General features: G+C 34.8%; 9 protein-coding genes across 9 annotated transcripts; 3 read left to right on the top strand and 6 right to left on the bottom strand.

Moving 5' to 3' along the window:
* Positions 1 to 13,575: 13,575 nt before the first annotated feature.
* Positions 13,576 to 15,150, top strand: LOC115972804 (zinc finger CCCH domain-containing protein 23-like). Its single transcript, XM_031093055.1, has one exon. The coding sequence runs from the start codon at positions 13,710 to 13,712 to the stop codon at positions 14,769 to 14,771; it is 1,062 nt and encodes a 353-aa protein (XP_030948915.1). The 5' UTR covers positions 13,576 to 13,709; the 3' UTR covers positions 14,772 to 15,150.
* An 18,807-nt stretch (positions 15,151 to 33,957) lies between these two features.
* LOC115977942 (transcription factor RAX2-like) lies at positions 33,958 to 36,591 on the top strand. Its single transcript, XM_031099974.1, has 3 exons — positions 33,958 to 34,267; positions 35,160 to 35,289; positions 35,616 to 36,591. The coding sequence occupies exons 1-3, from the start codon at positions 34,132 to 34,134 to the stop codon at positions 36,145 to 36,147; spliced, it is 798 nt and encodes a 265-aa protein (XP_030955834.1). The 5' UTR covers positions 33,958 to 34,131; the 3' UTR covers positions 36,148 to 36,591.
* Positions 36,592 to 46,013: 9,422 nt separating this feature from the next.
* LOC115972755 (vacuolar protein sorting-associated protein 32 homolog 2-like) lies at positions 46,014 to 51,927 on the bottom strand. The gene is made up of 7 exons (XM_031093015.1): positions 51,492 to 51,927; positions 49,857 to 49,956; positions 48,178 to 48,263; positions 47,910 to 48,001; positions 47,583 to 47,697; positions 47,304 to 47,498; positions 46,014 to 46,331 (listed from the first exon to the last, which is right to left on the bottom strand). The coding sequence occupies exons 1-6, from the start codon at positions 51,561 to 51,563 to the stop codon at positions 47,307 to 47,309; spliced, it is 657 nt and encodes a 218-aa protein (XP_030948875.1). The 5' UTR covers positions 51,564 to 51,927; the 3' UTR covers positions 46,014 to 46,331; positions 47,304 to 47,306.
* A 19,597-nt stretch (positions 51,928 to 71,524) lies between these two features.
* LOC115977811 lies at positions 71,525 to 72,484 on the bottom strand. Its single transcript, XM_031099840.1, has 2 exons — positions 71,999 to 72,484; positions 71,525 to 71,788 (listed from the first exon to the last, which is right to left on the bottom strand). The coding sequence occupies exons 1-2, from the start codon at positions 72,482 to 72,484 to the stop codon at positions 71,525 to 71,527; spliced, it is 750 nt and encodes a 249-aa protein (XP_030955700.1).
* Positions 72,485 to 75,602: 3,118 nt separating this feature from the next.
* On the top strand, positions 75,603 to 82,730 carry LOC115972516 (clathrin interactor EPSIN 1). The gene is made up of 11 exons (XM_031092833.1): positions 75,603 to 75,877; positions 76,052 to 76,103; positions 77,593 to 77,672; positions 77,800 to 77,878; positions 77,978 to 78,061; positions 78,163 to 78,308; positions 78,443 to 78,682; positions 78,939 to 79,099; positions 80,220 to 80,401; positions 81,734 to 82,118; positions 82,236 to 82,730. Exons 1-11 carry the CDS (start codon positions 75,837 to 75,839, stop codon positions 82,457 to 82,459), a joined length of 1,674 nt encoding a protein of 557 aa, XP_030948693.1. The 5' UTR covers positions 75,603 to 75,836; the 3' UTR covers positions 82,460 to 82,730.
* A 512-nt stretch (positions 82,731 to 83,242) lies between these two features.
* On the bottom strand, positions 83,243 to 91,175 carry LOC115972548 (exosome complex exonuclease rrp6-like). Its single transcript, XM_031092875.1, has 10 exons — positions 91,039 to 91,175; positions 89,640 to 89,815; positions 89,238 to 89,369; positions 89,090 to 89,140; positions 88,095 to 88,191; positions 86,605 to 86,651; positions 85,279 to 85,495; positions 84,302 to 84,428; positions 84,174 to 84,216; positions 83,243 to 83,541 (listed from the first exon to the last, which is right to left on the bottom strand). Exons 1-10 carry the CDS (start codon positions 91,100 to 91,102, stop codon positions 83,464 to 83,466), a joined length of 1,032 nt encoding a protein of 343 aa, XP_030948735.1. The 5' UTR covers positions 91,103 to 91,175; the 3' UTR covers positions 83,243 to 83,463.
* A 3,954-nt stretch (positions 91,176 to 95,129) lies between these two features.
* Positions 95,130 to 102,194, bottom strand: LOC115972508 (protein EARLY FLOWERING 3-like). Its single transcript, XM_031092822.1, has 4 exons — positions 101,290 to 102,194; positions 99,195 to 100,033; positions 96,577 to 96,628; positions 95,130 to 96,451 (listed from the first exon to the last, which is right to left on the bottom strand). The coding sequence occupies exons 1-4, from the start codon at positions 101,506 to 101,508 to the stop codon at positions 95,432 to 95,434; spliced, it is 2,130 nt and encodes a 709-aa protein (XP_030948682.1). The 5' UTR covers positions 101,509 to 102,194; the 3' UTR covers positions 95,130 to 95,431.
* Positions 101,775 to 110,251, bottom strand: LOC115977807. Its single transcript, XM_031099831.1, has 8 exons — positions 110,120 to 110,251; positions 107,893 to 107,979; positions 106,708 to 106,968; positions 105,212 to 105,373; positions 104,984 to 105,040; positions 104,454 to 104,600; positions 103,828 to 104,205; positions 101,775 to 101,921 (listed from the first exon to the last, which is right to left on the bottom strand). Exons 1-8 carry the CDS (start codon positions 110,249 to 110,251, stop codon positions 101,775 to 101,777), a joined length of 1,371 nt encoding a protein of 456 aa, XP_030955691.1.
* Positions 110,252 to 115,370: 5,119 nt separating this feature from the next.
* LOC115977806 lies at positions 115,371 to 134,986 on the bottom strand. Its single transcript, XM_031099830.1, has 10 exons — positions 134,808 to 134,986; positions 131,146 to 131,232; positions 130,509 to 130,799; positions 129,052 to 129,213; positions 128,883 to 128,936; positions 128,255 to 128,401; positions 127,641 to 127,907; positions 124,067 to 124,228; positions 123,899 to 123,952; positions 115,371 to 115,724 (listed from the first exon to the last, which is right to left on the bottom strand). Exons 1-10 carry the CDS (start codon positions 134,955 to 134,957, stop codon positions 115,371 to 115,373), a joined length of 1,728 nt encoding a protein of 575 aa, XP_030955690.1. The 5' UTR covers positions 134,958 to 134,986.
* Positions 134,987 to 136,081: the final 1,095 nt, after the last annotated feature.

The following is a 136,081-nucleotide window of genomic DNA, read 5'->3' as shown; positions in this document are numbered from 1 at the left end:
AACCAAGTACAAGAGATCAATATCAAAAGTTTTGGACAGAACCAAGGCCTTGCATGGTCCACGGACTCAAGCCTGTGGGGAAACCAAACACGAAAAACAAATCTCATAAACTCTGGACAGAACCAAAGTCTTGCATGGTCCTCGGACTCAAACCTATGGGGAAACCAAGTGCAAGAGATAAATATCACGAGTTGTGGACAGAACCAAGGTCTTGTATGGTCTTCGGACTCAAACCTATGGGAAAACCAACTACTCGTAAGGAAAAACTACATTACGTAGAATTTGGATTCATCTGAGGAAAGCTCTCCACTCGCCATTGGGTCAGTTCCCAAATTGCGGGGATTCGCAAGTCTGCTCTTATATCTGCAGCACCAAGGGAATCGACGCGACGTAGGGCAATACGTCCTCTGAGAAACGATTTGAGTTCTTTACCCTCCGTCAACTCCTCGGACGGTACTCATATTTATCACAGAATATTCAATTGTTATCTTTGCTAGTTTCCTGAGTTAAACTTGCTATGAATTATTGCCGTAATGTTTGGTAGTGTTGGTACATTAGAATTGATTGGATTATGTTTCAAAACTTCCTGCTGTAAGTATCATTGAAGAAACAAACACAGGGAGCACACCCTTCCACAAAATAATGTTGCCAAAAGAGCAGTATTCAAAATAAGTAGGCAAAATTTCCTTTTTTATTAAAACAAAGAAACAGTACAGCATACAACAGAAGCTGAAATCAACTTGTGATAAAACTTGCTACATGATAGAAAGGAAAGTTGCAAGAAAGCAAGAGAAGGCCGAGGAGGTAGCACAGACGAGAGGTTGGCTACTGCTTCGAGGCCTTGTCCCTTCCCCCATGCTTTCGCATGCCCATAGCTTCGGCAGCAAAGGAGCCCAACTTGAGCCTCACGCCGCAGTGGGAGGATGCAGGTAGCACAGAGGAGAGGTTGGCTACTGCCTCAAGACCTCGTTTCATCCTCTACGCTTTCACGTGCCCGAAACTCAGGCAGCAAAAGAACCTGACCTCAGGCTAACACCATCTACAAAGAAGGTGCAGGGAGCCGGAAGTTAGGGAGCCCCCGCAGAAATTTGCCGGCTACAAGGTAGACAGTGCTGATGGTGGAAATTCCTTCTTCGGACATACCAAAAATCTGGCATGACCAGAACCTGCTTCGGATTTTGACTAAAAGCGTGGGAAACACCCTCTCCCCTCTGTCATAAGGGAATATCTCTTTGAATCTACGCCTTCGTTGCCCGTATATCACTCTTCTGAGCCTTAGGAGAACGTGGCGCCTTTGCGGCGGAGAGAATTTTTCTTCCCCGACCCTCGTCTCAAACATGACTTACTGCGGAAGGGAGCTGAAGGAGGAGACTAAGGAGCTGGTGCCTAGGCAAAGAAACTTGCTCTCTTATTTATTTGAGGAGATAGGGTGGTGGCATTTAATTAGCGCAGCTTCCCAAGGAACGCTACAGACAAAACGTCTCCAGCTCGACTTCCAACAAACCTCTGCAACGACAAGACTAAAGGAGCCTCGTGGAGGTGCACCTCGAACATCGGGACACCCAAAAGTACCGCATGGCCAAAGACTATGGAAATATCTCCTGATCTGTGGACCTAGTAAATTCGCGGCCCATGCCCCTGCTACATGATAGCCCACGGACTACGGCCCACGCCGGGTAATAACTAATGCCGAGGACAACCTCCTGCCCGGCCGCGTACGGGATACCTAAGGAGAGGGAATGAAACAGAACCAAGGCCTTGCATGGTCCTCGGACTCAAGCCTATGGGGAAACCAGGTACAAAAACTATTATTATTACAAGTTATGGACTGAACCAAGGCCTTGCATGGTCCTCGGACTCAAGCCTATAGGGAAACCAAATATAAAAACTATTATTATTACAAGAACCAAGGCCTTGCATGGTCCTCGGACTCAAGCCTATGGGGAAACCAGGTACAAAAACTATTATTATTACAAGTTATGGACTGAACCAAGGCCTTGCATGGTCCTCGGACTCAAGCCTATAGGGAAACCAAATATAAAAACTATTATTATTACAAGTTATGGACTGAACCAAGGCCTTGCATGGTCCTCGGACTCAAGCCTATGGGGAAACCAAATATAAAAATTATTGTTATTACGAGTTTTGGATAGAGTCAAGGCCTTGTATGGTCCTCGGACCTAAACACGGCATCAAACCTCCAGTTCTCTCCTCGGCCAGCATGGGTAATTATTACTTCTCACTGGTCGGCCTTATTGGGCCAAACACTTATATTAAAGTTATGGTAACATCTTTTTATTATCAAGTATTTTGGTCTTAGTTGTCATCGGTTTTAGATACTTTCTCATTGAGCCGAGCAGCGTTTACCAATATACAAAAACATAAACAGAATATGCAAAATGAAATAATAAACACTTTTATTAATATAAGAGATTATTAAAATGTACGAAAAAGGGCTCAAACAAGCCTATACAAAAGAAGAACTGCTAAAGCAACGATAACACTCGCAGTACAGAGAAGTAAACAGTCAGGCTTCTTCTAAACTCATCTTCAAGGTCTCTTCAGTCTCTGTCTCAACATTGCTCATATCGTGACAAGAACCTCCTTCGGAAAAGGATGAAGAACAAGGGAGAAGAACTGAAGGAGAAGGAAGAAGAATTGAAGGAGAAGGAAGAAGAATTGAAAAAGATGGAGGAGATGAATGAGGAAGATGGAGGACATGAGTAAAGAAGGAGGAGAAGAAGAGAGTAGGGATGAAAAGAAAGAAAAGGAACAAAAGAGGGAAAAGGGAAGGCACCAAGACGGAACTGGTGCTGGGAAGACTATAAGAAGAAGGTGGAGGAGGGCACCGAGGAGCAAAAAAGGGAGAAGCAGAAGCACTTAGCCCCTGCCTCAGCCCTGACTCCTAACACGTTGGTGCCATATTAGGTACGCTCATGAGGAGCCGGGTGGTGCTGATATTGGGTATTCTCGACTCAGTCACGCCAAGAGTTCGGCGTGATGAGCCCCTGCTTCGGATTTTGGCTAAAAGAGAGGCGGGACGGATCTTAAGTCTGCGCCACCCTTGCCCTGATCGAGCCATTTCAAGTTTTATCAGAATATGGTGTCTAGAGGAGGGGCATGATCTCTTCATCATTTGTCGTGATCTCATAAGAAGGGAAGGGGGTTAGTACGAAAGTGATGGCCTCCTGCTTGCCTACTTATAGGAAGAGCAGAACGGATGGCATTAAATGTATTCAACTTTCCCAAAGAATCTGAAGAAAAAAGAGGCGTCCGTTTCACTTCTCCACCTTATCAAATGAGCCGCCGGATATAAATGAGCCTCGTTAAGGGGATTCATTAAGGGCGCGTCTGGGACATCCAAGCGGCAGGAGCAGATTCCGAGCGGATTAAAAGGAATCCCTCAAAAACCGCCTAACTTCCTGGGAAACCGCTCACATAAATGCGGGATCAAGCTAAATGGGCCATATTAAGGGCCCGGGTTTGCCAAAACCCTCCTTTCCAATCCGGAATTCGGATAGAAGGGTTTTGAGGGGCTATTGTGGGGCCCAACAATTCGTGGACTAGGCCCATTCACCCTTAGAGAGTCCGAGGGCCCAATCCGAGGAGAATTGTAGCCCAAGCTCCATGACGCAGAGCACAGACCAATTTTGGGAGGCAGCCGAGGACAGTCTAGTCCTCGGCAGGCCCATAATCCCCCCAGAATAAAGGGACAAATTCGGGAGGAAATCCAAAATACCTTGGGGCGATTACCCTAAATACCCTTCTGGATAAGGCCCAATGCCTAACAGAACCGTACTCTGCAGCTTTATCAAGTCATCCCCAACAATTCCGGGATTAGACTGATGGGACCAATGTCAGTATTTGTAAAGACTGACCCTACACGTGGACGAAGGACATCGAATGCACGCTAGTATAAAAGGAGAAGTAAGTGAATCTAGTGATGGGGGGGGAGGAAAAGAGAAAGACTTCATGAATAAGATCGCCGGAACGATCCACGCAGAGAATAGAGAAGGTCCTCCGTTGGACAGCCGGAAAGGACCACAAGGGTCCTCGGATCAAGTCCGAGGAGCCCATTCTCAGAAGTGGCAGCACGGCGGAGCTTTAAACGTTTAGGCCCAGTCCACTTTCCACAGGGACCTCTCTGAAATCCAGACCGGACCATCGTCCCGTGACCAAGCCCAAGCTTTTCAAGCCCACTCTCTATAAATTGTATTGTGAGGGATCTCTCCCGCGTGAACCCAAAAATGTCACTGGGCCGCGCAGGAATCGTGTCCTTACAATGCTGAATTTATGTTGTCTTCTGCACCTGTTTCGTATTTTGGCCATAACTTGCTGCTCAAAATTCCAATTGATTCGGAATTGATGTTTTTTGAAAGGAAATTTAATTCTCTACAACTTTTATAGAAATAGAGAAATCCAAATTTCAACATTTTTCTGACCAAAAATGTGATTCAAGTTTCAGCTGAAGATAATGACGTTTTTTTTTAGAATTTTTCTTTTCTTTTTTTTTAGAATTTTTCATGGATCATATCTCCAGAATTTTTTTCAAAAGAGCAGATAAGATGCCATAAAGAAAAGCATTTTTTTTTATTATTTTCTTTAAAAAAATGAAATAAAATGAAATCCAATCAAAAATCACACTTGATTAATTTTAAATTAATTCTTGTGAGAACCAATCAAAATTAAGTGTTTAGAATAGGACGCGATCAGGCCCATCGTGTAGGCAGGCCATGATCATTGAAAATTGCTTGTATGATAACTTTTGATCAGGTGGTCCGATCAAAACCCATGACATACCATTATGATCGTTAGAACATCAAGATTTGTTTTGTATCACAAATTTAAAGATCTACCGGTTGGTTAAATGCAAGTTATAAAATTGGGTGTCTACACCCCTGCTTCTTCCTCTCTTCGTTAACTGGCGCCTCCTTTTGCCTCCCTTTCTTAGTCTTCACAGCACCAGTTCCATCCTGGTGCTTTTCTTTCTCCCTCTTTTGCTCCTTTTTCTTTCTTTTCATCTCTTCTCTCTTCTTCTCCTCCTTCTTTACTCATGTCCTCCATCTTCTTCATTCATCTCCTCCATCTTCTTCTTCCTTCTCCTTCAAATTCTTCTTCCTTCTCCTTCATCTTTTTCCAAAGAAGGTTCTTCTTTCGATATGAGCAATACTGAGGCAGAAATTGGAGAGACTTTGAAGACGAGTTTAAAAGACACCTGGCTGTTTACTTATCTGTACTGCGAATGTTAGGGTTGCTTCGGCAGCTCACCTTTTGTATAGGCTTGTTTGAGCCCCTCTTTGTACGTTGTAATAATTTTTCATATTAATAAAAATTGTTGTTATTTTACTTCGCATGCTCTGTCTCTATGTTTTTACAAATTTGCAAACGCTGCTCAGCACAATAATATAGCATTTGAATCGATGACAACTAAGGCCAAAATACTTACTAATAAAAAGAAGTCACCACAACTTTAACAGAATTGCTTGAACTAGCAATGTGTACCTATGAATAACGGTAATTGCCCGAAAAAATGCCGAGATTAGAACTGGATGCTCTATGCGATGTAGGAAGTAATCGTTCGAAGACATATCACCCGCAAAAATGAACAGCCCCCTTAGGCTACCGAATAGTGGAGTGCCCCACCATCATCCTAACACTTTTATTGGCCTTAACATTTTACAGTATCTGAGCCGAGGACTTTTCCCATCCGAGCAGTTATAAAACTTGTAATTTTTCTTTCTCTTTTTTTTTTTACTTGGTTTCCCCATAGGCTTGAGTCCGAGGACCATGCAAGGCCTTGGTTCTGTCCAAAACTTGTAATTTTTTCTTTTTTGTACTTGGTTTCCCCATAGGCTTGGGTCCGAGGACCATGCAAGGCCTTGGTTCTGTCCAAAACTTGTAATTTTTCTTTTTTGTACTTGGTTTCCCCATAGGCTTGGGTCCGAGAACCATGCAAGGCCTTGGTTCTGTCCAAAACTTATAATTTTTCTTTTTTGTACTTGGTTTCCCCATAGGCTTGGGTCCGAGGACCATGCAAGGCCTTGGTTCCGTCCCTGGGCCCCCATGCAGAACGGGCCTGGGCCGCAAGTTTACTGGGCCCACAAATTAAGAGGTATTTCCGTAGTCTTTGGTCACGCGGTACTTTTTGGCGTCCCAGTGTTCGAGGTGCGCCTTCACGAGACTCCTTTAATCTCATGGTTGCAGATGGCGTGGGAAATCGAGCCGGAGACATTTTGTCTGTAGCGTTCCTTGGGACGCTGCGTGAATTAAATGCCACCACCTTATCTTTTTAAATAAATAGGAGAGAAAGTTGTCTTACCTGCGTGCAAATCTTTCAGTTTCCTCCCTTAGTATATCATGTTTGAAGCGAGGGTTGGGGAAAAGGAACTCTATCCGCCACGGAGGCGCCGTGTCCTCCTGAGACTCAAAGTAGTGAGGTACGGGCAAAGGAGGCGTAAATTCAAGGGAACATTCCGTTTCGACGGAGGGGAAAGGGTGTTTCTCCCCCTTTTAGTCAAAATCCGAAGCAGGTTCTGTTCATGCCAGAATTTTGGTGTGTCAGAAGAAAGATTCTCCGCCATCAGCGCCTCTGCCTTGTTGTAGGCAAATTTTTGGTGAAGGCTCCTCAACTTCCGGCTCCCTGCACCTTTCCTTCAGCGGTGTGAGGCTCAAGTTGGGTTCTTTTGCTGCCTGAGTTATGGGCGTGCAAAAGCATTGAGGAGGAATAAGGTCTCGAAACAGTAGCCAACCTCTCCTCTGTGCCACCTCCTCGGCTTTATGTTCATTTTCTTGTATTTTTCTTTACTTACGTAGTTAGCTTTAATGTAAGCTGGTTTCAGCTTTTCATTGTACACTGTACTGTTCCTTTGTCTTAATAAAAGATGTGTTTATTTCTTTATACATACTTTTCTTCTCTGCAACAACTACTTGGTGCATGAATATTAAATGTAAGCTTGCCCTTAATGATATTCCGGGCAGAAAAATGCCTTAACACAGATTCCTACTGGTTTAAACTCACAGATATTATCAAGTATAACAAGGGTAATCCTCAATAAATTAAACTCTTGGAACTAACCGGGATAACCGCTGAGTGCTGCGCGATGCATGCTAGACCAATGTCTGAGAACGATAAACTCTAAATAATTTGTTCGAGAGGGTAGCCGAGTAGCGAGGGACTTTGATTGTGCTTTTGGGTAATATATTACACCGTATCGCATCAACCCCTTTGGTACTGGGGATCCGAAGGTAGACCGGGGAATCCGTGCAATTAAGGGATTAACCCAACTGTTAACGAGGAGTTCTCTTCGGATGGATTTTGAGGTTTATGTGCCATAGTTTTTTTTTAAATAGTTGGTTTCCCCATAGGCTTGGGTTCGAGGACCATGCAAGGCCTTGGTTCTGTCCAAAACCTAGTTTTCCTCATCCAGGTAGTTGGTTTCCCCATAGGCTTGAGTCCGAGGACTATGCAATGCCTTGGTTCTGTCCAAAACCTAGTTTTCCTCATCCAGGTAGTTGGTTTTCCTTAGGCTTGAGTCCGAGGACTATGCAATGCCTTGGTTCTGTCCCAAAACCTAGTTTTCCTCATCCAGGTAGTTGGTTTTCCCATAGGCTTGATCCGAGGACTAGCAATCCTGTCTGTCAAAACCTATTTCCTCATCCAGGATTGGTTTTCCCATAGCTGAGGAGGATATGCAATGCTGTCTGTCCATAACTAGTTCCTCATCATGTAGTTGGTTTTCCATAGCTGAGTCCGAGGACTATGCAATCCTTGTTGTCCAAAACCTAGTTTTCCTCATCCAGGTAGTTGGTTTTCCCTAAGGCTTGAGTCCGAGGACTATGCAATGCCTGGTCTGTCCAAACCTAGTTTCCTCATCCAGTAGTTGTTTTCCTAGCTTGAGTCCGGGACTATGCAATGCCTTGGTTCTGTCCAAAACCTAGTTTTCCTCATCCAGGTAGTTGGTTTTCCCATAGGCTTGAGTCCGAGGACTATGCAATGCCTTGGTTCTGTCCAAAACCTAGTTTTCTCTTTGTGTGGGATCTTGGCTTTAGGGAGTTAGCTCCTCAGCCAAGCCCCTAGAGTTTATCCATACGATTAACGCTACCAAGTGCCTAGTTTGCTCTTTACGGGGGACCTTGGCTTTAAGGGAGTTAGCTCCTCAGCCAAGCCCCTAGTCAAGAAACGTAGCCCCTAGCAGAACTTTATACTAGAACTATATAACCAACGGTTAGAAATAACAAAGAAACTCTATCGACCCACCTCCTATACCAACACACAAGCCTTCCCCACAGACGGCGCCAATTGTAAGGACACGATTCGCGACGGACCGTAACAGTATCGGGTTCGCGCCACGTAAAAAGGCCCAAACAATATCATTTGTAGAGCGTGGGTTTAAAAGGCTAGGCCTTGATCGCCAGGCGGTGGGTTTTTCGTGGTATTCGTGCGTGTCTAGGTTATCTTCACCCATGGAGTCTTTCTCCTGGAGGTGGGCTGGGAGGCTCTGGTTTTTGGCCATTTTTCCCAGCCCCCTCTCTAGGTTACTGATTTTTCCTTTTATACTCGCCTGTGTTCACTGTCCTTCGTCCACGTATAGGGTCAACATTTCCAAGGCTGATATTTGTCCCATCAGCCCATACCCAAAGTCGTTGGGGGTGGTTGTAAAAGCCAAAGAACGCGGCTATGTCAGGTTAAGAGTATTGAATGGCAGTAAGGGCAGCTTTCCCTGGATATTTTATATCTTTCTTCCAAGTTTCAGTCCTATACCGTTTTTACCCCTCTTTCTGGGGGGACTTTGGGTCTGCCGAGGACTGAACTGCCCTCGGCGGTATCCATAGGCTATCTTGTCGAGCTTGGGCCATAGCCCTCCTTGGCTTGGGCCTTTGGATTCTCCCCGGGTAGATGGGCCTGGCCCATAAATCATTTGGGCCCCACACTATTAATTTTGTATTTAATTTTTGAGAAATATTAATGGATGCTCCATAGGCATTAGTTTGAGAAATATTTTTATAAACTTTTTATGGGAAAAGAAAAAATAATTTATTTTTTTGACAGTTTTTATTATTATATATTCTTAGTGAAATGGTTATTAATAAATGCTCTAATTTCATATGTTAACAAGTCCCTTAGTTTTTTATTCTTTCTTTATGTATCATGAAGATAAAAAAAGATAGTTGATGGTGGCAGTGGCGGCTCCAAGAATTTTTTTCAGGGTGGTTATTAAAAAACTTAAATTAATTTTTTTTTGATAAAAATAGAACTTGAATATATTAACATTGCAAAAAAAAAAAAAAAAAAAAAAAAAAAAAAAAAAAAAAAACTTGCAAATACTTAAAATTTTAAAATTTCCTTCAATATACACAATTAAGCAATCATTAAACTACTTATCTCATTTTCAATTACCAACTTATTGCCTAAATAGGTAACAATATAAACAAAAGTGTATTACCTTTTGGAAAAATGTATCACATAAATCAAACAAATTCAGCTAAAGACTAAAGCAAGCACTAACGAAATAACTATTTGAAAAGTATGCATTTTTTAGTATAAAAAAATTGCGATTTTAAAATTTGTCCTTTTGAAAACACAATTTAAAAAATCAAAATTAAACATTTGATTTGGGCTTTTAGGCTGATTTGTAGTTGGGCAATTTTTGAAAGTGTTGTATCCACAACATTTTTGTAACACTTACACAACAAAGTCTAGGTGGTGAGTCTTTACTAGTTCTAATTTGAATATACCATTGCAATTATTTTTTTGTCCACTAGTAACAACCAACTTAGGATTTACTGCAAAAGTGTTGTAAAAATATTGTGAACAAAAGCATTTCTCGCAATTTTTTGGTTCAATATTCAATTGACCAAAATTTTGAAGAAGTTGAATTTAATTTTTAATGGGCTCAAATTTTTATTTAAGATGTTTGAGTTTTTTTTGGGTGATCAAGTTTTATTTTTTTATTTTTAGGGTGGTCAACAACCCATATTAATTTAAAATTCAAATTTAGGTGGTCATCAACTACACTTGGCGTTGCCCCTAAATGGTAATGGTTATGTGTCAAGAAAGAGAAACAATTATAAATTTTTTTTAAATTAATATTTTAATAAAATGTAATGTAAAATAAATAAATAAATATAATATGAGGTGTTTTAAAAAGTGAATACATAAAACAAATAGGTTCTTATACAAAAATATACATTTATTTTTGCACAAGATGATGCAAATATTCTAAATACTTACGTAGAACCTAGATACTCACATGTATCTAGATTTCAAATAGGTCTTATGTCACATAAAGTGGCACAACAAATGCCACAACTCGTCCATATGGCGAGTTGTGGTTGCTGGAGGGGTGGTTGTGGGCCATGTGAGGACATCCTTTCACCAACCACAACTTGTCACATGGGCGAGTTGTGGCATTTGTTGTGCCACTTTATATGGCACTAGAAGCATTCATAGATTTCTATTAAATCATGGGCAAAGCCAAGAATTTTGCTATGAGTTATACTGAGGACACCCTTCTACCAACCACAACTTGCCACATGGGCGAGTTGTGGCATTTGTTGTACCACTAGAAGCGCTCATAGATTTCTATTAAACCATGGGCAAAGCCAAGAATATTGCTATGGGTTAAACTGAGATATCAAAGTTTAATTAAAAACAAAATTAAAAACAATTAAGGCGATGTTGGTTTATTGACCACAAGGTTCACAACCTGTGTGTTGATTTAAAAACAAAAAACAAAAAGTATAATTAAAAACAAAAAACAACTGGCGTTGTTGTTTATTGACCACAAGGTCCACAACCTGTGTGTTGTTTTACATTAATCCTATATGTGTGTGCTTACTTTAAAAAATAAATTAAATTAGTAAACTAACACCACATTGATATTTTCATTCAAATTCTATTCTTGAATTTTGCAAAATTATAGATTTTAATCTCTTTAATTATATATCATCTTTTTATATTGAATTGGATAGATTTTCTTAGGAGTGAAAATGATGTGCCGTAAACTCAGTAGCCACTAAGCATATTTGGGCATTCATAGAATAGTACTGCTCTTATCCAAATAATAGAATAAGAGATTGAATATTTGTGTATGTTGAGGACAATAAATCTGTGCCAGTTGTTTGGTAAATAGAAAATAAAGTGATCCTGAAACCTTTTTTTTTTTTAAAAAAAACAAGTGATCCTGAATTACTTTATGGTAAAACCACATCTCCATTTGATGTATAGTCCTTACTTTAGACTCTTTCTATCCACTTGAAAGATTACATTGATTTTTGTCATGGTAGAAATTGACGTGCAAATTTTGACAATATAAATAAATACAAAATTTGGAATCATAAATTCACTAAGGTTGTGTTTACACTTTAAAATTTTATGATCAAAATTTGCACGCGTCAATTACTTGATACCTCCATTTGATGTATATAGTCCTTACTTTAGACTTTTTCTATCCACTTGAAATTAAGATTATATTGATCGTTGTCATGGTAGAAATTGACGCGCAATTGACTATATAAATAAGTAAAAAATTTGGAATCATAAATTTACTAAGGTTGTGTTTAGACTTTAGATTCGATGAAATTTTTTTTTTTTTATACAAAATAAAATCTATACTCTAACCTAATTTAAGTGTATATGTGTGTAAAACTTCCTTCTGGAGACTTGGATCTCGGTCCTTACCCCCCACACCCTACAAACACATATACTTGTGGAGTGACCACCACACCAAAAGTACGCGGTGGTTAGATTTGATAATATAAATCCAAAGAATTTTAGGATCAATTACTAGCATATATTACATGATATAAATTTAAGAGTATTTGATAATTTAAGTTTTGGGGATTTTGCTTAAATTATGGATTTAAAATAATTTCTTATACCTAATATTTTCAAATCTATATATCAATAAAAACTCAAATGCATCAATACATTTCATCAATAGAAACAAATTAGGCATCTCATGATATATATTATAGTGAAAAACAAAGAAATCTAATCCTTCTATTTAAAATTAAATTTCTCTATCCAAACTAACTATAAGTGAAAGTGTAAAATACATACGAACAAATATAAAATATGTGCGTAGACTAAAATTACAAAGAAGCCTTGTAAATCCATTAAATGAGAAAATCGAACTTCTTAGTTTAATACATAATAATGACTTGGGTGATTTTAAAAACACACAGTGACTTGATGTTTTTGTTGTAATGTTGTGTTGATGACCCTTCTAAATTTATTAAAATCCAAATATCAACATTTGGAAGTGTTCATAAAATTAATATAAGAACCGGATAAACAAAAGGATTACTGCAAATTTCGAACTTATTAACATTGGGGATAATTAATTAATTACATGCATTGTACAAACAAGGAATTCATTTTATAATTATTGCAAAATCTAATCAGTGTATAAAATGCATAATAAGAAGATAAATATTACTGTCCCATCCCCTTATTGTTGATCTTTGGTTTCTTTAAAGGGTGTTTCAAAGGTTTGTACATTTCAAAAGAAATCAATGAGTTCCTTTTAATGACTTCCATAACATATCATTTGCTTTCTTTGAAAGGTTAATATTGTTATTTATTTATTTTTAACTTTAATGGAGGATAATTTTGAAAATTCAATTTTTTTTTTTTTTTTTAAACCAATGCATTGCCCGATATTCTTTAAAAGTTTTAATTTTTTATAAATATTATAAAAAAAATTTAGATTTTTTTGAACCATATGGGATAAGAACAAATATATTCTACACTTGCTTGTGAATATTTAATTTTCATAAATTTATTGGTGTATAAAATATCACATCATTTAGTATATTTATTATTATCTATTTTTAAATTTCTCTATTTGTTTCGATGTTAATATTTCATAGGAAATGAGTCAATTCCATAAAACTATCTAATTTTCCTATATTTGATAGCAATTTTAAATGTGTTAGAAAAATGATCTCTAAAATTTCCTTGTTTAGCTTGCTGTGAGATCATTTTTTTTCCAGAAATATTTATCGAAAAACAATATCTAAAAATAAGTCATAGTACTTTTTATGTTGACCCAAAAGACCAAAAATAGTTCTTATTTGACTCAAATTTTTTTCTGATGCTATCAAATACTAAAAATGCGAAAACTATGTTTTCCACTACGAGACATTAGAATTTTACCACAACGATATTATTGATTTTTTCCTAAACAAGAAGGTGATATCAAATACTGAAATCGCAAAAAAATCATGTTTCCTGTTGTGAGAACATTATTGTTTTTTCTTAAACAATAAGGTAATCTTCTAAAAAAATAACATAAAAAATAAGGTAATATATAATAATTATATAAATTTTTATAAGGTAGATAAGACAACAAATAATATTCTTTTAAAAAGTTTAGCTTTTCAAACAGAACAAACAAATTAAGGCAAAGGAATAATTAAAAATGTAAAAATCACCATAAATTCCAAAACAAAAATAGAGAGAGGATCGTGATCTTTAGTCAATGGTACCAAAGAAGAGGACACATGGTAAGAAAACTGAGGCGTCTCACTCTATAAATAAACTCCTAAAAGGACGAGATATTTCAACCTAACCGTGGTTAATATTAACCATACCAAGGTAAAGGAGTCTGTTTCTCTCTCCCAGAGCAGTTTATATTTCAGAGAGACACCATAACCTCACTGACTATCCAAAAAACCTGTAAGTCCTATTCAAACCCAAGTTCACGATGATGATTGGAAATCCAAATCCGACGGTCCAAGTGCCTCCGTGGGACCCATTCGATGATCAAGCGTCTCAGATTTCGTCCCCATTAGCAAACTTCTCCGTCAACTATAACGCCAATGCCGGTAACGGAGACCACTCTCTTTTGCTTGACTCCTTCGCTGCCCTCCACCGTTACTTGCCGTCGAACGAGAACGACGAGTCGTACTCGTTTTCGGACGTCGTACAGGACGCGTTCTCGTGCGACCATTTTCGGATGTACGAGTTTAAGGTTCGGAGGTGCGCACGTGCGAGGTCGCATGATTGGACGGAGTGTCCGTACGCGCATCCTGGTGAGAAGGCTCGTCGGAGGGACCCACTGAAGTATCACTATTCCGGTACGGCGTGTCCTGAGTTTCGCAAAGGGAATTGTAAGAAAGGGGACTCGTGCGAGTTCGCACATGGGGTTTTCGAGTGTTGGTTGCATCCGAATCGGTATCGGACTCAGCCCTGTAAGGACGGACCGAGTTGTGGTCGGAAAGTCTGTTTCTTCGCCCACTCGCCGCAACAACTCCGAGTCTTGACTCAACAGAGTGGAAGGGAAAGTGGGTCGAAGTTTGTTTCATCGCCCACTTCGATTCTGGTGTCGCCACCGGTTTCTCCCCAGTCTGAATCGCCGCCCTTGTCGCCGACTGAAGGCGGACTCGGTGGGTTTGGATCGGGAAAATCGGTGAGCGAACTCGTTGCTTCTATGCGGAAGATGAAAATGGGCGGTTGTGGTGGTTGGGGGAATCAAGTGGGGTCAGTTTCGCCATCTGGGTTCGGGTCGCCCCGTGCGTCGATTGTCCGACCCGGGTTCTGTAGCACGCCTTCGACTCCGACTCGGAGCGTGACTCGTTCTGGACTCGGTCCATTCGACCTGTGGGAAACGAAGTGTGAGGAAGAGCCAGCGATGGAGAGGGTGGAGTCTGGGAGGGGCTTACGAGCCCAGATGTATGCTAAGCTCAGTAAGGAGAACTCGCTCCGACGAGTTGACTCGGCCGTGTCTGGTCCTGATTTTGGTTGGGTGTCAGAGTTGGTTAAGTGAATTGACTCACCGAGTCATTTCCGTCTTTAAGTATATATATCTTTTTGGGGTTTAAGAAATCGGTGGCCTATGATTCTTCTGACTCTGTAAATATTATGTTGATTTTGGACATTTTTCACTGTAAATGCTCACTGTGTTGGGAAGAGAGATCCGAGTCTCTGTTTTGTGGTTCTTCCCCCAAGATAAAAATGGCAACTCTTTTTGTACAGACTAAGAAGGATTTCTCAGACTGCCGAAGAATGAGTAGCATTTGGTTTGATCAATCTGTCTATGATTTGTATTTTTAACTTTCTGGATTCTCTGTCTAATTTTCTCGGAGTATTATCATATCATTGTATATGTTTTTGGCAATTAAATGTATTGTTACATATTATCTTCATCTTTTTTTAATTGTTTGGTTATTTTCGTATCCAAATTTTGTTGCATATTATCTTCATCTTGTGTTTTATTGTTTCTTTATTTAAGCACCCAAATTTTGTGGTACGTTATAGATTTCTCGACAGACTAATCATATTGGTTATAGATTCTCGACAGACTAATAATATTGCTGACTAAAAATGTGAGCATGAATTTCATTTAGATCATGGGTATCTTGTGTCATGTCCATAACATTTATAAAAATAAATCACGTATCACTCTTTGTAAGCATCTAATTTCACTTGGATTCATTGTTTGGCCTTGTATGGTATTGCATGCAATAGGAATACGACATGTCTAAAAATGATCACATGATAGCTTTGAACTTTTTCTAATTATATTTTCGAATATAGGTTTGGCTTGTTCGATTTTGGATGCGACACAAACACGACATGTTTAGAGTTGTTGTATGTCTGTTTCATATTCAGCCTAATTCACTGGAATACTGGATGAATACTTTATTTCTACTTATGTTCTGTTCTGGGATGTTATGCCATGTTTCATTTTCTTTGGTCTTCGGTTAGTACTCGGATTAGTTCTAGGAAGCCAATCAAGCTATTGAAAGTGATTTCCTGCCCTCTTAGCTTTGATGTTTATTACTCATAAATCTTAAAATGGTGTGGGTGTTTATGTTCTTGAAATGTTGTTTTCTATCTTGAAGGGCTTCATATGATATTGATGCAACTTCTTAATTGTTCTAGATTCTACAAGCTTTGAGTGCCAAGCCTTATTTGCTATTGCACCCCTCCCAAAAAAGAAAAACCAGAAGAATCATAATCATGTTCTATTGTTCTACTGCTGAGTATTTTAAGTGATAATAAATTCTTTTAGAGATTAGATTTGTGACGTGGTGTTGAACTGATAAACCTGTCCTTATCTGCTTTAAACATATTTTAGTTTAATTTATCTCCTTTGTGCCACTTGTACTTGACAATTTAATAAAAGAAATCCTTGATGTGAAAGTTTTGAAGGGACAAGATATGGTCAAGCACCAATTCTTTGTGGGCTCCTTGGGAAAAATCTGCTTACTCTTTCCATTTCAAAGGCTTGAGGTGGTAGTTTTTGCTTTGAGAGAGGGAGAGACATGGGGCCATTTGTAAGGAAAACATGATTAGAATTAATAAAATATAACGTACAAGGCAGACAAAGTGGCCGGTAGTTCCAGGATTTGGTTTAATTTTTGTCCTATTATTATAATCACGTCACTCACAAGGCCATAAAGTTACTTGGGGGTGGGGGATACTGTAGTGGCGGCTCTATAAAAAGTGGGTTTTTATGTTGGTGGACTTGTCTATGAATGCCAAAGATTGCTCCATCACTAAAGTCCTTTAATATATGTGCCATTGGGTTCCGTTTGGCTATGTACGCTCTAAACCAAGTCGGTAAAAGAATAAGGCTAAGGCTGTGTTTGGATTGCAACGAATATTAAAAAAAAAAAAAAAAAAACTAGCGTCTGCATTTTCTTTTGGGTTCTGTGCTACAAGTACAAATTTTAGCAAATTTTTATTCAAAATTGAGTCTTATGATATTATTTATATATTTAAAAATTATTTTATTATAGTGTTTTTGGTTTTCAGTAATAAATGGTATCCAAATAAATCTTAAATATTAGAAAAAAATGGCATTTGTCCTTAATTTTTGAAAAATATCTAGCATTTGTTTTGAAACTGTTAAGTACTATGTCCCTATTTTGAAATTTGATTTTTAAAAAATCAAGTTACAGTTGAAACTCAACATTAGTAATGTCAAGCTTTATGCATATCTTGCCACTTAATTTTTTTTTTTTTTTGAAAATTTAAGTGAAATTTGACATTGCTAATGTCAAGTTTCACTTAAAAATATACATATAACTCAATTTTGTTAAAATCGAGATTCAAATATAGGGGTATTTTGCTTAAATAGGAGTATTGTACAAGATATTTTAAAAAATAAGGACAAAAGCCCATTTTCTCCTAAATACTACTGCATACTCTGTTTGTTATGTTGGATTGCTATACACAATTATGAGTACACAACTCGCCATTAAGCAGTTTTTGTCCGCTTTGGGGAGCCAGTCCCTCACGGTTTTGTCCTCGGCCCCGAGTGTGGTCTTTTGGGATTTTCACCTTCTTTGAGGCTTGACACCCTTAGTCCCACATCGGTTGGAGAACCCTCCCACTCATGGTTTATAAGCTTCTGGAGCAACCATGACTGTACCACTACTACACGTGTAGTAGTGGTACACTCATGGTTGCTCCAGAAGCTTATAAACCATGAGTGGGAGGGTTCTCCAACCGATGTGGGACTAAGGGTGTCAAGCCTCAAAGAAGGTAAAAATCCCAAAAGACCACACTCGGGGCCGAGGACAAAACCGTGAGGGACTGGCTCCCCAAAGCGGACAAAAACTGCTTAATGGTGAGTTGTGTACTCACAACAATCATATATACACATTTTTTACTAAAATTGTGAGTCACAATTTTAGTATTGTGTGTACGGTTGTGTGTAATAATTAGTGTGAAATATATTGTTTAAAAATATATAAAAATATCATGTAATAGATTTTATATATATATAATAGAAATTTTACTCTAACATAATCTAAGTGTATATATGTGTAAAACTCCTTCTTAAAGACTTGAACCCTGACTTTTACCTCCCACACCCCACAAACACTTATACTTATAGAGTGGCCATCACATCAAGAATGTGCAATTGTCATGTAATAGAATATTAAATATTCATTAATTTGTGACTTTACACGTTAATAAAAGCTAAAACACTTTTGAAATAAAGACAACGTTTTACCCTGTTGATATGATGGATTGCGATGAAGGGAAAAAAAAATATTTATGTTGATAGGATGGATTGTTGCACACTACCGTACATATACACTTTCCACTAAAAATTGTGAGTCAAGTACTATGTATGTACGGTTGTATGTAATAACTAGTGTGACATAAATATTGTTTAAAAATATATAAAATATCATTTAATAGAATATTAAATGTTTCTTAATTTTTGACTTTAAGACACTCTTTAATAAAAGCTAAAACACTTTTGATACAAAGACAACGTTTTACCTTATTGAAACCTTATTGATATAACAAATTATAAGTGATAAACATTCACTTTTATATGAACTTATAATTTACATTACTTTATTTTTCCATGTTCACAACCTGTTATTTCAACAAATTATGGAGAAAGTCTATGTTCCAGGATTCATTCAAGCCAAAAATAAAGGACAGTGAAGTTGGATGGGAGGAATTCTCTTTAAAATGGGTATTCACACATCTAGTGATGAGATTAAATTCAACGCGTACCTATTAATAGCATCCAATTTACTACTATACCATGTGGTAGCATTTTCGGACAATTAACGGATTAAATTTGTTGACAATGCTGTTAGAGATATATTCATCGAGTTACTTAAAAACCAAGCTATCTCTAGAAAGCTCCACCATAAATTTTAGTATTACTTAAATGAGTTATAAAAAAATATTTAACGAGTTATTTTAGGACCACAATTGTTGTGCCATATTTTTTTTGTCAAAATTGATTTGATGTAATAGACTATGATTGACTATCTATCACTTTCACACAGATTTATTACTTTTTTTTCACCACTCATAGTTAGTCACATATGATAATTGTGGGAAAGATTATGACCATAGAATTATTGGTATTGAACCATGGGTTTCTTAGTAAAGTTCCAAACTTATTCTCCTAATAGCAAAACGAAAAAAAAAAAAAAAAAAAAAAAAAAAAAAAAAAAAAAAAAAAAAAAAAAAAAAAAAAACACCAAGCTATCTCTAGATAAGTTCCACCATAAATTTTAGTATTACTTAAACAAGTATAAAAAAAAAAAATTCAACGAGTTATTTTAGGACCACAATTTTTGTACCATATTTTTTTGTCAAAATTAATCTGATGTAACAGATTCTGATTGACTACCTCTCACTTTCACATAGATTTAACACTTTTTCTCCACTACTCTCAATCAGTTACATATGATAGTTGTGGGAAAGATTGTGGTCATAGAATTATTAGTATTGAATGATGAGTTTTTCAATAGAGTTCCAAACTTATTGTCCTAATAGGAAAAAAAAGAAGAATAAAAAAAAAAAAAGAAAAAAAAAAGAAGAAAAGAAGCTAACAATGTTAAGCTAGTAAGATAATGAATCAAATTCTTAATAACCAATTACATAAATAAAATAAACCATAGATATTAAGTAGTTAGGGTTGGATCCAACTAATAGAAGGCTACATTCATAAGTTTATTGGCTGAACAGTTTTCTTTTTACGTCTCATAGGTTTATGTAATTGGAGGCCTTGAATCTTGTGTTCTCACCAAGGGGAAAGGGGAGATCGGATAAGAATTGTAATATAATATTTGGAATGAAGGAAGAGGAGAAAGGATAAAATTGGAGGAAAAGGGTAACCAAGAAAAAATTACTAATTTTAAATGAAATATTCGGGTCATATTTGGAAGAGAGAAAGAGGATGAGATTGGAACATTTTGTGTAATATTTGGAAGGGAGAAATAGGAGTGAGAGAGGATAAGAGAAAGAAAAAAAAAAAAGAAAAAAAAAAAAAGAGAGAAAAATACTGGAATATACTAATTTCGCCATCTGCTTTATCTAAATATAGGATTGGTGATGGGTCCTTCAGTCCTTGTTACTCAATATGGCATGATAGTTGAGTAAATTAGTCCAATGAGTCATAGGCATTGACCTTATCCAAACAAGGGCAAACAAGTAAAAAGGAAAGGAAAAAAAGATGGGGCCTGATAAAGCTTAGGGACATAATTTTATTTTGTTAGCTTATATGTTTTTTTTTTTTTTTGAGGGGGAATTAGCTTATATGTTGGATGGTGATTTATGTACAATAAAAATGAGGAGCTGAATTTGATAAAGATGTGATGTAAAATCATCTAATAAGAGAATATCACATCAAATAATAATTTTTTTTTTGCTTAAAACTCAATACTTCTACCACACCTAATAATATCTTAATAAACTTTCAATTAGGTTGGATTTTTATATGGGCATTAGAATTTTTTTTTTTTGAGTAAATATAGGTATTAAAATTGATTGGGCGTAATTGTGCCTATTATTTTAATATATGATATAATGATATGTCATATCAAAATTAGTGAATGTAAAATTTGAATTTTACCCCTACTTCCTTATTGAATTTAATTTTAAAAATAATATCATCGATGAGTTTATAAAAATGTGACATTACTTTAAACACAATTTATCAGCTCCATAAATTATAAATTTATAAAGATAGTAACATTGTCCCATCAACCCAAAAAATAAATAGTAACATTGTTTTTACTTTATATATATTTTTAAACCATACCTACCTTTTCTTTTTCCCCCTAAGAGTGTAATCAAACATTATCGTTTACCAAAAAAAAAGAAAAAGTAATCAAACATGGTCATGATCAATACCTACCATCAAGAATAAGCCATTATTTTCCATCAACTTGACAACTTCTCAACAAATGAACTTTAAATATAGGCCGTAGGCAGCGCTCAGTCACGCATGCGAGCTTTATAACTCAAGCGGATGTACGAAAGTGATGGAACATGACCTTAATTTATGTACTAGTCTAGTGGGTATAATAAAGTATAATAACTTAGAATTAATAAACATTAAAAAAATAATAACTTTTTTTTTTGGAGAAACCAAAATAATAATAACTTAAAAATGAATAATTTTCTTAAAGCTTTCTATTTGTACTTCATAGAGTTGCTCTTGGCCATAGTAATGAATAACTTATCCCAAAAAAAAAAGGATTCATGCATGTGTCCGTGCCTACTCGCACGTGTGCAATGGTGTTACTTACTAGACAGCATTATTGAAATTGACAATGGGCTTAATCTTTGTAAGGACAAAAGGGTTTTTGAAAGGTATGAAAATCGTTTTCAATGCACTAAACATTGTGTCGTTATGATTGTATTTTTACTTTCCATACAAATATTTGGCTCCCTCTTATCTTTGGTGTTTATCACTATATCCATGCGTTAAGATGGTACGTTTATATGAGACGACAAGATCGATTATGTTTGGATAAAAGTATAGATAATTGATTGCACAATTTTGATGGGGATGGATTTGGATTCTTTCTACTTCATTGTGTCTTCAATAGTTTAGAAATCAAAATCACTCAATTGACTTGACAGGTTAGCGTCAAGCATGTACCTACTACCCCCTAGTGGGAAATGCTTATCTTTCCGATTGTATTCATCTCAGTTTGCAACATGGTGATAATTGCAATTAAAGGAGGAAAAAAAATGTTATAATTATCCAAAATCTTCCAAATCAAACTCAAAAACCACGAACATGATCATGAACACAAACCATATAAGGAAAAAACACCAAAACATGAAGCCAGAGGCCCAGATTAGGCTTTGATCTTTTTCAGATGACGATTGCGATACAAACTTGGTCACAATGGTATTGTTAACAACTATTTCAATAACATTTATAAAAAAAATCTCAAATCATTTTCAGATTTGAAATAGAAAAATAGACAAATGATATCGTATCAATGAACTTAACGATGTGGATTGAACAGGGGTGTACGGAAAAACTACAATAAAAACAAATGTGAAGTTAAAGAATTCAATTGAAAAAAAAAATAAATTAAACCATAGGATAAGAATAAAAACAAGCCAAACTTTCTTATAATTTCATCATTAATATACTTTTTTTTTATCATGCATCAATCATAACTGTAGGGACAAAGGCCCAAAACCATATAGTGGGCTTTGGTCTTCACCCAGGACAATTGACAAGTCCGAAGAAAGGCAAATAGTTGTAAAATGGACTCCCAGTTAAAGTCTCATAAACAGGAAATGCATGAAAGATGATCCGAGGAAGAATACCTCCTCGGATGCGATGGATGTAGCTCAAATGCGTAACTCTGAAAATTAGAGGGCCCTTCTGAAAGACCCTAGTGATAGGAGTGTGCCACATAAACATACGAGAAAGAAGGAAACACAAAATATCTAAGGAAAAACTGTTATCACAGCATTAAATGCATTACAGCTACTTTTCTGGCCGCATTTATGTGGAGAGAACCTCTGAACAGTGCTGCCTTAGCTACCACAACTCACAGAAGACTAAAAGGGGGGTGTCTGATGGGACGGACACTCAAGTGAAAATTCAGATGATCAACAAGTGTAGGATCAAGATAGCTCAAAGAGGGCTATATAATGTGAGAGATCCCCATGAGATGGTGATTGGAAAAATAGAGAGAGAACACTGTAGCAATCTGAACTGTCTTAGTATCCAACTGTGATCAATATACAATAATTGTGGCCTCCTCGGACTGAAAGTCCACTGACATCAATATCTTTTATTTGTGCTTGATTGTCATTTAGTCCAATACTAGCCGTTGTCCAATTCATTAGGACGTAGTTTTTTGACCCATTCTCTACAAATTCATTGTATTGGGCTCCTTGGACCAAGACTCCATACATTTTGGGCTTGAGCCTCAAATTGCGACCCTACACTATGTTATCAATCAAATCTTTAAATTTTGAGTTTTTGTAGTCCAAAATCAAATAAAATTTTAAATTTATGAATCAAATAGTAAATAACATCCGATTAACATGAAATTTGACATGTGATTTAAGAATATAAAAAATATGCAATTTAACGGTTAGATTTTCAAAATATGTAGTTATGCTAATTTGTTTAGTGAGAATTATAGTTTTAGGTTACAACTAAGTTTGTAGCCAAACTTTGGCTTTAAATTTTAACTTGGTCCCCTGAACAATGTATTAAGTCATCACAAACAAAAAGAAAGATCCTTATTAATTTTTTATCTAACTCAAATTTTTAAAGATATGTAACTTGTAACATTGATAATGAAATTATAATGCAATGATTTCAAAATAAGAAAATTCGTAAAAGGAAGTTGTGAGAATTTATGTATTTATGTGTGTGTGTTTTTGTTAATATATGAAGTTATATTTTTATTAAATTTTGGTCAATAATGACCACCCTGAAAAATATTCCTAGAGCTGCCACTAGCGACTGTGAATGGGGATGTATTCTGTTTTTATGTGCAATGGCGGCTCCAGAAATTTTTCTCAAAATGTTCCTTAAGAAGCATGAATTATACAATCTAATAAAAAGAGAAATTCATATATTGACAACAATAAAAAAATACGCAAATACATAAAATTTACATTTGCCTTCTTCGCGTTTTTATATTTTGAAATCGTTGCATGTTAGTCTCATTATCATTTATCAATGCTACAAGCTATATCTCTTTTAATGTATATAACTAAACAATCATTTATTCATTGAATGTAAAACAAATTATGGAATAGAATTTAATTTTATTAGCATAAAAAAAATTGAGGGTGTTCTTAAATTTTTTTTGAAGGATAGACAAATAAAAAATTTTAAATTATTATATATATATATATATATATTTTTTCAGGTCAGGGTGGTCCTGGGACCACCCTACCCTTAAGGTAGCGCAGCCCATGTTTATGTGTCAACGTGGCCTTCTATCCAAACCCGTCGACCAATACAGAGTACAGAGCATTATTTTAGGGGGAGTTAGGTCCACACTGCAGCATCTGATTGTGCGTCTAGTGACTTTGTTGCAAAATATTCACCCGTAAGTATCTTTCCTGGGGTTGGGGGAGTTTGGAAAATCAAAGTCTCCATCATGGAGGCAACTAAATCTTGTAGGGGGACCTAAGTTCCTTTCACTTGGATAAACATTGTTCGTTTCTTACATTCATTGATGGTCACTACTCATACCTAGCTTAGCTCCTACCACCATTTAATTTATCTTGCAAGAAAGTTAGGTTTGGTGCAGCAAATTAAAATTGGATAAAACCAACACCAACCAAACTCAGATACAGTTCATTTTGTGCAATACATTAGGTTTTTTAATTAAATTTAACAAATAGATGCATTGATCAATGAAGCACAAATAATATTATCTTTTCCAATGATAATTAAATTCAATGTATTTTTAATTGAAGAGCTTAATATACTGTATCTAAATTTTAATTTATTAACAAATTTTCCACTCTCCTTAATATATCTTGTTTTTCTTAGGGATGATAATGGATTAGATTTGTTAGGTTTTTGACCCAACCTAACCCCAATGGTAAGTGTTTGAGATTTTTTAAACAGGTTTGTGGAGGGTTTAAGACTGTAAGTCCAAATGTTTAAATATGTTAGGATTTCGGAAGGGTTTGGATCGTTTGGGTTTTATACTGTAACTACCACAACCCAATCTAATTATATATTAAATTAATAAAATATCTGTATCATTAATTTACTTTACAAAAAACTAAGATTTCTATAATAAAAGTAAGTATGCATTTCTTTCTCTATTAAAATACAGTTTAATTAATTATTAAAAAAAATACTGTTTAATTTAGTGAATTTTTTTACTAATATTTAAATTTTGTTAAAGAGTATTTTAGATGTTCAATTTTCAAATAGATTTGGTAGGTTTTTGACCCAACCTAATCCCAATGGTAAGTGTTTGAGATTTTTTAAATAGGTTTGTGGAGGGTTTAAGACTGTAAGTCCAAATGTTTAAATATGTTAGGATTTCGGAGGGGTTTGGATCGTTTGGGTTTTATACTGTAACTACCACAACCCAATCTAATTATATATTAAATTAATAAAATATCTGTATCATTAATTTACTTTACAAAAAACTAAGATTTCTATAATAAAAGTAAGTATGCATTTCTTTCTCTATTAAAATACTGTTTAATTTATTATTAAAAAAATACTGTTTAATTTAGTGAATTTTTTTTACTAATATTTAAATTTTATTAAAGAGTATTTTAGATGTTCAATTTTCAAATATATATATAGAATCCATTTGAGATGAAAATGAAATTGCTAAAATTTAATAGGGCTTTATATTTAGAAGCTTTTTTTTAAAAATTAAAAAAACGTCTTTTGTTCCAAACTTAACCCGTTTTCATTCTTAGTTTTTCCTTCTAAGATGATTGTGTTAGCTACAGTACTCCTTAGGCATGGAAATTTCTTAAATGTGTATTTAACAAATTTTTTTTGATAATTCAATAATTGGGAAGAGATTTGAACATCCTGTCCCACCTTGTAAGAACACTTGCTTGTGCCATAATGAGTAAGGTATGGGGTTGAGGGATCAATTTACTAGTGTGTGGAGACTGGAGATAATCAATATGAATGAATTATTCATGATTGTTCTATCGCCATTGATACAAGGTCAATATTCATTATTTAATGTAGATGTCTCAACTAGCAGTTGATTGTTGCCATGTTTGTTGGACTTGTTCACATTTCCCTTTCACTTTGGTAAAGGTATTTGTCTGCTCCGAAACACATGGGTCGGTTCAACAATCTTACTACTATAGCCATGTCCATGTGTGTGTCCTCACCAAAATTTGACGCTTAAAAGAAACTGACTTTTGAGGTTAAAACATAGTATCTAGAACAATTATCCATTTGTTCTTGAAAAAAAAAAAAACAATCTTTTGGGTCTAATGGAATCCTTTGATGAAACATATGGATATGGTAGGGTAATGCATTCACTCGTCGGTAACAAGAGACATAAAATAATCCACAATTTTTGTCACAACTCGTCACGTGATGAGTTATGAGTGATGAAAGTAAAATGGTAGGTCGACACCTTCATCACTTACAGCTCATCATGTGGTGAATTCACTAAATTGTAATATAAATTGTGAATTTTTTTGTGTTTCTAACATTTTCGGTCAATAATACGTTGCTTTGCAGATGGGCCAACGCATGGGGCCAAGTAAACCATGGTCCGTGAAAATGATATTCCACTTGCAAGACGAGCTGTGCATAAAATCAAATACCTTCAATGCATTGTCTCTTCAATCAGTACATTTCAGTGAGCCAGACCCTTCATTTTCCTTTCCACATTGGATTCCCAGATTCATCTTATCCATCGAGCATAGTTATCTAAATGGTACGAATGTTTATCAATTGAGAGACCGATATAGTGATTTATTGCTTCAAGCCTTCAATAGTTCATTGGTTCAACCGCAATTTTAATGCCAACTTATATGTAAATATGCTAACGGTGAAATTAATTACAATCTACCCTCACTTAAAAGATGGGCCTCACTCAAACATAAAGTTCTTTAATTTCTTTGAGAATGGCAAAAAGAGAGCATTAGAGTTGATATTGATTATTTCTTCAAAGTTGTATGCTCCAACTCTCCAAGTAAACACAAAATTCCTTTAATAAAAATCAAATATTGAAAGAAGTTATTGGATAATAAAATTAAAATCTCAAACAATTCAAATAAAGCACATGGCTCAATATTTTTCCAAGAAAAAGAAAAGATCTTTGTGTTTTTAAAATAGTTTTGTTTTGGTGGTTCCAGTTAGCTCAATTAGTAAAGTCTTTGATTGTTAAATAAAAGATTTGAGGTTCAATTCCTATCTACACCAAAACTGATTGGTGTTTTGGACTAATGATAAAGAACTATTATCAAGAGCGGACGCCATAAGTTGAAACTTTCTAAAAAAAAAAAATAGTTTTGTTTTGGTCATTCTTTCTCTTGCACCATTTAATGGGTGACAAAATGATTTGAAGTGTGCACCAACTTACCAATTGAAAATAGTAGGACTCCACAATCTTTAAAAGGATCTCTCCCATTTAATTATTCAAATTTTCTTTAATTTTAATCTGAATGTAAGACACATGGTATTTTAAAATTTTAATAATCTTAAAAAAATCCATATAAACCACACAAAATCAAATAAATGCCACATGTCTTACATTTGACAAAAAAATTCAAATGAATTGAAGGATTTTAACATGAAGGGTTCTTATCCCATTAATATTCATGTTGGAAATCCATAAAAGAATTAATTTCACTTGAGTGTACGCTTAGCTACAAACGTGTTTGCGTTTGTGCTGTCCCGTGTGTTTTTTGTGTGGGTCTCGTGCACTGTTCACGGGACTCACAAATATGAATTTCAGCAAATTTTTCTTTAAAATTGAGTCCCATGATACTATTCATACATTTCAAAATTATTTTGCTACAGTATTTTTAGTTTTCAGTTTTTAGTAGGGGTATGCAGCCAACCCACCAAAACCAACCCAACCCACTGGGTTGGGTCGATTTTTAGGCCTTGGTGGGTTGGGTTGGATTACAAAAAAATTTTTGATAACGGGTTGAGTTGGATTTGGGTCATAAAATTTCAAACCTGCCAAACCCAACCCGACCCACTCATATAATTAATATATATAATATTATATAATTAATAAAATTTTTAAAATAACTAACTCTTCTTATCTTATATAAAAACCAATTAGTTCACACAAACCCTAATAAATTACTATTGTTGTTTAGTCATTAGTGTGGTTTGCCTTTAAGGAGTTACATTGATACTAATCTTTGGGTTTTTTAAATATATTAATATTTATATTTTTTTTTCTACTCAATTTAATAATAATAATAATAATAATAAAAATTTGTCCAACTCATGGGTTCAACCCGACCCATGTGGGTTGGGTTGAATTTTTTTTAACCTACCATGGTGGATTGAGTCAAAAAATCCCCTCAACTTAACCCAACCTGACCCATGCACACCTTTAGTTTTCAGCAATAAGCAATATCCAAACTGACATTGAATATAAGATATTACATAGATTGGCATATAGTTTTCTAATGGAAAAAGATTACATATTGAAAGTGGGAATGACAAATTGCAAGGCTTTAAGCTTTGTCATGCTCTAATAATTCTTTCCAATTTCAGTTTCATAGATAAGATATGTCTACTAAGTTAGTCTAAGTACTACCTTTTATTCAAGTTTGAAGTTCAAGGAATATTTTTTTTTTTTTTTTTTTTTTTTGTAATAAAGACAATAAGGAAATTTTTTTTGAAGTGGTATTGATACTGTATAAAAAGAAGAAGATTATATATATATATATTATGGTCAGCGTGAAATAAGTCGAAGAAAATTGAAAATCGTTTTTCACCACTCCTTTATGCCTTCATCCTCTTATTTATTTATTATTTATGGTTCTACCAACACCCCCACCACTCACACCAATTACCTCCTTTATCATCACACCACCAATGCCACCACTATTAGTATTACCACATTATTGTTGTCATCATACGCCATACCTCTTCTATCGTTGCGATCACGACTTTTGCTCCTATGAGAAATATTACTGATTTTCTATTACAAGTAAACAATATAAAATATCATTTTAGGTAATTTTAAAAGTTGCATCCAAACATATAAAAACAAATAACTTTTTCAAAAAAAATGTTATCACATAAAATGTACAATTATTTATGATGTAGGAAGATGTTAATTTTAATTATACTCTACTTGCCAAACCAGAAGGATGGCCTCTTTAAAAAAACATTCTTACTTTGCTGGCAAGATGGGTACTCTTCTCACTTTGTTGTTTCTGCTTTTGAGCTGTAGGAATCGCTAAAGTTTGAGTCACTGTTTTCTCCACCATCACGCAACTCTGCATTGCCTTATTCGGCCTTAAAATCGCACAAATTCTACGCTTATTCGCTTACTTACTTTACTTGTTGCGCTTCGGTTTCCTGTTGCTGCTCTCATAGTAACCTACAAACTAAATTACAAGTTAGTCAAATAACTAAACATGAACAGTTAATAAAAAGTAATGACAAAGGACTCAATATGAAAAATTCTTAGGTTCTAAGATGATACAATGATACACCACTTGAAATTTAATAGAACATGTTAAAATGAACCTGTCTCAGTACCAATGTGATGACTCAATTAGCTTCATTTTTATAAAGGCCTCTAATGGTCTTTTTATTACTACCTACAGTGCTCGCTACACTGATTACTCAGAACAACTATCTATAAGTGATAAGTCTTTATCGTTAAGAAAGGATTCTTTGAATTTAAATGCATATCAGCCTCAACTAGTCAATTTATAAGTCACGAAGTCATATTTTGAGTGGACTAAAATGCACCAAAATCATATCTTTTAGCCAATTAAACAAATCCGGATTCACACAAAGGTTTTACTTTCACAAATTTGAGCCACTAAAATTGGATTGTCTAATCAGCAATCAGATCACATCTTGGGGGAGAGGGGATTAATGAACCATGTTGAATAAACTAGCTAGTTGTGTTAATTTAGATTTTGCACCTTAAAAAGACTGCCTAATGGAAAACGATCTAAACAAACTTTTTGGAAAACCACTTGCCAGAGGTCGGATCTGACAATGATAATGCCACAAAATGCTAGTTGATGCCATCATATTATTATATAGACGTTGGTGTAGAAAGATATTTTATTCTTATATGTATGACGTATAAATATAATTACCATAAAAAAGTAGGTTACAGTTAATTTAACTGGTAAAGTTTCATATCATTGAACAAGAGATGTAGGGTTTGAACATTGTCTATAACAAAAATCAATTGATATATTAGCTTGATGATAAAATCAATCATCATCGAGAGGACGTCATAGACTCATAGGGTGAAATTATATATAAAAGAATTAACATAAAAAAATAATAATAATTGGGTATCAAGGAAAGCCATTTGGAATTGGATTTGAGGCGGATAAACAAGCACATGGAATACATTTCCTCCCTGTGCCTTAGCACTTTGGGCCGGAAGAAGATCGGCTGCTTGGGGAATTTTATAGAAGTAGTACAACGGGCTTGGGCTTAGGTTTGGCCTGATACTCAACCCAACTACAGCCCATAAGAGACAGAAGATCCTTGGGCCAATATGATCTGTTGAATAAGAATTAATTTTCATTAACAAAAGTTAAGGTCCTCTCATTTTCAGAAACTGTGCATTTTCGTCCATTTTAGGGTTAAAATTTTATTTTCTAGATTTAACAGTAATGAACATGATAGACATTTAACTTTTATATTTGTAAAACCTAATATGAATTATGAAATTGACAAATTTTGAAATAGATAGGACCTTACACTTAGAAAAGATAACATTGTATTATATTAGTCAATATGAATGTGTGAATTTAATTTGAGAATTTAAAGTATAAAATCTAAGATTTTTCATTTTATCATTCATTATCGTCTTTATAAAACATCACTACAAGGTTTTTTTTGTTTGTTTATTTATTATTTTTTTCAATTAAGACTCCAATGTTTCTTTACGTTTTAATTTGAGGTTCTTATCATTACAGTGTGAAGTAGAAAATAAAATAAGCTAGATTATACCCATCGTGGGACTTTATTTTTGAAGGGTATTCATAGAATGCTCAATTTATTTTTATTATTGTGGGGCCCGGCCCAAAAATAATGGGCTATTCCAAATTCAGGCCCGACCGAGGAGCGTCCTGTCCGAAGAGAAGCCACATATGAAACATTACTCAATCCCAATAACGGTAAGGAAACCTGTCCGAGGAGTAACTCCTCCTCGGACATCACGAAGCCCAGACAAGGAACTCTCCCCAGCCAATTCAGTTCATCCTCCCAACATATAAAATGAATAAAATCCAAAATATCTCACGGAAAGCTACCACCACATTAATTGCGCCCCAACCACCCTCTTGGCCGCATTAATGAGGAAAAAACCCCTGAACAGTACCACCTTGGCCTCTGCAACTCACAAAGGGAGTGATGAGGGCGGCTGATGGGACAGGTGCTCAAGTAGATGCTTAGATGATCAACAAGTGTAAGGTTGAGATGAGAGGAGGAAAACTATATAATGTAGTGGAGTCCCTCAAAGAAGGGGACGGAGAAACTGTATTAGGAACTGAAGAAATAGAATCATACGGGAGAGATCCATTCTTGTGTTTTTATTTTCTGGAACAATATTGTCCATGTATCAGACCGAATAGGCTCACTGAGGCTAAGTTCTTTGACCCATCCTCAACAAATATTTATTGTGGGTTGCGCTTTGGGCCAAGGCCTGATCAATAGAATTTGGGTCAGGAAAATCGTGTAACTACAATTATTATTATTAGATTCTCAAAAAAAAAATTATTATTAAAATTTTAAAAAATTAACCTAAAGGACATGTTTTCTTTTAATCTTGAAAAAAATATTTAGGATAAATTACTTGATTGAGTTATTGGGAAAATTTCAATTTAGTCTATTTATTTATTGTGATAATTTAGTACTAAACTTTCAAAATCAAGTTAATCAAGTGGATTACTTATAGAAAACTAGAAATCACTTTAACAGTAATTTCTTTTATAGATGGATATTCGTCTTGGAGTTTGAGCAAATTCCAGATTTTTTTTTTTTTTTTCTATTCCGTGTTCACACACACAAATAGCAAAAACATGTATTTTAATTTCACACCCAAAACTTATATTTGGGGTCCAAGAAAAATATTTTATTAGACAAGATAAAGCAACTTAAGAGATGCAAAGTAAGCCGATGAAAAATGAAGTTTTGTAAGTCACAAGAAGTTGTTTTCCTTGGTTCATCAAAAAAAAAAAGAAAAAAGAAGAAGAAGAAGAAGTTTTTTTCCTTAAAAAATGGTATTATAGACTTACCGTAGCTGGACAAAAGAATGAAGATAAATATAGATTTGAGACCAAGATGTCGAAAGAATTTGATTTCTCATACTAAGGAATCTTCCGTTAAAGGAAAATATCAAAATACTAGGACCACAACTGATGATGTGAAAATTGTCAGTCGAGTAGGTTCGTCCAGATGAGTCAGTAACCTAGTCCCTGTGCTTGAAATTGTCGTGAAAAGTCCTCCTTAGGTGGTCATCGGTGTGGTGCTTGCCACAGAATCTCCGATGATAAAGTCAGTGTATAAAAACTTTAAGAAAGTACGAGAGCTTAGAATATCAGACCTATGACGTATTTGTGTATTAGGATGTGTACCTTGTTTGGTCTTGAAGGGTGTTTATAGATAGCTTCATTGCTTCTAGCCGTTGTGGCCTTTATTGTGGCTTTAGTGCCTTTTTGTAACGCCTTTGGAATCAATAATATCGGTTTTGATGAGCTTCCAACATTCTGACAGTCTGTATTGTAACTATCCGAGGTATTAAATCATTCATTTAATGGCTCACCTTACTTCGTCCATGTCGTGGCAAGGTGGATGAAGGTGATTGATAAGATCGTCTGGGCAAGAAGGTTCGTTGGTCCTATCAACAACTTTTACCACAACTTATCCACATGGTAAGTTGTGAGTGAAGGGTCTATATAAGTGCATAACTTCATTACTCACAACTCATTACGTGAATAAATTATAACAAAGTTGTAGTCCTAGCATTACTTTAGATTAAAACTAAAACAAGCCAAAAAGAACCTTAAGAAGGCACTTTTACCTCTAGTATTTCAACCACAAGCTTCTTCTTCTTCTTCTTTTTTCTTTTTTTATTATTATTATTATTATTTTTTTTTTATGATAAAACCACAAACTTCTTTGTAACGGGAATAAATGCTTGCCAATATAAAACATTTCTTTGTCACCATGAGTAGTTGTCAAAGTTTTCAACTGCCTTCAATAGAAAATAAAAGTTTTCAACTGCCCCCACTAAAAACTTACCTTTAATGTATATGAGCGGCTCCATAAAGTTTTGTCATTGCCATGCCATGGTTTTCACATTTTATTTTATTTATTTATGGACAATTTTATATCATGTGGATCAATTTGATGTTACCATATCCAGCAAAAAAAAAAAATTGATGTTACCATGTGATATACGGAGGCAAAGTTGAGATATATGAATAAGCGATCGTTTATCAAAAAATAATAATAATAATAATAAGCAATTGAATGAGTAAAGCAGCAAACCATTTTAAGATTTCTCAAACTAATCCACCCAAAATGAAAAAGGTTTAACATTGGCCAATAAACAGGGATATTGATCAAACACTGTAAATTTAAAATGGAACCCAAGAAAAAAAAGTTCATACAACATTCAAAATAAAGGTGTTGCGATTAAATGTCTAATTTGTAAGTTATAACAAAATGATTTCTTCCAAAAACCTAGTTGATTTATAATTCTTCCCATCCCCCCTCACTTGGACCTGCCACTTGATTTATTTTATTTTTTTGTCTCCATCCCATACACACCAATGGTTCAAATATACCGGATAATTTCATAGAATAATTCCATAATAACCCCCAATGTGTTAATTAGGAGCTAATTTTGAATATGATACGGTATATAAGAATTTGTGAAATTCAATTATTCATTATGTAATATTAATTTTAAAACAAGGAGATGTTGTACCAAAAGTTCTGTAACTTAACTAGCTGACACTTCTTGATATTTTTAATAGAAGTATTTAGGGTTAAAATTCTATTTCCCATTGCAACTATCAAATTATTGGGAAAAAAAAAAAGGGTGGGGGGTGATTATCTCTGCATAAAGTGGGAAAGGGAAAGTTAAGGTTCCTCTCTATTACACAATACTAAAGTACTGCAGGGGAGATGCTTTCCCACACAAACTTGAGTAATTGACAAGGTCAATGTTTTGTTGTGACCAGTGACCACCCCAGATCATGCTGCTATTGTACAAATTAGGACTGAGTCCATATGGTGGATATATCTTACTAATTATATGTATACCTAAGAAAAATCAGCTCAAATTATTTAAAACGTCCAATTTGCATGCTTTAATTTCACTAAAGTCATCATGATTTAAAGAAACTTAAACCCAAAAAACAATATAAAATTAAAATCAAACGGTTGTTAAAATTTAACAGATGGTATAATTGAGACTGGGTCTCTTTATCTTTAACAAACAAGAAATGGGCCCAACATGGTATATAAATAGAAACAAAATAATAATAATAATAATATTAAACGAAAACAAGGTCATACAAAGTCAAGCTATTTTGTGTGTCTCAAGCAACTTTATTAATAAACCCATCAACAGGAAAAGTTCTTGCCATTGCTTGATGCAAAGGGTAAGACACAGTTTCTGAGTTGTCCTCCCTCTGACTCTCTTGCTGTCGGCATTTAGGTTTTAGCTAGCTAAGCCATGGGAAGGGCTCCATGTTGTGACAAAGCTAATGTGAAGAAAGGGCCATGGTCTCCAGAAGAAGATGCAACTCTCAAGGGCTATCTTCAGAATTATGGCACTGGTGGAAATTGGATGACTTTGCCTACAAGAGCTGGTTTCTTTCTTGTTTTTCTCATTTTTTTACTTGTTTTTTTTCAGTTTTACAAGGTACCATTTGGCTAAAAGATGAAAAAAAAAAAAACATGAAATAAGTGGTCTTCTTTGTTTTTAGGCCATTTTGTTTGATAACCTTTCCATCAAATAATGACAATTCATTTACATGTTTTTCCTACCCAAAAGGTAGTCATTAATGAGCTTTTTTTTTTTTTCTTTTTTTTTTTGAGAAACCATTAATGAGCTTATATTTGGTTTTTCCTACTGAAGGCTTATATTCAACTTTGAAGTAGCATGATAAAAAATAAGGTTGTAATTAGTCATTGTTTTATATAGGAGTTCATATTCGTCAGTTCTATAGTTTTGCATCAAAAAGAAGATCAAGGAAGGATATTTTTGTATGCTTTTAAGCTAATTAATTCGTCCAATCCCAATTTCCTTAACTTTGAAGTAGCATGATAAAAAATAAGGTAATTAGTCATTGTATTATATAGGAGTTCATTATTTCTCATTTTTCAAAGCCTTTGACAGATATATATGCATGATAATTTTTATAAAATAATTACTTTTGCTCATAATTTCGTGTTTTTTTTGCCATTTCAATTCTCCTGTGCAATGAATTTCTTCAACAAAAAATTATATATATATATATATATATATATATATATAAATATAAAACCCCCTCGCATGAACCCTTTGAGTATACCGTGCAAAATTTCACTAATCCCTCCATTTTCATAGTGCAAGTAAAATATGATCTCATATCCATATTGTTTAAATGTGTTCCCAAACTAGAAAATTGCACCCAATATTAATTAATTTATCCAATGATATACCTAGATAAATTATTTGTATTTTAGTCCCAACTAGCTTACAAATCTTCACCATATCAGGCCTAAGGCGATGTGGCAAGAGTTGCCGTCTACGATGGCTCAATTATCTCAGGCCAGACATCAAGCATGGAGGTTTTACCGAAGAGGAAGACAACACTATCTGTACCCTCTATAGCCAAATGGGAAGTAGGCAAGTTTATCTACCCCTCCACATTTCCTTTTTCTTTTGGTGACCAATAATAAGTTCATAAACTATGTCAATTTATTGTATACACTATTTTTTTTTTTTGAAAGCATATACTTTTTTTTAATGTATTATACTTATATAATCTTAACGTTCATTTACTATGATTTTTTATTTTGAGTGCAACCTTCAACGTTCATTTATTAATACTAATATATAATATAATTAAGTAGATATAATACATTAGAAAATAACATAAAATAAAAGTGTCTGTCGTGGAATTTTATACACTGCTCTTAAGTTATTATCTTCTTACTTGACATGTTGGTTAGGTGGTCTTTCATTGCATCTCAACTACCTGGAAGAACAGACAATGAGGTCAAGAACCATTGGAATACCAAATTGAAGAAGAAGTTACTGACAAAAAACAATGAGAAAAGCCCTCCTAACAATCCAACTCTATATGGCTCAACACCAACAACATCACTGATTTGTGTCCCAAAAGCTGAAACTTATAGTTTTGGTATTTCAGCTTCACAATCTCAAAACCCCACCGATGTTATTCCTCGTCTATCCACTAAGTTTAATAGCTTAAGTTCGGATCCAATTCCACTATATTGCCCGGAACTCATCGATGTTTCAGAAGTTGGTGCAAGTTCAAAGAACAGTACTTATGCTGTTTCATTGTCTCAAGAAAGTTCATGCATTTCAAATTCCTCTTCAAATGGTTTGGTCACGAGTGTCCCAATGGCTGGAAATGTTGAGGTCGAAGATTCTAAGGCTTTAGTGGATTTCAGCTTTGGATCTCCTTATGGTCTAGGCAATAGCTTATATTTGGCTGATTTTACATATCCTGAATATTGAGCCACCAGGACTTGTTGAGGGTGTTATTATAGACCAGTACCAGTGAGAAAGCTGGAGCAACCTCAATTTGTCCTTAAAATGTAGGCAATTAAGATTTAAGACTAGTTTTAGCTAATATAAAGCTCAAAATCCGGGCAAGGAGAAAACGCCTTTTCATTGTAATTAAAGGCCATGTTTTAGGAACATGTAATGTAAATCAAATTTCAATTCAAGTAAGAGAGTATAATATTTAGACAGAGAGAGAGATAAATAAGTTAACAATGGTGCTTGTTTGTGTGAGGTTTCAATGACAATGTCATGGTGGGGTCTCGGAGATTTGGTTTATTTACTTTGTCTAAGAAAGGCAGGAGATGCCATCAGCATATATGTATGCTTGTTTCTTGCTGGCTAGTGATCACGAAAGTTGCATGGAGTTGTGTCTAATCCAAATCTCAAAGCTCAAAATGTCCCTATCAATCGGTAACAATAAAAGATTCTCTCCCCCCTTTTGCTTTATGATGATCCACATACTAGAGAAAGAGAGAGAAAGAGATCCTCTTACTGTTACAACTTACGAGTACATAATTATTGATATGTGCGTTTCAGTTAAATCAATTAATAAAATCTTTTATCATTGAATAAGAGATTTGGATTCAAACCTATTCATACCAAAACCTAATTGGTGTCTTTGCCTAATTATAAAACCAATCATCATAAAGTGGATGCTATTAGTGTAAATTCTTTTGTATTTACAGAAAAAAGAAAAGAAAAAGAATTGCCTATTTTTGAAATTCAAAAAACATTCCATGCATCGTATGAACATGCATGTCTTAAGGGGAAATATCAATTATCTTCTTCTACCAATACTGCAATTGTACTATGGTATTCAATGCGGAAATATCAATTGGAACACCGGTATAGGTATATGCTGGTCAGTAAAAAATTTAATATAATATATATATTTTTTTAGATTTTTGTTTAATCTAGATATAAAATTAGATAATTATGATGATAGTTAGTATTATAATTGTGTTTGAATATAAAATTATATATTTTAGTATTAGACATTTATATTGTGTTTGTATATAGAACTATATAATCTATCATTTAAAAAATATATAATGTAATAAGATTTTAATGAATATTTTAAATATATAGTAGAATTTAAATTTAATTAGGAAATATATTAGGTTAATGACATGTAAAATTGTAAGGCTTCAAAGCTTGTGTGACATGGTATTATGAGGTTGACTAAAAGTCAAACATATTTGATTTATAATATATTATAAATTAACTTGTAATGCATGAAAAAAGTTAATAAATTTCTTCATATATAGTATATATTCAATTAATAACTACTAATAAATAAAAAGTCAGATTAGAGAACTCTTATAAAACAATATTGCTAATTTAATTAATTTTTTTAAAAGAAAATATCAAACTTAATTTAATTACATTTTGTTTAGTGTTGGGTGCTTAACCCAATAGAATGGTGATTTCTAATGAGTTTAAATTGACATAGTTTAGTAATATTTATAACTCTAAAACCCAAATTATAATATATATATATATATATATATATATATATTACAATGATGTTGTGAAAAATTATGAAGTTTTGAAAACTCACAAGACAACATTAAAAATATTCAATAAAAAGTTTTTTTTTTTTTTTTTGAGAGAGTTTCAACTTATAACGTCTATTCTTGATTTATCCCTTTATCATCAAAAAAATACATCAATCGATTTTTGATGTAGACAGGAATTGAACCCTAGATCTTTTATTCAACCATCAGAGACTTTAACAATTAAGCTTAGGGATGGCAATGGGCGGGGCGGGTTCGAAGGATGGGGTCTTCGCCCTCGCCCTACATGGTTTTGTCTTACCCTATCCCCACCCCACCCCGCGTATGGGAAAAATTTTCTTTCCCCATCCCTGCCTCTTGAGGACCTGCGAAGCCCCGCCCCACCCCGTAATACTCTACTTCTTGTTAATTTGCTGGCAACTATTTCAATTGTTTTTAATAAAACTTGTTTCGTTAATAAAAATATACTTGAAATTAAAAATAAATTTATCCCATCAAATTAAACTAATTTTTAGCAAAAATTGAATAATATTATTAAAGTATTTAACAAGACAATATCACAACAAAAATAAAATTCTCATAATACAAAATCAATGATTCAATAGTATATAAATTTGCTTATAATAAAGACAAAAGAAAATATTAAAATTGGTACCTTATTTTCAGCCTTGCTAGAGAAAAAAAAGAAAGGTAGAAATCCTTATTGGGTAGAATAAAATAAGTTGATAATATATTTGTTTGAATAATAGGGTTTTAGGGTATAAATTTTTTACAATTTAATCATTATCAATGCAGGGCGGGGCGGATTGGGTCTCTAGGTATAACAATTTTGCCCCGCCCCTCCCTGCTTCGCCCCATGCGAGTTTTCCTTACCCCACAAAGATGGTAGGGCGGGGATGAGGCGAGATTTTAGCCCCGCATCATGAGGCGAGGCGGGGATGGGTCTAAAAAGTCTAAACCCATCCCCGCCTCGCCTCATGATGCGGGGCCAAAATCTCGCCTCATCCCTGCCCTACCATCTTTTTGGGGTAAGGAAAACTCGCATGGGGCGAAGCGGGGAGGGGCGGGGCAAAATTGTTATACCTAGACTTGAGCTAACTGAAACCCATATAAAAAATCATTCTTTATGTATTATTGTAGACACACATATATGGCAAGTCTACTTCACAATAATGTACAAAACTTAGATATAGTACTTAAGTGATGTTTCTTAGGTTCCCTTTTTAAAATTTGTACTTAACTAAAAATACACTTTCATTTTATGAGAAAAAAGTCACATGGCTGAATTTTTAAGAAGAAAACTTAAAAAACAACACCTAAGTATGTTACCTAAATTTTGCTCCTACAACAATTTCAATGCAGAGAAACTATTATTAAATGCATCCATGTGTCGTTCACAAATATTAAGAACATGCCATTCATATCTAGTAGCACTAGTTATAGCTGTTCATAAAAAATAAAAAATAAAAAAAAATAGGAATGGTTATAGCCAGATGCCTACGTTTAATGAATCGTATTCTTTTTTATCCTCTATTTCAAATGTTTAAAGAAATTTTTTGGAAAGGACAGCTCTATTTCAAGCTCTCTCACTGAAACTAACATTTTAACCAGCAAGAAAAGTTTATATATATAAATTTTGGCCTTAGGTATCAGGATTCAGGACCACAATAACCTTTTCCCTAGTCCGTGAACTTTCCTAATACATAAACAAGTTCATTATTGATTTCCTCGATATAAAACGTTAACACACTTTAGCATCAAAAAATTACATGGATAGTTTACTAATGCCAATTAACTAGCTATATATAAACCATGCCCCATGCTTTATTACTTGTTTGACTCATTGTCCTATATCTAAATTTGTATTCCATTAATTACTTCACAAGTGGTTGCTTAAAGAATCCAAAGCCAGAGTTGGATAGGACTCCTAATTGAGGAATACCTTAAATAGAATCAATGAGCTGGCCAGGCATTTTGTTTTCTCTTATGTTTGCATATTCACCTTTAAACTTGGCATCATAATGTCCTCTTTCCAGTTCTTTGTGGCATTACATGTGTATGAATATTCCTTCTTACCGACAACAACATCAACACAAAATAAGAAAACTTTATAGAGCACCCCGGTTCTCATACCCATGGTTTCTCTTCTTCATTAGAGGTATCAGAAAGACTAATTAAAGTACCTTTTATTATGTAGAAAGGAATAGGGGTTCAACATTCATAGGATTGTCAAGGAAGATTTACATGATGTCACATATTAGCTTACTATTAGTATTACATTCAACCACAGCGCACACTTAACGTGATGATTATTTCACAAGTACAAGTTCTTCTAGGTGGAAGAAGTTGGGAAAAATTAAGGTTTAAGTCTCTAAAAGGGAGCTTCACACACATATATATTTAAAATGTTTCCCTAATATGGGTCTCACTTAATAAAAAATTAGATAAATAAAACAAAAAGACACAAAAGTAACTTTACAGTTTATTTTAATATTTTTTTTCTCTCTATAAAGCTGGCCCCACAGCTTATAAAGCTGAAAAAAAATGACATAAAACCGCATAAAAAACAAAGAATTGCCAAAAAAAGGTCAAAAAAGTTGTTAACGGGCACCTTATAGAGCTCATTAACACAACCCATACTTAAATTCTGCTAGAATGAAATTTCTATTTCAAATAATAAATTTTATTAAAATACTGCCATCATATTAAAATTTTTAAATGAAGAAATATATATATACACACATGAAATCATAAAATTTGTTAAATGGAATACATGGGGGTTTGAATGAAAGAAAAAAAAACTTTCATTAAATCTGTTAAATCATACTTTCCTGAAATATGAATCATAAAATAAGAAAACTTTATAGGCACCCCGGTTCACATACCCATGGTTTCTCTTCCCCATGGTTTCTCTTCTTCATTAGAGGTATCAGAAAGACTAATTAAAGTACCTTTTATTATGTAGAAAGGAATAGGGGTTCAACATTCATAGGGTTGTCAAGGAAGATTTACATGATGTCAAATATTAGCTTACTATTAATATTACATTCAACCAATCACAGCATACTCTTGACGTAATGATTACTTCAGAAGTACAAGTTCTTGTAGGTTGAGAAAGAGTTGAGGTTCAAGTCTTTAGAAGGGAGTTTCACACACATATATATATATACTTAAAAGGTTTCTCTAATGTGGGTCTCACTTAATAAAAAATTTGATAAATAAAAGAAAAAGACATAAAAATAGCTTTACTATTTATTTTAATTTTTTTTTTCTCTCTATGAAGTTGGCCCCACAACTTATAAAGCTGGAAAAAAAATGACATGAAGCTACATAAAAGACAAAAAAACTACCAAAAAAAAGTTGTTAACGGGCACCTTATGGTGTCCATTAACACAACCATAAATTAGGCTAGAATGAAATTTCTATTTTAAATAATAATAATTTTTTTTTAAAATACTAACATCATATTAAAATTTTTAAATGAAGATATATATATATATATATATATATGAAATCATAAAATTTATTAAATGGAATACATGAGGGTTTGAATGAAAGAAAAAAAAAATACTTTCATTAAATTTGTTAAATCATACTTTCATGAAATATGAATCCCTTAAAGTGTTGAACTACAAAGTTATTCTCAAAAAAAAAAAAAAAACTACAAAGTTATTGGCATTGGGCCCAATTTTTTTATGCTCTAGTTATCAAAAGAAGGGAATAGGCCCCATGTTAGTCTACAAGTATGAATAAGTGAAAATTAATTACTGAAATCAATTGCAACTTTTATAAGTAAAACATGTTTTATACGGTGCAGTCAGCAGTGTACACATGGTGATTCCAAGATTCCTATAATATAGCATGGGTGAAAAAAAAAACAAAAAAAAAGCGAACCTTTAAACAATTCGTCAATAACTATTTTCTTCGATGGCTAAGATGGTACATCCCATTCAGCTTTGTTGTATATAACACACCTATTTCCAAGTCAATGAAAGTGACAATCTTTTAATAAAAGAGCAACTCGATAAACTTTGTTCTTAATTAACAATTAAATTTAGATCTTTTAACGTATGATTATTTGGTTTTATATTTTATTAAGCGAATTTCCAAGGATTTTTTTTTCCCGGCATATTCTTTTCCCTATTCATAAATGAATGAATATTCCTTATTATATGTGTTTATTAATTTGTAGGCATGATACATACTCAAGTTTTTATGCCAGACCAAAATATGGCCTTTGTCATCGAAATCCTTCAATAGATTGTACATTGTAACTGTAAGCATGTGTGTTTTTGGCATGCATGCTTGATGCTTCAATAGGACAATCTCGCATGCATGTATTTTTTTTTTTTCTTTCTTTTTTTGGCTAAATGAAATGGACAAGAGAACCAAGCATGACAATATTATTTGAACGTGACCATAATAACTCAATTCACTAAAAAAATCAATATTCAAAGAGGCTTTAGACAATAACATCTAGCATGTGTGAGGTTTCAAGTCATTGACTCTGATCCTATGTAGTAATGATAGCGAGAAAGAGAGAGACACGGGTGGTTGCACCTGGTTTCATGGGTGGATGGAATAATGATAGATAATAGCAAGAAAACACATGATTGTACGAAAATTTTCACTATATATATATATAGCTCTTGGTTGTTTTACTTAAAGTGAAATATAAAAAATAATTGCTTTTATCACATAAAATGGGCAGATTTCAGTAATTACTAATAGTATGCCCATATGATTTTGGTATTAATTAACATGTTTAAATGTAAACTAAAAAAATATTTCACAAATATCATCAAAATTGAATAATAAAATAGTTGATAAAAAAATTATCCTAAGTTATATGACAGATGCATAAAGTGTAAAATTGATTTTTTTTTTTTTTTTGGTTAAAAAAAAAAGGTGGTAACTGATTAAAATAAATAATTAAAAATTTTATTTTATTTTATTTCAAATTTTTAGTACTATAATTTCAATCGAAATATTAATTTAAAATTCTTGAAACCTTGGGAAGATAGTTTTACCTATAGTAGTATTAGCTTAAAAACTCTAAGAATTAATTGCACTTTTAATTATGGTATAGTTGCAATGTACCCTAAACTTTAAAATTGAGCTACTCCACTTTAGCTATTGATAATAAGAACTTTAGCCCTCCTTACTCCTAGGGAAAATGACCATTTGTCCCTAATTTACAAATTATGTAGTAAAATGCCCTTATTTTGAAACTATTTAGCAAAATGTTCCTATTTTTGAAACTAGATTTTAACAAAATCGAGTTACAGCTGAAACTCGACATTAGTAATGTCGAGTTCTATGCATATTTTGCCACTTAAATTTTTTTAAAAAATTAAATGAAACTCAATATTACTAATATCGAGTTCCACTTAAAAATATTCATATAACTCGATTTTGAGGATATCGAATTTTCCACATAACTCGATTTTGTTAAAATCGAGTTTAAAAAACACAAGTATTTTACTAAATAGTTTCAAAATAGAAGCATTTTGCTGTGTAATTTGTAAATTATAGGCAAATGCCCATTCCCCCCTAACTCCTATCGTCAGAATTTTCTTCCAATTTAAAGAGAAAGTAAAAAATAAAAAATAAAAAATTATTTAGTAGAAATTTGAATTTTTCGTAAAATTTGACAAAAATCCTAATGATAAAAGAGCAAAATGTTTATTATCAATAGTTATTTCGGGGGCATTTCTTAGCTTTGTAGTTTAGAGAGGATATTGCAACTGCTCTAGGGGGGGAGTGCAATTTGTGTTATTTTAATATATTTATAATCCACAATTTGTGTTATTTTAATATATTTATAATGCCCTTTTGTTAGTTAAGAATAAAAATAAAAAAATCTTTATGTTAAATAAGAAAGGTAAATGAACAATTTAAGTGACATAATATGAAAAGAATAATAACAATGAAGAAATAAAAGGTACCCAATAGGCATAACCGCACAGTTATTCACATATTGAATAACTTTTATTAGTGGGTTCCAGACTTCTAGTTAGCTTAATTAATAAAGTCTCTGATGGTTAAATAAGAGATCTAGAGTTTAATCTCCGTCTACACCAAATACCGATTAGTGTTTTGGTTTGATAATAAAGAGTTATCAACAATAATGAACACCATAGGTTGAAACTCTCTAAAAAAAAAAACTTTTATTATATACATATATTGCTTTGTATGACCAATATTTGTTAAATACCACATTACCATGGCATTGCACAGGACATTTAATTCAAATACTATGCTGCTCACAATTCTCCTACTCGATTAGTTGAATATAATGTATCATAAAATGTCTTCAAATATGATCCTTTTAAAAAAAATTAATACTTAATAGACATTTATTTGAAAAGTCAATATAGGATCTGTTTGGATACTGCTTATTTGCTGAAAACTGAAAATCTATTGCTGAAAACACTATAGTAAAATATTTTTAAAAAGGCAAAACACTATTCATGTGTTTTTGCGCTTTGACTGGTCCATGAACAGTGCCATGGGACTAGTAAAAAAAATGCAAACGTGAACGTGGGGCTAGAAACGTGCTTTCCAAACACACACATAATGCCTTAAAATATGATCTTTTTTTAAAAAAAATTAATACTTAATAAACATTTATTTGAAAAGTCGGTAGTCTTTTTTATTTGAAAGACAATATATTAAACAATGTTCTCTTAAAAAATTAGATTTTCTAGACATGAGAGAGTAGGACTAGAATAGTATAATTTTAACAGTGACTGATTACAAGAAGCCACCATTGAGCAAATTCTAATTAATTTAAGTTCTTCCTTACAAATTCTTTAATTTATCCTTATATAATATATATATATATATATGATTGGATTCAAGTTACACCTGATGTAATTCTAAACAATGTTACATCACCAAATAACTTATTATTGAATTCATATTTTGATAATCAAACCGTTGAATTACATGTTCTATATGTTTTTAATATGCATGCCAATTTTCATGCCAATCGGATTATCTTTCGATTCACAAACTCATTTTTTATGCATTATTTTATACTACAAAGACTTGAATTTAAACTATTAATTGATGATATGGTTATTAATCTTGATTATCTTGAAATTTTGTAAGCATAGAAAATATACGAAGATAATGTAATATATTGATGGATTTGTCAAAATTTGCGTCCAATTAAAAAATATTAAGTGATATAACATTACTTAAAGTTACACCAAGTATAACCCGAACCCAATTCATATATATATATATATATATATACAGACACACACATCAATTATCTCAAACTTTCTTGTATATCGCAGTTAGCCGCTACTTAAAAAAGTAAAATTTCGATACTAACTATGGAACTTAATAGGAGCACTTGAGTATATTGCCGAGTGCTGACAATAAGTTATAAGAGGACTTAATCCAAATGAGATTGAAGTGATTGGTGGAGCGGGGGTGGTAGATACTAAAGACGAGAGTAATCAAAGAGAACAAAATTGAAAGGGGGCCTTCAGAACAAGTACCAGAGATGTTCTAAATGACAAACACCAGACTTAATTGACAATGCTATTTTTTTTCTTTTTTTTTAAAGTAAATTTTGAACTCAATGAGATGAAAACGGTATATTTAAAGTTGCTCATATGTTGAGCAATCGAAACTCTGCGAATTTCTATCTTGTATTATAAAAAATAAAATAAAATAAAAACTCTGCGAATTTATTATGATTTGCGACCATTTGGAATTAGTTGATTTTTGAACTTTCAAAAATGGAATTATTTGAGAACACTTTACCTTAAAAAATGAAGTTCTTTCTTTAAATAATAATAAATAAATAAATAATAAAAAACTAAAATACACTTTTGACCTTTAAAGTTTAGGGCTGTTTTTATTTTAACCATTTACATTTCAAAATTTTTAAGTTAGTCCTCATTGTTTGAAGCTGTTTTTATATTGGCGCTACCGTCATCCATTTCTGTTTATAATATAATCGTTAAGCAGCCTTCATATTTAACTATTTCATGCAATATCAGCTCTAAAATGTTATGGATTGCAGACATTTCATTGCTATTTGAAGAAAAACTTATTACTCCATAGTTAGATTACTAACAAAAATGGACTGTATGGCTATTAACAAAAATGAATTTAACATTAAGGGCTAAAATGAAAATTTTGACACGTAGAATACCAAAATATAAACAATCCCAAACTTTAAGGGTCAAAACTCAAAAGTGTACTTTAATCTTAATAAGCCAAAACAAAGACTACATGGAATAATTAAAAAAAGGGGGGGGGGGGGGGGGGGACCAAACCTCCCAAACTCCATGATTTTGGCAATTAAAGCAATAAGGAAAGCTTTGTACATGCCATGACACACTATTTATTTCTTAAATATATGAAATATGTCACAACCCTACGAGAATATAATTTTTGATAGGAATCTGCCACATTTGTTCTGAAAACAACGAGGTAAACTACAAATTATAGATAGAACCTGATATACTTTAAGCCATATACACAAACAGTAGATAAGGAGAATTTCTCGATTTCTCTTGTGGAAATGTAGCCTCAAGCCTCAATTATGCAGCAGCTTCAACCTTTAAATGATATTCACCCACTTTGCAATACCAACTGCAAAGATGGCAACATGACAGTCATATAATATGGACTGGAGTGCCCAAACAAGCATCTGTACAACTACCTAAAAATTTTCAGATACATCACCAACTCTCAAAACCAATTACTTGCACCTCGATCCCAGGTACTAATATGGGACTATTCTTTTTTAAGTGGAGACTAATCTGAAAGATAAAATTTATTCAATTTGATTTACAATCAATTCACGTATATAACTTAAATCACTGTGTTAGTTGACTAGCATTGAAAAAAAAAGTTGAACATAGATTTGAGGTGGAGTAAGCCAACACCAAAATCACCAAAATTTAGGAGCAACGGAGCTCAATCTAGGCAAGAAAAAGCTTAACTAAACCTCATTCAAATACCAGTTAACCAAGGAAAAGAAGTTTCTTTCAAGGCAGCGCTGGAAGTTTCAGAGGTCACTTATGCAATATTGCTTGTTTGACCTTGTAATCAGCGTTTCAGCACATGTTTCATAGACATAAAAGGCCCTCACATTATAAATATGTGTGTGTGTGTGTGTGTGTGTGTGAATTCATTGAAGTGCTTTCAAAAACATGATTTCTCTGATTTGAAAAACATAAATATGTCGACCACATCTATTATTCATGCTATTTGCAAGGAGTCTTTCTCACGTTGCAATGAGAAGCATTCATTCATGTCATAGAAAAAGCAAGTTTGCCTCAACTTCTATGCTAAGAAATAAACAAATTTTATTGGCTTCAATAATGATACCACTCTAAAAGAGAAGATCTATGCTTTAACATGATATTGTTTCCATGAAGTGTGTAAAGACCCAAATTGAACAGCAGCTAATAAAAATTGTGTGTGTGTATATATATATATATTTCTAGGTTCCAATAGAAACTTATTCCATGAAAATTAAGTGAATCACTACTTCACTGATGAAAACAAAGGATCACATTGGCAAAATAAAAGATCAGCTTAAGACAATGAGTAAATGACCTCTTAGAGTGCCATCTCTGCCTGTAATGCAGCAAGCTCATCTTCCTCAGCTTTGTTCTTCTGAGCAACAGGGCGGGTTGGTTGCCTGCCTGCCGGGACATTGACTGGAGCTGCAGGAGCAGTAGTAGCAGGCTGAAGAAGCTGTTCCTCCAACTCAGCTCCTTCCAGTTCTTCAAGTTCGGCTTCCAATTCATCCTGAAAAAGTGAAGTCGAATAGTTCAAACTTCTCAATTCACAAAATACATAGAATGGATATAACAACTAAACTTGAAAACATGCCTCATCAAAATCAGCTGCTGCACCAATGGGTGCTGACAGTGCCTCCTGAATCTGTTTCATGTTCTCAGTCTGCTCATTGATCTCATCCATTGTTTTGTCCACATCATCAATATTCCTATATAATAAAATGTCACATCAGACACAAATGGGGCAGAATGAAATAAGATGTTGCATTTCAAATGAATTTGTGTAGGCTAACATAATTTACGGAAAACACAAAAAGTAGTTTTGTACTTAATTGGATTCAAATCATTGTCCATAATTGCAGTGATGGACCAGCAATACTAAATTGTGCTGAATAGTGAATTCTATTGAGAGGCCACTTACGTTGCCTTGTGCATTTGCTTCATGGCAGCTGCTCCAGTTCTCAATGCATCAACAGTTTCTGTTGTAGCTTTAGCACCTTCCAACAATATCATCTGAAACCCAAACCCAAAAGATATTCATTTTGAAATAAGGTCCTCAAAAATATATATCACAAAATTTAAATTTAAATTTAAAAAAAGAAGGGCCCTCACAGTGTGTTCTCACAACCTAAATTTGATTAAATTAATTTATTTTTTGGTGAGTACATTTTAAAACATTACAACAGTACCTGATCATGAATGCGCAATTGGAAATTTCCAAGCTGTTCAATTTGCTGTTCGTAAAGCTTCTTCTTCTTTAAACACTGTATTGCAGCTGAAAAACAGCAATAAGGCATAAAATAGCATTCAGAACCAATGAAAAAAGTGCAAGGATTGTGCAATAAATCTTCAAAAATTAATGACCAAAACAGGAAATAATTTCATAAAATCAAACAATTTGTCTCTCCTAAGACCAAAAGGGCAACAGAAAGCAGAAGCAACATAATATAAGATCCTTATCAACAAATCATACAGTTAGGAACATCCATTATGGTTTCCCACCTAAAGCAAATTATCATCCTTAGGAGATAATTGAAAACCTACAAAACAAGAATTTAGAGAGAAAAATATTAAGGAGAAGAAAATGAGAGAGTTTTCAATACAACAATAGAGTCTTAGTCCTAAATTTTCAGGGGTCGGCACTCGGCTATGGATCCTCAACAAGATTAGTTAGGGTTGGCCACATGTATTCTATTCCTCCTTTCTATTCTATCAAAGGCTATAACCTTTGTTACCTCCTAATTGACTTGTCATTTTTAACTATTTCTACTAATGTTATTTTTTTTCTTCCTCTACTTTTTTCATTCCCTCAACTTGAATCAACTCACTCTTTCTTAACAGTGCACTAATTGCTCTCCTCTACACATGACTAAAACCATCATCTTTTCATCAATAGGGACCACCCCTATCTTTAAGCTAATTAGCAATTTCTTCATTTTGAATATTATATTTCCATGTATTTCCACTTATCCATCTTAAAAATCTCATTTCAACTACACTCATTTTATGAATATGTTACTTCTTAACAGCCTAACATTTAATACCATAAAGCATAGCTGGTCTTATAGCAATCTCATAAAATTTTCCCTTTAACTTAACAGGCACACTTCTCTACTTCATCCACCCTGTTCATATCCTATGATTCACAGCTTTTCGATCTCTCCATCTTTATAAAATAAAGATCCAAGATATCGAAAGCTCTCACTCTTTTGTATCTCTTGACCATCAAGTTTTACCGCTCCTTCCTCAGTTCATCTCTATTTCAACTTTTACTAAACTTACATTCCATGTGCAAAATTGTTGGCTTAATGCAACACGTAGAAATCAACTAACTACAGATCTTTAGCAAATTCTGCAACCGTGCAGAAGTTTTGATGTCCTAACACTTTGTTTTTGTTTTGACAAGTGCTGTCCTAACTGATTTGTCACTATGATCACAAACAATAATCATCTTTACAATACATTCCATTGCAGAAAATATTCCACTAAAGATAATCAATAATCAGTATAATGGAGAACCAAGCTGCATGAATTATTGGTTTAAGGGGCATTTTAACATGTGAGTAACTACATCCTGTAACCAACAGCAACTTAATACACATCTGCCAAAAGTAAGTATGGGGTCATCAAAAAAATAATTATGCAGCATAAACAAGAAGATCATACTGGCCTTTATATTCTGGAATAATGGCATTTCCATAAAGAACCTAAATGCCCCAAAATATGAAATACATATGAAACAAGCAACCATGTCAAAGCAACGAAGTATGTAACTGCACTTTCTATTAGCAACAGAGGCACAATATATAAAGATCTGAAAGAACCCCTAAAAATGCATTTCTTTTCATGAGTAGTTATGTGATCTAACCCTTCTTGTTCTTTGCTCTAGTAAATTCCTTAGCCTTTTCAACCTCTGCAGAAGCCTTCTTCAAAAGGACATTCTCCTTTTTCTCTAGCATTTCAAGTGTCTGCACATTGTAAAAACAGAAACTTAGCAAAGAAGTTTGATTTAATTAAAATAGAAACTACAGCAAACAGAAACAAGAGAGAGGATAGGGGTCAATTATCATTATATGGCGCAAACTAATAACCGGGGGGTGGCAAATAAAACACACATAAACACAGTAGGCCATTAGTGGGGTTTTTTTTTTTGGGTCTCACACACGTCGCAATTCAACTAGTCCTGGGTCAACTACAGGATCCTTTTACACCACTTGGTCTTATCTAGGGTCATGTCTCTACTAACTCTCTGACAATATGTGTGTGTCTATATTCATCTGTGGTGGAGCACAGTTAAGAGAGATGAAGGTGGTGGCAAACGTGAATAATCAACTCAATCCATAAGTGAATTTTCATGGTTAACACATAGAGGAAATGGTTTTGTGGACTACTTCATCCACTAGCTTCACTAAATCACTCCCTTACTCTATTAAACATATAGACTAGGGCTTTGCAAGAAGCTACGCCAAAAATGCTTCACTTATTAGTATAAATATATATCTGAACTGAATTCTATCTGCATGTAACACACTTTCCAGTTTACTTTGATTCTTAAAAAGAGAGAGAGAACAAGCATAGGAGATAATATACAATTCTATTATTTGCAAAGAGCAAAAACCAACCAGAACAACACACCAATGGACAACAAAACATAAAACAATAAGCCATTGAAGCTATTTAGATTTCTCAGAGCTGGTGCAAACCATGTCAAACCCTACTTTGAATTTGGAAGTGCGAAGTGTTTAATTAGCCCCCAAGCCACCCAAAATTTATGCTTTCAGTCTTTCACCACCCTTTACACTTCCAATACTCAAACCCCAAAAGTTTGCCCAAGAGATTAACATGCAATCTTCCCAAAGTTTAATATCAGTAAACAATAGTCTTATGCTTTATCAAACATCAACGGATATATAGCCACGATGGGAAAATTCACATAACCGAACAACCCACCAAACCCCTAGGGAAGACATAAAAAAGAAGAAGCCCATAGCTGCTTGTAAAAGGCAGCCAATTGATGAGAATGAGTAGCAACAAATGCTCTTCCACCAATAATGTTTGCAAACCATATAAATCAACTAAACAACAACAAACAATCTAATCTTAGTCCCAAAATTTTGCAGTTGGCTAAGGATCCTTACATGTGTGTGTGTATATATATATATATATATATTTTGTCATTCCATTCAACCCAAAGAACCATATAATCGAGTAAATCACTATAATTTTCATATTAGCACAACCTAAAGTTTTCATATTCCTATATTTCCAATAAAAAAAAAAAAGTATTAAAAAACAAATTCAATGATTCCAACAATCAAAATTTCTAATCTTTCTTACTTGACAATAATCAAGTCCTAATGTAAATTCAGTCATAACATGCACCTAAGCATCAATTTCTAATATAAGATATAACTCTCATACAAATCCCCATAAATTAAATAAAAATAAATAAATAAATAAACTTCAATTAAAAACAAAAGGTAAAGAATTATCTAAATCAAACCTCGTTTAACTTGTCCAACGTTGTTAAGGCGTTGGTTTCCTGCTTAGGCTTTCCGAACATTCGCTGAAACATGATTGATCTGTTTCGGTGCTTAGAAAACACTCTCTGATTTCTGAAAACAACAAAATCAGAAACAATTTAAAACCCAGCAACAATACCAAAAATCAAACAGGTTGATCAGTGATTTGTGACCGATCAAGAACACGGAAGGAATGGTAGAAATTTGTGGGGGTTCAAAGCTTCGAAGTGAGAAAGGTGTCGATATGGGAGAGACTTGGCGTGGGTGGGTAAGACTGGTATTATCGAAGAAAGAGGTGGGTGGGTTTTGGTGACGGGCTGTGAAGGGAGTTAATGTCACGGACGAGTCTTTGTTGAGTGTCGGAAGATATGTAAGAGAACTTTGTTTTGTTAATGTTGGTTTTGTGTGTTGTTGCTTGTTTGTCTTGTTGGGGAAAAAGACTAATAGTCACGTTAGCATTGACGTTATATATAGTCCTTCGTCAATGGTAAAGTCATATTTTTCGGTTTTTAAATGTTATATAATGCGGTTGTGGCTTGTGTCCAGTGGAAATTGTGTCCATATAATGCTATGTCATGCTCATAGCGAGGTGTTTTTTTTTTTTTTTTTTTGAGAATCAAGTCAATACTTCTTATTGATCAAGGAATGCTGTCATGAATTACAAGTTGTTGCACATCACTAGAGATGTCATTTGACCAAAAATGGGGACAAGGTATACGTTTAGATGCCTTAGCCAGTTTGTCAGCTACGGCATTCCCTTGTCTTTTTACGTGAACAAAAGTTGCTGATACAAAATTCAAAGCCAAAGCTTTAAAATCATCCAGAATGTGACCAAATGAGCTAAAACATGGAGAAGTCGAGTTGATAGCAGTTGTGATTGTTTCAGAATCCCCTTCAAACACCATTTCTTCGAGCCTACGCTCTAGAGCGAACCTTATGGTTGCTCTACAGGCCATGGCTTCGACCTCTTCCACAATTTTAGGCAGCACTATTCTGTCCGAGAGAGCTCCATAAACCTTTCCTTCAACGTCACTAATCACTACTCCAATTCCCGTCTGCCGAATTTCTGTAAACAGGGCCCATCATAATTGACTTTATGCTGTGAACTTTGGGGCGGGTACCATTGTGTTGCACCTGGGGTCATAAGCTCGGGTATAGGTGGCTCTTGTGCTAGTTGGTATTCATTTAATCTATCACACATGTCCTGGTACAGCTTATTAAAAGGAAGGGAAGATGCCTGCATTCTTGTAGCATTTCTTTTATTCCATATACTCTAGTCAAGGAAAGCGAACCGTTCAGCCAAATTTGGTTCCTCTAAATTTGTAATACCAATCCACAGATCTCTAAAATCCACAAAACGCATGGAGAGTTGATTTCTTAGGATTTCTTTTTCCCACCAGACCTCCTTTAGTACTTGCCAACCCCACAAGGCATGAACAAAGTCCTCAACTTCCTCATTGCACCATTCGCATAGTGCATTCCGTGTGACATTCCTGACCAATAGATTCTTCCTGGTGGGTAGTGATTCACGGCAAGCTCTCCAAAGAAAGTGCTTGATATTGTTTGGTACACTCAAGGACTGAATTCTTCTCCAACAACTGGTTTAGGCCGAAGTATCTGATATGCCAGGACTGGAAGTTTCATGCTTAGATGTTAGCATTTTGTACGCACTCTTTGTCGTGTATCTACCTGAATTTGTACCAGCCCAAATGAGTAGGTCAGGGACCTGATTTGAGCTTAGAGGAATTCGCAGTATTTGTTGAGCTTCATGGGGAAGGAATTCATGGGCTACCTATTCTTTTATCCACCTAAGGCCATCTTCATCAATAAGAGCACATACCTTTGCATTCATAGGGAGGTTTTTTGTGGAAAGATGATGTGTTTGGTTGACATATCAGGTAGCCACTTATCACCCCTAACCTGCACTTGTGTACCATCCCCAATCCGCCAATATGCCCCTTGCTTGACCACCTCCCTCGACTTGAGAATGCTTTGCCATGCGTATGAACCATTAGTTTTTACCCCATTATCAAGAACCGAGCACATTGGGAAGAACCTTGCTTTGAATACTTTATAGAGCATGGAATTGGTGTTATGAACTTGATATCGCTCCGAATCAGTAAGGTGGATGGCCTGCAAGGAAGGAAACGCAATCAAAGAGGAGACCGGAGAAGACCGGTCGAACCCCCTCCGATGGAGAAGTTAGTTTTGTAGAGAAGGAAGTTCCAAGTATTTTGGAAAATTGTCTGAGTGAGAATCTTACCTCTGTCGGGTTCAGACCGGTCCCTTATATAGGAGGCCTGGGACGGTTACTTGTCCAATAACCGTCCCAGGATTTGTGGAAACCAACAACTCCGGAGTTAACTACCTCAACGGATATAAAATTGCAACCGCTAATGGAAGTTAATTTATTCGAAGGGTTTGTTGAGATAGTTGTGGGTTTAGTTGAAAGTCTAAGTGTTGAGCTTCCGTCCGTCTAGCGTAGGATGGTTTGGTTCGTCCAAGGATATCTAATGATTGATCATGGACGAACTTAATGGACGATCATGTCTTTCATGGAGGACAGTAAATGCAGTGGTGCTATTATTCATGGACGCTTCCTCCTCTTCTTCTGGATAAACTCTGGGATCGACCTGCGTTGTAGGCTCTGGACGATCATTTTGGACGAGCTGGAGATGGAGTTATTTTTCGCTTCTCTATCAGTTGCCCCTTTGTTCAAAGGGTCGTCCAGGACATTGTCGTGATTTCAACAAAATTTCGCTTTTTCGTACGCCACGTGTCACGAAACCGTTGGTTGGCCAGTCGCGTCGATCTCGTTTCCCAAAGGGATCGCCACGTGTCAATCTCTGAGTGGTGAGTGTCGCTTCGTTGACCCTGTTGCTGGGGCCTATAAATAGCGCATTCTCTTTCATGCCCTTCACTTTTTCCTCATTCTCTCTTCTGCCAACTCGTCCGAGATTCTCGTCTAGCTCTCGTCCTAGTTTCATCAGGTATTTCCTCTTTCTTTTTTTTCTTTTTAGGCTCTCATTTTAAGTCCTCTACATTTCAACCATGCCTTCATCTTCTAGTCTAGAGAGAGAGATAGACGACTACCAGGACGGTTCTTCTGAGAGTAATGGTAGTGTAGATAGTTCGTCCTGTAGTGACTCCTCAGACGAGCATTACTCGTCTGGGGTTCCTGGCATTCCCTTAGAGGAATTTCAGGAACAACGACGTAGGGCGGCTTCTGGATCTGGGGCTAGCTCGTCCAGACAGCCATCAAGTCCTCCTCAAGACGAGGAAGAGGACGAAGATGTAATATATAGTTGTGCCCCAGAGGTAGCATCCACCTTAGACGGTGCTAAGTTAAAAACTCTTGTAGATAGATACCAAATCCCTAAAGAGCTTAACCCTCGTCTACCCCAGCCTGGAGAATGGTGTTGTTCCCCTTCCTCTGGCTTAGGGGTATACGCTTCTTACCTATTAGCTGGCCTTAGGTTTCCCTTAAACTCTTTCTGCAGAGACCTCTTCCAAAGGTTGGGTATTGGGCCAAACCAGCTCAACCCCAATGGTTGGAGGACGATAGTTGCCATGCAAATATTATGGCGTGAGGCGTTGGAAGGGAACCGTCCAATTACAGTGGACGAGTTCCTTTACTGTTATAAGCCCTCAGAGATCAAAAAATCTGCTGGGTTCTACCAGTTCTCGTCCAGAGGTTCATATTACAGTTTAATAACGGGCCGTAGTTCGTCTGACCGGCTTTGGAAAAAAGAATTTTTTATTATTTCTGGAAATTGGGCTGGGGACCCAGCTGATGTGGGTGTTCCCCTCTTCCCTCCTTTTACCAGCCCTCTAGGTCGTCTTCGTCCTGAGGGTATGTTTTTCTTTCCATTTTATCTTGTTTGTCCTTCAAAAAATTTTTATCTGTCACTCGTCTAACCTTTTATCTTGGTGATGCAGCTGTCGTTCGTCCACGTTTGGATAAGCTTCTCTTGGATCAGATAGAAGTGGTTCGCACTTTTCCAGGAAGGACTTTCCACGACTTGGTTACTTTTTCTCGTCTAGCAACTTGGGGACTCGGTCCAACTCCTACTGCTGAGAATTTAAGTCACGAGGAGCTCACTCGTCGAAGTAAGTGATCGTCCACTGTTTCAGCTTTCCTTTCCCTTCTTTTTTTATTTTTATTTTTTATTATATATATATATATTAAATTTCCTCACCATAGGAATAAGCACGATGAGGGAAAACAAGGAGAAAACAGTGGCTAGCGGGGACGAGGATGTTGCTGCCCCTACTGCTAAAGTGGCTTCTGTCCAGGCTGGGAAGAGGAAGTCTAAATCAATCTCGAGTACTGTGGATCTGGACGACCTCCCCAGTCGTCGTGGCCACAAAAAACAAAAACCAAGGACTTCCCTTCCAAAGGTTCCCAAGTTCGTGCCACCAACAGTGAACTTGGACGAGCCTGTGGTGGACGTGGAGCCCGTCCAAACGGTTCATCCTGTTCCGTCTGATCCTCCCCCTGCTCCCAAAACTTCTCAAAAGCTTGGCCTGTCTGAGTCTTCTGATCGTCCCTCTAATTTGGTTCTGGACGAGGGTTATGCATGGAGGACGTTCAAAGGGATCGTCACTGATTATGAGGTTAACGAATGTTACAACATGTCAGTGAAGGAGTTTGAGCGTTCTGGCATCCATGACCTTTTCAAGGTAAGTTTCTTCCTCGTCCTAGTGTGTAGACATTTAATTTTGAATGAAATGTCTAACTCCTTTTCGTCCAAATGCAGGCTATGTCAAAGTTTTATACAGCGACCTGCCAGGCCAAGGAACTTGCTTCAGAGGCCAAGACAGCCAAGGATAAGGCTAAGGAGCTGGGCCATGAGGTTCTGCTCAAGAAGGGGGAGGTCATTAGGTTGACAGAGGATTTTAATCGTCTGCTCGGAAGCGAGACGAAGTTGAAGAACGAAGTGGAGGAGCTCAAAGCTGACAACTTAGAGAAGGATACCCGCATCGTCCATCTCGAGGGACAAGTTTCAGAGCTTACCTCGTCCTTGGAGAAGGCACGTGAGGAAGCAGTTGCTGCCTTTAAGAAATCTGACGAGTATAAGAATCGTCTAGACAGTCATTATGCAGCTGGGTATGAAGACTTCCGTGCTGATGCCAAAGAGGCGTATCCTGATTTGGACTTCAACTCGTTCAAGCTTCCTCTTGCTACAGAGAGTTCCGTGTTGCAGACGAGTTCCGAGGACGTCAACATCATGGACGATGCTAACACTGAAGTTATTCAGGACGACCCCAAGACGAGCTCGCCCAAGTGAAATCTATTTCCTTAGAAAATTTACTTTTATTTGCCTTTTCATAGAAGTGCCTGTTGTTTTGGGCTTTTTACTTCTTTTTCTTTTTTAAAGTTCATGCAAGTACAATCATCTCGTCCAGGATTATGGACGAGTTTTATATACATTTTCATATTCAAAACTGAAGGGGTTTTTGGACGTTGGTCGTCCACCCTTTGAATTTCATGAAAGAAATGAATACTTCTATTTTTACTTCCATTGTGTTTGAATATACATGTTTCCTGCTTTATGTATGAAATTTTTATTTTCATCAGCAGTGTAAATTTTTATTTTCATCAGCAGTGTGGTTCGTCCATCTAGGAATTCAGTTCACCTCGTCTTGGGCATGTGGGTGAATTTTATTACATCACCAAGATACAGTAAATTGATTCCTTTTGGCTAAATTTTTCATCATTCCAAAATTATGGACGATCATTTTGCCGTCCTTGATGATTAGGCTTTTTAGCGTTTTCTCGTCCAATGTAATGGATTGTTAAGCTAGTTTTGAGGTCTTTGCTCGTCCGTGTCTCGGATGAACACTTTTGGGAATTCACCTCGTCTTGAGGTCTAGACGAGTATGCCCTTTTCATCTCGTCCCATGTTCTGGACGGATGGACCTTTGTTTCATTTTCAGGTTAGGTTTCATCTCGTCCTATGTTCTGGACGGACGGACCTTGGCTTAATTTTCAGTTTAGGTTTTACCTCGTCCTGAATTATGGACGGATGTACCTTTGCTTAATTTTCAGTTTAGGTTTCATCTCGTCCAGGATTATGGACGGATGTACCTTTTCATCTTTCCTTTGGAGGAAGGCTTATGGACGATATATCCTTGCGTTCAAGGATTTCATTCGTCCATGCTTGCTTTCTTTTTGCGGATCAATCTGAATGAACATTTAAGGATTCCAATAATATACTTGAAAACAATATATATATATTTGAAAATCCAAACTTATGTAATCATTCGTCCACAGGCATGGCACATGCTCATGAGCTAGTGCCTTATTGAATTAAAAATACAAACCAATTCATCCATGAATAGCACAAAAAGTGAAAACACTAATGTACTTTCTAGAGGATTATTAAAATACTTAAAAACACTTAATAGTAGTACGCTTTTGCTCGTCCAGATATCTCGTCCAAGGACACTGGTGAAGAGTCAGCACTTATTGATGGTACTTCCTGAGGTGTTCAACATTCCAAGGGTGTTCCAGCCTCCGCCCATCCAAAGCTTCCAAATAGTAGGATCCTTGCCTTTTGCAGTTGATAACCCTATAAGGTCCTTCCCAATTTGGGCCAAGTTTCCCGTAGGCCGGGTTTCTTATTGCCAAGGTAACCTTCTTCAAGACGAGATCCCCGATGTTGAAACGCCTAGGCTTTACCATAGCGTCATATTGTCTTGCCATGAGATTTTTGTACCTTGCTGTCCTCTGTTCTGCATCCATCCTGACTTCGTCCATAAGGTCAAGGTTAAGACGGAGTTGTTCCTCGTTTTCTTCAGTTTGATACTTCCTCACCCTGTGGCTCGTCATGTGTACTTCTGCTGGTATAACTGCCTCGCTTCCGTAGGCTAGTTTAAAAGGAGTTTCCCCTGTTGGAGTTCTCGCTGTTGTTCTATAAGCCCATAAAACACCTGGTAATTCATCCGGCCATATTCCCTTTGCCCCTTCGAGCCGAGTCTTGATGATCTTCAACAAGGATCGGTTCGCTACTTCTGCCTGGCCATTGGCCTGTGGGTGGGAAGGTGAGGAGTAATGGTTCTTCAAGAGGCGCCAACTGATATCGCTCCGAATCAGTAAGGTGGATGGCCTGCAAGGAAGGAAACGCAATCAAAGAGGAGACCGGAGAAGACCGGTCGAACCCCCTCCGATGGAGAAGTTAGTTTTGTAGAGAAGGAAGTTCCAAGTATTTTGGAAAATTGTCTGAGTGAGAATCTTACCTCTGTCGGGTTCAGACCGGTCCCTTATATAGGAGGCCTGGGACGGTTACTTGTCCAATAACCGTCCCAGGATTTGTGGAAACCAACAACTCCGGAGTTAACTACCTCAACGGATATAAAATTGCAACCGCTAATGGAAGTTAATTTATTCGAAGGGTTTGTTGAGATAGTTGTGGGTTTAGTTGAAAGTCTAAGTGTTGAGCTTCCGTCCGTCTAGCGTAGGACGGTTTGGTTCGTCCAAGGATATCTAATGATTGATCATGGACGAACGTAATGGACGATCATGTCTTTCATGGAGGACAGTAAATGCAGTGGTGCTATTATTCATGGACGCTTCCTCCTCTTCTTCTGGATAAACTCTGGGATCGACCTGCGTTGTAGGCTCTGGACGAGCATTTTGGACGAGCTAGAGATGGAATTATTTTCCGCTTCTCTATCAGAACTAATATCCAAATCTATTTGCCTAGGAGAGCTAGGTTGAAGTTCTCCAAATCCCTAAACCCCAAACCACCATGTAGTTTTGGTAGGCAAAATTTTTTCCAAGCTATCCAATGGATTTTTCTTGCCTCACCCAAATACCCCCACTAAAATTTTCTAATCAATGCTTCAATATCCTTGCATAAATTCTTGGGGAGTTTAAAACACCGCATAGTGAAGGTCAACATTTCTTGGATGACCGATTTGATTAGGATCTCCTGGCCCGCTTGTGATAGGAGTTTTTATTTCCAACCCTGGATTTTGTGCCACACTCTTTCTCTAATATAGCTGAATGTTTCTTTTTTTGCTCTCCCTACAAATGATGGCAAACCCAAATATTTTTCATATTGTGTCACCTCCTCTACCCTCACCAAGTCCTTCACCCTATTCTTTATATCTCCTTGTGCATTTGTGCTAAAGAACAATTGTGTTTTGCCATGGTTGATTTTTTGTCCCAACGCTTCTTCATACTTTGTAAGGATATTCATCACCGTTTGGCAATCCGTATCATTTGCTCTACAAAAGAGCAAGCTATCATCCGCAAAGAACAAGTGGATGATTTTTGGTCCTTCTTTACAAAGAGACACTCCTCGTATTTCTCCATTGTCAGCTGCCTGTTGTATCAAAGAATGAAGACCTTCTGCATATAAAAGAAATAAGTAAGGTGATAACGAGTCTCCTTGATGGAGACCCTACTTGGGTGGAAAAATCCATGTGGTTCTCCATTAACTATGATAGAGAAAGAGACCGATCGAATGCAACAGCCCACTAGTGTTCTCCATTTAGCATCAAATCCCAATCTTTCCATGATTTTATCCAAGAAATCCCATTCAACCCTATCGTATGCTTTACTCATGTCAAGCTTCAAAGCCATAAACCCCGTTTTGCCTTTTCTCTTCTTTTTTAGATGGTGTAGTGTTTCAAAGGCAATAAGGATGTTATCGGATATGAGACGATTTGACATGAAAGCACTTTGTGTTTCGGATACAAGTTTAGGGAGGATTTTTTTAAGTCAGTTGGCTATGGTTTTTGAGATTATTTTATACATGACGTTGCATAGGCTTATGGGGCGAAAATCTTTTGGGTTTGTCGGTGATTTTGTTTTGGGAATGGGGGTAATGAAGGTATGGTTTATGTTTGGAGGCATGATTCCAGAATTTAACACAAATAAGGTTGCATTTATAACATCGAACCCAACAATATTCCAATAAGATTTATAAAAGATTGGGGGCATACCGTCTGAGCCAGGGGCTATAATGGGTTTCATTTGCTTGAGAGCTTGCACCACCTCAATGGCTGTGAAAGGACGGGTAAGATCAACATTCATCTGTGTTGTCACTTTCGGCTTGATCCCTTAAAGGATTGGATTAAACCCGGTTGTGTTGGTTGACTGGAAAATAGATTGGAAATAGTGCACAAATGCCTCACTAATCTTTTGTTCTTCCTCTAACACTTCCCCACTGTCAAGGACCAGCTTGGAGATGAAGTTTCTTCGGTTTCTCTGGTTTGCCCGGCTGTGAAAATAGGCTGCGTTTTGATCCCCTACTTTCAACCAATTTACCCTTGACCGTTGTTGCCATAAACACTCCTCCTTGACCATCAAATCATGCACCTCAGCCCTCAACAATTTCACTTGGGAATGGTTGGATCCATTCATGGAGTTTGCTTCCGCTTGCACTAACAATTTTTTTCTTTTGTTGCAGCATGCAACAGATGTTGCCAAATGAGAGTTTACTCCAAGACTGAAGGGATAAACGACGTGCCTCTAGTTTGTTAACCAATTTGCCCATCGGGTTTGCCATGACATGACCCTCCCATGAGTTTTTTATCACAGCTTCACACCCTTCATCCCTCATCTAAACCGCTTCAAACCTAAATGGTTTCCTTTTCTTGTAAAACCGAGCATTTTCATCACCAATACAAATCCATAGTGGGCTGTGATCTGAGAGCGAACTTGAGATATGATGAACTCGGGTTTATGGGAACATTTGAATCCATGGGTTAGTGGCAACTCTTCTGTTCAATCTAATCTATGTCACTGCACCGTCAAATTGATTGTTACACCATGTGAACGGTGTACCCGCAAAACCCAAATCCTGGAATCCGCAATAATCAAGAGTGTCTCTAAAGTCAATCATTTGTCTCTCTCAGCACATTGCTCCACCCAATTTCTCTTCTGCTCTAACAATCTCATTGAAATCACCCACACAAATCCAAGGGAGATCCATTTTTTGTCCTAAATGTTTTAGTAGTGCCCAAGAGTGTTCCCAGTTGGCCATTACAGGGTTACTGTAAAGACTCGTAAACAGCCAGGCGTCATCCACTCCTGGGTTCACCATTGCATCAATGTGTGATGGGAATGAATCTAGGACATGTAAGTTGATGTCTCTACTCCAAAACAGTGCAAGGCCACCACCTGTATTGTGTCTAGAGACTAAGTGAATGTTGTCTAGATGAAGTTTTGCCTTTAAATTCTTCACGTAGTTGTCTTTTGCTTTTGTTTCCATGAGAAAGACTATTGTGGGAGAATATTTTTTCACCATCTCGGTAAGTTCCTAAACTGCACATGGTCGTCCCAAACCACGACAGTTCCAACTTATGGTGTTCATTGTTGCCGGCGGGGCTACCTAGCAACCACCGCCGTTGGACAAGCTTCTGCGGACTCCTTATAGGGCACTGAGAGTTTCTTTATGGGTCGGCCATCTTCATCAGGTTTAACAATTCTTTTGTGTTTTCTTTCAATCATGAGCACATCATTAGGGCTGTTGTGTTTCTCACGTGGAATTTTGACCCACGTTGATTTGGTTGGCATAGGTTTGGGTTGGCTTTGTGGGTCGGTGATGGGCTTATCATTGGTGAGCGGCCCAAAAGTGTTTGGGATGAATTGGGTTTGGACTTTGGGCTTTAGGTACAGCTAGCCATCGGTTTCAGTGTGGGGGGGGGGGTTTAATTCTTTCTTTTTGTCATCAATGTCGTATTTGATGTTGGATTTTTCAACGGTTGCCTCTATTGTGCCAGATATGTGACCATTAGGGGCATTAAATGTTCTGTTTTCCTGCCAATCAGCCTCGGATTGATATGCATTGATGACCTCATTTATTGTCGTGAGAGGGATTATGTTTGGGATTGTTGCCAAGGTTGAGGGAAGGTTACGTGGCGGGGCTAGTGGTGGTTGTGTTTTGGGATTGTTGGTGTATGTGATGGTGGTTTTTTGTTTTTTGAGTGTCTTGGTCTGGATCCAGGTATGGTAATGGTAGTTTTTTTGGTATTGAGGTTAATCTCTACCTTCATCTAATCCCCAAAATGCTAGTCTGACTTCTTCAACGAACCTTTGCTTCTTAGCCAGCGTTCACAATCTCTATCATCATGAGAGACTAGTCCACACTAGTAGCAGAAATTTGGAAGGCGCTCATATTTTAGAATTGCGCACCCAATGATAGACCCCTTGGACCATACTTTACGTACCCTGTTCAATGGTTTAGTAATATCAATTCGGACTTGAACTCGTAAATAATTTCCCATACCTTCTTCACTCTCTGAATCAGTCATAAGTAGTGGGGTGTCCAACGAGCTTCCTATTGCATCCCGAGTTACTTGGTTTAGACAGTGGACTGGTAGATCATGGATTTGGATCCAAAATGAGGTAAACTGAAAGGAGAGTGATGAAATGGCCACGTTTGTAGTCACTTTCTCGAATACCATAAGGTGCTTGTCATATGTCCATGGTTCATGTTCGAGTACTCTGTCTAGATCACATTCATATTCAAAATTAAAAAACAGGATGTTATCTCCTATGCCTTTAATCTGAATATCCTTTTCCGATCTCCAAAGTGGCCTAAAGGTGTGAGCCACTGATTCCACATTAACGACTCTCTTTGTCAATAATTTTGCAGCAAGAGTGAAGGTGTTGGGCTCTGCTTTCTTTGGGCTTGCTATTCCAGTTTCTTCTTCGTCTAGTAGAGAGAGTTTTTTCCATAAACCCTCAAGGGACTCCATATTGATAAAGTTGTACTGGTTTAGAGGTGTATGATGATTGTGTGTTGGATAGTGTTTTAGAATGCCCTACTAGTTACAGAGCATTAGAGGGTATGGGAAACCTGTACTGGGATGGGGCAGGAAAGCTCCACTGGGGTTGAAGGAATAGAGAGACTCGTCCTAGAACCTCAGAGAGCAACCGATTGGGATGCAATAGCACTTTCAACGAGTAAGATTGATAGTTAAAAAACTTATTTATTTATTTTTTTGGTTGAAAAAAAAAACTTATTTTTGATTTTATTCATCAAATCAAAACTTTTAGGGGTAAGAGTATTTAAATATAGTTTTTTGTTTTGCAATCCATAAAATGGTGGATCCGCACTTGAATTTATTGTTTGACTGATATTTTCTAAATACATTTTTCAGAAAATTGTATCATATTTTTATTGTTCAAAATAGGATGGCAAAAAAACGGCTAAAATGATATTTTCAAGATACATAAAATGTTTTTAATGGCATGGTTATAAATAAATTGAAAACAGTGTACCCTGTATATTTTTCCAAACTCTTCTATTCCTTAAATTAAGGAGCTTATCTTTATCACAAAAAAAAATTCTCACATTGCAAATTTGAAACTTATCATTATCCAAAAAAATAAATAACATGAGCTCTATTCCCTTATCTTAATTGTTGTAATTTTTTTTTTTTTTTTGTTAATCTCAAAAATAGAAATAGTCTCCCAAAAAAAATTTTGTTTTTGTTTTCAGTATTTTGAAAATTGTTTTTTTTAATACAAAAAATTGTTCTTAAAAGTGGGAGCCAAATATGTATAATATCAAAATTATTATTTGAAAACTAGTTTCAATTTCAATTTTTTGAAATTTTTTTTATACTGTTTAGAAAACAAAAACAAAGATCCTCCTACCAGTCAGGCCCTTAAGTTTTAACTTTTTCTTTTCTTTTTTTATCATTATTTTATCTTCTCAACTTTTTATTCTCACACTTGCATGGTTATTGCACTTGATTTGGATCCTAAAATGGGAAGAGCATTGTAAGACAATATCTTTTTTTGGTGTTACCTTCTTTTCATTTTGGGAAAGAGTTCTAATAGGAGACAACTAAACTTCATTGCATTTTCACAATAAGGTGAGTTGTCAACCCACCATACGTCAGTATAAAATAAAATAAAACATTATAATAAAATTATAACAACCTACCATAATTCAAAATAAAAATATAGTGAGATTTTTTTGTGTTCTAATCTTTCACTTTGAGAAAACTTATCATATACTGTGATTTGTTAATTTTCCCTTATTCGCTCTTGTTAAGCTTCTTGTAGTAATGGTATGTGAAGGAAGGATTCACATTACCTATATACACGATATTTTGTTTGTTTAAGCACAAAAACATTGTAATAATAATTTCATATTCATCTATTATTAACATTTTTTTTTGCTTAAAAAAAACATTGTTTTTATCATGCAATTATCATAATATGTTAATAGACTTATTGTAGGGGTAAAATCCCAAGATCATGCAATGGGTCTTGGGCCCCATATAAAATTCGACCACGTCCAAGGGGAAGGTGTGGGTATTAAAAGGCTGCTGGCCCAATTCTTACGGGCCCAAAATTGTTTAAAAGGCGGTCCGAGGAGAAATGTCTCCTCGGACGTACCAGTACTTCCTTTTGCAAAGCGTTCAAAACTCCATAGACACTCCCTTGAAGATTCCCGGCGATTTCTTCACAAGCTCGAGAGGTTTAGGACCTTCGCTCCCGTAAGTGCTCATTTCCCGTATTACTTAGCCTTTACCCTCCGTTGTCTTTCCCTGCTCTCTTCCTTAAGTAAACCTTCTTCGCGTCGCCTAGGGTTAGTGGGATGGGTAAGCTTGAAAAATTGGTAGACTCTCCGGCCGATATGGAAGGCTTCAGGGCCAAATACTATATCCCGCCGAGAGTAGGTCTAGAATACTGCTCCTCGGAAGAGATTTTAATCAAGAGAAAGATGGGACAGGTCGCCATTCCAATGATAGCTTTCGTAGAAGGAGGAATGACAATCCCTATGGGGAGAATAACTAGGGATTATTTGCGTGGTCATAGGCTGGCCCCCCACTAGTGCGCTGCGAACATGTTCCGAATCTTGGGGTGCATAGACACTCTGAACCAACAGATGAACCTCGGCCTCTCATGGCACGATGTAGTTCACCTATATGAATGTCATTGCCTCAACGAGTCGTATTATCTGAAATCCAGGTCCGACGAGGTGAGGCTGATATCCTGCCTTCCCAAGTCCAACAAAGGCTTGAAGGACGACTTTTTGATCGTCTCCGGAGCATGGCACGACGATCTTCACTGCCCAGTTAGGGCGGGAACACCAAGTGGGGCACTGTAGGGTCAGATTCCTTGAAGGGGATCTTAGTCTCGAGTTTTCTCTTCCTTATTTCAGTATTAGCTTTGATTATTTGCCTCCTTGGACTAACGTAACCCTTCCTTTGGGTTTTTGCAGACAAAGAACGAACAACTCCGCGGTTAAGTTTGGTCAACGTCCAGGCCCTCAACTTCCTCTTAAGGTCCGAAATCTTTGTGAGTGAGGATGGGCAACTGCGTGCCGCTCCTCTCATCTTGGATTACGAGCCCCTTTCACGCGCTTTAGTGGACGCTGGTCAAGCCATCAGGGCTGGAAGTCCCCAATTAGCTCGCATCGACGTTTCTATACCAGGCTTTCTTGCTCGGAGAGACCTACCTCCTGTCCAATTGCCTGTTCAGCGCGCTCTTCCAGAGGTAGTTGTTCCAGAAGAAGGAGCTGATTCCTCGCACTCATCTTTTGAGACTCAAATTGACCAATTCCGCTTCGTTGAGGAGGGAGAGGTATCAGCTAGGCCCGTAGAGCTCTCAGACTTCGGCTCGGACATAGACTAGTCCTCGGCGGCTCCCACCCTTGGCTTAGTGATTGCTCAGGTTGACAGTAGCTTAGAGGTTGAAGAGGAGGACATGGATTTGAAGCCAAAGTTTGGTCTCCGAGGCCTCTTGTCCAATAGAAACGAGGGGCAGTCTTCCAGGGATGCCCCCAAGAAGCAGGCTACGTCCAAACTTCCTCCTCCTCTTCCCCCCACAACTGACCCAACGCTACAGCCTCTTCCCAATTTGAGGCGGAAGAGACCACTGGAAGAGTTGGAAGAGGGCGAGGTCGGCCCTAAAAAGGCTAAGCAACAGAAGAAGGGCAAAGAGCCCAAGGAAAAAAGAACAAGATCTGTTGATAGCCGAGACGAGATTGCTAGGAGGAGGGAGCAGCGGACCTGGTCCCCACGCCTAGAGTTGGATGGCGCCCCTATCTCGTGGGACGCGACTCTATGGGAGTCCTAATGAGGACAGGCGTCTTATCTGGCTGAGGCCTTACAGCAGCCCCTTCTCTTGCCTCGTGACATGGAGGGGCTCCGGACTACTTGGCAACCGGATCTCTTCATGTCACTGAAGAGAGATATGGCCATGGTAAACGAAGATTCTTCTTTATTCAGTTTCTTTATTCCGCACCTATCCATTTGTTATTTTCTTTTAATCAATCTTCCATTACTCTCACGTAGGTCACTCAACAAATTTTTGTAGTTGAGGAGTGGGCCAAGAAGTCTCGCGAAGATCTGAACACTGAGGTTTAGTCCCGCTTCGCTGCGGAGAAGGCTACTGGCGTCCTCAGGTTGGAAAAGGATCGCCTAAATAAGGAAATAAAGGAGGCACTGAAGACTCGCGACAGTGCTGAGGCCGGACTTAAGACCACCACCCAGCAGGCTGAGGACATGCGCCAACAACTTCATCTGTCCGAAATAAACCTCGCAACCGAGAAGCAGATGGTCTCAGACCTCAAGGCCGAGCTATCAAAGGTAAAAGAGGCGGCTCACCTGGCCAAAGAGGCGGCTGAGGCTGCGGTGGCAGCCTCCTACGAACGTGGAGTGGCGGATACCGAGGCCAGGCTGACCGAAGAGGTGGCTACAATATGTAGGGACTACATCACTATGTCCTGGGGGGTGGCCTTGGACTAGGCGGCAGTTCCTACGGACTCCGACCTCAGGAAGATTGAGAATAACTTCTTTCCTGAAGATATTCCCGAGATTTCGGGTTCGATTCCTCCTGAGGAGCCTCTCTTTGCTAAGGTTACTACTTCGGATTCCCTCATACCTGAAGCCGAGGAGGTGCAGCCACTTGCAAAGGACAAGTCGCCTGAGGACACCCTCACAATAAGGGACGTTGTCGCGCAAGCCAAGGAGGCCGTTTCTGAGCCCAAGGCAGGAGGTGATCAACCTGAGGCAGAGGTCCCTGCAAAGAGTTTTGCCTAGGATAAAGCCTAGGACATTAGTGTAGGACTTTACTTGTAGTTATCTTCTTTGTCTTTTATCTCCTTATTTTGCCAACATTTGTAAGAGAACGCATTTTGGAGCCCAATGAATGATATTATTTCTCCTTTGAATCTTGTTTCACTGCTTCTTTTTCTGCCTTTGTTATGAATGAGTTTCTGTTATGCTACTAACTGTTGAGAGCCAAACGTTATTCGAAATTAAAGCAACACGGTTAAGTATGAATGAATGTATGAGAAAAATGATAGTTAATACTTAGATAAAACTGCATCGAGGTTAATTTTCCCCAAGACCGTGGTCCGATGGGTCACATAGGAGTTTGGGTTCTGTTTAACACTTATATAAAATTGTACGCTGGATAATTTCCCCCAAGCCTGTGGTCCGAGGAGCCAGACAGGACTTAGGTTCTGTTCAACACTTAGAAGAAATTGCATCCTGGTTAATTTCCCCCAAACTTGTGGTCCGAGGAGCCAAGCAGGACTTAAATTCTGTTTAACACTTAGAAGAAATTGCATCCTGGTTAATTTCCCCCAAGCCTGTGGTCCGCGGTGCCAGGCAAGACTTAGGTTCTGTTTAACACTTAGGAGAAATTGCATCCTGGTTAATTTCCCTCAAACCTGTGATCCAAGGAGCCAGGCAGGACTTAGGTTCTGTTTAACACTTAGATAAATTTGTACGCTGGTTAATTTCCCCCAATCCTGTGGTCCGAGGAGCCAAGCATGACTTAGGTTCTATCTAACACTTAGAAGAAATTGCATTCTGATTAATTTCCCCCAAGCCTGTGGTTCGAGGAGCCAGACAGGACTTAGGTTCTGTTTAACACTTAGAAGAAATTGCATCCTGATTAATTTCCCCCAAGTTTGTGGTCTGAGGAGTCAGGCAAGACTTGGGTTCTATTTAACACTTAGAAGAAATTGCATCCTGGTTAATTTCCCTCAAGCCTGTGGTCCGAGGAGTCAGCGGACTTAGGTTCTGTTTAACACTTAGAAGAAATTGTGCAGTAGTTTGGCGCCAAGAATTACAACTTTCATTAATAATAGTACATTTTCAGGTTATTTACATTCTAAGGGCATGGCACTACATGTTCATCAAAATCTTCTAAAAAGTAGGCCCTTATGCCGGCTATCGAGGTGATACGATATGGGCCTTCCCAATTTGGTCCGAGTTTTCCCCACGTGGGATTTCTTGCAGTGCCCAAGACCTTCCTCAATACTAGATCCCCGGGTGCCAGGGGCCTTAGCTTCACCTTGGCATCATAACCTTGCTTAAGCTTTTGCTGGTAGTAGGTAAGTTGGACCATTGCACTCTCCCTTCTTTCCTTGATGAGGTCTAAGCTTTTTTCCAGCAGTCCGTTGTTAGCATTGGGGCAGAATGTGTTGTTCTTCTGTGTCGGGAAATTTATCTCTAAAGGAATAACAGCCTCAGCCCAATAGGTCATCGAAAAGGGGGCTTCCCCTTTGGACCTGCGTGGCGTGGTGTGGTACGTCCACAAAACATGGGGCAGTTCTTCTACCCACCTTCTTTTCGCGTCATCTAATCTCTTTTTCAACCCATTTACTATGGTTTTATTGACGACTTCAGCTTGTCCATTCCCCTGTGGGTAAGCCGGTATGGAGTACCTATTGGCAATTCTCAACTTGCTACAATATCTTCTGAAAGCTTTACTATCAAATTGGAGACCGTTGTCCGAGATTAGGGTGTGAGGGATTTTGAACCTGGTGACGATATTTTTCCAAACAAATTTCTTGGCATCAACGTCTCTAATGTTTGCCAGCGGCTCAGCTTCGACACATTTTGTGAAATAATCCGTGCCGACAAGAAGAAACCTTTTGTTCCCCACTGCTTTAGGAAATGGCCCTAGGATGTCCAGGCCCCACTGCGCAAATGGCTAAGGGCTGGACAGCGGGTTAAGGGTTCTGCCTGGTTGATGTATATTTGGGGCGAACCTTTGGCATTGGTCGCACTTTTTCACGTATTCCTGCGCCTCTTTCTGCATGCTCGGCCACCAATAACCTTGCGTTATGGCCCTATGGGACAGGGACCTACCCCCCGTATGACTCCCACAAATTCGTTCGTGCAATTCCTCCAAGATAAGTTCAGTGGCATCTGGGTGTACGCACAACAAGTACGGTCCTGAGAACAAGCGCCTATACAGTTTGGAGTCCTCGAATAGCCAGAATCGAGAAGCCTTTCTTCTAATCTTGTCAGCCTCATTTTTATCTTCCGGTAAGGTGTCGCTCCTCAAGAATAGTACTAGAGGATTCATCCAGCTAGGCCCTGCCCTGATGCTGTGGACCTGTACTAAGTCAGTTCTCGCCGTCGTTGGGTTGTATAGATCTTCTACGAGTATGACCCGAGGAAGTGATTGAGCCGAGGAGGTGGCGAGCGTTGCACGGGAGTTAGCGTGGGTGTTTCCGCTCTTGGACACGTGCACTAGATTGAAGTGATCGAAATGCGCCCGCATGCGCTTGACTTAGACTAGGTACTCTCGCATTCTTTCATCCCTCGCCTCCAATTCCCCATTTACTTGTCCCACGACAAGTTTTGAGTCCGGGAACATGTTTATGGATTTCCCACCCAATTTCTGGATCATTGACATTCCTTTCAATAACGCCTTATACTCTGTTTCGTTATTCGTGGCAGAGAAGCCCAACCTTAGCGATTTTTCGATGGTAATCCCCTCGGGGGAAACCAGGACGAGCCCCACCCTTAAGCCCCTTTGGTTGGCCGCGCCGTCAACGTGTGTTCTCCAACAAGGGGGCTCTTGCTAAGAGATTGTGCCAATCAGTTTTTCGTCTGGGTTTAATGGCCCTCCTTCTCCTTCTGGCGTGGGTTTAGCAAACTCAGCTACCAGGTCCACAAGAACCTGACTCTTCACAGCGATGCAAGGCATGTACCTAATGTCGAAGGCGCCCAGAATCGTCCCCCACTTTGCTATTCTGCCTGTGTAGTCGGCACTTCGAAGTATTGATCTGAGCGAAAGTTGGGTTAGTACAACAACGGTATGTGCCTGGAAATAGTGGGGGAGCTTTCGCGTGACTTGCACGATTGCTAGGACGGCCTTTTCGAGGGGGAGGTAACGGATCTCTGCCTCGTGCAACGATTTGATTACATAGTAGACGGGCCGTTGCGTGCCGTTGTCTTCCCGGATCAGCACTAAACTCACTGCATGAGGGGCTACCGCAATATAGGCGAATAGCACCTCGTCGGCTTCAGGACTAGACATGATTGGTGGCCGGGTCAGGTATTTCTTAAGTTGCTAGAAGGCTAAGGCGCACTCTTCCGTCCACTCGAAGCCTTTCCACTTGTTTAATAAAAGGAAGAAAGGCCTGCACCTGTCCGCCGAGCGGGAGATGAAACGATTTAAGGCGGCAATCATGCTAGTGAGTTTTTGGACCTCTTTGGGGTTCCGAGGAGGTTGTAGGCTATGGATAACTCTAATTTGGTCGGGGCTGACTTCAATGCCTCTATGGGTCACCATGTAACCTAGGAATTTCCCTAACCCCACCCCGAATGAACACTTGGACGCGTTCAGGCGCAGCCTGTACTTTCTCAGAATCCTAAAGACATCGCCGAGGTCTTTAACGTGGTTAGTAACTAGCTTGCTCTTCACCACCATGTCCTCTATATAGACTTCGATGCTCTTACCCATCTGTAGTTCAAACATCCTGGTCATCATCCTCTGGTAGGTCGACCCGGCATTCTTCAAACCAAAGGGCATTACCTTGTAATGGTAGTTTCCAACAGGGGTGACAAAAGCCATTTTTTCTTGGTCCTCAGCAGCCAGGGGTATCTAATGGTAGCCTTGGAAGGCGTCCAAAAAATTTATTCGAGGGTGTCCCACGGTCGAATCCACCAATCGGTCTATCCGCGGCATAGGGAAAGGATCCTTCGGGCAGGCCTTATTTAGGTCTGTGAAGTCCACACAGACCCGCCATTTCCCACTCTTCTTCTTCACCACGACTGTGTTGGCCAACTATTCGGGGTAGAATACCTCCTTGATAGCCCCTGCTTTCTTCAATTTTATAGCCTCCTCTCTCACCGCATTTGCATGCTCTTTCGACAGTCGCTGAGGAGGTTGCTTCTTAGGTGTTACGGCCGAGCTAACATTAAGGTGATGGCAAATGAAATCTGGATCGACCCCCGGAGCCTCGTAGGTATCCCATGCAAACACGTCCACATTCTGTCTGAGAAAGTCAATTAGTGTTTCCTTCTCTTGGGGCGGTAGTTCTGAGCCGACCTGAAAAAAATCTTTCCGGGTCGGAGCCCATAAGAACTTTCTCCAAATCCTCACAACTCGCTTCCTCGGTAGGTCCCTCACTACCCGAGGCCAGGGCCGGGGTCGTTAATTGCTATAAGCTGTTCTCGGCTGAGGTGGGGGGCTTAGTACTCGATCGTCGCGAGATGGCTGACACATGCATTGCTGGGCCATGGCTTGGTTCCTTATTACTTCTTTCACTCGACCTTCCGACGGATACTTCACCTTCTGGTGTAAGGTTGATGACACAGCCACTAGGGCGTGAAGCCACGGTCTGGCTACGATGGCGGTGTAGGGGGAGTATGCATCTACCACTATGAAGTCCACCTCCACCACGTCTGAGTTTGTTTGTATAGGCAGCCTAATCATGCCTTTCGGAGTGACGGTTTTTCCTTCGAAACTCACTAAAGGGGAGTCATATGCTGTCAGGTCCTCTGGTTTCAGCTTCAACCCCTTGTACAGGTCGGGATACATTACTTCCACGGCGCTACCCTGATCGACTAGCACCCTTTTCACATCATATTCCCCAATCCTGAGCGTGACGACTAGGGCATCGTCGTGGGGTTGGAGGGTTTCCAGTTTATCTTCATTCGAGAATCTGATTAGGGGCGTGGCCATCCCTTTAGCCCTCTTGGACGCCCGGTCGTCAGCTTCGGTAGGGAGCCGGCCCACCGACATTACTCTGAAAGGATGGGAGCCGGTCCTTCCTAGTGCGGCAAGAATGACATTTATTGTGCCAATGGGTGGTCTCAATGTGCTTTGCCTTGTTTCGATGTTCGACTGCTTCTGCCATCCGACAGGATGATGCAGTAGATGTCTCAACTTCCCCTCTTGGACCAACCGGTCTAAGTGATTTTTTAGATTCCTGCAATCATCGGTGGTGTGGCCCGGCTCTTGGTGATACACGCAATACAAATTCTGGTTACGTTTCGCGGGGTCGCCTGCCATCTTGCTTGGCCATTGAAAGAACGGTTCGTTCTTCACTTTCTCTAGGATCTTATGTAATGGTTCTCAGAACACAGCATGGACTGCCTATACCCCTGTGGATCCAGATTGCTCCGAGTAATCCCTTCTCGGCAGATTACTGTTGTTAAAGCGGTTCGACCTGAAGTCCTTCCTCTCTTGAGGGACAACCTTCACTTTGCCCTTTCCCATCTATTGGTCTTCTTCGACTCTCTTGTACTTGTCGATTTTGTCCATGAGTTGGCGCACGCTAGTGACCGGTTTCCCAGTCAGGGACTTTCTTAAACCATGCTCTGTCGGTAGGCCCCTCTTGAATGTGCTAATGGCGACATCATCGTAATTTCCCTCTATCTCATTATACATTTCCCAATATCTGTCTGAGTAGGCCTTCAGGGTCTCTCCTTCTCGCATGGACAAGGACATGAGGGAATCTAGGGGCCGAGGGACTCTGTTGCTAGTTATGAAGCGAGAACCGAAAGCCTGTGTCAGCTACTTAAAAGAGTTTATGGAGTTTGGCTTGAGGCCATCGAACCATCTCATCGCCATGGGTACCAAGCTGGACGGAAACACTTTGCACATCAACGCCTCGTCCCTGGAATGGACGGCCATCCTCTGGTTAAACTGGCTTACGTGCTCTACTGGGTTTGTCTGACCATTATATATTGTAAAAGCGGGTTGGTGGAACCGCCGAGGAAGCTCAACCCCTTCTATCCTACGCGTGAAGGGCGACTGGGAGATGCGGTCCAGGGCCTTACTCATGGCGTCGTTTGCTAGGCCCTGGTAAGATGGGCTTTTGTGGCCGCGTTTGCGAGGTTGCTCTTCCTCGTAGGAAAAGTTTTCACTTGGCGGGGTTCTCGATCTCCGCCTGTACTCATTGTTCTCCTCATCGCTAGTGTTCGAGCTGGGGGAAGGACGCTTTCATTGCGCTTGGCGTAACTTCTTCTTCAAGTCGTCGATTTCCTACTATAGAGCCCTATGATCATTTCGCTTATGGGATGCATGACCTTTCCCTCTTGAGCGACTTCTGCTCGTGTGGGAGGTGTTTACACTACCCTCTCGTTGCTTATCTTGATCTCTCTCCCGTTCGAGGTTCAAGAAGTTGTCTTACCGTTAGGAGTTTGCGTGTCCCGTTTGGCGCGGACCTGATCCTTCTATTTCTAATGGTTTCACTTGTCGAGGCACGAGTTCTCCCCACAGACGGTGCCAATTGTAGGGTCTCGATTCGGGGTCCAGGCCCAACAGTTATGGGGTTCTGGCCCAAGGAGCCCTAGACAATGAATTTATAGAGAGTGGGTTACAGAACTAGATTCTAACGAAGTGCGTGCTAGTTAACTTTGGTCCCTCCTTCATGTCCATTAAATATACGGTCCGAGGAGACGTATGGGGTGTATCCCAGTCTCAGATCAAAGGTTATGGTTCGTCTCTTCTTCCTCTGTTCTTCGTTTTTTTCTCTTTTTTCGTCCTCCTCTTCATGGGGACTCCCCTCTCTTATATAGCCTCCTGGAAGTCATCAAAACCTTACACTTGTTGATTATCTGGACCTTCACTTGAGTGCCCGTCCCATCGGACATCTCCCCCATCTTTCTATGAGTTGCGGTAGCCAAGGTAACACTGTTCACAAGTCCTCTCCACATTAATGCGGCCGGAAAAGTAGCTGCCATGCATTTAATGTGGCAGCTGTAGCCTCTTCCTTGGCACTCTACACTTTCTTCCCTCTTAAGGGTTTGGAGGACTTGTCCCTGTTACTAATACTCGCTGGAGTGAACCCGTATATCTGGCAGAGTGCATGTTCGAGCCACACTTGGTACGTCCGATGAGACATTTCTCCTCGGACCGCCTTTTAAACAATTTTGGGCCCGTAAGAATTGGGCCGGAAGCCTTTTGATACCCACACCTTCCCCTCGGACGTGGTCGAATTTTATATGGGGTCCAACGTCCATTGCATGATCTTGGGATTTTACCCCTACACTTATTATTATTTTTTATTTTATTTTATATAGGGTTATGTTAACAAGTACTATTAGAGCAATGATTAAGAATCGATTTAAAAAAAGTTTTGACACTACTTTTATGGGAAATAGAAAAAATTATTAAAATATTAATTTTTTTTCTTTTTCTATAAAAAAATTTCTTTAAATGAATTGTTAACTATTATTCTAAAAACATCAGTTAGCATTTCCTTTATATATATATATATATATATATATATTTATATATGATATCATTCCAACCTATAAAATATGCTCCATAGGTTGAAATTGGGCTCTTGCTGACTTATTACTAAAAGTCTAAAAGCAAAAGGTGATCATAGTTGCCATTATGCCCAAGGAAGTGGTGGGCTTAGGGTTGGAGTTGATTGGTTTGCCATGGTTGGCCATAGGTCTCAACTCTCAAGGTATATGTGGCACACACGTGAAGGCGGTGGTTAGTGACAATATATATATTTATTTATTTATTAGGTGCTGAATTTTTTGGTCATCTCAAATATTGGGATCTGTTTGGTTTTTGATTCCTCAATTTTAATACTTGAACTCACCAAGGTTAAAAGTGAACTTTTAAATGGTATAAGAATTTACTTAATTTATAAGGCCCAACACACAATAATACACAATAATTGAGAATACTCATGCAAGAAAGAAAAAAAATTAAGATAGACAGCCCTTCAAAAAAAAAAAAAAAAAAAAATTAAGATAGACAGAATTTTTTTTTAAGTGAGAGGTTATTAAAAAAGAGAAAAGAACTGTCGTTTTTACTTTTTTGCAGTTTTACCTCTCCCAAACTCTCACGGTAAAAACCACGAGATCTATCCAAATCACAAGGCCATTTTTTCCCCCTTTGTAACATCTTCACTCAAAGGTGCTTTCTCGCTCGGCTCCTTTGTCATTCATAGATTTTATATGTACTAATACTACAAATTTGAACATTCCATTTCATTTCATTCTCACGTTTCAAACACTTGCTTCCGATTCATTCAGATCTATCTTCATCTATCCAAATCCAAACCAAATCTCCGTTTCTCTCTTTTCAAAATTTTCTCCAAATCTCGCGGGCAGATCCATCAATCACCATGGATTTCATGAAGGTCATCGATCAAACCGTTCGAGAAATGTGAGCTCCTAACTCTTCTCCATTACGATTTTCTCAATTTCGATCCTTTTTTTTTATATATATATATATATTGAATTAAATCGCAAATTTCAATCTGATAAAGCTTTAATAAATCTGCTTGATATTCTCATTGAATAATTCATTGTTTTATGATTTTTTTTTTTTTTGGCGCAGAAAGAGGGAGGTGAATTTGAAGGTCTTGAAGGTTCCAGAGATGGAACAGAAGGTAAATAAAATAAATACACTCATTTTTTTTTTGATGAATTATATAATTTTGTTACGAATTATTCAATTTCCGTAACAATTTTAGATCGTTTTTTTGTGAATATAGAAATTTCATATTAGTCTCAATGATTATTACAACGAGCATTGCGTTAGTGCAATCTGCTTCTTATTCTTCATGAAAATTACAATGCGAATTTTGATGTATGATATGTTAAATCAATGTGCAATATATACTGAATTTTTTTGGATTATGAGTTTTGCTGTGAGTTTCACTAAGTATTATTGTTGTAGGTATGTTCTGGATTAAGATCGTCTAGGGTTCTTAGGTAACTCCATCGTAGAGTTCTTCAAATCCTATCAATTCATTTTGAAATGTGTGGATCGAGGTAGTAAAATGCGAAAGGCGGTCTTAAGGCACCAAGCCCTTATATTATAATCAAGTGAAGTGTTTTTGAAATGTGTTACCTAAAGAAATTAGGTCTATTAATTGATTTCAAAATAGGATTAACATGGTTTAGGCTCTATTGATTATTCTAACAATAGGTTTTACAACAAGCTTCTGTAAATTAATTAATATAACAATAAGTTTTACAAGTTTCCATAAATTAATTAATCTGAAGTAGGTTTTGGAAGAAGTTTCTGTAAATTAATAATCCAATAATAGGTTTTACAACAAGCTTATAATATATTAAAAAAAAAAAAAAAAACAGTGAGGCTCTCACCTTAGCGTCTTTTTCATGGCTTAAGGCTGTTGCCTTGCTTGCCTAGGCTCTAAAGGCAATTGCCTCACTTAAGGCATCTTGCCTTAGAGCCTTAGAGGCACCTCACCTCACCTCTTGCTTTTGACTACCATGGAGTGGATCGGTGGATTATATCTTAGCACGTTTGACGATCACCATTTTGAACTCTACCTGTGCCTGTTCTTAGTGTCATATATTTGTTCATAGCCGGTCCCAAGCTTGGGAAAAGGAGGGTTGTGGTAGGTTGACGGCTAGCATGTGTAAAATTTATTCACTCTATTATGAATGACAATCACCATTTTTATATCTATTTAAATTATTGATGATGTGGTAAAATTCAAATTTTAAGGACTCTATGGTGGAGTTACCTTGAGAACCGTAGAGGATTCTAATCCATATTTTCTCTAGGTGCCTTTGATTTTATCAGGTTCAAAATATTAGGCTTAACCAATTCTAGTTTTCTGTATTATAAGCAAATATATAAATCATTGATCTTGACAAATTTGAGCAAAATTTGGTAGTATCAACCTTACGGTTTACGGATTTATTTGAACGTTTTGGATCTATAAGCAAATTTCACCAGTATAGGTGAAAATGGGCAAGGCCATTTAATATTAAAGGGGTGGTGTCTTATCCTTTTTGTTTCTGTGATAAAATTGAAATTGATAATATGTGTGTTTAATGGACTTATTTTATGTAATTGATCTCTGAATTCATTGCTTAAATGTCTTTGTATATTTATAAATTCAGGTTCTGGATGCAACGGATAATGAACCTTGGGGTCCTCATGGCACTGCCTTGGCAGAGATAGCACAGGCCACAAAAAAATTGTAAGTTTAAACTTTTTTTATCTCTCATTCATATATTCTACTTCTAATTTTTAAGCTTGTGCTGATTTCTTAAAGAAAGATGTCTCACTTTACTTTAACCTTACCTTATACTTTTGATATTCTTCAGTACTGAATGCCAGATGGTTATGAGTGTTCTGTGGACAAGATTGGCAGAGACTGGCAAGGACTGGCGCTATGTCTATAAGGTTAGCTTTTCTATCATTTCCACGTTATTCAGTCTTGGAAATTATATGCAATGCAAGTGACTTATGGGCCTGAATTTCCTATAATTGCTTATATATCAGGCATTGGCTGTCATAGAGTATTTGGTGGCACATGGATCTGACCGTGCAGTTGATGACATTATAGAACATACTTTCCAAATCTCTGTAAGGACTTTTAGATTTTGTATAGTTTCCCATGCAATTCTCCACAATTGTACAACGAGGTTGAATGTTGTCTCACATTCTATTTGGTTTTGTTGGTAAAGTCACTCTCAAGTTTTGAATATGTTGAGCCAAATGGGAAGGATATGGGAATAAATGTGAGGAAGAAGGTGGAAAGCATTGTGTCCCTTTTGAATAATAAGGAAAAAATACAAGAAGTTAGAAATAAAGCTGCTGCAAACCGTGACAAGTATGTAATGCTTCAAGAATTGAAATTATATGGTTACATCAGCTTCTAGGAATTCTGTTTTTCTTCTTTTTTTTATTTTTATTTTTTAATTTTTCCCCTCAAAGAATGAACCCTTTGGATACTGCTACTCTTAGGTACGTTGGACTTTCTTCTAGTGGAATATCATTCAAATCAGGTCCAGCTTCATATGGTAGTAGCAGCTATGGAAGTAGTGATTGGCGTGGAAGTGGTACAAGAGATGGTGATAGTTTCAGGGACAGTTATAGAGACAGGGATCAATATGGAGAAGAGAAGTATGAGAAGAAATCAAGTCGTGGGGCCATCAGTGAGAATCAGGGAAATGCTTATAAGAAAGGTTCTACACGCAATGGCAGGTATGAAGTTTACATCTGTTCCTGATATGCTGCCAATTTTTAATAAATTTTTTAGGTGTTTGTTTTCAAGACTGAAAATTATGTTGAATAAAACATGGTTTTAATTACCTATGGATGGCTACTGCTCTCCCCTCCCCCCCATCCTTCCCCCCCAATCTGTGGTGTCATGCTTGTACAAACAAACGCTAACACATTTGCATCTGTAATTGTTAAATTCTTTTTCTATTTTGCTGATTTTAGATTGTTTGTCTTGTAGTAATGCTCAAGACAAAATATCCTCTAGGGCATCAAAGTCATCAACTAAATCAAATGCCTTTGATAAGTATGGTTCAATTGCCTCTCAAAGTTCAAGTGCCCCTTCAAATAACAACGAGGATGAATTTGATGATTTTGATCCGCGTGGAACTTCCAATACTAGTATGTATCTGTAATGACTTGTTTCCCATGGTACAACTGTTAATGTATGTTATGAAAAAAGTCATAAAATAAGTCACATGTCTTCTAGTGTACTTTGCCATTTTGATTTTTTAGCTTTTGTCTACAATGAGCATATCAGGCGTCTTTTTATGGTGAAATATTTCATACCATATCAAATAAAGCATTCAATCTTCCCCAGCCTGCTGATATGCCGACTGAATATTAAAAAAAACAGATTGCCTTTGAGGCCTATTTCAGATAGTTCTTAACTTGCTCTTGTACTAATTAGATTGTGGAGGTACTTGTAAAAAAAAAAAAGATCACAGAAGGAAGAGATAAATTGGTAGCATGATTTTTTTTTTTTTGGTATCACAGAAGGAATGAAAGGAAATTCCACCAAGTCATCTGGGAATTTATTCCTCAATTATTAAGTAGTTAATTGATAGGCATTTCCCTATGGAGAATGTGCCATAAAATTGAAGAGGACATGGTCTTGACACAGTGACCAAAATTTTGAAAAAGAAGGAAAGCACGCTTCTCAATCGTCTCTCTCTCATCACTTTGGCCACTCAAATTGACTGTTGCCCAATCAGATTTGCACCACTCAAAGCTCATCAGTTCTCATCCATGCTCATTGCTACTGCACTTCTCAAGAATCTCTCTCGAGTCATGCCTTTGCCACGTACTGGTCTATAAAATGGGGAAATTTGCTGTTTTTTTGGCTTAAATAAACATTATATATATATATATATATAAAATTGTTGTGTCCTGTGTCATGTCCGTGTTTGTGCTCCTTAGGATATGAGACAAGGCTTGAATGATTATCTTTATGTAAGGATGTGTCAGAAACTTGCATGTGCCATAGAATCCTGGTGTGTGTGTTGCCTTGTGCCTTATTAGTGTATTATATTGTGTGTTTGAGTTTTTGAATTCTTTTCCCATAACTTGAGCAGTTACATTATTAATTGTTTCTGCTATCATGAATCTTGTTTCTACTTCATCATAGGCACAAACTTTTCAAAAGCAATGATACTGATTTTGAACTAGTGGCCTTTATTTGTTAATACTTAATAGCATGTATATTAATTTTACATATGTATTGTTTTATGCTTTTTGACAGAGGCTTCTGCTGGAAGCTCTAACCAGGTGGATCTGTTTGGAGAAAGTTTGGTTGGTGACCTCTTGGATGCTCCAACATCTGTTCCCACAGAAAATCCTGCTGTGAATAGCAGTTCATCAGAGGTTGATCTATTTGCAGATGCAGATTTTGTATCAGCATCACCCCATGTAGATAAGGCACAGGTCAGACACCTGTTATCTCAATTTATAAAAATATATTTTTTATGTAGAAAATGCTCAAAATTTTTATTTTACAGTTTTTATATGTAAAGTAGCCTTGTACACCTTGATAATTGAGTTTATTGTTTCCTATTGTACTACTTTGGTTTGGAATTTGGGCAGAAGAATTATGTGGTATGGATCTTCATGTCAGTTTCTTTTCCTTATACTTGAGATCGGTGTAGTTTTCTATTAATCATCTTAAAAGCCATTTATTTGAAATGGTCTTTAGTTCCTTTGACACTGTAAATTATGTGGTATGGATCTTCATGTCATTTTCATCTGGTGTACTTGAGATGGTTAACTTGCACCTGAGGGCAAATTGAAGGTTTTTTTTTGCTGCAAACAATTAACTGTAGCCTTAAATTACTGATAATAACTGTAAATTTACTTTTACTCATCAAAAAAAAAAAAACTGATTATAACTTTATTTTGGGATTCCTTGTGAGTGAAGCTCTAGTGGAACGAGTACTTACTAATATGGGTATTTTCATTCTGTGTGTCTCTTGGATAATTTTTCTTGGAATTATAAGTATTAAAATAATTTAAATGATAATTATTCTTAACTCACAATAGGTTGTTTCTGGTTTCACTTTTCTCACTGAATTTACTTTCCATTCTGAAGTTTCAAAAGAGAGGACCTGCAGCACCAATCTGCAGTTAGAAAAAAGTAACTGGGGACGGTCCTGCTCCTGTAATGGTTTTAGTGATTTTTTCACTGCAGTTTTCTTTTTTTTCTATTTGGTGATATTTTAACCCTCCCATTTTATCCAGTGATGCCAAGTAAATATAGGTTTGAGAGAGAGATTTATCTGTTGAATTGGGTTGGCTGGGTGAAATTTTATTAAACTTGCCACCAATCCAACTGAAACACTTTTAAACATCTACATCCAATTTTTGACCAATCCAACTGACTGAAATTGTCTGCAACCCTTTGGTTCGGTTCAGGTCAGTTGGGTGGATTGGTTTGACTGGGTGTTTGATCACCCCTAGATAGAGGGCTATAAACTTAAATTGCCATATTTTGGAAACTTTAGTAGGGCACTCAATGCTTTAATGAGGGGGAGGGTGTAGTAAAATGAAATGAGCCCCTAACTAATGGGGGATAAAGTGTAATTTATCCTTATTAAAAGAAAGCATGAGCAAGCATGTAGAAAATGTTTGAATTGTCATTTCTTAATCCTTAAAAGCAATTAATTAGCTGTAGGAAAGACAGAGGGTGTGTACTTTCTCCTCTAGGGGCCAATGAATGACCCCTTTCTTCTGCATTAACAAATGTTATTACCATTTCTGCAGACTGAGGTTGATCTATTTGCTTCCCAACCGGCAATGACTCCGTCAGTATCTCCCACAGTTGATCTTTTTGCGGTCCCTGATCCAGTTGTGCGGGCAGAAGTTAAAGCTCCAAATCCTGCACCAACAAATATTGACATTGTTGATCCCTTTGCTGCTGTTCCGCTTAACAATTTTGATGGATCTGATTTATTTGGTGCATTCACTTCTCAATCTGATTCAGTATCCTCAGAACCTGCAAAGAATGATGTCATTGATGGAAGCCTTAATAATTTGGGTGGAAAATCTTCAGTAGAGACTCAACCCAAGAAGGATGCTTTCCAGGTGAAGTCTGGAATTTGGGCAGATTCACTTAGCCGTGGACTGATTGATCTTAATATTGCTGCTCGTAAGTGTATTTCTCAACCAAAAAAATTACCTTCCCATAGTGTATTTCACTTCCACGTGTTCTTACATGAACATTGATTTATGAACTTGTGCCATATTCATTTAAATTTACTTGCAGCCAAGAAGGTATCCCTGGTAGATGTTGGCATTGTGGGTGGATTAACTGATGGATCAGATGAAAGGGAAAAGGGGCCCCCAACTTCATTTTACATGGGGAGAGCAATGGGGTCGGGATCGGGTCTTGGTAAATCTGGGTTCACATCTTCACAGGCAGTGGGTGATAACGACATCTTCTCAAGCCTTGGTGGGCAACAATACCAATATGGTGGCTTCCAGAAGTGATGTTTTTCCTTCCTCATTTATGCTCTTTCTCATGTTTTCTTTCAATATTCCTTTGCATAATTGGCAGGTTATTGGAAATCATTGAACATTTTGGGTTTGTTTATATATTATTATATATACATTGAACAATATTAAGATCTGAGAATGTATGACCGATTGCAACATGGCTTCGTTCATTCCTTGCAGAGTCTACCAAGTTTGTTTGGTGGCTTTTATTTTGACAGTTAGAAGACCTACTTAACCCTGACAATAATATCATGAAATTCCCAAATGAAGCCATACTGAAACTTGCAGTCGCAGGTCCCATTTTGTAATTTGATTCAAGCCACAAACTGCAATGGCCTACTTCCATTAAAGAACTTGCCAGCCTGCAGCTAGTGCCGTTTGATCAAGCAGCGACAACGGCCTAAGATTATTTGCAGCCACCGGTTCATCCCCTGATCAAACACTCTAATTAATACTTCTCAAAATTTTTGTTATTACACAGACGTGGAATGAGGGATTAAGCTGAAAACCCATTATTTGCAGCCACTGGTTCATCCCCTGATCAAACACTTAATCAAAATTTTGTTATTAAACAGACACGGAATGAAGGATTAAGCTGAAAACCCAAAGCTGTTGGCCTATTAACCTAAGAATCTGAGTTAATTAAAATGGTTCTAATTTGATTTTCTAAGAGCTGAGTTAGTTATAAAAGAACGATTTAGATTATTATTATTATTATTATTTTTTTTTTTAAAGAACTTTGCACCAGAGCCCCATCACTGATTCAACCACTAAGCATGTTATCCATTTTGAATTTATTTCGTTTGCCTGCAGTAACAACAAAATGGCTGGTATAAAGTGCAGCAGCTTCTAAAACTGAGTGATTTTTCACAAACATTAAGCAGCAAAGTCTCCATGTTAATCCTCCCCCTAACCACCCCAGAAAAGGAGAGAGAAGAAAAAGGCTCTTATTGTAAAGATGAAGTTCATCTGTTCAAGAAAAGCATAACATATGTTTCTTAGTAAATTTCCAGCATTCTGCCCCTTAACATGGCTTCCGCTTTCCTCACCTGCTTCACTGGTCCAATGATAAAAACCTATAAAATGATAACCAAAAAAAAAATCAGGAATTTGTACGGAGGGAATTTCACGATTTTCAAATCATGTCAAAAAAAAAAAAAAAAAAAAAAAAATCCAAACTAAGCCAGAAATGAAGCTGTTCCAAATTTCATAAGTATTAAGATCCCACAATTTTTAGGATTTGCCTATTCTCAATTACGCAAAATTGCAATTCGTTTGTTTACACATGTTGCCACACTCAGGTTATCTCTCCCTCTCTTTTTTTTTTAGATTCTAATATTCCATACCAAGCGGACTCTAACTTCATTGGCTTCATGTTTATATCTAGATCTTGAAAACTCCATGCATGCAATTGCTCAATTAAACAACCATGAGCATGATAACAATTTTAAACTAAGGAATGAGCAAAAATAAGATTGTGAAAGAATTGGAACTTGGAAGTACATGGAGAACACAAATCAGCAAAGGTTTCTAGAGATTGTAAATGATTTGGTAAAGTAGCATTATGCAATTTTGAATTTTGGGGGAGAGAAATTGGGAGAAGCAATAATGTCATTCTTTCTGGACCATCAAAGACAAAATTTAAACTTAACAAGTTGAATTCAATATGCCAGGTACCATCATCAGCTTGTCACGAAGAAAGACTAACCTTGTCAGGTGGGCCCTTAGCACCTCCCATGAGAATTTCCGCACTGCAAAACATGCATTAGATGTAAAGAACCAAAAGAAAAAAGAAAACAAAAGAGAATAAAAAGTGGGGCAGAGAGAGAGAAATACTTGCAAGATTCCTTGATTGACAAAATGGTAACTCCTTTTCTCCCAATAACACGTCCCATCTTTCCTGGGGGAACATCAAGTACTGAAAGGATTTCTTCCTCTGGAGCATGGTCCATTATGATATTCTCTATAAAGATCAGTACTGGATTAGTATTCAATTAAAGTGTATAGCGCTTACTTACATTCAAACAGAAATTTCATCACTGCATCCTAAAAACAAAACCCCTCCAACACCAAAACTACCCAATCTCTCCGACTACATCCCAAACCTCTAAACTCTAAAGCTTCCCCCAATGTCATCCTCTGCTAGGTAGGGTAACCTATCTGGCAACTTTCCTTCTTCCTATCCCCATTCTGTCTACCAGCAGCCGGGAATTGCAATCCAATTTTCTTCAACCTTTCTCAAGAATTCAACATATTTGCACAGGTTCAGGTATCGAACAATATGGACTGATACATTCATTACAATTCCTACAATATGCAGCACGAATTGCTCAATAGGGCCAATACATGAGCCTCCCCTCTAGAAACATACAATTCAATAATTTTTTCTCTTACCATTTCAATCTGTATCTGATTATATAAATCGCATATCATCTGATACTAATAACCATGCAGCCAATTGCTTAGTGGCAGATTCCCATCAGGATAAAGGAAGAAGTTCTGGTAAGCCATTAAGGGGTTTACTGTTCATACCAAATTTTTCTGAAAACTCTAAACTGGAATTGTGTATATTTATCCTTCAAGTCGGGGCTTTTAAGAATATAAATAACTCGCCATTTTCTTGAAACATAGGCTCACATATGTGCACCATTCTTAATGAGTAATTCTATCTTGTTTGATGTTTAAGAAGAATATCCGTGACACAACATTATTTGAATTCAAAAAATAAAATCTGGAAAAATAAATTATCAAAGCCAAAGAAGATTATAAACACAGCAATATAAAATATATCATGCAATTCACATTATAAGCACCTGGAATGGGAGGAAGAGATGGCCAATCAGCATGGTCATTATCATTAATACAAAAACATCGGCAATAAAGAGCACCACGAACTGCAAGATACCATAAGGATCGTTGATTTAATTTCTCCATCATCTTGTGATAGATGTAGAGGAGAAAGCGGACATCATCGGCAGCTGCACGGACCATCAGTTCTGATAATGGTCTGTAAGTCCAGAACTTAGGGTCCTGTAATAGAAATGGAAGATAAATATTATTCAACAGTCACTGCTGCTTGGAAAACACTTATTTAAGAATATTGTAGCAAAGCAAATTACAATCTTATGCACTGAATTCCCTTTGGCCATCTCCAGAAAAGGACATGACTACACTGATGCGGTTCTCGTCATTTTTTAAGGCACTCAATGTTAAAAATTAATGATGATAATTTTTCTTTATTTATTATTATTTCTTCTTTAATTTTTCATCAATACCTTGGTGATGAAGATGATGATGATGATAATTAACAAGAAGAAAAAAATCTCCACTTTCTATTGTTAATTGTTGATTTTTATCGCCAAGAGCCTTGCGGTTCACTGTTACAATTCTGTCATTGAGGAGAACCTAAGTTTGAATCCCTCTCCCCCACTTATTACATTTTTTTTTTAATGTTATTTTTTATCATTATCTATGATTTTTATTTACTTTACAAAACTTCCCGTGTGTCACGCTGCCCTTAACTAAAGAATGTGCCAACAGAGACAGTTTAGCTCCAAACCAGTTTAGAGCTATCTTCCTTCTACTCACTATGTGGCGATTGAAGAGAGCATTCATGTGTAATTTTGGTTACGTGACTTTTTAATGAGTTATGTGACTTGATTAAATAATACACATTGATAGTCTTATAAATCACCAAGTAGTGGGTTGGAGGAGATAGCTCCAAACTGTCCCCATGCCTAGTATGTCAACAACTGACAACTGTCCCAACTCCTGTATCTTCAATCACAAAAACACATACTCAATTTTTTTTGGGTAAAAATCAACACTAATCAGTTTTTATTTCACGGTAAACATTTGGTTAAACAAAATGAAATTAATTATTCTAAAGCCACTTTAACCAAAAATTGATATAATCATGGGTTGATTATTCAATGCTACTTTCGAAATAAGGAGTTGAAAGTGTCGTATATAATTTTTAACAAACATAATTATTCACCAATTTGTTTATGTTTAATCAATCATTCAATAATCTTTTTAAAAAATGAAAACAAATCCAAACCAAATGCAAACATAGAGGTGACTAAAAAAAAAAAAAAAAAAAAAAAATTTCCACAACAATAATAAGATGTTAAACTAACCTGCCTAAGGAGGACTCGGACTTCTTCCTTCTCAAGATAAGATATACCTACATTCAAAAATTGAAAGTGAAAACCAAGGCAATACAGAGGATTCAACTCAATGCAATAGTCCAAATTCAGTAGCACAAATCCCCATGTTCAAAAAAAAAAAAAAAAACTTATTAAATCTAGAGAAAATATAAACTAAGGGAAAAAAGGCACTCAGATCTGTCTAGTCATAAATTTTTAGTGAAATACTTTTAATAGCTCTACTACATATTCAACTTTACTTTGTGATAGATCAACTTAATATGTGATTTATCCCTATGCTCAGATCTTGTAATTATGGAGCATCAAATCACTGCACACCACATCAAGGTACTAATTATATATATATATATATATATATATATATATATATATAAGTTTACACATATCAACAAAATGAGGTATATCCAAAGCCAAGGATTCAATACCCACCAGGTGCATCTAACTACCCAATAAAAATAAAATGTATATCCAAAAAAGACATTTTCACCCTGCCTTTCTCAAAGCATGAAAGCGGTCATTTTAAGTATAAATGAACAAAATTGTAAAAGGGCGATGTTACACGGAGAACCTCTAACTTAAAAAACAAAATGGAAAGCATCCACCTGATTTTTCTGTTTTCTTTACTAAAAATCAGAATTCTGATAAATGATGCAATTAGGACAGAAAATTCACCTAAAAAAAAAAAAAAAGAGACCAAAGTTTCGGTTCAATGAACACCAACACTAGAAAATATATTGAAACCAGCCTACATCCTTCAGCTACTACTACAGAACTTATAAATCAAGGCAATGTTATAGGCCACTGAGGTTCATTTTCCCTAGCAAAGAAACAAAAGGAAAACTTCCCACCTAAAGATAATCTTAAGGAAGAAACTGCAGGATGACAGGGGTTGGGAGGTCAGTTACATGCCCATGTTTCAAATATGAGACAGGAATAAAGTTGTGGCTGAACTCTGATATTCTACAGAGCTACATCCTTTGTAAGGGCATCTATTGTTGTTGGGTAGATGAAAGCAAAATACTAATACCTTGTAAATCAATTGAAGCCCCATATTCCTGGGTTGACTCACGAACTTAAAAGCCAGTGAATAATCTTTTACCAGAAATAGTGAGTAAGATGTAAGGTATTCCAATTTCATTTGCAATCCTGAAACCTATGAAGCCATTTTCATCGAGTTTCTTTCTTCTTCTTTTTGGGTGGGGTGGGGTGGATTCTATGTTTGCTATTTACCCAGTCTACAATATTAGCCACCTCTCTACCATAGCAATGCACCACCCAACCACATTACCACCAAAAATGCTTGACATCATAATTTAAACATGAGAATCTTACAGAATGGACACATGAGAAACTGCCAGCAAGCATCAAATAATTTCTTCTAAAAGAATTTAGCTAAAGATGTAAAGCTTAATGACCAGAAAAAACAAAAATCCAAATGGATACCACGACACATATAGTACCACAATAACGTGGATCTGCAAGGAGGCCAACAAATGATATATAGTCATCTAGTGATCTTCTCCGCCCTTCTTGCTCCTCTATCAATGAATAAGCAATCTGGATACCAAAAAAAGGAAAAGGGCAATATCAAATTACTTTACAGAGCATGAGCACCTCTAAATCAATAAAATTTTTACTTCACTATAAAAATGTTTTCCAATGGAAAATCCAGAAGAAGGGGAGGGGGGGGGGGAGTTATTAAGTACAAAATACAGTCACTTTAAGTTTAGATTTAAGATAAGAACACCAGCTTAAATCAGTTAGTGATCTCTTAGAAGTTCTAGTGTTTAAAAAATAACTGCATTAGTACGTCAACCCTTGTTAAAAGGTGGTTACTCTGCAGGATCAAGCCTAACTAAGCAAGCCACTAGTCATGGGTAGATCAAGTCAACAGAAAAAAAGCTAAAAGAAGATACAAAAAATATTTTTCTTTGTCATGTTAAACCAATCAATATGTTCTCAAGCTCAAGATCACTCCTTAACAACGGTTTTCAGGCTATTCCCAATGGAGCAAACTCCAGCAGTAGCCATTAAACTGTGGAATTATTACCACAAAAGCTGACAGTCAAATTGAACCATCTGGATGCAGATAGAGTAGTATTCCTAAAATAAATAAGCAAATTAAGGACAAAATCATGTAAACGCTAAAATATTTGCTATAATAACAGGTATTGACAAATGGCAATAGAAAAAGGCAAAGCAGATAAAAAGAAAGACAAGGCCTGGTCAATTTTGTAAGTCCTGTGAATCAAACAATGGCTAACCCAACACCTCACACATAGAGCTCAACTCCTCCCCACTACATAAATAAAGTACGAAATTTTTTGGAGGTTATCTAAATCAAGTTATATATATGTCCTAAGCTGGAAATTTAATAGCTCATCAACTTATAACAAGGAATCTAGATGACCGATAAAAGAAGTCAATGATATTTTGGCAAGAAATAACTACTCACCTGGGTATCCACCACATTGTTCAACTTGATGCCAAATTGAAAATACAAAGCCTACAAAATAAGAATAAATTAAGGAATGAAAATAATATCTTTAATGAGGGGTTGATTGACACATGCTCAGATGCAAGTATGCAAATCAATTAGAGACCTCACTATCTCGTTTGCAATCGTGAACAACTTTTGTGATGTAAGTAGACTCAAGTGCAGGCTTACAGGCTCTCATAAGTATCTCTCCACCTTGACTGGCATCAACCAGATATATAGCATCCGAAAATGCAAGCTGTCAATAGAACTTCTAATGATTAATTACCAATAAGGAAAATTGAGGATATAAAGGTAAATTGAGAAATTTAAAATTCAAATTCCATAAAATTAGAACCCACACACACACATATAAAGAGAAAAACCAGCATCTGAACACACGCATAGTGCATGTGAAGAGACTACTAGTAGCAATCTTAATGTGAACGATATATATATGCACATATAATTCATTATACAGAGTATGATAATGCCATCTGAATTAAACAGTAAAACAAATTCATTTTACCTGCATGATACAGAGAGTTCCATGACGACAAAGGTCGACACCTTCACAATCAAAACCAATGACTAACTGATTTTCGGGTGATGGCTCCAAAAATTCAGCAGGAAGTTGAGATGCATCGGTGACAATATGGATAGGAACCAATTTTAAGTTGGCTTCATGATCCAAGGGCTTGTCACCTGTTATACACAAAATAAGTAATTCAATCATAAGAAAAAAAAATTTTCAGCATTGGTATTTAAATTCTTCACTTATTGAGATCCATCTCTGCGCACAGAACACACACACAAAAACAAAAACACAAAAACAAAATAATAAAAATATTCTCTATTACTCAGCTTGCTAACATTATAATTTGATTTACAAGATCAAAGCACAAATAGCACTACCTGATGACTGTGCCTGTGTGAAAACAAAAACATAAAAACAAAAAAATTGGTATTCAAATTCTTCAGTTATTGAGATCTATCTTCGCGCACAAAACATGCACACACATACAACAAACACACAAATCACAAACACAAAAACAAAAACAAACGTTATAATTCAGCAATGGTATTCAAATTCTTCACTTATTGAGATCTATCATCGCGAACAAAACACGCACACACATACACACACACACAAAACCAAAAACAAAAACAAAATAATAAAAATATTCTCTATGACTCAGCTTGCTAACGTTATAATTTGATTTCTAAGATCAAAGCACCGATAGCACTATCTGATGAGTGTGTGATAACAACAATATGAAATGTAAAATGAAAAACCTACAACACAGAATAGGATTATGTGAGAGTTACAGAAAGAAATGAGGAATTGCAGTGGAAAATCAAATCAACAATGAGCAAAATCAAAAGAATTACTCAACCTATTGTGAAAACGTAAGCTACGCGCACAAAATTTTCAGCTAACGTAAAGTAAATTTAAGTTAGAAATTCATTTCTGACGCATAAAGGCACCGTGTTTGGTTACCTAGAAAATAACGAAAAGTAGAGAAAAACCAAACACAAATTTGAACTATACGTTCAATTCCGTATCCAGCGACTAGACAAACCGTCCAAATAACTCCATCGAGTTTCCGAGAGAAGAATTCTCCGCGATCGGAAACTGTAGTTTTCTCATGCTTTCCATTTCCGCATTTTCTCGCCAGCCAAACAAAGCATAAAAGAAAGAGGGAGAAAAAAAAAACACACACACACACACTCACGCACACGCTCGCAATTCCAAAACAAGAACAATAACAATAATAACAGAAGCGGATCAAATTGCAAAAACAAAAAATAGAATAATCACCGTATAATATCATTTTACAGTATATATATATAGGCCTAGAAGAATTATTCACTGAAAAAAAAAATTAGAGAGAGAAATGGAAATAGAAATTTGAAGAGAGAGAGACCTGAGTCAGAGTCTGGGGGCAGAGGAATGTGAGTCTGATGTGGAGAGGGAGGAGAAGAGGCCATATGATCGGACAAGCCAAGTTTTACTCTGCACACTTTCGGGGGGTTTTATACTCCAAAATGTCTTTTGGTTTTTGCTTTTTTTTTGGGTTATGATCCCGTGCGGAAGGCTATAGTATTTTGCTTTTCACATCTCCGATATTTTAGTGCAGAGGAATGTTGGGATACATAATTTACCATAATTTTGTGTCATAACTTGGTATGTGGTGAATTGTGGTTTACAAAAGTGTGTCACCATCACACTTTTATCAATCACAACTCACCACGTGGCGAGTTGTGACACAAAATTGTGACAAATTATGTGTCCTCAACATTACTTTTTAGTGTATGATATAAAGGAGAAAGTATCTCCTGAACTGATACTGATACGGTGGTTTTTATGTCTCACTCACATATGGGTCTCACTTGTTAGTAAAACATAGGTCTCATAATATTGACTTATAGTCGTGTACATGTCTTTTTATTTTTCCTGTGTAAAAAAAAATACCAATTTGTTTTGATAAATATATGGAAAATAAAGAGTATGATATTTTTTAGTTATTATTATCCACAAATAATTATAGTTTTAAGTATAAAAAATGTATAGTAATTTTATGGTGTTTGAGTTTTTTTTTTTTTTTTTTAACATTTTTATTTATTTATTTGAGAATGTGACTTTTTTATATAGCCGTGTGTATGTTGGGTTTTGGTGATGATATAATTTGATGAGCAGATTTGAATTTATTTATTTATATTAAATAGTAGAATTATTTTTGAAAGTATATAAAAATTGGAATGGTTGAGATTACAACAATTGGAATGAATGGTCAAGATCATTGGGGTTATCATACTCCAAAGGTATCATAGAATTATCCCTTATTCAAGACATAAATTGCATTCCAAATTAAGCTAGATTTGTTTTTTAATAGATTGTGATAAAATATATGCAAGTGGACAAACAAGATTTTATCTTTGACTGATCAAAACATGAAAAAAAAAAAAAAAGAAGAAGAAGAAAAACCAATCAAAAATAAGAAATATATTAAATTCAAAACTAAATTTATGTTTGTTTTCAGCCAGGAAACATTTTCAAACAAAACTAACATCTATTCAATATTAACAAAAAAAGAAAAAAGAAAAAGAAAAGAAAAGATACAAAATAACTATGTCTTAATATATTTCATCTCAATTATATATGATCTATCAAAACAAAACTCAACATTCTTTTAAATCCCTAAAATCATATATAACTTATTAAAATTCTATGCCAAGTGTCATTATAATTATAATTATGTGTTAATTATATATGTATACATCCAAATTCACGCATCTTAATTTAGAAAATATTAAAATAGGCAATTCAAATATATTATGTTTATATATAACACTATAAACGTGTACATACTGTTGAGGGGGAAATTTTTGATATTCCCAAATAGAATATAAGGTAGCCAATCCGAAACTCAACGATGGGCCCTTGAAATAAAGCCCAAAGGTTATCGGTGTGGTGTAAGTCCGCCCAAACAAGAGATAGAGGCTGCACCCTAACAAGAAGACAACAATAAAGCATAATAAACACGTTAGTGTTGTTAGTTTGTTATATTATTAGTCTTTTTACTGCGTCATAGTTCAAATCAGTCCTCTAGCGGTACTGTATTATCTCCAGCGGTAGGGGTGAAATTATACTTAGAGTCCAGCAGTCAATGATTAAATAGATTTAGGAAAATGTTCAGTCCTGGGGGTCCTTGTGTGTCTCGGTTAGGGGAACTTATAGTACTTTCAGCCATCATTACATCAATGTGAGGGAAAAATTCAATTGTTATAAATACAGTATATCCTTCATCATAATAATAACAAACAAAGATTAAAGGATCCATTGTTACAAATAAAAGAGGAAAAATAGGATGGAATGAAGGGAGAGAGAGATCCCCAGCTCAGTGCAGCAAGTATTAAGCTAAGATTTTGGTGAGTGTGTGTTTATAAGACATGAATGAGGTGAATGTGAGCTATTTTGAGTGAGTAAGATGGGATTAACACCAAGATTAAGGAATTTTTGTGGGTGGTCTATTTATGACTAGTTGAGAGACATTTATGGGTTGTGTTTGTGTGAAAAGGGGGAGAGAACATCTGAGATTAGATGAGTGTGGGCTAAGGATGATGAGTGGTGAGCTTGAGGGAGGCTAAACCACGAGCAATATAGCAAACAAACCCAAAATTTCAGAGAGGGTCGCTGTCCTTTGGTCAGTTATGGGACGTTTATGGAGTAGGAAGGTGTAAGTAAGGTGGTGAATGTTGGTGTTATGGTGACTATAGGCTGAGAAAGGTTGTGAGTAAGCTCTAGAGAGCTTGGGGAAGCTTAAGGGAAGCTTAATAGGGGCTGAATTTCTGCAGAATGTAGTCAATGATAGAAATCTTTAGAGAGGCCTCCCCCCCTCATGGATTTTATTAGTAAATATTTTTGGGTTTTTCATAAATACTTGCAATGGACCTTTGAGCAATTAGTTGTAATGTTTGAAATAATAGGACAAGTTTCAAAATACTTTTGTAAATACTATTTACTTTAATTAATTCCATGTTGCAATAATGTTCATGGTTTCTAATAATCGTATCATAACTTAATTGATGAGCTTGTGGGTTTGAATGTTTACCATGAGTGTCGAAGGCGTATATTATGGATGTCGATGCAAATGATGTCCATGTATTTCACGGGTTTATAACAATAAATATATGTCATGGGTCTAACAATCATAACTTTCTATGGGCTTTTACAAGATGATTGCCATGGGTTTTGAGAATAGATAATTCATAAATTCCATGAGCTTGTAATATTGTAATAATATGTTTAAGAATAATTATGATATAGTATTTTGCCGAGTATTTAATAACCTTGAGCTTTTGATAGAATAGTGTCAAGTAGTTAACTTGGGCTTTTAGTAGTGCCAATGAGAATTGGGTTTTGATATTGCCAATGAGAAATGAGCTTTAAATAGTGCCAACGTAAGTTGGACTTTTGATGTTGCTAATGAGAATTGGACTTTGATGTTGTCAATGAAAATTGTGCTTTAAATAGTGCCAACGTAAGTTGGGCTTTTGATGTTGCCAATGAGAATTAGGTTTTGATGTTTTCAATAAAAATTGGGCTTTGATGTTGCCAATGAGAATTGGGTTTTGGATAAATAAATTGCCATGTGTTTAAATCATGAGCTTTGATCATGGATTTGAATTCTATTGATAAAATTGTTTTGCCATGGACTTGAATCATGGGCTTCTTAAATATTGCCAAGCATAAGTATTCTTGGGTTTTAAATAGAATATGATAATAAAATTGGATAAAATATGAGTTTTTGGGCTTTTTGTGATGACTTATATTATAACCCAATTTAGATAATGAGATATGAAACATTTGTGATTAACATAATAATAGAGCAAAAAATATATGGGAAAACCCCATCAACTTATTAGTGGTGTTTGAAAATAAATAGGTGGTACCCAAATAAAATTAGGTGTAAAAAAAAAAAAATACCCTAACACATACTTATTAGATAGAAAAATTATACATTTGTGTGTGTAACTATGTGTCTAATTGTGGTTATTCTAATTGTGAAAAATCCAACACTCGATTCGATAAATTCAAATTTTGGCCGTCTAATTTGTCACCAATTGCCATAGTCCTCAAAACCAACCGATGCTCGATAGGTAAACCCCTAGTATGATATGTTTTTGAACAATATGACCTATCCCTAGTATGATATGTTTTTGAACAATATTTTAGACATTGACATGAATTTCAATTAGCTTCATTAGTAAAATCTTGTCATGCTGTAATATTAGTTGACTTGGCTAGCATTTTGCAATAGAATTTGCAACTTTCTGCTAATTTTTTTTTATACAAAAAAGATACCTAAATAATAATAAAACAAACAATCATCATACATCCAAAAAACTTCTCATCACTGAAATCAATCAACAAAAACAAAAATGTGTTCATTTGACATAAATATCTCTTTTATTACCCCCCCCCCCCTAAAAAAAAAAAAAACAAAAAAAGACATAAATATCTCTTTCATATTTTTTTAATAACTATCGAATTTATAAGTGATAACCAATCCTCCGCTACAACAGCATTGCCACCTCTGCCAAAAGTCCAACACAAACTTAAAGTGACAACATATCTTCCAGAAACATATCTACATATGAATACGTTGTACAAGTAGGTCACAATTATAAAACAAACAGAGACAACACATTACAAGCATCATACCAAAAAAAGTTAAGAGAGTAAATGACCAAGCACCACCCCAACTTAGATGAGCACATGATCATTTGCCAAAAGGTGATTAACAAATAAATGAACTAAACTGAGTCATGCTGCTTTCTCTCTTCTTGTATAGATTGGAAAATTCGAGCTGCTGATTCAGTTGCCGATCTAGGATTATGTGGCACAACTTTGATCACTCGTGTTGGCTGGTCAGTTTCACAAGGCTGAGGAGCTGCTTCTGGGACTACTGGAGCCATAGGAAAAAGGGATAGTGCATCTCTCCCATCTGCAGTGTGACGAATCTCAACACTTTGTGCTCGCTCACTGGGACTACTTGCTGTGCTTCCTTGAAATTCGGAGTCTTTAGATACCTGAAATTTCACAGCTTGTGAAGCAGCTCTACTTTTTTGATTTGGCACATTACATGAACTCTGATGCTGCATATTAGGGTTGGCTTCCCCTCCTGATAACTGACCAGTTTGACCATGTGAACCAGGTCCAGCAAACCGGTTTACTGAACCTGACATGGCTGGATTCATGACTGGCATGCCATATGGAGGGAAGTACGTATGACCAATTGGAGCAGTACCGGGAAGCATGCCAATTCCTGGATGATGATGAGGAGATGGAACCCCATAATTTGGATTTATGAAGCTACCTGTCAAGGGAGCTGGACTGAATGGTCCACATCCTCCACAAACTGTTCCCATAAACCCAGGTCCAGGATAAGGCTTGTATACAAGCCCTTCAGACGGAGTCATTACAGGAATCAACCATTGATGCCCAGGTGACTGATGAAAACCCCAAGGACCCATTTTACCATCAGTAGCTGCTGGTGATGGCCGAGAGTTTTCTAGATAAGGCCCGAAATTTGAAGGCTGACTACCATTTTTCACAGTGGAAAGAGATGTCTTCCCAACTGCATTTTCCGCAGAACATTCCATTTTATGGTTTGGCTTCTCAGAATTATCTTTGCGCTTAGTGATGTGTGCTGGTGGTTTCACAACATAATCAGATGGAAGTTTCTTTGCTGGAGAAACTTTCAATGAAGATTTGCCCAGATAAGCACCATTTTCAAGCAAAAGATGTGGAGATCCAGCAATCAGTCGTTGGACCTGTTGAATAAAAAGAATTTGGCTACATGCTTTTTAGGTCAATCAAGTTATACGTAAATGAAATAAATACGCAAAGCATTTTCAGACCACCAGAAGCTACTAACCAGTGGCAAAGACCACCTTACCTTTATTAATCTATGCAACTCAAAGACTTGCACGGCAAATACTCTTTGCTGACTGTAAAGAGTAAGAGGAGTTGGATCAAGAACAAAATGAGACAATATATCAAATGCAGCTTCCATAGACATATAACCAACTTAAGGTAATACCAGAAATTCAACTGGCTCTAGTTGAATCAAGCACCAGATAGCATCATTTTAGAAGGATCATCATATAGACCAAAATAACCCACAAAAGTTGACGTACAATTTGAGACGAAGGAAGTATTTGACGGGCTAAGCTGCAATTTACAGTCCCTCAAAACTCTCAAGTCTCACCATATGCAAAGCTTACTAGGCATATACTTTGGGCGAGTGAATTAATTTAATTTGTTTATATTTAACAATTTTTTATTATTAAATCTTGCACTATTTACATCAGAAACAACAAAACCTCAAAACTTGCAACATTTATTAATTATAAAAATATATGTTTCTCTGCACACAAGTATCTGCTTCTCCACTGACTTCATTCACCAAAGACAGAAACCTCTTTCTAACTCTACGTGGAATTAACTCTGCTGATAACAATCCTTGAAGAATACACAATTTCACCAAACAGAAGAAGGTAATATCTTGGGCACAGAAATACAATTGTACACGTGAAAATTTTAAAAACTTGAGATGCTAGCATAAACAGTGCTTCAACAAATTTCCTTACAACCACTTAGCAAAAAATTTCATATAAAATCTTAGTGCAAAAGATGCAAAGGGGAAGCAAAATACATGATACAGCTTCTAGCGGGAAAAAAAAATTGTAATTCAAAAACAAGGTACATGATTTACACTCTTCTTTCTTTATTGTAACTACAGCATCAAAATCATAATTACAATTACAATGTACAACAATTCACTTGTGAGTACATCAGATACAATCCTCAGGACAATGAAACCAAATAGGAAATGCAAGATGTAACTTCATAAATTAATAATTCACATGTACATATGTACAAATTATATATTTTTTCTGATTTGCATGGACAGCGCTTCAAATCTTATTAAAGTGGAAGATGTAAAATTTGTACAAAGGGGGAACAATGTACACTCAGAGAAAGGATAAAAAGAACAGGACTCCCAACCCCACAAAAACCTCCAAAATAGAACCACCAAGATACTATATATGAGAATTATCCACCTCGTCACCATGCCCACTAACAATTCCACATTGTCAATACTCTCCAAGATCCACCCAATAACAGCTCCAAGGATCATATCACACCACTTGCTCTTCTTGCTCCACACCCTCGATTGCCATAATAGGAAAAGTACCCCCATGTTCACCAGGAAAATAAGCAATAATAAACCGAGACAGGTATACATCTGAAAAAGCAGTCGGTAAAGGACAATGAATACTGAGATGATTTACTGTCTCGGGGGTGGCCTTGTGCAAAATACCTCTATTAGGATTGCTCATTTCCCTGTTGTAAGATGATCCAGCATTCACTGTAAAAATATCATCAAGGGCCTTTGTACATGCAAAAAAGCCACTTTAGAAGGGATCTTGTGACTACACACTAAGAGTTCTCCCAAACCTCGAAGACATAACTGCAACTCTTCAGTTCAAAATAGATATCTATACTCCTAATGTTAGTATTTCGCACTGCACACGACAATCTAATGCAGCTTTAATTTGACTGACTGAGAGAACAGGATATAAAGATTTCCCAAAAGATACAATATAGCAGCTCAGTGGATAGGACTTTTAATTTTCCAGTACAGTGATCACTACGGTTCTCCAAGAAAAAAAATATCTAGAATTTAAATCACATTCCATAAACTTAAGAAGACTCTCAAATATTCTATATCTCTTTACAGTCATCAACTACAATCAAAGATTGCCAAGGCTAAGTACAGAGGTGACATGTACAAATTCTTCAATCGGAACATGACTAGAATAAATGGATATAAGAAGCCAACATACAAAAGTTTTGGAAACAAAGCTGGAATTTTTTTGATAAGTAAATGGTGGGTGGGGGGTCGTAGGGTTCAAATCATAGACATGGGGCATCACAAAGGATGTCATTACCACTTGGCTATCACTTGAAGCCCTAAAACAAAACTGAAGTTACCTTAGTAACAGCACAAGTTAAGAGAATTACTGGAAGAATTATTAAATCTGGATAAATTATGTTTACTATTTATAATGTGGAAAAATAAATTCCATAGATTTTTTTCCTCCAAGAGGAGGGGGAAGGGGAGATTCAAACTAGTGACCTCTGTTTCATGAGGCGTGATCTCTAGTCAATTATGCTATCACAAATTCTATTTTTTTCAAAGGTTAATGTTCTTGACCATTTAATGACCAAAAAAAATAAAGTTCCGACCCTCTAACTCCATCTTTGTTGCGGTTGTATTTCCACATAAATATGGAGCATTTTTTAATACCTTATGATTGCCATTTTCTGATACTGAAGTATAAGTATCACATTAAAGTGAGATAGCACGGGAGTGCTATGGTCATTACCAATATGAGCATATATCAACATTCTGTATAGTTTAAGAAAAGTTTCACATTGCATCCTTGAACTTTGAAATCACCATGAGGCACCATATTTGAGTGCATATCAATGAGAATGGAGACTTACTTGGCAATCGCTCTTCTTGCTTTCCAGAAATGTTTCTGACCTATCATTCCGACAACATCATCTGGAGAGATATCCAAGCCTGATATAGAATCCACCATGGAGGTCTCAGAGACATCATCACCCTTGTCTACGTTTGCCATTTGTAGTGACACATTTGACCTGTCTCCACAATATTGAAAGTCATTATCAGCCTCATTGGGACTGCTGTCATCCTCCCTACAATGAGAGACTCTTCTTTGATGGGCAACATCTCCCTCCCTTATAGACCCAACAAGTCCATTGTCAATTGGCTGTGACCTGGTTCTGAACTCTTGTTGTAAATCAGAATCATCTAAATTGCATATATTAGTCACAGGGAAATCTTGATACTCTTGATCTGGAATTGCATTAGACTCCTTCACAAGCCCTTCAATCTTTTCTTTGGTTGATAGATTTGTTTTAGATTTTGCTGAATGACTTGGACCACTCACTTTTGGGACCTCTTCAATCTCACATCTCACTTCTTTTCTCAAATCAGGACCCAGGGAGGTCATTAATTTTGGATCCTTATCACAAAAATTTTGGTGTTTTATGGAACGACCAGAATACCTAGGATTAAAGGGAGTGAGTTTTTCCCTATCTACACTATTTTGAGTTCTACTACCTGCCCCTGATTGAACAAATACAGGAACAAGAAAGTCATCTTCATCTCCTACTCCGTTTCTTTGCTCAAGTTGTGCCAATGAGTTGTTCAAACTTGACCCTTCAGATTGTTGAGCAAGAAATGTCTCCGCCCGGTGAGTGGGCGTTGGTGAAGGATCGTGAAGCGGAAAGTGAAAATTTCTTTCAAGGCCACTCCCCTACAAACATAGATCACTCCCCATAATCAGAAACATTAGAACTAAGTTGTTCGTGTAGTACCCTAGTATTGGTCCATGTGAATATGCTACTCTATATTCAAGGGTGTTCAAACATGAAAGAACATAATTTTTTTCTGGATATGTAAGAAAACCACAAATATAGATATACATACTGCCTAATACTAAAACCATGCAGCTGGGGTTATTTTCACAAGAAATAATTCCTGCAAGCTCCTACATAGAGCATAAATTTTCATGCCTTTCTTGGAATTCTACCATTTGAGTGGAGAAGGAAAGATATAATATTTATAACTAAATTAAATAAGGGTCCGGTTAACAAGTGGCCTTAAGGCATTTGTAAATGTGCCATTTTATGAAACTTCTGATGCCACTTTCATGGAAAATATAAAAAAGCTGTCAAAAAAATAAGTTGTTTTTTTCTTTTCCCATAAAAAGTTTCTAAAAACATTTCCTAAACCAATGCCCTTAGAACATTTGTTAACTTTTCCTATTAAAAAATCCCCAAATCTCTCTCTCTCTCTCTCTCTCTCTCCCCCCTTTATCATTGGTAAGTTATCCACACAAAACCAATGGGTCTTGAACCCATGAGGCCATGACCACACCCTCCACCTAGAGCTTATAATCAGAGGAGGTGCCAGTTGAGCTATATCTTATTGGCTAAACAATCCCCTCATCTCTTCCCTTGAACAATCTTTCAAGTCCATTAAAATCCAAAATTACAAGCTGTTCTATCACCTATGAATCAACCCAATTAAAACAGCAGAACCTGATTGTATATCCCTCTTATCATTCTTCATTAAGAATTACAACTAAATCATCAGATTGGGACCAAAGTTACGGTTCATCACTTTAAGGGGAGGAGGTGCGAGTTGATCTATAGCGCATTGGCTAAACAATCACCTCGTTCCTCCCTTGAACAACGTTTCAAGCACATTAAAAACCAAAATCACAAGCAATTCTATCAACTATGACTCAACCCAATAAAAACAGCAGAACATGATTTTACATCCTCTCTATCATTCTTCATTAAGAATAACAACTAAATCATCAATTTAAAAACCAAAGTTATGGTACATCAGTACATCACTATTCACTGTTAAACATGATTTCACAAGCAACCTCCAGCCTAGTAACTTATAATTCGAGAATAAAAAGATCAAAAGGTAATACTCCACAAGAAAACATGATAAACAAAGCAAACAAACAAGTTCTTAGTTCTAACAAGTAACAATTACCTGGCTTGAGGATGCTGGGAGAACCCTACTGCTAGTGTTATTTGGGTGTGTAAGAGGCAAAACCCCCGTATTGAACCTCTGGGAGGGAATACTTAGCTGTTCATAGAGAGCCATCTTGTTCCTTGGAGGTGCTCTTGGCCCTCCTTTCTCTGTATCATTAACATGAAGCCTTGGGAACATGGGCCCCATGATCTTCTCCTCATCTTTCCCAGCTTTCATTCTCTCTTCTTTTTTTTTTTTTTTTCTCTACAATTCAAAACAAACCCCAATAACAAAAACTCAGTCTTACATGAAATCCACGGATGGATTTCATGAACTAGACCTCTAATTCCAAAAAAACCCACTTGCAGAAATCCAATACAAATCAAACCCAGATACCAAAAACCTTAACTTTCTCGAAATTTGGCTGATTTCTCAGTAGCCCAGAACTCAAACAGACCTCCAAAAATAAAACCCACTTGCAGAAACCAAAAACCTTGACTTTCTCAGAAATTGGCTGATTTCTCAACAGCCAAGAACCCAAACTGAACTCCAAAAAAGAAAACCCAGTTGCAGAAACTTGAAAAATCAAGGTCAACCCACGGTTCCAGAAGAGTAGAGTGGAACTTCCCTCTTACAAGACAAAGCGATTTCTGAATAAACAAAAGACAACACTCTCGGAAACTAAGCGATTTCAGAGAACTCGGGGCTCAGAGAAAAAAGGAGCTTTCGAAGATGAAGTGAGGAAAGAACAGGAAAAGCGTGAGTTGTTGAATTAAGATAGGGATGTAAAAGAGCGCAGAGAGAGACAGAGACAGAGAGATGAAGTGGGTGAGCTTGTCTTTAGGGATTCCTCATTTCCTTATAAGATCTCATCTTCTTTAACAAAAGGAAAAGAGCAAAAGTGCGGAGTTGTGGGCCCTACATGGTAGAACTAGAACTAGTCCTCCTACTATACAATGACCTGGCTTTGTTGTGAATGGTACTTGCTTACTTTTTTATATTTTGTTTTGTTGTAACACTTTTTTTCATTTGCCAACCATTTTTAGATTTCCACCTCCATCACCATAGATACGGATAAAAGTGTCCATTAACTTTTTTGCATTCACTTTCTCACCCCCCCCCCCCCCCCAGAAACAGAAAAAACAAAACAAGATAACAAAAAGAAATTAAAAATAACTTCCGTGCCAAATCTTAATCAAACTTATTTGTTATCGGCAGTGGTCTAATAGTCATTAAGCTTATTCCCAAATGGTTTGGGGATAGAAGTCCCACATTCGAATCCCGTAATGAGAACTAGCAAATACTTGAAAAATATCCACGCCTTAACTCAATTCCTAATAATGTCTTTATGGGGCTCGGATAACTGTTATAGTTTACTAGTTCTTCTGCTTGCAAACCTAGACTTAGAGGGTATGATCACCCCATTATACCTTTTTTTATTATAAATATTTTTTTTTTAAATTGTTTGTTCTTTTTGGCAAAAAAGCATTATAGCAAGCTAGCAATATGCATATTTTAGACAAAATTGAGCAAAAATGACATACAAGGTTGCATTAGGCTAGCCAAAATTGTGCATTTACTAAGGTGTCTTGTCCATTGTGGTGAGATACTGTGAGCCCCCTTTTTCCGCTTGGGTTATGCCATTCTTGGCTCACGGAGATGAATGGAATGAAAATAATCATTTTAGAATATTCATTCTATTTTCTTATTTGAGAGTTTTTAAGGAAAGACCATTCTTTTGTTTGGATAGGAGTAAACACACATTCTTCTCTCTTTCCTCATTACCTCAAATGTGTGACTTCCAAAATACTCCTAAACATCTTGTTATTTATTTTAAAATAGGGGTATAATAGTAATGTTGTTATAAAAATAATTATATTCATTTCTATTTCTGTTACTCCAAACAAAGTTACTTATTACTCCCATAAAAAAAAAAAAGTTACTTATTACTTTTCCATTAATTTATTTTAAAATATCCAAATAAGATTACTTGATTTCATTTCATTTCATTAATTTGATTTCCATTTTATTCCGTTATTAAGTGCATTCAATTTCATTTCGTTCCTTTTTATTCCTTTATGATTTGACTCTAGAATTTAATTTGTTGCTTTTCAAAAAGTCAAGATTTAATTTAATACTTCTAAAACCACGCCACCACTCACAATTGCATATGTTAGGATTGTAGTAAAAATTGTGACACAAAAGTCGCATTTACTGATTTTCTCTAGAAATATATATATATATATACACACACAATCACATTACGTGGGGGTTGGCCAAGTAAATAAAAAATGATAATTAATTGAACTTGTGTGAAAATTTTCAATTATTGAAATTACAATGCTTTTTGTCAACAATGCACATGATATTACCCAATTCTCCTAAAATGAAGATAAATTCAAATTCCTCCTCCCCATATATTCTAACCAAAAGATAAAAAGAAAAGAAAAGAAATACATCTTTTTCAACTTTCTTGCTCTCATGAACAAGGGGATATTTCATAAGACAGTCTTATGAGATCATCTTTCGCTTCATTAGATATTTTTTATTATATACACAATTGTTGTCAGGATGCCCTCCAAAGTAAAAATAGGGCTCACTTTTAGGATGCGCTTTGTAAATCAAAGCAGAGTAGCAATTGGGCTCATCAACAACAAAGAATGCCGGATCAGGGTACTTCAGCTGGAGGGAATAATCAATGATCCTAATATTTGTAATAAAATTTGCTCTACCAAAAAGTTCAGATGCAGCTTCCCCACTCCCCATGTAGGCTGTAGTGTGAGAGGGATGGCCTGGCTTCACATTTTTGCTATAAACATCTCCTCCCCATGCTACTATTGCGGCTTTCTCCTTCAAATAGCACAGAATTTCTGCTGGCCAATAACCTACTACCTCGTTATAATAATGTAGCCACCAATGGTTGGTACTTGGATCCTAAAATCGAAAACATAAAAGAATATGAAAATGATATGTGCATAATAGTTGAAATTTAAAAAAAAAAAAAAAAAATTTGAAGAGTTGACAAATTGTTATTCGTTGTCACATTAGTTAGCTATTACATTCACTCGTATCACTTTATTATCTAACAATTTGCAACCATAGCTATTGTAAAAAAATTTGTGAGAAGAGTTGTGTCTCTCTATCTCTTGAGAGAGAGAGAGAGAGAGAGAGAATTTCATTACATGGTCAATGCGGATATTGATCTGAAATTGGGGTCCGTGCAGCGTTGATACATTCGAAAATGTAGAACCTAATGCGATAACTGAGCTAGTTTGAACAAACCCAGCACAATTGAGGTTAATGCAACCTGTACGTCGGTATCCATCCAACTGAAAAAAAGAACAAAATGAACTACCGTATAAATTCAGAGTAATTCAAAAAGTTGATTGCCAAAGAAACTAATATATATATATATATATATATATATATATATATATTTTGAGACACAAAGACTAATATTGTCATTTTCTTTTATATTAATAATTCAACAACTACAATGAAGATGAGAAAATTTAAATTCTGGATATCTCCATTGAAGACATAAAAAACTACCAGCTAAATTATAAGGCTCTTAGCTTATTTGTTGCTTATATATATATATATATATATATATATATATATATATATATATAAAGAACTCAAACATATTAAAGGAACTAAAACATATTAGGAATGGCATTTCCCATCTTTGATTTTGTGAAAGTGTACTTACTGTCCAACGTATAAATAATCGAGGTTGACCATCAGCATTAAATAAATTTGGGTAGACCTAAAAAAAGAGAAAATAACATTACCACATCTTAAGAATGAAAATAAAGAATAGGTAATTTCCTTTCATTAGTAAAAAAAATTGGTAGACAAATTCTAATGAATAATATATAATATGTGCTTTAATCATGTACCCACAAATTGGGATTTAGGTTTCGGATAATGAACTAACCATCCAGCCTGCTTCGATACTTTCAAAATTCTCAACAAAGCCGCTTTTAAGCGAAATTTGAGCACTACTGATTTCGTTGTAGGATTCAACTAGAGGATCCCAAAGATTTATGTCTCCTCTAGCACCGATGTAATTATTTTCCGTTGCATAGAGATTTGCATACTGGTTCACAAAGCATTACCAAACAAAACAGTAAAATTAGAAGGACAAAATTTAACATGGAAAAATTTTCTATCCACCAATATATTCAAGAAAAAATCCCTTTGGATCATATTCAACTATATATTGTTAAGAGAAACGTACAAACATTTTTTTTAGATGGCGCTAGATCTTTGGATCAAACTATTTTTTTTTCTTCTCTTTCTTTTAAATTTTTTTTTCCCTACGAGTGATATTACGAAGACTAAAAAGTTTTACGATATGAGTTTTACATGCTAATGTGCCATCACTCACCAATAAAAAAAAAAATTAGACGTTGAAACCAATTACGCTAATTGCCATATCACTGTAACCTTTCTAACAATTTTAGCATTTTTTTTTTTTTTTTGTGATTAACTATACATTAGTTTGTAAAAATTATCTAGTAAAATTTATAGTATCCCTATTATCATTCTTCCAGATTTTTTTTACTTTTTTCACATAAAAAAAAAAAAAATACCGCTCTTCTATTGTGTAAGTAGATACACTGACAAAATCTTCTCAGTAAAATTTGAAGAATGTCTTATTAAAGACACCTTTGTAAAAAATTATACATATTTTCCCCAACATAAAATCTCCTATGTGAATACTATAAAGATTCAAAACCATCCATTAATCTCTAATAACTGTGTATCTACGTCCATGAATCAATGTTTTGATCTATTTATAAGAAGGACAATAGATTAGTCAAGATCTCCCACGTGTATTCTTCTTTTTCACCAATTTTTTTTTCTTTTTTATAATCATACTCTTTGTTACTATCTTAATTGATATGTTACTTTTTACTACTTGTATTGATGTTATTTTTGGTATTTCCCTACCCTTTTTTTTTGTTCTTCAACTTGCATTAGCTCACTATTTTCTCATCTATGCATTGATCATTTTTCCTCTAAATATGACCAAACAATCTCAAATGACTTTCTCTCATAATTTTATCAAGAACTATTATCTCTATTTTTGAGCGAATTTCTTCATTTCAAATCACATCTTTTTGTGTATTTCAGTTGTTCATTTTATGAATATGTTACCTCTTAACTATTAAATCTATTATATGCATTCCTCATAATTCTAGAAACACAACTGCATGCAAAACCATATCAAATACTCAAGTTTATGACAAAAACAAAAAAATTATTAGATATTCCTGGAACATGGCAATATAGCCGCAGATTCTACCACATATTTAATTAGTAAGATTCATTATTATTATTTTTTTTTTACTGCTTCGCTTTTACTCCTCGAGTACTGAATATTTGCTCACAAATAAAGCCACTAAATATATATGTTCGTATAATTACCGAGTGTTCGGGTGCGGGAAAGCTTCCAAAAAAATTACTTTTGTCATTTGTTGTGTTTACAGCAAAGGAAGTCCGTGGACCGTCCCTTCCAAAGTGCTCGAGGGAATCAGCATTTAATAACTCTTTCCTCTTAACTCTGCGAATGGCTACTGTTCCTTTTGGACAGCTTCCACTCTTTTGCCAAGTTTGAGTTAACATTGCTGGAGATGACTCGTGTTCAGTAGTTGAAGTCTCGGAGGCAAAAATAGTGTTTGGTCTCATCTGCATGTTACATGGAACATTAAATTATTTAGTAAGTATATTTACATTAAATAAAATTTTAAATTAAAGTCCCATGGTCATAAGCTCTTCTATTTTTTAGGTAAAGACTACTTTATATCGTGATAAAGTATTAAAAAAAAGAAAAGAATATGTGGGTAAGTTTTGTAGATTTGAGGAGTTTTAAAACTAACAAAAAAGTGATCCTATTTTGTAAGGAGTTAGTGAGTAGAAGTAGAAATTTAAATCAACGTAAAAGTAAGAATTTATAAGAAGTAAGAAGGTATTTTAACGTAGAAGTAGGAATTTATTATTTTTTTCAATTTACTATTTTAACCTTATTTTTAAGTTTTAGGTAGAGGTATTTTTTACAGTAAAAAAAACAATAACTAACTTTTTTGCCAATTTACTATTTTAACCCCATTTTTAAGTGTTTGGTTAATTAATTTAAGGGTATTTTTTACAGGAAAAGAAGCAATAACTAATTTTCTGAATCTTCTTAATATATACCAATAAACAAAATTAGTTAGTATTTTTTTTTTTAATATTAAAGTTATTGATAACAAGATAAAATCTAAATTGTTTATTTAACAATGATTGGTTAGGGTTCTAAAAACATTTGGTGGATTTAGTGAGAGTTACTTTAAAACTTTTAGAAATTCTCAGGTTGCAATGGTATATATATATCAACAAACTCTTCCTTTAAAAAAGAAAAAATACAAAAAAAAAATCTTACTTGACTTCTCTACAGCTCTATCCCAACAATATCGTGTCAAGATATTTTAATATTGTAGCAAAATTAACTTTTTTTATTATTATAATAAATAACCTCCTATGGAGAGAGAATAAGGGTTTTTTTTTTTTTTTTTTTTTTTTTTTTCTTCTTGAAGTGAAATAGAGAGAATAAGGTTAAGAAAGCAAATGTACCTGAATTGTATGATTTTTTAAAGCAGGATGGTCAAAAGCTGGTTGTTTGTAAATATCAACACAATCAATGATATCTCCATCTTCACTCTACAAGAACACACAAATGGAAATACTTTAATATTAATATCAAAATATCTCACTATATAACTATAACTGCAACCGACATTAATGCATGTTATCTTTATCTCATAGATAAGGCTAACACCATTTTTGGTTATAGCTAGGGAAAGGGAAGAGAAAGGAAAAGAGGAAGAGAAGGGAAATAGAAATGAAGAGAAAAGAAAATATTTCCTTTCGGTGTGTTTGGATATAGGGAGGGAAAGAGAAATGGAAAGAAAATATCTATATTTGGTTGACAAAGAGAGAGGAAATGGAAAAAAAAGTGTATACTTTTTTACTTATATGCCCTCATAAAATTGAGAGAGTAAAAAATAATAGACAAAAATGTAATTATAGAACATGAAAAGTCAAATATGTTAGGTCCCACTTTTTTGGTTGAAGCATTTTTCTTCATTTCTGCCCAAAATGGGAGGATTGTAATATGTGGGCTCATATGATTGAATTTCTCATCTTTTCTTTTCTCTCATCATATGATTGTAATATGCGGTCTACCGACTCTACCCGTTTGTTTCCACATTTTGAACCCAAAAAGAGCTTTTTGAAAAAGCCGAACCAAAATATGCGTTTGGTTAAGCCCAAAAATAAGGAGAAATGCGGAAATTTTTATGGACCCTCAGGGGTCCATAAATGAAAACGCGCGCATTTTCAGTAGGTTACCATTGCAAAATTAAAATTACGGAAATACCCATCAAATAGCACAAACCCACGGCCAAAACACAAACCCACGGCCACAATCCAAAAACACATACCAAAAATAGACATAGAAAGACAGAAAGAAAGAAGAAGAAGAGGAAGAAGAAGATGAATACGAAGATTAAAATCATTACCCAAAACACAAACCACAATCCAAAAATACAGAAATCAAATAGCACAAACCCATAGCCAAACAACCATAAACACATAGAAAGACAGAAAGAAAGAAGAAGAAGAGGAAGAAGAAGAAAGACCGAACCCACAGTGTTCAGTTCAGGTCGTGAGGCTTCTCAATTTTTAGTTCAGGTCCGCGAGCAATTTGCTTCATATAAGTCAAGAAGCGGAAGTGGAGATCTTTTGGAAATCAAGTGGAAAAAAAAAAGAAAAAAAAAAGAAAAAAAAAAGAGAAGAAATTGAGAGAGCCGAAGAGCTTTGGAATTGAGAGAGCCTTCTGGAAAAAAACGGAAAAGGAAAAAGGAAAGAATGAAAGAATGAGAGAGCCTTCTGGAAGGTGGAGGTGTGGGAAAAAGGAGAGGATGTGGACAAAATAGTGTACACGTGTGTGGTGGATAAAATACAAGAGAAAAAAAAAAAGGAAAAGGTAACGTATGGAGGAAAAAAAAGGAAAAGTATTAGAAATCACAATTTTAAAATATTACCACAATATTTTCATAATATTTTAACAACAAATTTTAAGTAATTAGCTAAATGTCACTGTCTATAGACAAATTTTAAAGAATAAATTTGATTACAAAATAAAAATTAAAAAAGTGGATAGGCAAAAGATAAATGTCACTGTTGATTGTCCAAACAGCACAAAAATTTGTCTAATCTGCTAGAGATGCTCTTATATATACATTGTCCTTTTTGGTAATTTATCCCTCAAACTGTCACTTTTATAAGTGCCAGCCAAACATTCAGTTTTTTCAAAAAGTACTTTTTAACAGTTTTTACCAAACACTCAACTTTTTGAAAATGCACCTTTTCAATTATGCACTTTTTGAAAATTCCACTTTTTCATTATGTAATTTTACAAAAAGTTGAACCAAACTCACCCAAAACAAATTATTGTTTAACACAACCCTTCCCTTCCTTTCCCTCCTCTTCCTTCTGAACCAAACATAGTGTAATAAACAAGGAAAATCATTACATGATCAGTTATGAGCTGCTATAATCCTTTTGATTGAGGTAATTCCAAACTCACTCAACTCAAGAATACCAATTTGATTTAACTTTTTTTTTTTTTTCTTTTTTCTCTTTTTTTGAGGAAAACAATCAAAGCTTTCACATTGCATAATTTAGAAAAATTGAAAATAAGAGGCAATCCTGACATAGATTCGAATGGTTAAGGAAATGATGGAACTATCCCAAGTACAATGAAAAAAAAAAAAAATGAAATAATAGAAAAATATACCTTAATGCTCTTGATTGCTGGCTTATTGAGAAGCTTCAATTTCTTATCAATTTCTGATAAAGTTTTTCTTGCTTCAGCTTTTACATCTACTCCACCATCAAAAACAAGCAAGGCCATCGCAAAGAATGACATTATTACTCTTTTCCACATTTTAGCACTCTGTTACTCTCAAACTAACAAACATAACACAATTTTCATCAAAAAATAAAAAACCAAACATAACACAATGATTGACAGCCCTTTCAATTAAAGGTATATAAAGAAGGCCGTTTGGCCTAGAGAAGGAAAGTTTTCCATGCCATCCTTGACTTTCCATAAAAGTACACTTGCTAAAATGCGTCCCTTTACATATATACATGGGAAGAATCTATCTGGCTTTTTGTCGGTCCCATAATATTGTGACACATAAGCAAAGTTGTCAAAATTGGGATTTTATGTAGGATCGTGGAAGGTAGGTGGGATCATGGGAGGTAGGTGGGATCGTATAATCAAATCGTGGATTGTAAGATTCTACATTATTTGAGAAAAAAAACAAAAAATACATATTGATATTTTAAATAATCACATAAATTATACGTTCATTAATATAATTATCATATATCACTGTATCCATTTGTAAGCACCATTTAAAGCGGTTAAAAACCTCAAAATGTGACACTCTGTTAGCATATTTTTTATTTGGGTTTAACTAACACTCTCTCTACATTAAAGTGGAAAACTTGGTCTATTGGGATTTTATTTTTCATTTAGATCCAATTGAACCTTCTATCAAGTTAGAGAAGATTACAAGAAATCAAGGTCATTTGGGATCGTTAGAATTATACGATCCTACCGATTCTGAACGATTGCAAAAATCTTTGAAAGATCCAAATCGTTTTGAGTAGGGATGATCGTAAAATCGTAAGATCGTAGTATCAGATCGGGATTTTGACAATCATGCACATAAGTTTTTGATTTGACATATTAATATTTATAATTATGTTTTCTTTTTTTTAAATTGAGTTTAGAATATATATAGATTCTATCCTCTAGGAATTTTTTTTAGGATGGTCACTAAAAAATTTAATTTATTCAAAATCTAATAAAATGATAACTTGAATATTTGCTACAATTTTGAGTTGAGTCACTAAGGAGAGTAAAATTATTGTGACTACAAAGCCAAAATGAATATAACTGTCATCACTATTAAGGAGAACTGACAACCACAATATTTTTCTTGATACCATTTTTTAGGGAAAAATGAAATTAAAGATTATTTTTAGTGAATAGGTTAAATGAGCTACAAATTTGAATGTTTAACGATTTTTATCTTTTTGTTTTATAGTAGGCTTTTTGTTGAATAATTAGATCACTTGTTGTTGTTTGGTCTTATCTTGTTTTTGTTTGGTTTATGTTTGTAGTTATTTTGAGCTAATATTTATTGTTGTTATTTAAGTTTTTTATTTATTTATTTATAAAAGGGATTAAGGATTATGTTTGGGGGCATAAATAATTTTGAAGTAAGGATACATCTACATCTACATCTACAATATATTTACAATAAATCTTATGCAAAAAACTGTTATTGGTGGGTAAAAAAATAATATCAATATTGAGTCCAAATTAGAATCATTAATAGATTACTAAATTGGATTTGCTGTAAAATTATTATGAAAATGTTGTAAATGTAGAATTATTCTTATTTTTGTTGAACTCAACTTTTTGTAATTCTCAAGATAGGGCGTTCAACATTTTTATTAGGGTGGTCACAATATGTTAGCTTAACATATAATTTTTTTTTTTACTAGTGTATATATGTAATTTTTTGCAAGTCAAGTCGGTCCTGTGACCACCCCTACTTGCATGTAGAGCCACCAGTGATCCTATAATTATTTATTTATTTTTATAGAGATTCTATGTATATTTAACCATTCCATTAGAATATTGACATGAAATTTTTTTTAAAAAAGTAATTATAGTGCCACAACTTATTATACACACTTTGCTACAACCATCATAATGTGGTAGACTATAATTGACTACTTGTCACTTTTACATGGATCCATTATTTTTTTTCCCACTACTCACAGTCAATCACATGACACATAGGAAAGTGGTGGCATAAGTTGTGGTCCTAAAATTTTTGGTAGAATATATAGTTTCATATAAATAAAAAATCATAATAAATGCCTGACATACTTATACTTCAAAAAAAAAAAAAAGTCATAAATATTGCTAGTACTTTTGTCCCAAATTGGTGTTCTTGTTTAGAAAACCCAACTTTGCAAAATTACCCTCAAATGAAGTTATAAAAAAATTATATTGTTTAAATTGAAAAAAAGAGTAAGTTGCAAATTACACCCCTAAAGTTTGGGGTGTTTAGATTTTACACTTTGAAATTTCAGAATTTGGATTTTACCCCTTGAAATTTGAGGATATTTGGATTTTACACCCTAACGTTTTAAAATTTGGATTTTATCTCTTAAAGTTTTGGAGTTTTTGGATTTTACACCCCCAAATTCTAAAATTTTAGGGTGTAAAATCTAAACATCTCTAAACTTTAAAGGTGTAATTTGCAAACACCTCTAAAATTTAAGAGGTAAAATCCAAATTCTGAAATATTAGGGTATAAAATTCAAACACCTTCAAACTTTTGGAGGTAAAATCTAAATTCTGAAATTTCAAAGGGTAAAATCTAAGCACCTCCAAACTTTAAGGATGTAATTTGCAATTTACCTAAGAAAAAATTATCAAAATTTTGAAATAAGCTCTTTTAGATTTTTTTTTTTTTTTGTTCCTTTTTATTTTACAAACTGATGAGTGACGTAATTAGAATTTAGTAGGACTCCTACAACAAATGAATATATTTACTGTTTGTGTTGGAATATTCTTTTCGATAAATAAAATAAAATCAAACCAAAAAAGCATACTCCTAATACAATACAAACTATATTGGTTTGCCTTCAAATTCAAACTTATCTTTTAAATCAAATCTAATAAAAAAAAACTCCAAGTGCCTACTATATGATGCAACTATTGCGGTTTTTTTAATTTTCAAATGCTCCTGCCTCCTGTAAATAAAGTAGCAGCATAATAAAAAAGTTAGTAAATTAGTAACTTTTAATTTTAGAAATTAAGACAACATTTTAAGATATCTCAAAATGAAAATAGAAAACTAAAAATTTGGGAAAAGCTTCTCAAAAAAGAAAAAAGAAAAAAAAAACAATTTGGGAACAGAGAAATATACATTTTATTTGGATATTAACTTGATGTTTCTTTATTGCTTACATTAAATAATGATTATGTTAAATCTGGCTGAGTTGGATGAGATATAGATGTCACATGAGTTGGCATGCATCATTGGCGCTGATTATGTTAAATCTGGCTGAGTTGGATGAGATATAGATGTCACATGAGTTGGCATGCATCATTGGCGCTTAGAGCTTGGCTTTTCTTAGTTATAGATTCACTTATGACAGGTTGCTTGTCCTTATCTCTCTCTCTCTCTCTCTCTCTAGAGGTAAATTTGAGAGAATTCAATTAGATTCTACAATTAAACTCCAATTTTGCACAATGTGTCATAAATTATTTATTTTTAGATAGAGTTTTATTTTTCAATTTTGGAGTCAAATGTGGGACCACATTATTAATATCCATCAAAGTGAGTTATTGTATGCAAAAATTAAAGAGTTGAGAATTAATGAACATAATTTTTTTTTTAAATGAACAATTTACATTTTCTACCTAATAATATTCTTATACGACTTTTTAAAGAATTTTAAAAAATTATAAGAATGACTATCAATAATATCTAAATTATATATGTAAGAATTATACTATGCATCTTAATGTATATCTTTTAAATATATCCAGACATATACATGAGATTACCGCTAGTATTCATACAACACTTGAAATAGCATACATATCAAAAGTCAAAGCAAATCATTATCATTATCCATAGGTATTAGATTACCACGAGTCTCATCAGCCCATGAGTTGGCATGCATTTAATTAGAAAGATCTCATGAAGTCGTAGGCCATCAGATCTCTGATTTGACCATAATAAATTTGAATAAAGTTTCTCTCCAAATTAGTTTGGAGAGAAAATTTTCAAACTTCTCACACATATATATGTATCTATATATATTTTATGTGTGAACTTTGAAATTTAACCATTAAATTTTATATTCCTTATGTTCTTAACATGCATATCAAATTTGGTTTAAATCGAATGTTATTTACTATTAGATAATTAACCTATTTTTTATATACAATTTTAGATCACAAAAACCTGAAACTTTAACACTTTTTTGATGGCATAGTAATTGATTTTTGATCTTCTTGAAATTTTATAAGTATAAAAGATATAATAAGAAAATGCAGTCTAACGATTAAATTTTCAAAATTCCTAATCAATATAAAAATATATAAAGAGTTTGAGGTTTGGAGAGAGACTTTGTTCAATAAATTTTATGATTGAACTAATAGGAGTTAGCTATCCAATAAACCAAAAGGCAAAATATTAGGCCGAAATGCACCCTTTAAGTTTTACTGTTTATCATTTCAGTCCTATAAGTTTGGGTTTTATCATTTCAGTCCTTTAAGTTTCATTCCTTCTCAATTAAGTTCTCTGTTAATGTATTGTTAGTTTCTACCATTAACTTACCAAAACGGCTTCGTTTTGGCCTTAATTAATATTTATTATTTATTTCTTAATTTTAGAAAAAACTTAAAAAAAAAAAAAATCCAATTAGAGGAATACATCGTCCTACCCACACCTAAATAATCATGGTTGTCAAAATCCCGGTCTGGATCCTATGATCCTACAATTTTACGATCTCACCTGCTCAAAATGATTCGGATCTTTCAAAGATCTTTGTGATTGTTCAGGATTGGTAAGATCATACGATTTTGATTATCCCAAACGACCTTGGTTTTTTGTAATCTTTTTTAATTTGACAAAAGGCTTAGTTGGACCCAAATGAAAAATAAAATCTCAAATAGACCAAGTTTTTCTACTCTAATGTAGAGAGAGTATCAGTTGGACTCAAATAAAAAATATTTCAATAGAATGTCACATTTTAAGGTTTTTGGTCTTTTTAAATGATATTTACAAATAGATATGGTGATGTATGGTAATTATATCAATGAATATATAATTTATGTGATTATTTAACATACCAATGTGTATTTTTTTGTTTTTTTCTCAAATAATGTAGGATCTTACGATTCACAATCCGATCCTACGATTCACGATCTTACCTATCTCCTATGATCCTGCGTAGAATCTCGATTTTGACAACCTTGTAAATAATAATTCAAATCCATCTTTGAAACTCTCCAACCTCATATACCCATCAATCATTGCCGTCCAAGTAACTACATTCCTCTCTGGCATGATATCAAACAAATTTCTAGCATCACCTATCATTTCCCCTTTGCAATGCCCATCGACCATAGAGCTCCAAGAAACCACATCTCTTTCCATCATACCCTCAAAAACTCGACCCCCATGATGCAAGGCTTGACTAGTTTGGGTCCATGCCTGTTGGCCTTCAACGTAGAGATACGAAGCTAGGTGCTGTGATGTGAGTTTTGGGTATGGTGGGTTATTATTAGCTTCCTATTGCTTTTCAAATAGGCCATACCATATTATACTATACAATAATACAGGTAATTTATCTAGTTTTATTCTTAAAAAATAATACAGGTAATTAATGATACTATACACTAACATAGGTAATTATACTAATAATATATTCATAAAAAAGGAAGCCAATAATACAGAGCCATATCACAGTTGCAGAAATGCAAGGCGGTGCCACCTTAAGGCCAGGGTGGTCCCAAGACCACCTTGACCTGATATTTTTTTTTAAAAATTTTTATATATATAATAATTTAATTTTTTTTATTTGTTTACCCTTCAAAAAAAATTTGGGAACACCCTCAGTTTTTCTTATGCCAATAAATTTAATTTTGCTTCATAATTTGTTCCATATTCAGTGGATGAATGATTACTTGGTTGTGTACATTGAAAAAAAATGATAATGAGACTATCATGCACTGATTTCAAAATATGAAAACTCATAGAAGACAATTGTAAATTTTATGTATTTGCGTGTTTTTATTATTATTGTTGTTATCAATATATGAATTTATCTTTGGAAAATGCTAACGAATGCCCTTAGGGTACTGGTTAATAATCTATTTAAAGAAAGTTTTTATGGGAAATGAAAAAAACGTAATTAATATTTTGACAGCTTTTTTCATTCCCCATAAAAGTGGTATTAAAATTTTCCTAAAATAGATTATTAATGAGTGCCCTAAGGGCATTCATTAGCATAACTCTTTATCTTTTTATTAGATTGTATAATTTATGGTTCTTAAGAAACATCCTGAGAAAAATTTCTGGAACCGTCACTGCAAAAATAGTTGACACAATACTGATTCACTTTACGAACTAATGGCAATGATGCCTAGCCCAAATTTTCACACTGTTTTTATTTATTAGAAAAGTTGTTCTATTTATCAATATCGAAGATGATGGGTCCATTTCATTAGGTGTTTTGGGAGCTTAAATAAATGTTTTTAAAACCTAATTAAAACTCTTTTTGGCAATAGTAACTCCTCATAGTTTTTTTACAAATGGTCATTTTAAACTCAAAACACAGTTTTATAACAGTTTATACAAATGCAACCAATGTGTATATGCAAGAATTACATGCTTGTATTGCTTTTTAATATTGTCAACTGCCTTTAAACTTCTATCTCAAAAAAAATAAAAAAAATAAAAAAATAAACTGCCTTTAAACTTTTTTGCTTTTGTAGTTCCACGTACATACATTTTTTCATGATACTTCTAAGTTCTAACTTACAACCAATTAGTATAAATATTTAGTTACTCAGCTGGATCTTTGAAAAAATAAACAAATAGTTAGGATTTAATTATCACAAGATGAGGGCAAATGAAAAGATCACAAGATGGTGTCCTCACATTGAAGTCTTGAAGCCTTGATAAAAAAACAGTAGAACTTAAATCAGTTCATTCACCATAGATGAAATTGAGGAGGTCTAACAGTTAAACGACATGTAAGTCAATTGATCTAGGCATCTAATTAAGGCAGTGTAAATGGTATAAATGAATGAAATAATTTAAGAAGATAACAGTTGCTAATTAAGGTTTGGTTATTAAGGAATTTAGCTAAGAGTATCTTAAGGAGCGTTAATTATTGACATGTGGTGGACAACTACATTAAAAAATTGACATGGATAGATTATTATGTACTATATGCCATCACTTATCTAAAGAACAAAGTTTAGTTATAAAATTGGTTACAACCTTATTTAATATCATTAACATTACTACATACTTCGAAAATCTAATTATTGAATTGCATGTTCTTTACGCTCTTAATAAACATGTCAAGTCTTGTGCCAATCAGATATTATTTACTATGTAATCTATAAAATTATATTTTGTGCATAATTTTAAATTACAAAAACTTGTAATTTAAACTATTTATTGATGACATAACTATTGATCTTTAATTTTTATAAATTTTGCAAGCATGAAGGATATAAGAAGAATGTGTAATCCAATGTTAGATTTGTCAAAATTCATTTTCAATAAAAAAGATATTAAGTAAGATTGTTGCCTTAAGTTATAACCAATTTTGTAGCTAAACTTTGTCCTTATTTAAATCATTCTCAATAAATACAATCACCTTACTACATGTCAAGCATTGGAAGACTCAAACTTAATTAACAAATCGCAGAGTCTTAAGGTTAGGTCTCTGTAATAATATATGTGAGAAATAAATGGATGTTTCAAGGGTATTCGTTTTAAAAAATTTTATGGAAAAAAAAAAAAAAAGCAATGAATTGTTTTGACCGCTTTTTATATTTTCCATAAAAGTGGTGTTGAAATTATTCTAAAATAGTTTATTAACAATTTTTCTTGTCAAAGGTCTTGTAGCTGAATTGGCATCTCCCCATGCACAAAGTGCTTGAGGGTCTAGGGGGGAAATGATTCGAGCTGCGGGGTTAGCAGCATGTTGTAATTATTTCTCAAAAAAAAAAAAAAAAAAAAACAATTGTCCTAGTGACACCGGTTAAACCTTGAATGTCACCATGAGAAACATTTGATAGTGTCATTTGAGTTATAAGACTAAATTTATTTGAATTATATTCAAACAAGTCAGCTTTAAAAAAAAATGCTGAGATAAAAAGTAAAAAACAGTTTGCTTTATAGCTTATACCAAACAAACACACAATTACAGATAAAATTATCCACAACTGTTATGTGGAAGGCATCAGCTAGGTTTTAGAGGTTTTTATTTATTAATTGATGGAAAATGTTGGTTGGCTTCGACATATATATCTTCTTGCTTTCATGGACAATTCTGATTTCGACCAGGGCCTCCAAAGTAGAACGTAGGCATAGATACACCAGTCGCTTTGAAATTACGAACGCTGTAACACATGGGTTCCTCTGAATTAACATATACTCACTCAGGGTAGAACAACTTGAAGGAAGTATATCCAAGACATAAATATTTTGAATGAAACATGCTGATCCCCACAGACCAGATACAAAATCTCCACTCCCCATGGCTGTTGTAGTGTGAGGTTCGACTCCCTTCGTGTTTTTGCTATAAACATCCCCTCCCCATTGAGCTATTATGGCTCTAGATTTCAAATAATGGAGAATTTCATAGGGCTAATACCCTAGCACCTCGTCTCCATAATTTAGATACCATTTTTCGGTGTTTGGATCCTTAAAAAAAAAAAAAAAAAAAGGATTTTAGACAAACCATTGCATATCATCATCAACTCAAAGAGAAAAGGAAAATGGTATATATATATATATATATTGATGGCAATATATTAAGGACTGTACCATTGAAAAAGGATATACCATGTGAAACTTGTGTTGAATTACAGCCTAATCGAATGTGAAATTGTGAATTAAGAAAATTTAACTAATAATTTTAATTAACAACAACAACAACAAAGTCTTAGTTTAATTCCAAAATTTTTGGGCTGATTAATTAGAGTTGGCTATTTATATGTGTTTTTTTTTTTTTTTTCCCTTTTATTTTATCCAAAGTGATATTCTTTATTAATTATTACTTTCTTACATATTGATATGTCTGTCTTTTTAAAAAAAAACTATTTTTACTGATGTTAATTTTTATTTGCTTCTATTTTTTTTTTTGGCTCCATAAGCTTGAATCAACGGACTCTTTCTTGAGGAATAATTTTAAGTGATTCTCAAAATTATCCTTTGCTTTATAATATGCAAACCATAGATTCAATATCAAAATTATAATAACATTATAATTATTTCATTACCCAAGTTTAGTATGTTTCTCGAATTCCTCAGTTTCCTCAAACATTTCTTATATGCCTTTTGAATTTCATCATTCCTTTTCTTCATTTTAGTATTACTAATGCAACTATTTTGTGTATTCCCCAAAAATATTATTTCTAATTTTCCCATATTTTATATTTAATTGATCATATCTATGTTATGTGAATGAAGAACATCCAAACAATAATTTTAATTAACAAAAAAAAAAAAAAAAGCTCCAAATTTTTTAGGGTCAATTACAAATTCTCAATTAACATGTCATATATTCTCTGTTATTTTCTTAATTAAAATGTCATTTTTTTAATTACTTCTATTAATATGATTTTTGGTAGTTTTTTTTCTTCAATTTGGTATTCCTCTTGCCTAATGAATAATTTCAATCATTCCTTGAAATTATTCTTTGCTTTATAATATGCAAACCATAGATTCAAGATCAAAAAGTTAAAATGGCTTTATAGTTATTCCATTACTTTATTTTAGCATGCTTCTCGATTATCGCCAATATTTCTTATATCATATGCCTTCGAATGTTTTCTTTCATTTTCTTTTTATTTTACTATTTTAGAATTATTAATGCAACTAATTGGTGTATTCCCCATAAATATTCTTTCTAATTTTCTTATATGGGTTGTCAATTGTAGAGGTCGTGTTGCATAATAACCACGTATGAAAATTTTATATTATTGCTTTTAAAGAGGAAGTTCATATTACAGTGCCTTGATCTCCTTTATTTATTTATATTATGGTTTTTTTTTTTTTTTTGTATTTTCTTCACATTTTTATTTTGTATTTTTTTATGAGAACTTGTGGAAGAATAAAAATCTTTAATATTCATCAAATACGTCACTAAGAGATGGTACTCACTTGTCGCAAGAAGGTGATAGACACTTGGGGCAACAATAACTCCTAGAACACAACTTTTGTTATTCTATCCCCAGTAGATATTTCTTTCTGCTTTTCTTATACTAGTCACTAACCCGTGCAATGCACGGAAAAACTTTGCATAAATCTATAATGTATTGTGTATAAGATTCAAAACTGAAATTATTAAAGCACTAACCCGTGCAATGCACGGAAAAACTTTGCATAAATCTATAATGTATTGTGTATAAGATTCAAAACTGAAATTATTAAAGCATAATGAAAATATTTGATCACACATTAGAGAAATATAAGAGAAAAATGTGGCTACCGTCAAAAGACTAATCCAAGGCTATATAGTTGACAAATTCAATTATAGCAAAAAATGAACCCAAAAATTCAAATGTTAAAACCTTCAAAAAGCCAAAAAAATTAAAGAATCTGAATATTCAGAGCCTAAAAATTATTGAAACAAAACAAAAATATATAAATGTCTGTGTGATTACACAACAAAGAAATATAGAGAAATATGAGTTACCTTCAAAATAATAATTGTGGATATAGTTGTTAAAATCTGTTAGACAATTTCAGATTTTAAACAAAAAAAAAAAAAAAAAAAAAAAAAAGGAAGTGAGAAATCAAAACAAAAGAATATATGACTTCACAATAGAGAAATATAACAAAAAAGAAACATAACAAAAAGATTGGTTACTCCTGGTGAAAATAGCTATAGCAGTAGTGGAGCCATTGGTGAAACCCTATAACAGTATAACACTACAATATTTAGGAATTAGATGTACATAGACAAACAGTCAACCTTATACTAAAAAAAAAATCAGAAAATTATTTTAGGGACGAACAAAAAAAAGGATCTAACAAAAATATTTGCCAAGTAAGAAAAAATTTCTAACCAAAAAAACAAAAATCGACAATATATAGAAGCATATATTACAAATAAGGAATTTGTAAGTGAGGCTATAATACCTCTGCCACTATGTGCTTCCCAAAATGCAGAATATCTTATTTTTGGTCAAAGCTTCATGCTACAGTGTATAAACATGTTACCTGGACGTACAAACATGAAACCTGAACAACCCAAATATGGAAGGAAGGCGATGGTTTCAGCTTTTGAGTGAGAGAGAGATAATGGGGTTTAGATGTTGTTTCACTTTTAATAGGATTAGTAGTGTTTCAGTAGCATAGATGTTGCTTTCACTTTTTAATAGGATTAGTAGTGTTTCAGTAGGATAGGTAACAAAGTTGCAAAAATATAAACGGTTTAAATAATGTATAGATTTTATGTGTTTTTTTTTCTGATTTTTTTTTTATTTAAATAATGCTGATGTGGAAAATTGTGGAGAGGTCAGAGGCTTCGGTTTTATATATGAAACCTGAACAACGCAAATATGGAAGGAAGGTGATGGTTTCAGCTTTTGAGTGAGAGAGAGATAATGGGGTTTAGATGTTGTTTCATTTTTAATAGGATTAGTAGTGTTCCAGTAGGATAGATGTTGTTTTCACTTTTTAATAGGATTAGTAGTGTTTCAGTAGGATAGGTAACAAAGTTGCAAAAATATAAACGGTTTAAATAATGTATAGATTTTATGTGTTTTTTTTTTTTTTTTCTGATTTTTTTTATTTAAATAATGCTGATGTGGAAAATTGTGGAGAGGTCAGAGGCTTCGGTTTTATATATGAAACGTGAATAACGCAAATATGGAAGGAAGGTGATGGTTTCAGCTTTTGAGTGAGAGAGAGATAATGGGGTTTAGATGTTGTTTCATTTTTAATAGGATTAGTAGTGTTCCAGTAGGATAGATGTTGTTTTCACTTTTTAATAGGATTAGTAGTGTTTCAGTAGGATAGGTAACAAAGTTGCAAAAATATAAATGGTTTAAATAATGTATAGATTTTATGTTTTTTTTTTTTACTGATTTTTTTTATTTAAATAATGCTGATGTGGAAAACTGTGGAGATGTCAGAGGCTTCGGTTTTATATATATATATATATATATATATATATATATATAGATGAGTTGTTAATTGAAGAGGGGCCATGTTGCATTGCCTTGCATGTTTGAGTCCCTATTTCTCCACACGTATAAATAACTTATTCTATCAAATTTAGAGAGCAGTTTCATATTCAAACTTTCTTGACCTCCTTTATTTATTTATAATATATATAAAATAAAATAAAAGTTTGATTTTTGGTTAACCTCACAGTATTATGTCACAAACTTTTGAGGTATCATAATCTCACGTAGCTAAGAGAGCAGTTTTATCTATAGACATTGATGTATGGGTAGAAGATCTACCTGAGAATTTGGACGATGTGTTCCAATCCAATTTGTCTTAATTTTCTAATAAAACTTCACTCACCTTGTTCTCAAAAATAATATATATATATATATATATATATATATTAGTTGAATTTAAATTCTATTAATATCTAAACCCTCTATTAAAATCTTAAAACATTATATTTTCTTTAAATTGTAGAATATATAGTTTCATATACTTACAAAATCATATTAAATGTTTATTAATAACTATCATAATTATCAAATTTCATAATTAGAGAAAAAATAAATGACAAAAAAACATATTATGTTAAAAAAATTTCCATGAATTGCATGGGTTATCAACTAGTATTTGTGTGATGAGTTCCAGTTAGCTCAACTGGTAAAATCTCTGATAGTTGTATAAGAAATCTAGCTTTCAATGACCGCTTACACCAAAAACTGATTGATGTCTTGGTCTGATGATATTTGATGATAAAGAGCTATCATCAGGAACAAATGCTATACGTTGAAACTCTTTCAAAAAAACAAAAAAACTAGCATTTGTATGTATGTATGTATGTATATAAGGGGGGGGGGAGGGAAGGTAATTAAAGAAAAATAATATATATATACACACATATATATAATATACATATATATATATATATATATATATCCATCCCCTCCTTCTTTTGTAAGAATGTGTGAGGAGTTTGTGAAAAAATATTCATTATAAAAAATGATATTTCGTATTTTCATTACCTGGTCAATTCGTATTATGATCTCATATTGGTTCCTCACTTCCTTGTTTCTGTGATGTAGGTTGAATAGCTGTACCTAATCCAACCTTTTGACTAGTTGTACAAACCCAGAGCAAATGAGGTTAATGGAATCTGTTGTTTGGTACGCATCCAGCTAATCAAAAAAGTACAAAAGAATAAACAAATAAATTAAAATAAATTTCTAGCTAATTAATATTTGTTTCCAAAAGAAAACTAAGATTGTTTGTGTTCTTGTATTTTGTGCTTTTATAAAATTTAATGGTTTTAAAAATTGGATCGGTCAAAAAATCGAAAATAGGTTCCATTTTTGGTATTTACTTGTTGAACAGGCAGTTTTCATGGTTTTTACAGACTAATTCTAGGTCCTGTTCTTGGTTGAACCGGACCAACCAACTGGTTTGGTCCAAGTTTTAAAACAGTGGAAATTTTACACATTAAGTATAAAAAATATAATTGAGAATGCTATTTTTCATCTTTGGCTTAGTAAAAAAGTACTTACAGTCCATCGTACAAAAAATCGAGGTTGTGTATCACACAATAACTTTTGGTTGACCTGGAAAAAGAGAAAACAATATTAACAAATTTGACAAAAAAATTTTGTAACTAATATAATGGGCTTTAAATATGAACTGAAAAATGGGTTTAATGTTTTGTTTAATGAACTAACCATCCAGCCTACTTCAATACTTTCAAAACTGTTGCCAGGACCATTTTTAAGCCAAATTTGACCAGTAGTGTAGTCATTTGGCAATTCAACTCTTGGACTCCAGACATTTATATTTCCTCTAGCACCAATATAACTATATCCCATTGTAATAAGATATGCGGCCTAGTTCACAAGCACCACTAAACAAATCAGCATAATTTAAAAACAAGACAGATTTCAACATGAAAATTTTTACACGCACATATTATTAATTAAAAAACACCTACTCTAAATCTTTGTTAATACTACAACATTTAATAAATTTTCTAAGTGTGTAACTATTTCATCTATAAAATATTTTTAAGCGTAAATTACAACTTACTCACTTGTAATTTGGCCGAAATTTAAGTTACCTACCAGTGATTTGAAATTTGATACTTTATCAACTTGAGCTTAGCTTAGTTAGAATTTCGTAAGTTCGTAACACAATTCTGTTAAAATTATGGCTAAATATGTAATTTTGCTTCACTTTTATGTCTCTCTCCTCCAAATAACAAAAAACATAAAAATACAAGATAAAAAAAATCCAATGGAACACTTGTATCATAGGATTTTAAATCACAGATAGACAACTTAAATTTTGGTCAAATCTCAAGTAGGTAAAGTGTTAAATTTCAAACCACATGCAGAAAATTTAAATTTCAGTCAAATCACAAGTGGGTAAGTTTGGTACACTAAATATAGATTACACTAGTCGCTAACCCGTGCGATGCACGGGAAATGTATTGAGTACAATATATAATTTAATCTTTGTTTATTTTACTACAACACCAAAATTGAATTTGTAAAATAAAATCATATAGCTAAAACATTTGTTAACAGCTATACGTTTCAGACATTTATTAAACTATATTATTATTATTGTTATTATTATTATTATTATTATTATCAACTTAACAGTATTTTAATATATGATACCAACATGCTTCAAGAAAATGTCTAACACAGAAAACAATTTCGAAAACAAACTCAACTAAACAGTTTGATGAATAAATATATTACAATCTATAATATAAGCCAAGAAATAAACTTTGAAACCAATATGAACAAAATCCACGTCAAACAAAACCGTTTCGATCATTAAGAATATGACTCACTAAAGTCATGAAAAACACAGGATTTATTACCAAAAAAGAAAAAGAAAAAGCATCTTTAGTCTTTATAGATTTTGCCTAAGTACCCAGATACGATGACACATACTCACACAAAAAGAGACATAAACACAGACAATTAAAGAAAAAATAAGAAAAACAAAAGAGACGTAAACACGGACAATTAAAGAAAAAATATAGGAAAAAAAAGTTAGGAATAGAAATATAAGATAAAGATGGGTTACCCTCAAAAAGAATAATCCATGGATATTCATTGAAATCTTCTAGATAATTTCTGATAATAGAAAAAATAAAACCCAAAAGTTATGATGTTAAAACTTCCAAAAGGCCAAAAAAATTTTTTTTTTAAAAAAATCAGAAGATTCAAAGCTTCAAAAGTATTGAAATAAAACAATATATATATATATATATATATATACATATATAATTACGCAATAGAGAAATACAATAGAAAGAAGGGAATCCATGATTATAGCTTTTCCACTTATGTATTGGACCCCTCTCCTTCTTCGGTCAATGCATCAAGGTTAGGGTTATTTGATTTGTTCAATAAAAATTTGAAGATTTAATTAAAAGATTCAGGCCCAGCAATTAATTAAACAAAACAACAACTGACAAACTTATAAGAAAAAGCAACAAATTTATAATTTTTATTGAACAAATCAAATAACCCTAACCTTGATGTATTGACCGAAGAAGGAGAGGAGTCCAATACATAAGTGGAATATGTGAATTGTGAAGCCAGAGCCGCCCTAAAAAAAAATCTTGAAGAAAAATAAGTTTTAAGGAGAAAATTGTGTTGTGGCAAAAATAAGTTTTTAGGGCTTAGGTTTTCTACGCAAGCAATTCTTAAATAGGAGAGAGTAGAGGCGGTGGGAGAGTGTCCTTATTTGGCTAGAAGTCTAATTTGCATTGGAAAAGGAAAACAGTGATGAGGTGGAAAATTTAATTTAATTTAAATTTAATTTAAATATTGTGCTGACGTAGAAAATTGTGGGAGCTTCAAAAGTTTCGGTTTTATATATATATATATATATATATATATATAGATTAGGAATGGTAATCTTTATTACTAGGAATAGAAGACATTGTAATGGAATAACTATTACTATTCATAAGTTTGGTTGTTACATATGAAAAGCTTATAAAAGATTATGTATAAGGAAACTTTATATTTTTGGAAATATATTAATTTTAAAACTTATTATATATATACTAAGGAATAGCTATTACACCCATTTTAAAGAGGAATAGCTATTCTTCAATTTAAAGAATAGTCATTCCAATGTAGTAACTAATCCATGTAATAAAGATGCAACTAAATGATCGAATTGCTATTACACATGAATAACTATTTCATTACAGTAGCTATTACAACATACCAAATGTACCCTTAATATAATCTATATTTAGTGTACCAAACGTACCCTAAGTAGATACGCATGTCATCTATTGAGTGGTGGAGCAGGGACTGGGACAGAGACCTTGAGACAAAAGATGCGCATTCGTTTTGATAATATTTTGAAGGTTGAGTCTTGGGACTCTTCCATGGTAACTTTTCAATAATGCATTTTCAATTGTGCATTTTCATAGTCTATTTATCTATTAAAATTAAGTTATTTACGGCATCTTCTCAAAAAAAAAACAAAAAAACAAAATACACAAAGTTTGGAATTCTCCTTAATTGTTGCTTGTACAATTCAATATTTGTTATATCACAAACACAATTGATGAGAAACTTGATAGCAAACTCCTTTTTTTTTTTAGATACAATAAAATTTCAACATATAATGTCTACTTAATAATGAATGTTTCTATTATCAAGCTAAAACATTAATCGTTTTTTGGTGTAGATGGAGTTCAAACTTTAGATCTCTTATTTGATGAAATGAAACTTTATTGGTTTAGCTAATTGGAACATACACAAACTCTTTTCTGAGCAAGGACATTTGAGTTGGCAAAAAAAATTATTTTTTATTTTAACTGTTAACCACATCAATATTTTATATCTATCACTTAACTGCAAAGATCAATTTGACACAATAAAAAAAAAAATTAGGGACTAAAATAATACATTTAAAACATTTGGAACTAAATTAACACACAGCGAAAAGATTGGAAACTAATTTGAAACTTACCCCTTTTTTTCTCAAATGCTAAGATGAAATGCCAAAAATTGCTTAATGCCACACAATTACACAAATGAGGATATAATTATCCACACCTTTTGTGTGGAAGGCATCAGCTAAGTTATTGATGTGTTATTGCTAGAAAATGTTGGCATCAACATATATATCTTGTTGCTCTCATGGACAATAATGACTTCGACCAGGACCTCCAAATAATAACGTAGGCTCAAATGCAAGACTCTTTTGGTAATTAAGAGCACTGTAGCAATAGGGTTCCTCGGAATCAGTATGTACCCATTCAGGGTACTTCAATTGGAGAGAATAATCCAAGATTCTAAGCTTATTAATGTAACAAGCTGCTCCCAACAAAGCAGATGCATGATCTCCACTCCCCATGGCTGTTGTAGTGTGGGGTTTCACTCCCTTCACGTTTTTGCTATAAACATCCCCTCCCCATTGAACTAATACGGCTTTCTGTTGCATATATGTTAGGATTTCGAAGGGCCAATACCCTATCACATCGTCTCCAAATTTTAGCCACCATCTTCTCATATTTGGATCCTAAAACAAAAACATTGGATTTTAAACAAACCATTACATATCATTATTTACTCAAAGAGAAAAGGGAAAAAATGGTATATTTATGTATAAGAATTGTACACACAAGTCGAGCACAAATCTTCTTAATAATTCCCTTCATTTATGTGATCAAATCTTTTATTTATATTTTTTCCTTTTTGAAAATTCAATAGGTGGTGTAGGTTCTGTTGAAAATACCGAAATACCAGAAAGTGTCATTTAAAATATAAAACTCTTGGCTTTATTTGATCATATCTATTGAACTATTCTACTATATATATATAACTATAAAGTTTAGAGAGAGAGAGAGAGAGATTCATATATTTTACCATGTTAATTTGGATGTCGACCTCATATTGGTCTCCCCATCTTTGTGATGTAGGTTGAATAGCTGAACCTAATCCAATCTCTTGGCTAGTTTGTACAAATCCAGAGCAAATGAGGTTAATGCAGCCTGTCTTCTGATAGGAATCCAACTAAGCAAAAAAGTAAAAAAGAATAAATTAATAAATTAAAATGTATTGTTAACTAATTAATATTTGTTTACAAAGGAAAACTAAGATTGTTAGTGTAAACTCACAATTGTTTTTTAGATAAATTTGATAGTTATAACTGGGGAGGGGGATTTGATTTTGGAATGTCTCTATTAAAAATGAGAGATGCTACGTCTACAACATTTTTACAATATTTTAATAACAAATCACATGTTGTTAATTGTTATTAGTTCAAATTTGAAACTAACACTAAGATTACTTTTTTGTCCTAACAATAACAACTAGTAACAACCTGCCACTTAGGATTTGTTGTAAAAATATTGTAGACATATCATTTCTCATTAAAAATACCACAAGGTACCAATTGAGCTACATGAATCTTTGTGAAAACTCACACATAAGGTGTCAAAAATATGATTGAGATTGCAATTTCCCCTCTTTGGCTTAGCAAAAATGTACTTACAGTCCATCGTATAAATACTCGAGGTTGTGTATCACTGAATAACTTTGGGTTGACCTAGAAAAAGAGAAAACAATATTACCAAATTTTGAGGTTAAAAAAATGTGATTGATACCATGTGCATTAAATATGTACTAGAAAATGGGGTTAATGTTTTGTTTAATGAACCAACCATCCATCCTGCTTCAATACTTTCAAAACTATCTCCAGGGCCACTTTTAAGCCAAATTTGAGCAGTAGTGTATTCATTGGGCGATTGAACTCTTGGATTCCAGATATTTATATTTCCTCTAGCACCAATATAACTATATCCCAATGTAATAAGATATGCAGTCTGGTTCACAAGCATCACAAAAAAAAAAAAATAAATAAATAATCAGCATAACTTAAAAAAAATGACAAATTTCAACATGAACATATTTATTAACTAATTGCAAGGTTTCAATTATTTAAAATAAAAAAATTTGTAATTTTTTTTTTAAAAAAGCACGAAATCTTTTGGAACAAACTTGCATGTTGGATGCTTTCTTCTCTGAAAATTTTTATTAACTAATTGCAAGATCTCAATTATTAAAAAAATTATAAATATTTTGAAAGAAACTTGCATGTCGAATACTTTCTTTTTCCATTTTTTTTTTTTATGGCAGCATTAGAATAGATACTGTAACCAAATATTTTTAGGCAATCGGGAAGACACCTTTACAAAATAATACATATTTTTCCGAGATAATATCTTCCATAGAAAACCTTTATAAAAATTCAAAATCATTCATTGATGTGTTTGCGTGCATCTTTAAATCTACTCACACACATATTAATATTCAAATTCAAGTTACACCTAGTCTATAAATCTGTTTTAATATTACAACACTCAATAACTTTTTTTGTGTATAACTATTTCATCTATGAAATGTTAAAAAAAAAAAAATTAACCTTAAAATTATAAACTAAATATCTATGATAATAAATAATATCTAATTAAAATGTATAAAAAAAAGTGCAATCTAATTGTGTTGAGCTCATGCCCATTAGGCATTAGCACAAAGCTAGTGCACAGAACTATATATGATGTCTATGGCAAAAAAAGAAAAAAGAAAAAGAAATATATATATATATATATATATATATATGAGAAATGCTAACGAGTGCCCTTAGGGTACTCATTAATAATCCATTTTAGGAAAGTTTTGATACCACTTTTATTGGAAATGAAAAAAGCTGTCAAAGTATTAATCACTTTTTTTTCATTTCCCATAAAAATTTTCTTTAAATTCAAGTTACACTTAGTCTATAAATCTTTGTTAATATTACAACACTCAATAACTTTTTTTGTGTATAACTATTTCATCTATGAAATGTTTAAAAAAAAAATTAACCTTAAAATTATAAATTAAATATCTATGATAATAAATAATATTTAATTAAAATGTATAAAAAAAAAAAGTGCAATCTAATTGTGTTGAGCTCATGTCCATTGGGCATTAGCACAAAGCTAGTGCACAGAACTATATATGATGTTTATGGCAAAAAAAAGAAAAAAGAAAAAAGAAAAAGAAATATATATATATATATATAAATATATATATATATATATATATATATATATAGGCTATTACAAATTATAATTACCGAGTGGTTGGGTAAAGGAAAGACGTTGACTTTTGTGCCATTGTTACGATATACAAAATAACTACTTTTGTTATTTGTTGTGTTTGCAACAAAAGAAGACCGTGGGCCTTCCCTTCCAAAGTGTTCGATGGAGGCTGCCCTCAATAATTCTTTCCTCGTAATTCTGCGAATGGGAATGGTTCCCTTTGGACAACTTCCACTTTTATGCCAAATTTGCGATAGAACTCGTTGGGATGACTCGTTTTTAGCAGCTGTAGTAGTGTCAGATGGAAAACTAATACTTGGTCTCATCTGCAAATTACATGAAACATTATATTATAAGTTCTTTTACGACCACACATTTTATTACAACTTGTTGAAATGATTGATTTTGAGCGGTGAATCATTAGAATGGTAAATATGCATGTGAGCTTAGTTAAGTATTGAGGAAAATCAAAGAAAGTAAAGTGAATAATATGTATAATTGAGTCCAATTCAAGAAGTGCATTGAAGGAATTAATAATTTTAGATGCCCTAGAGTTTCTCTTATAATAACTTCACAAATAAGTTCATTTTGTTGCATCACACACACATATAAGTATATTTTGAATAAATAATCTAACATGAAGAGAGAATAAGGTTATGAAAGAAAATGTACCTCAATTTTATGGTTCTTTAATGCAGGATGATCAAAAGCAGGTTGCTTGTAGATGTCAACACAATTGATAATATCTCCATCTTCACTCTATAAGAAGTAAGAACCACAAATACTTAGCAACCACCTTTTTTAAATTAAAAGATAGAAAGCTTTATTCAAAATTGAAGCACATCATTTACCAATAAGGCAACAAAAAAGTAAACGAAAAATTTCTAAGGCAATGCTTAGCATACTTGGTTAATAGCATTAGAATCCTTTTCATTTAGAATGGATCCAATTATGATTTGGATTAAATATTACAAATTTAATGGTGTATCTTATGCTATGCCATTCAAAAATTTTAAATGATGTGAAATTATATACACTATTAGATCAAGGAAATATAATATTAATTGTAGGTACCAAGAATTTTTGCCTTTGGCTTTGGCTTTTTTGGCTTGATTGTCTTGCCTTGCCTTGGCTTGAATTCTTAATCCCACATTGGAAAGATGACTTCCCTCTTTCTACCTTACAAGGCATGAACCAATGAGAAAGAATACCACTAGTTTGGTTACCACATTGGAAAGATGACTTCCCTCTTTCTACCTTATAAGGCATGAACCAATGAGAAAGAGTACCAATGTGGGATTAAGAATTCAAGCCAAGGCAAGACAAGGCAATCAAGCTAAAAAAGCCAAAGTCAAAGGCAAAAATTCTTGGTACCTACATTAATAATAACAAAAATTTCTCAATAATGAAAACCATAGTTTTCAGAACCAGACTGGACCAGGAGGTCGGACCGTGAAAACTGGAAACTGGGATGAAATCGGTTTTTAAGCATAAAGAACCGGATTTTTTGTTAATTCCATGAACCGCTAAAACCGGGGTTGGACCGCATGAACCGGTGAGAACCGTGCAATCCAACCCCTTAGCAATTTAAAAAAAAAAAAAAACAACTTAACACAATTTTATTCTACTTAATTAAATTATCCATCTCTTACAAGGAATAAAAAAAATTATAATTAAAATTCTTCAAAGATATTCAACTTTACTTCAAAAATTAATCATAAATTTTAATGTTTTCATGGTTATTATTTTATTTTATTAACTTTCTTATTTAATTATTAAATATATGCTTGAAAATCATTAAATTTCCCTCACATATATAGATATATTGTCAATTTTGCTAGTTTTATAAATTTAATATCTATATTTAAGCTTTAATTAATTATTAAATTAATTATGACGTCATCTCGGTTCGACTTTAAAAACCTTGAACCTCTCACTTTTACGGTTCAATGAACGATTCGGGTCTAAAAACCTTGATGAAAACTAGCATTGATGCAATCTCATACATAAAACTTTAATCAACAAGACGACTTTCAATCTGCATTTTGTTACTTCAGTGCTATATTTGACTTTTATAGCATTTCATGGCTAATTATATATGATAGTTATATAGACTATACGGTCAGAACAAGATAAATTTTATAGGCATTTTGGCCTATTGACGTTTTCCGCCCTAGATGTATTGGCCTATCTATGCCACAATCCACATTTTACATGAGGTATGAATTGCTCCAGGTTACAATCTCTAATCTATGAAAAAAAAATTGTATTTATAAGATATTTCAATGTGATAGAGCCACATGGGTATATCTCTTAATGAGATTTTTCCTGTGGAGGATTTCAATTTTATATGTCATAGTGTTCAAATGGCATGGTTTTGAAGAAAATTTGTGAAATGGAGGCAAAGAATTGGGTTCGACCAAATCTTGGCATAGATTAGAAATTAAGGAAATTTATGGAACTATCCCAAGTAATTTTCTTTTGGCCAAAACATACGTGAGAGAGTGAGGTTAGACATATAATTTAGGGCATTTTTAGTACACTAAAGGGAGATTACGATATGAATATTAATCTTTTATTATTATTATTATTATTATTATATTAATCTTTATTATCAGGAATAAAATATGTTGTAGAATTCCTATTCATAGTTCATACGTTTGGTTGTAAAATTAGTTGTACATGTGGAAATATTTTAAGAGATGATGCATATGGAAATGTTGTATTTTTAAAAATATATTAATTAAAAAATTGTTACACTACTAAGGAATAACTCTCTTTAGAGAGTGATAACTATTCCTCAATTTATGTAATAGCTAATCCTAAGTCATAACTATTCATTGTAATGAAGATGCAACTAAATAACTGAATAGCTATTATACAAGAATTACCATTCTATCATGAGATCTAATTACCGCATAGCAAACATGCCCCAAATGTTTATAATAGGTATGTAGAGTAGAAACATAGGCACTGACGCGCCACAACACGAGACACAAAAATTCTTGAAAAATAATAGTATGAAACAGTGGGGATATCACAATGAATTAATATACATCATTAGATAGTTCTATTACCATAACGTGTGAGTGATTCTTGTTATTTTGTCTTTATATTAGAATCTCATTCCCTTTTTATTGTGTGTCTATGTGTGATTGTTTCTGTAGAAAGATAGATTTTAGTCATTAATAGGCATATTTTATGGTTATTTTAAGTTTAAAATAAATAATAATTATCCAAATATTTAGAAATAAAATCAAAATTTAGACATAATTTTCCTCCTACACACAGAGAAAATTTCAAAGTGTCTATACTCCTTTTTTTTTTTGGTTGATAATTACAACACAATTTCAACCCATGACATATATTCTGTGATGATTTCTCTTAGGCTGTGTTTGTTTTGGCTTCAAATCACTTCTGGAAATGCTTTTTCGTAAATGCGGGTGTTTGGTTGCGCATGGAAAATAAATTTTCTGGAAAATATTTTCAGTTGACCGTGTGTTTTAATGGCTTTGACCCAGAAATTGGTTTCAGTCAAAATTTTCACTTCAAACCATTTTCGGACTCACGCGTAAAGAGAGAGAGAGAGAGAGAGAGAGAGAGAGAGAGAGAGAGAGAGAGAGAGAGAGAGAGGAAGAAGAGCCTTCGACTTTGCCGGCGAACCCAGAGCCCAGATCACGCCTTCAACTTTGCTGGTGAACCTAGAGCCTAGATCACGCCACAAACCCAGAGCCTAGATCACGCCTTCGACTTCGCCGATCTACGAACCCACGAACCGATCTTCAACCCAGAGCCTTCGACCCACCGATCTACGAACCCACGAACCGATCTTTGACCTAGAGCCTTCGACCCACGAGCCTTCGACTTCGCCGGCGACCCAGAGCCTTCGCTCCACGAACCGATCTCTCTCTGTGTGTGATTTTGATTGACCCATGAACCGATCTACATTTCTGTGTGATTTTGATTTTTTACTTTCTCTCTTTGATCTCTGATTTTTTTTGTTGTTGTTGTGGTGGCGTGGGTGGTGGTGTTTTGGTGGTTTTCCTGTTGTGTAGTGGTGGGTTTTGTGTGGGTGGTAGTGGAAAATAGCATTTTCAGAATGTTACCAAACACATGAAAATATTTTCTAGAACAATTTTCATAATACAACCAAACACTTGAAAATATTTTCCTTTCTCGAAAATAGCATTTCTAGAAAATATTTATTTTCCGAAAAATATTTTACATGAACCAAACACAGCCTTAATTATCAAGCCAAGACATCGATTGACTTTTGGTGTCTTTGCTTCTTTGCATAGCAAGATATTGGAAAGTTTAGTAGAAAAAAAAATTACCTTAATACTCTTGATTGCTGGCTTATTAAGAAGCTTCAATTTTCTATTGACTTCTGATGTAATTTTTCTAGCTTTAGCTTCTACATCCACACTGCTTAAAACAAGCAAAGCTATCACAAACAAAAGCCTTAGAGTAATTCTTTTCTCCATACTCTCTCTTTCTCTGTCTCTCTCAAACAAAAACACTACACATATGGAGAGTAGCAAGAAACCATAAGAGATTTATAAGTCAGTTTGGCCTAGAGAAGGAAAACATTAAGGGTATGTTTGGTAGACTGTAATAGGCGTTGTAATATAATAGTTATTCCTATGGTTTGATTATTCTTTATTTTGGTTATATTTTTATTACAAGAAATAATCATTCCTTATGAATAGCTATTCTTCAAAATGAGGAATAATTATTCCTCTTTAAAAGGTTGTATTAGTTATTCCTTAGTAAGTGCAATAATTTCAAAACTTAATATATTTCCAAATAAACAAACTTTCCATATACATCTAACAATTATAAAAATAAAAATTCATAAAACTAACACATATCTCTCTTAAATTTAAAAATAAAATTTTTTAAGAAGATATAATTGTATAAGTAAGAAATTTCCTAAAATAAATGTTAAGTTTCATTTTAATGTTATAACTCACAATCAAACTAATGAATATGTTTAGTTACAGTATTAAATTACAACACATTTTATTCCTAGTAATAAAGATTACAATTCTTGTCGTAATCCTTATTCAGTGTACCAAACGTACCCTAATTCTTAATGAAATGTTGCATAGTTTTCAAATCCTTCTAAAGTTTCCATTTTTCCATATGGGTTCCTTTGGCAAATTTTGATCCAAGATAGAATTTAACTCTAGTCTAATCTAAGTATATATGTATGTAAAGCTCTTTTCTGGAGACTTGAACTTCGACCCTTGCTAAATTAAGTTACTTATAAAAGATTGACAATGCATTAAATGACATTCTCTTAAAATACTGAATTTTTTAAAGGGTTTTATTAATGGGTGCTCTTAGAGCAATTATTAATAGACAATTTTAGGAAAGTTTTGACACAACTTTTATAGGAAATAAAAAAGTCAACAAAAAAATTAATTGCTTTATCATTTTCCCATTAAATGTTTCTTAAAATAGTTTCTAACCAATACCCTTAAGGCATTTATTAACTTTTTTTTTCCTTTTCTAAACATACCAAACAAAATGAGATGGAGGGACTAACAGTATATTTTGGCCTTCAATAATGCATTAAATGCACATTTATCACTGCTTTTACGGT

Source organism: Quercus lobata, chromosome 2, assembly GCF_001633185.2.
Source record: "Quercus lobata isolate SW786 chromosome 2, ValleyOak3.0 Primary Assembly, whole genome shotgun sequence".
Lineage (NCBI taxonomy): Eukaryota > Viridiplantae > Streptophyta > Magnoliopsida > Fagales > Fagaceae > Quercus > Quercus lobata.
The sequence above is the reverse complement of the archived record's forward strand: the minus strand, read 5'-3'. Positions and strand labels throughout refer to the sequence as shown.

What these genes read in the sequence shown, in the direction of transcription:
- LOC115972804 (XM_031093055.1), top strand. Translation starts at nt 13,710, where the DNA reads ATGATGATTGGAAATCCAAATCCGACGGTCCAAGTGCCTCCGTGGGAC.
- LOC115977942 (XM_031099974.1), top strand. Translation starts at nt 34,132, where the DNA reads ATGGGAAGGGCTCCATGTTGTGACAAAGCTAATGTGAAGAAAGGGCCA. An exon ending in GACTTTGCCTACAAGAGCTG is followed by an intron (nt 34,268 to 35,159) that starts GTTTCTTTCTTG and finishes TCACCATATCAG; the next exon opens with GCCTAAGGCGATGTGGCAAG. An exon ending in TATAGCCAAATGGGAAGTAG is followed by an intron (nt 35,290 to 35,615) that starts GCAAGTTTATCT and finishes CATGTTGGTTAG; the next exon opens with GTGGTCTTTCATTGCATCTC.
- LOC115972755 (XM_031093015.1), bottom strand. Translation starts at nt 51,563, where the DNA reads ATGTTTCAGCGAATGTTCGGAAAGCCTAAGCAGGAAACCAACGCCTTA. An exon ending in TAGAGCAAAGAACAAGAAGG is followed by an intron (nt 48,264 to 49,856) that starts GTTAGATCACAT and finishes GCTGTTTTTCAG; the next exon opens with CTGCAATACAGTGTTTAAAG. An exon ending in CAGCAGCTGATTTTGATGAG is followed by an intron (nt 47,499 to 47,582) that starts GCATGTTTTCAA and finishes TCACTTTTTCAG; the next exon opens with GATGAATTGGAAGCCGAACT.
- LOC115977811 (XM_031099840.1), bottom strand. Translation starts at nt 72,484, where the DNA reads ATGTCGGTGGGCCGGCTCCCTACCGAAGCTGACGACCGGGCGTCCAAG. An exon ending in CGGAAGGTCGAGTGAAAGAA is followed by an intron (nt 71,789 to 71,998) that starts GTAATAAGGAAC and finishes GATTTTTTTCAG; the next exon opens with GTCGGCTCAGAACTACCGCC.
- LOC115972516 (XM_031092833.1), top strand. Translation starts at nt 75,837, where the DNA reads ATGGATTTCATGAAGGTCATCGATCAAACCGTTCGAGAAAT. An exon ending in AACATACTTTCCAAATCTCT is followed by an intron (nt 78,062 to 78,162) that starts GTAAGGACTTTT and finishes TTGTTGGTAAAG; the next exon opens with TCACTCTCAAGTTTTGAATA. An exon ending in GCTGCTGCAAACCGTGACAA is followed by an intron (nt 78,309 to 78,442) that starts GTATGTAATGCT and finishes TGCTACTCTTAG; the next exon opens with GTACGTTGGACTTTCTTCTA.
- LOC115972548 (XM_031092875.1), bottom strand. Translation starts at nt 91,102, where the DNA reads ATGGCCTCTTCTCCTCCCTCTCCACATCAGACTCACATTCCTCTGCCC. An exon ending in GCCCCCAGACTCTGACTCAG is followed by an intron (nt 89,816 to 91,038) that starts GTCTCTCTCTCT and finishes TGTGTATAACAG; the next exon opens with GTGACAAGCCCTTGGATCAT. An exon ending in TCAATCAAGGAATCTTGCAA is followed by an intron (nt 84,217 to 84,301) that starts GTATTTCTCTCT and finishes CATGTTTTGCAG; the next exon opens with TGCGGAAATTCTCATGGGAG.
- LOC115972508 (XM_031092822.1), bottom strand. Translation starts at nt 101,508, where the DNA reads ATGAAAGCTGGGAAAGATGAGGAGAAGATCATGGGGCCCATGTTCCCA. An exon ending in TCCCAGCATCCTCAAGCCAG is followed by an intron (nt 100,034 to 101,289) that starts GTAATTGTTACT and finishes CTATGTTTGTAG; the next exon opens with GGGAGTGGCCTTGAAAGAAA. An exon ending in GCAAGAAGAGCGATTGCCAA is followed by an intron (nt 96,629 to 99,194) that starts GTAAGTCTCCAT and finishes TACTCTTTACAG; the next exon opens with TCAGCAAAGAGTATTTGCCG.
- LOC115977807 (XM_031099831.1), bottom strand. Translation starts at nt 110,251, where the DNA reads ATGTCATTCTTTGCGATGGCCTTGCTTGTTTTTGATGGTGGAGTAGAT. An exon ending in TAAAAAATCATACAATTCAG is followed by an intron (nt 106,969 to 107,892) that starts GTACATTTGCTT and finishes TGTAACATGCAG; the next exon opens with ATGAGACCAAACACTATTTT. An exon ending in TTCCCGCACCCGAACACTCG is followed by an intron (nt 105,374 to 106,707) that starts GTAATTATACGA and finishes TTTGTGAACCAG; the next exon opens with TATGCAAATCTCTATGCAAC.
- LOC115977806 (XM_031099830.1), bottom strand. Translation starts at nt 134,957, where the DNA reads ATGGAGAAAAGAATTACTCTAAGGCTTTTGTTTGTGATAGCTTTGCTT. An exon ending in GAGTATTTATACGATGGACT is followed by an intron (nt 128,402 to 128,882) that starts GTAAGTACATTT and finishes TTTTTTGCTTAG; the next exon opens with TTGGATTCCTATCAGAAGAC. An exon ending in GTATTGAAGTAGGCTGGATG is followed by an intron (nt 123,953 to 124,066) that starts GTTAGTTCATTA and finishes CTCTTTTTCCAG; the next exon opens with GTCAACCAAAAGTTATTGTG.